This window comes from Bubalus kerabau, chromosome 4, assembly GCF_029407905.1.
Source record: "Bubalus kerabau isolate K-KA32 ecotype Philippines breed swamp buffalo chromosome 4, PCC_UOA_SB_1v2, whole genome shotgun sequence".
Taxonomy (NCBI): Eukaryota; Metazoa; Chordata; class Mammalia; order Artiodactyla; family Bovidae; genus Bubalus; species Bubalus kerabau.
The window spans coordinates 22,013,960-22,135,855 of record NC_073627.1 but is presented as its reverse complement, the minus strand read 5'-3'; the positions used below and the strand labels follow the sequence as shown (position 1 = coordinate 22,135,855).

The window sequence follows — 121,896 nt, the reverse complement described above, 5'->3', positions numbered from 1 at the left end:
AGTAACCTAAGGAGATCAGCTAGTAAATGGCTGGGACAGATTGGGATCCAATTCCAGTGACTTTTACTCTACCAATCCAACCTAAGGCATGGGGCCCAGCTCAACTTACCTATATTCTGGTGTTGTAGCTTAGGGCAAACCCTGTCACCTCTCCCAGGTCCTGTGTTTCATCTGGGACACCAGGCAAATACTCTGCTTCCTCCCTTCTTCAGGTGCTGTGAAGATCACAAAGTGTTTCATAAGCTGCCAAAAAGCACACATTACTGTTATTATTTTATTGGATTTTTAAAAGCATCTTTATTGATATAATTGAAGCATGATGAAATTTACACATGTAAGGCACACAATTTGATGAGTTTTAACACATGCGTACACGATGAAAATGTTACCACAATTAAGATCATACACATAGGGAATTCCCTGGCCATCCAGTGGTTACAACTCTGCCCTCTCACTGCCGAGGGCCTGAGTTCAGTCCCTGATCAAGAAACTAAGATCCCAAGAGCTGGGTGGCATAGCCAAAAAAAAAAAAGATAATACACACATCCTTCATCTCCCAAAGTTTCCTTCTACTCTTTTGTAATCAATCCCTCCCCGTCCTAACTCTGTGTTCCCAGGATACATCATTTTTCTTTAAGGCAATAAAGATTATGTTTGCATTTTCTAAAATTCTATATAAATGAAATCATATAGTCTTTTTTGTATGAATTGTTTTGTTCAGCATAGTTTCTTTGAGATTTATCCATATTATGCATGTATCAATAGTTCTTTCCTTTTTACAGCTAAGTAGTATTCCATCACAAAGCCAAACCATGATTTATCCATTCACCAGTTGATTGGAAATGTTTCCACTTTGGGGCTATTACAGATAAAACTACTATGGATGTTCTCATACAGCTTTGATTTCTCTTGGGTTAATTCCTAGGAGCAGACTGGCTGGATCATATGGTAAGTGTGTTGAACTTTTTAAGATGCTGCCAAACCATTTTCCACAGAGGTTAAACCATTTTACATTCTCACCATCAGTGTATGAGAATTCTGGTTGCTTACCGTGTTCATCAACACCTGGAAAATTCAGTCTTTTTTCATTTTAACTATTCTAGAAGTGTGTATCAGTGTCTACTTGCGGGGCTTATTTTGTATTTTCCTAATGACTAAAGACCGGAGAAGGCAATGGCACCCCACTCCAGTACTCTTGCCTGGAGAATCCCATGGATGGAGGAGCCTGGTGGGCTGCAGTCCATGGGGTCGCTGGGAGTCGGACACAACTGAGGGACTTCACTTTCACTTTTCACTTTCATGCATTGGAGAAGGAAATGGCAACCCACTCCAGTGTTCTTGCCTGGAGAATCCCAGGGATGGGGGAGCCTGGTGGGCTGCCATCTATGGGGTCGCACAGAGTCGGACACGACTGAAGCGACTTAGCAGCAGCAGCAATGACTAAAGACACTGAGCATGTTTCAAATGCTAATTGATCATCCATATATCTTCTCTGATGATATAACTATTAAAATCTTTTGATCACTTTTTATTTGCCTTGTTATATGGAGTTGTAAGAGCTCTTTATTTATTGTGCATACAAATTCTTTGTCAGATAGATGTTTTGCAAATATTTTGTCCCAGTCTGTGGCTTGCCTTTTAATTTTCTTAACTTTGTTGTTTTTTTAAAAAATATAATTTTATTTATTTACTCTTGGCTATGCTGGGTCTCCGTTGTTATGTTGGCTTTTCTCTGATTGGGACGAACGGAGGCTACTCTCCAGTTGTGGTGCACAGGCTTTTCACTGCAGTGACCTCTCTTGTAGCAGAATACGGGCTCTAGGGCATACAGGCTTCATTAGTGTGGCATGTGGGTTCAGTAGTTGCAGCTGCCAGGCTCTAGAGCATAACCTCAGTAGTTGTGGCTTGAGGGCCTTGCTGCTCCTTGGCACTTGGGATCTTCCCAGACCAGGGATCAAACCTATGTCTTCTGCATTGGCAGGTGGATTCTTTACCACTGAGCCACCAGGGAATGTCCAATAGTACTGTTTTGAAGAGCAAAGAATTTTCACTTTGATGACATCAAATTTGTTTTTTGTTTTTCACTCTATTACATTCACCTATTTTTCTGGTTTTATAATTCTACCTCTTACATTTAAATCTCTTGAGTTAATCTGTCTATATGGTCAGATTTTTGTTTATTTTGTTTTGGCATAGTGAAAGTCAATAAGTCATGCCCGACTCTTTGCAACTCTGTGGACCATACAGCCAATGGAATTCTCCAGCCCAGAATACTGGAGTGGGTAACCATTCCCTTCTCCAGGGGATCTTCTCAACCCAGGGATCGAACCCAGGTTTCCCGAATTGCAGGCGGATTCTCTAACAGCTAAGCCACAAGGGAAGTCCTTTGGTCACCCAATTTTTCCAACACCATTTGTCCAAATGATGATCCTTTCCCCAATGAGTTCCTTTACCAACATTAACTAATCGAATATGTGTGAATCTATTTTTGGACTCTGATGAATCTATTTATGTTCCACTGATCTATATAACTATATTTACACTGATACTATTACTGCAGCTTGAAAGTAAGTCTATCTTCATCTCCCGCACAGGCACACAGAAAACTTTGAATAACAATGTCTCTTTGGATAGTCATTACTGTTTATGTATCTCTCTCCCTGATTAGACAGAACTCTTCCAGGGAAGGAACTGTGTTATTTTTTTTATATACTACAAAATATATATATATATATATATATATATATATATTTTATATACTGTTATTTTAGTACTATACTGTACTAAAGTTATTCTTTATAAAACTAAACTCATTTTGAGATAACTATATCGCACCGTTCATGGAAGATTACCATTCTTGCAACCCAGGTTTGAGTCCCTGGAGGCGCAGATCATGTTTGGGTTTCCCTGGTGGCTCAGATCACCTGCAATGCAGGAGATCTGGGTTCAGTCCCTGGGTTGGGAAGGTCCCCTGGAGGACGGCATGGTAACCCCCTACTCAAGTATTTTTGCCTGGAGAATCCTCATGGACAGAGGAGCCTGGTGAGCTACAGTCCATGGGATCACAGACTTGGACACGAGTGAGCGACTAAGCACAGCACAGAGATAACTACAGATTTATATGCAGCTTTAAGAAAGGATATAAGGACATCCCATGTACCCTTTATCCAGTTTCCTCCAATGGTAACATTTTGAAAAACTTTAGTGCAATATCATAGCCAGAAAATAGACACAGATCTTCTCACAATATCTCTACGCATATTTCCCCAGTTTTACATGTACTCATTTGTTCGTAGTTAAGGATATCTTCTTAATATTTAAACCTTAATAATTTTTTTTGAACATCCACTAATATACACAAGGCCAAGACCCTCACAATTTCATTGGCTTGGAAGTTGACCATTCTAAAGTAATACAGTAAGGGGACTTCCCTAGTGGTCCAGTGGCTAAGACTCTGGGCTCCCAATGTGGGGGTGGGGGGTGGCGGGGGAGGGTTATAGGGGTTGGAGGGGTGTCCCAGTTTCATTTAGATCCCACATGCCACAACTAAAATGATTCCCACATACCACACACAACAAAGATCAAAGATTTCCAGAGCTGTAACTAAGACCTCTGGCAGCCAAATAAATATTTTTTTAAAATAATGGAACTTAGAAGAACCCAGCCCACCTTTTATTAGAGGGGAGCAGGGAGAGTAGGGACTGGGGGAGGATGTCAGTAAAGACCTTGAAGAGGTGAGAGCCCACCAGTAGCAGATGCTCACTAAATGTGTTACACTGAAAGGGTGAACTCAGAGTTATTTCCCATGTAGCCTAATGCATATCCTCACACCAGGAAGGTTCATCTTCACTTTCACTTGGCAAAAATGAAAATTTAAGGCCTAGTGCCCTGTACTGGGAGAAGGCAATGGCACCCCACTCCAGTACTCTTGCCTGGAAAATCCCATGGACGGAGGAGCCTGCAGTCCATGGGGTTGCTAAGAGTCAGGAAGGACTGAGCAACTTCACTTTCACTTTTCATTTTCATGCATTGGGGAAGGAAATGGCAACCCACTCCAGTGTTCTTGCCTGGAGAATCCCAGGGACAGAGGAGCCTAGTGGGCTGCCGTCTATAGCGTCGCACAGAGTCGGACACGACTGAAGCGACGCAGCAGCAGCAGCAGCAGAAGTGACTTAGCAGCAGTAGCAGCCCTGTACTGGGCGTAGTGCCCTGTGCTGTGGCCGCCCAAGCACTCTGACTCCGGAACCCAATGCTGTCTCCCTTTGATGGTGTTTGTGTTGAGTCGCTAAGTCATATCCCTGCAGTCTGGCCTGTAGGGATTGAACTCGGGACCTTGGCATTATTAGCGCCTAGCTCTAACCAACTGAGCTAACCAGCCAGGTGCTTATGTATCCAGCAGCTTATGTAGCTCAATGGGATTCCCTGGTGGCTCAGACAGTAAAAGAGTTTGCCTGCAGTACAGGAGAGCAGAGTTCAATTTCTGGGTCGGGAAGATCCCTTGGAGAAGGAAACTGCATCCCACTCCAGTATTCTTGGCTGGAAAAGCACATGAACGGAGGAGCCTGAGGGGCTACAGTCCATGGGGTCGCAGAGTCGGACACGACTGTGCGACTTCACTTTAAGTCACGTCCGAGTCTTTGAGATCCCATGGACTGAAGCCTGCCAGGCTCCCCTGTCTATGGACTGGAGTGAGTTGCCATTTCCTTATCCAGGGGATCTTCGCGACCCAGGGATCGAACTCAGGTCTCCTGCATTGCAGGCAGATTCTTGACCGTCTGGAGCCACCAAGAGGCTCACTCTTGAGGGTGGTACACGTGCACAAATACTTGCCATGAATGCCTTATCCCTATTTGGAATTATGCCCTCAATCTTTTCCCTGTCTTCTGAGCTGTACATTTTGTTTTTTTTTTTCCTGACTGTGGCTTCTGAATGCGAAGCAACTCCGGGAGGAACCGATGGAGCGTACGACTGCCAACACTACAAGTCGCAAAGAGGCCTCAATAGCCACGCGCTCGTCGTGGTCCAATCAGTTCGCGGCTTCCTAGGCACCAGCTACACAGTCGGCGGGGGCGCCCCAGACTCCGCCCCGCGCTCGAGGGGCGGGGCCGGAAGTAATTTACGTCTCCCGGTTGCTAAGAGACGGAGTTTCCACAAACCAGACTGAGGTTCTCAGGCTTCTTTTCCTTCCTTTCTCCGCTTCAGCGTCTCCGAATTCCGTCACCATGGCAGACCCAGAAAATGAAGTCTTGCGAAGCACCTTTCCATCTTACGTGGCGGAGGGCGAGCGGCTGTATCTATGCGGGGAGTTCGCTAAAGCCGCCCATAGCTTCAGCAATGTGAGTCGTGCTCTGAAACTTTCAGCTACCCATCACTGAGGTCTTGATGATGCCTGGACCACCCTATTGTTTCCACTATTCCATTGTTACTGATTGATGCACCGCTGTCAAAGATAAACCCCTGTTTAGCCATTTTCTACCATTTCCCATTTGTATTCTCTCTGGTTGTTAATAACCAACCTCCGCGCTAACAGTGACCCCGTCTCCTACATTTTTGCTCAAATGTTTCGTGATTGTCCTCTTTCCTCAGTTTCCCATAACTGGCCAGGAGGTTGGCTGGGGGGCTGCTTGCAGAAGGGAAGTCTCTAGCACACAGCTGCTTATTGAAGGTGGTCAGTCAGTAAATAACATCATAAAACTTTACTGTAGTATAAATTGTTCCAACCCACCCTAAGGTGGATAACAGTTGAGCGCTGTTTTAGGATACCAGACATACTGCTAAGTGGCAAGCTTAGGGGGAGGTACAATTATTATGCCATTTTGAAGATAAGAAAGCTTTTATAGAAGTTGAGTAACATGCCTAAGATCACTGAACTAGCAGGTGGCAGAGGAGGGATTCAGACTTCAGTGCTGAGGTGCTAACCTTACCATCATACACTACTGTAGTGTCTTGCAAATAAGCTATTGGATGTTTTATTATGACTGTTTATTTTACAACAAATAGCCCACCTGTTACAAATAATGGGGTGGTAGCATAGCTGTCTAAGTGTCCCAAGACTCCTTCTAAAATCAAACTTCTCAGTTGCTGCCTAGAGTCTTTAGTCCACATCCTAAAACCAGAAATAATGGATCAGATGGACCAGCATTTAAGTTCAGGAGCCCCATCCATTCTCCTTTTTCTGGAAACTGTTTCATCTTGGAGAAGCTCAGGCAGAAAAAAACACCACAAGGGCTTATAGCTTTGGGTGAGAAGTGGTCTTTTCTAGGAAAGAAAGGCTCTTTCTGGAAAAGTAGGAAGGTCTTAGACGGAGGTGGGTACAGTCTGATGCCTCAGGAAGGACATCACACTGCAGACTATGTAATGATTTCAGACAGGAGAAGGAAGGACATAGGGACAAGGAGAAGCTTTCCTTTCCCACTTTGGGTCCAAAATCAGTTTCCTTTTGCCCAGCATTTTCATCTTAATCCCCTGAAACAATGATTCATTCTCAACAAGCTATATAAAAAGAGAGGGCATGTACAATGGGTAACACAAGTTGCAGATCATCCCAAAATCTATTTTGTTAGCCTTCAGAATGCTTGGTCTTCAAATAGTATTGTTTTTAAAATATTTATTTATTTGGCTTCGTGGGGTCTTAGTTGCAATCCATGGGATCTTCATTATGTTGTCCCTTGTTGTGTCATGGGATCTTCCGTTGTGGCACACGGATTCTCTAGTTGCATCACCTGGGCTCAGTAGTTGTGCCTCGTGGGCTTAGCTGCCATGTGGCATGTTGAATCTTAGTTCCCCAAGCAGAGATTGAACCCACCACCCCTATATTGCAAAGCTGATTCTTACCCCTTGGACCACAGAGAAGTCCCCTTCAAGTAGTATTTTGAATGTGTTGTACAACCATTTCAGGTTCATGGCTGAATTTGTTAAGCACTAAACACCCTAGGATTCTAAGTGAACTAGAGGAATCCCAAACACTGGGGAAGTTCAGTATATCCACTGGGTAGTATAGTATATTCTCACATCTCAACCAGTGGTTTCCATGATAGCTTGTGATTTGACCTTGTCCATAATAACTACCCGCAGATAACCTCGTTGACTAAGCAGAGATCAGTGTGATGCTGGTTTTAGTCTAAAATGATCCAAAGAAGACCTGTTTGCTGGCCTGTGGAGTCCCCCTGAAACTCTGGCGGAAGGGTTTGGGCTGCTGTGTCCAGTCCAGCTTCTTACCTCACCCTGCCAGCTGCCTGTTAATCTGAGTGATTCCTTCTTCAGGCTCTTCACCTTCAGAGTGGAGATAAGAACTGCTTGGTTGCCCGCTCCAAGTGCTTCCTTAAGATGGGCGAGCTGGAAAAATCCCTGGAAGATGCTGAGGCTTCACTCCAGGGTGACCCAACTTTCTGCAAGGTGACTGACTATTTGGGTGGGAGGACTACTTCTCGCTTTTCTCACTGCCACTGCCTGCAGCAACCTCTGATGGTTAAAGAGCCAGCCAGACTGCCTGGAGTTTACTGTTGTTTTCCTTCATAGATCACTTGCCTCTGCCCCTGTATCCCAACATTTGCTCTCAACCCAGGGGTCTTTACGTTCCACCACACCTGAGTCTGGGAAGGCTTTGTCTGTTCCCCTTGATTTGACTTCCTCTCATTTCAGGGGATTTTACAAAAGGCCGAGACCCTGTACACCATGGGTGACTTCGAATTTGCCTTGGTATTCTACCATCGGGGCTACAAGCTGAGGCCTGATCAGGAATTCAAAGTTGGAATTCAGAAAGCCCAGGAAGCCATCAACAACTCGGTGGGAAGTGAGTGACCATGGGGCCTATGCGCTTATTTGGGAGGTTCTTGGAATCCTTAGTTTTGGAGGGAGGCCTCAGGTACACTGGGTGAGCATCCACTACTGGGAGGACTACAGGGAGCCCCCAGCTTCGATTTGGCTGCTCCTGATTTTCTTGAAGATTAGAAACTGTCCACTGGGAGGACTAGTCTCCAGTCCACTGTCCTGAGGACTGCAGCATCTGTTCTCTTCAAAACCAGATGAATAACACCGTTTCACTCACCCCAAGCCAGAAGAGTAAGCCTCTTTTTGGCCTGGTGTCATAGTACAGAATGAGGTTCTGAGCAGGGCCTTCCCTGGCCCCTGCCTTCCTCCCTTACCACGCATGCACCAGGGGCTGGATCTCCCATCAGTTCTTTGTTTGCAGGTGGTGGTGGGGGGAGGGGGGCTTGCCACTGTGGGTGGCAGAGTGTATAAATGGAAAGGGGCCCTGGTACTCAGGGCCTGTCTTTGTTTGGAAATGTGGCCTTGGGTGAGTGGGGGTGGCTTGGCTGCTCAGAGAGAGTTGAGCCAGTTTCCACCCTCCCACCAAAGGCCAACTATTTCCACATAAAATGTGTAATAGGTTGTGCCTAAGGCCACTGCCGACCTGAGCCCCAGCTTCTGTCTTTGCAGGTCCCTCTTCTATTAAACTGGAGAACAAAGGGGATCTATCCTTCTTAAGCAAGCAGGCTGAGGTAAGGGCCTGGCTCTGACTCCACCTCCCTCAGAGGGCAGAGGCCCCACGTGCCTGAGGAGCACATGGTTCAGTGGCTCTCAGTGCCTGCGAGCGAGGAGCTCCTGCCCAGCACAGGCGGTCAGGGGGTTCTGCCCCAGCTCCCACGAGCTGTTCCCATACCAGACATCCTCCATGGTTCTCAGCACACAGAGGTCCTGGAGGGAGGGGTCTGGGATCACAGGTTCGGGGGGCCTTGGCTGGTGCTTTGGGCTCCTTTCTGAGACTCTGTGGGGGTACTGCTCCATCTTCCCAGAGTATGAGAGCCCAGCAGAAGCCTCATCCCGTGAGACAGCTCGTACACCACCCCAAGAGAGAGAGCAAGCGGAAGGGCTCGCTCAAGAGCGAGAAGATTGTCCGCCAGCTCCTGGGTGAACTCTACGTGGACAAGGAGTACCTGGAGAAGCTCCTGTTGGACGAAGGTGTCGGACACTTTGTTTGCAGCAGGGAACTCAGGGCAAAGAAAACCTGGGGTGGATGCTTAACACATGAACTAGAGGCAAAGCCTATAAAAAGATATTTGCTGACATGTTCCTCTGGACAGGTTCCACTACCGTTCTCACTTTACAGATGAGCATACTGAGGCATGGGGAGGTTACATAACTCAGTGATACAGTTCTCAGATTGGAAGCCAAGAAGTCCAGTTTCAGAACCAGTGCTCTTAAGTGCTGTGGTACCCTGGGTGGGAACACTAGAGATACGGGTTTCTTTACCACCTTGGTCCCTGAAGGGGCACCCCCCTGAGCCTTCAGTGTGTACCAAGGGCAAAGGAATCCAGCTCAGAGGTGCTCACAAGGGACTCCCAGGACTGTGGAATTAGAATGTCCTAAAATCTCATCTGGTCTAATCCCTCCTGTTACCAGTAAGGAAAGAGAGACCCTGAATGGGGAGTAACTTGTCCAAGGTGACAAGCAAGTTAGTGGTGGAGTTGACAGCAGCTCCCAGGCCTCCTAACCTCCAGTTCCACACTCTTCCCGCCGCACCACACTGGCAGGAACAAGAAATAGGAAGGTGCCTTGAAGTGAATGTCTCGTATGAACACTGGTGGTGTGAGTGTTGCCATTAGCTGTTGAGCCTGCACAGGGATCACTCTCAAATCCAAGGGCTTTTCTCCAGAACTGACTTCCCAAGGTCCTCTATAGGATTCCCCACGGGTTGCATCTCAGGGGCAACTTCACGGCTGGCCCGCCTCCTCTGTAACAGGGCTGGACACTTCCCTCTTTACAGAGGAGCTTCCAGGGAGGGAAGAGGTGGCCCACATGTTACCCAAGAGGCCTTGCAGCTTTACTCCAGCTTCTGACCTCTGCTCAGGTGATTGAAGAGAGCTCGGACATGCCCCTCTGGCTCCCAGTTTTCCCTGGCCCACTTGGCACTGAGGGACTCACTGGGCACTGGCAGCCAGGGCCAGGTTATGCATTTCTACTCTGACTACTTTGAGGACACAGCTTGAAATAAAGGAGCCCCGAGGACTAGAAGCCTCTCAGAAAGCAATCCACCAGCTGGCACTTCTGCTAGCTCATCATGTCTTGCCATGAGGGGTCTATGCCCTAACCCCTGTACCATAGGAGCGCCACAAAGGGGGGCTCTGGCTTCATCTGGTCCCAGATAGACCCCCCTCTCCCACCTAGGTGCTCTTGATTTCGTTACTGTCCCACAGTTCCAGGTAGAGGTCCCCCCAGGGACACCTTTAGTTGAGAGGAGGTGACTCCCCTCGATTCCTGTTCTAATTGGCTCCGCCCCACCCCCTTCCCCACAGATCTGATCAAAGGCACCATCAAGCGTGGCCTGACTGTGGAGGACCTCATCATGACGGGCATCAACTACCTGGACACGCGCAGTGACTTCTGGCGGCAGCAGAAGCCCATCTATGCTAGGGAGCGGGACCGGAAGTTGATGCAGGAGAAGTGGCTGCGGGACCGCAAACGCCGTCCCTCGCAGACAGCCCGCTACATCCTCAAGAGTCTGGAAGACATTGACATGTGTGGGTGGTATTCTCAGAAGGGCTGGCCCGTGGCCAGCTGGGGACAGAGCCACATGGCAGCTGGAGCCCCCTGGCTTCGCTTGGCTGGTGGATGGAATCTAGAGGCGGGGTTGGAATGCGGGCTCTTCTGTCGGCCAGGGGGAGGGTGCTCCCCGCTCTGCAACACCTCTTTCCTTTCCCAGTGCTGACTAGCGGCAGTGCTGAAGGCAGCCTTCAGAAAGCTGAAAAAGTGCTGAAGAAGGTGCTGGAATGGAACAAAGAGGAGGTGCCCAACAAGGATGAACTGGTGGGAAACCTGTACAGCTGCATAGGGAATGCCCAGATCGAGCTGGGGCAGATGGTGGCGGCCCTGCAGAGCCACAGGAAGGACCTGGAGATCGCCAAGGAGTAGTGAGTGCCTGCACGGGCTCGGAAGGCCAAGCGGCCAAGGCCCAGCTACATACTGACCTTTCGCTGGGGCTGCTGGGTCTGGGGGCTGAATCCCCGCTTTCTGCCCTGCGTGCCTGAGGTGGATACCCTGGAGTGAGGAGCCACCTCCCCAGGATAAGGGCACATCTAGACTGTCAGCTTTTTTGCCACAACGAGGGAGGGTAGAGGCCCCAAACTCAAAAAAACTCCCCGTGGTTTGGCTCTTAGGGATATTTTTATTTAAAAAAAAATACTTATTTTATTTATTTGTTTGGCTGCACCAGGTCTTAGTTGCAGCCTACAGGATCTTCAATCTCCACAGTGGCATGCAGGATCTTTTAATTGCAGCATGTGGGATCTAGTTCCCTGACCAGGGTTCGAACCTGGGCCCTCTGCATTGGAGCGTGGAGTCTTAGCCTCTGGACCAGCAGGAAAGTCCCAAGAGCTTAGGCTTCTGAGCTGTACCTCCCAGCTGCGGGGCCTTAGGCAGGGCACTTAACTAACCTCTCTCAGCCTCTGTCAAAGGGGCACAATGGTAGCCCCTACCCAGTAGGGTAGGAAGGAGAATGACATGCGAAAATTCACATAAAGATCTCAGAACAGCACTGTGTATCCCTGATGACTATTGTAACATCAGGTCTCATAGGAACCAACTCTTCCCAAGACGTGATGGCTCCCCCCAGAGGTACCATCACTTTCTGGGCACCCTGGTTCTAACCTCTGGAGTCGTTCATGACTTTGTCTTGCCCAGTTTTACTTGCCCCGCAGTTCTGAGCCCCCTCAGTCTCCCATCCTCCCATGTCCACTCAGGTCAGCCCCTGTCTCCAGGGGCTCTCACAGGTCACCTCCAGAGACTCACTACTTCTTACCTGTCAACTGTTTTCCTGCTGACAAACAGGCCTTGGCCTCTCACTGCCCGCAGGTTCAAATCAAATGGGACTTTCCTGGGCACTCAGGGCCCTCTCTGAATCCACTTCTGCACAACCCTCCAATGTCAGGCCACTCTTTGGATCAAACTGGATTTCCTGAACACACCCACCTCCTGTCCTCTCCTCAATCACCGGAACCCTATAAGCTGTTCGTCCATTTCCAGTTCATTTCTTACTGGCCTCCCACCTTGCAGAGCCAGAATCTCATGTGTTGGGCATTCCTGGTTCTAAAACAACAGCTAACTTTGGAGATAGACCTGGCTTTAATTCCTTCCTGGGGCACTTAGAAGCAGTGTGGTTTTAAGTTGCTCACTCTCTCAGTTTCCTTACCTCTAATGAAGGCATGATAATACTGCCTCATGGGGAATTTGAGGATTAAATAAGTATAGACAGTATCTAGGGCTTCTCTGGTGGCTCAGATAGTAAAGCGTCTGACTGCAATGCGGGAGACCCAGAGTTCAATCCCTGGGTTGGGAAGATACCCTGGAGAAGGAAATGGCAACCCACTCCAGTATTCTTGCCTGGAAAATCCCATGAACAGAGGACCCTGGTAGGCTGCAGTTCATGGGGTCGCAAAGAGTCGGACACAACTGAGCGACTTCACTTTCTTTCTTTCCAGACAGTATTTTGGATCCAATTTTTTCCCATGCCTTAAAGACATAAATCTTCACATCTTGCCAGCCCTCCCCTCTGAGCTCTCAGACCTGCATATCCAGCAGAGTCTGAGGCATTTCCACTTGATGTCCCATGGGAGCCCCCAGTTTGACATATCCAAAGTGGAATCCATCATCTTCCTTCAAGACTTCTTGCTCCAGGGCTCCCTTTCCGGGAGAATGGCACTGGTGGCCACACTGTCCCCAGGAAGGAGCCCAGGTGGCTTCCCAGACACCTCCCTTCCTTCGCTACCCACGCCAGCCTGCCATGTCCTGTCCATGCCTCCTCCTCCTATTGAGAGAATCTTTCCTTCTGTTCCCCTCCCACAGCTCCATCCACATCTTCCTCACTTCTTGCCTATTTCCTCTGACCTGGGTTTCCTGCCACCCAGCTGGCCCTTTGATGCAAAACAAGTCCAGCAGTGAGGTGCAGTCCCAGAGCCTGCCCCGCCCTTGCTGACCTGACCTCTCCTGATCTCTGTTGACTTGGCTGTCTCCAGGCCCTTGGGCATCCTGAACCCTGGCAACAGCACATGGCTCTGCTCCTACTCTTTTGCCAGCGCTTTCTTCATCAGCTCCCTCCTCCCCGTCCTTCATATTGTAAAGAAGTATTTTCCCCCCAGGGAAAGTCCTCCATGCGCCCAGAGTGACCTAGCAGCCCTCATCCATGCTCCCCCTCCACATGCCACATGTTTTATCTGCCCGATAGACCTTAGACTTCTCTATTCCCTTTCTCTCCCCAGGACCTGCCCCATAATGGACATGCAGTGAATATGTGCTTAGTGGCTGATTACTTAAACAGAGGTGTTCCTTCAGCAATTTTGGTTCCTTTTCAGTCTCTGTACACGGGCCTCCAGTCTCACCGCTGAGTCTCATGTGTATGCACCACATGCTTCCTCAATCAGATCAACCGCACCCCCTCCTCCAAAGACCACCATCTTTCCAGCTGTGGCTCAAATCTGACTAGTCTGAGTAGCTTCTCCAGTGACCTTAGTCAGCCCTCATTTCTTTCCCTGATTACTGTATGGATGATTTGATTGCAGGCTTTCCCCATCCTGCACACCTTAGTACACATTACTTAGTTATCTTAGTACTGTTAGGAATAAATCAACATATTTATTCACACCACAACAGAGCAGCCACTCTGGAAGAGGGAGCCAACATCAGAGCTGCAAACATGGTCCAGGAGCCCCAGAGAGGGGAGATGAGGGAGCCTCTGAGAGAAGGGGGAGATAGGACCAGGGGGTGGCCCCCCAAGGGACAGGGCAGGGGTGGGGGGTTTGGGGCGCTCCAGGTAGTGTTGGGGTGGCCAGGACCTGTGGGGAGTGGGAGGAGGGGAGGCCACGCTGAGGTAGGGAGGGCCAATAGGAGTCTGTTCTCACACCAATCCCAGAGGCGTTGTGCTTGACCCAGGACATGTGGTGCTGAGAGCAGAACTCAAATGTCTCCCCTCTCTCCAGTCTGGGGGCCACATTGAGATAATGTCCTGGCCCTTTGCAACATATTTGCTTGCGTATTTATGTACACGTACACATACATAGCATTAAAAAAGTATATATTCCTTTATGTGGCTGTGCTGGGTCTTGGTCACAGCATGCAGGATCGTTAGCTGGAGCATACAAACTCTTAGTGGCGGAATGTGGGATCTAGTTCCCCAACCAGGGATCACACCGAGGGTGCCTCCCCCGACTCCACACTGGGAGCATGCAGTCTTAGCCACTGGACCACCGGGGAAGTTTCCCCATAGGATTTTTTAAAACAGAAATGACCCATTTCTGTGGGTCTTTTTTAAAAAAAGCCTGTGTCTTGGAAAGGAACATCTCATTCTTTGAATGGCTTCAGAGAAAGGTGTTTCGGCACCCGCAATAACGTGTGTAACTGCATCCCTGGGCAGCCACTGAGGCTGCTCCCCTTTGCCAGCACACACAGAGCTCCAGTGAGACCGTAGACACACATGGGTATGTCTGTGCGTGGAGGGAGGGCTTGGTCATATTGCATGTGAGAAGGCAGCCCAGCCCTGTGAGGAGAGGGAATCGGAGCAGAGCTTCCTGCCGCTGGGGGTCAGGGGCTGAGGGGCTGGGGGACAATGGGAAGAGGGCGAGCTGGCCAGAGAAGGAGGGAATGAGGGGGATGCTGTGGGAGGGGGCTCAGGTTGGGTTTCTTGGTTTATTTGTTGGGAAGGAGATATTTTTTAAAATTTTATTTTTGGCTGCATTGGGTCTTTGTTGCTGCATGCAGGCTTTCTCTGGTTGTGGTGAGTGGGAGCTCCTCTCCAGTTGTGATGCACAGGCTTCTCCTTGCAGTGGCTGCTCCTGGTGCAGACCACAGGTCTTCGGGCATGCCGGCTTCAGTAGTTGCGGCTCACGGGCTCTAGAACTCGGGATTCGTTGCCCCACAGCTGGTGGCATCTTCCTGGACCAGGGATCAAACTTGTGTGCCTTGGATTGACAGATTCTTAACCACTGGACCACTTGGGAAGTCTCCCGCATGTTCATTTTTCATATGAATAGGGCATCGGATATTGTGCGAGCTCCTATATTCTGACTTTTTTTTCATAATCTGATTTTTTAACTTAAATGTATCAAGGACTTTTTTTTGTACACAAAATCGCACTGATTGCATTTAGATTATTTCCACTGTTTATTATTATAAGCAATACTTTAATGAGTGTTCTTGTCACATTATTATTCTGGAGGTAAATTTCTAGAAGGGGAGTTGCAGGACCAAAAGGTTGTCTTTGTAGGCTGTTGCTTGTTTGCCCTCCAGAGAGATTCTGATAATGTCCGTTCCCATGAGAGGGCCAGGGTACCTCAGCCTTGCCAGCCTGGGCATTGTCCCTCCAACTGGCCCGTCTTTACCTTCTTTCTAGTTTCCATAGCGCCTAGAATGGCCTTGTCTTGCTTCTTCCCTACAGCGATCTTCCTGATGCCAAGTCCAGAGCCTTGGACAACATTGGCAGGGTTTTTGCCAGAGTCGGGAAATTCCAACAAGCCATTGACACGTGAGTGACCCAGGACCACCCCCTCCCTACTCAAGGGCCAGGACATCCCAACCTCTCCCTGGACTCCCGGCCTGGGGCAGGATGTGAGGCAAAGAGGCATCGGAAGACCCAAATTTGGCTCCTGGCTGTGCTAGGCGACCAGGAGAAAGCCACTTTGTAAACTCTGGGGCTCATCAGCTATAATAATTAGTAGAATAGAATCAGCATTTTCTCCTAATTTCCTGTTGACAAGCGTCGGGACACTTGTTTTTAGGCGTGTGCATTATCGAGCCTCTCCCCTGGACGTTCTCATTCTACAAGTCTGGGTTGGAGCTCAGGAATCTGATTTTAACAAGTTCTCCAGGCAACCCTCACCTCTGGCCAAGTTCATGACTGGGTGGACCATTGACTTCTGGGAGTTCTTTGGAGGTTATTCTGTGATTCTCTGCAGTCACATGGGGTCACTGGAAATGGAGCCTGAGCTCCCTAGAGACCTTAACTGATGGACTTTTGATGTCCAACCCTGGGGCTGGTGACGTGCTCCAGTGGGGTGATTCAGCCCTTGGGAGACTTAGGGGCGGGCTTGACTGCAGAGAGAAATTGTCCTTCGGGTATTTGTTGCTTGACTAGAACAGACTTGTTGACCAAAGCCTGGTGCTCCAGGTTATTTGGTTTCCCCAGTGGCCCCTGGTGCCTGTGTGCCAAAAGACAGAGGCATGTGAGCATTCACCTACCCATTCATGTCTTTTCATAATACAATGTTTTATAGTAAATATGTGCTTAATGTGGGGCTTCCCTGGTGGCTGAGCTGGTAAAGAATCTGCCGGCAATGTGGGAGACCTGGGTTCGATCCCTGGGTTGGAAAGATCCCATGGAGGATGGAAAGGCTATCCACTCCAGTATTCTGGCCTAGAGAATTCCATGGACTGTATAGTCCTTGGGGTCGCAAAGAGTCAGATGTGCTTAACCTTAAAATATTCATTTGGAAAATATAGAAAATTAGATGAGGAAGTCTTCAGTCCCACCACCCAAAGACAAGTGCTCATTTGGATTTTCCTCTGACTTTTATTGATATTTTGGTTTTTCATCCCAATCTTTTTTATTGTGTTGATTTTCTTTTAAATGTGCTTAATCATATTCTTAAAGGTTATGTGTGGGCCTCCCTGGTGGCTCATATGGTAAAGTGTCTGCCTGCAATGAGGGAGACCTGGGTTCGATCCCTGGATCAGGAAGATCCCCTGGAGAAGGAAATGGCAACCCACTCCAGTATTCTTGCCTGGAAAATTCCATGGATGGAGGAGCCTGGTAGGCTACAGTCCTTGGGTTTGCAAAGAGTTGGACACGACTGAGCAACTTCACTTTGACTTTCAAAGGTTATGGAGTTATTTCAAGTGCTATTTTACAAGCATTATTTTCAGCTGTGGTATCAAAGCCAATTCTATAGACGCACCAAAATAACCCTGGTAGTTTAAAAAATCTGATAGTGCTTGTTAGCTCCACTCCTGCACCTAGAAGAGCTGGTAGTTGGAGGACAGTTTTTCTTCTGCCACCAGTAGGAAGCCCAGCCTCCTAAGTCCGAGTGCAGGGCCTGAGTGGAGGAAGCTAATCCCAGTTCTTGGTGTCCCCAGGTGGGAGGAGAAGATCCCTCTGGCCAAAACCACCCTGGAGAAGACCTGGCTATTCCATGAGATTGGCCGCTGCTACCTAGAGCTAGACCAGGCCTGGGAGGCCCAGAACTACGGTGAGAAGTCCCAACAGTGCGCCGAAGAAGAAGGGGACATGGAATGGCAGCTGAATGCCAGCGTCCTGGTGGCACAGGCACAAGGTACAGATGCCCTTCCCAGCCCTCAGCCCCTGCCGTCACGCCCGCGCTGAACTTTCCATCCTGATGGGTCCGACAAATTCTGATTCTGAGAGTGGGGATAAACTCCTGCGTTTTGACCAGTGTGTATAGTGCCTACCTTAAGCTACACTCAGTTAGGGCTTGGGAGACCCTGAGAACTGCCCTACCCTTGAGGAACTCAGCTGAGCTGCATGCAGACCGGCACAGTGTCACGTCCTCATCAAAACAGCTCCACTCCTCTTGGCTCAGTAGCCTTTATCCGTGTATTCTCGCTTTAATCACTCTGCAAGCCAGTGCTGAGGGTACTGTCCTCCTTTTATAGGCTGGGAAACGGAAACTCTGAGGGGTGCCGCAGATTGCCCCAGGTCTCGAGAGGGCACTTTTTTAGGGGGCTGGAAAAGTTCTGAAGCTGAGTTGTGGTGTTCATTGCACAAGTCTATAAATTTTCTAGAAATCATTGAATTGTATACTTACAAAGGGGTGCATTTTATACTGAGTGAATCATATCTCAATAAAGTTAATGGGCTTGTTAATAAAACAGCAAGGAATGGGGTGAGGAGGAACAGATAGAACAGGATTGGCAAGGTTTGGGCAATTTTTTTAAACTTTTATATTGGAATATAGTTGATTTACAATGTTGTGTGAGCTTTAGGTGAGCAGCAAAGTGATTCATTTATGTATATACATATATCTATTCTTTTTAAGATTCTTTTCCCATGTAGGTTATTACAGAGTATTGAGTGGAATTCCCTGTGCTGTGCAGTAGATCCCTATTGATTATCTATTTTATATATAGTAGTATATTAATATATATGTTAATCCCAACCTCCTAATTTATCCCTCCCCACCTTTTCCCCTCTGATAAGTTTGTGTTCTAAGTCTGAGTGTTTCTGTTTTGTAAATAAGTTCATGTGTATCATTTTTTTAGATTCCACATAGAAGTGACATCATATGATATTTGAATCTAGGTGATGAATAATGGGGATTCATGATACTATTCCTTTGGCTTTTCTGTATATTTGAAATATTTCACAATACAAGTTTAAAAGGAGAAATAGCTCTAGGCCATAGTAACAAGGAAGCCGTGGAGCTGGGTCTCCTGTTCACAGTTTCGGACTTGCCCTGCCTTGGGCACACGGCTGACCCCAGAGACGGGGTAAGCGTGACAGGCACTCTGATCATGGGTCTCATCACTCATTCACTTACTCACATCATTAATGCTTTCCTGGCACCTTCTAGGCACCAAAGCTGGGCAAAGTAGGAAGCAAAATTGATAACTGTTCCTGTCCTCCTATCTGAGGAGTAACTATTTTTTAATATTTATTTGGCTGCACTGGGTTTTAGTTGCAATGCATGGGATCTTCACTGTGTCACACGGATCTTTCACAGCTGGGTACTCTTTTGTGGTGTGTGGGCTCGTGGGCTTAGCTGTTCTGAGACATGTGGATCTTAGTTCGATGGCCAGGGATCGAACCCTCGTCCCATGCATTGCAAGGCGGATTCTTAACCACTGGATCACCAGGGAAGTCCCTGAGGAGTAACTTTAAAGCAGAATCATTAAGAACACAAAAGCACCAGTTGTTCCAAGTTCTGAAGGAAGAACTTTTCAGCCAAAGGAACCGCATTTAGGGAGGTGGGCAAGAGTTTGGCTGATTTAAGAAACTGATGGAGACCAGTGTCGAGCTTCTAGGGGCCAGGAAAGTCTGGAGGAGGGAGGCTGGTGAAGGGCCAGATCCACAGGGCCTCTCAGGCCTCCTTACACATCGTGGATTCTTTCCTAAAAACATAGAGGAAAAAACCACTTGAAAGCTTTAAACTGGGGAAAATGTGATTACTGTGCCTTTTCCTAGAACCTTTTCTGTTTCTGTGATGAGTTTTTTTGTGTGTGTGTTTTGGCTGCACCGCAACAAGGCTTGTAGGATCCTAGTTCCTGAGCAGATATTGAACCCGGGCCCTGGCAGTGGAAGCGTGAAGCCCTAACCACTGGACCACCAGGGAATTCCTGTCCCTCGTGAGGTCTTGTTAGGCTCTGAGGGCCTCTGGAGAAGCAGGCCACTCACTCCCGGCCTCAATTTCCATGCTGTACGGTAGAAAAGTCCAGTCCAACGCAGCAGCCAAAGAGCCCCTGGGTTGTAGAGGCAGCCTGGCCAGGCGGGCAGATCTTGGGCTCTGTAGGGATAAGTATAGTATGTATGCTGGAGAAGGAAATGGCAACCCACTCCAGTATTGTCGCCTGGAGAATCCCATGGACGGAGGAGCCTGGGAGCGCTACAGTCCGTGGGGTCACAAAGAGTCGGACACGACTGACGCGTCTTAGCACGTATAGTATGTATGTATCTTCTTCATAGTGTGAAGACATGAGGTAATGGCTACGCATGTAAGCACTTAGAATAGGAACCAGCATATAGCAAGCTCTCCAGAAATACTCATTTCTTCCTTCCTCCCCATCAGCTTCCCATAAGTGTTTCCAACAGTGGTAAGAAACAATTAGTCCCTGGAAAAGCCAACAAAAATATGGATATACATGTGTGGATTTGTGGATGCACAGAGTGAGGAAAATAAGAGGAAAAGGGGCCCCAGAATGGAGATAATTTCAGGTTATAGATTCAGTTGAAAACAAATAGAATGGTCTTTAATGCTTCACTCACTTGAGTGTCATGACTCCTATTCTGACCTACCATGTCAGAATGACATAGCAGTTTATTCATGGTGGCCTCTGAGGCATTACTGTGAGTTTTCTTCTTTTCAAATGTGTATTTGAAAAAGAAGTGTATGTTGACGCCACAGACTTTTAAAACTATGTTAGAATCGCTTTTCAAATATAATTGCCTTTTGCAATTTGACTTATGAATCCAAGGCCCTTCTTTCCCCAGGAATCCTACAGCAGTTTGTGGGAGAGGGGTAGATCTTGGGCTGCTAGTTATAAGAGGAAGCAGTGGAGGCACTTCCCTGGCGGTCCAGTGGCTAGGACGCCACACCCCCAACGTAGGGCGCTCGGGTTTGATCCCTGGTCGGGAAACTAGATCCTGCATGCCACAACTGAAACCCAGCGCAGCCAAGTTAATTAATTTTTTTTAAAAAGCGGAAGCAGTGGTGTGTAAAGAGAGTGAAGTGTGGGGTTCCCAGCCCTGGCAGGGGAGCACTTTTCTCCTTCCTTCCTGAAATTAAGGTTTTTCCAAGGGCAGTCAGTTCATAGCCCTCATCCCTGACCCAGTGCTAACTGGTCAGGTGAGTGCCCTGGGGCGGGTGGGGGGCTGCTTCCTTCCTGGGTTCAGATTGTTCCAACGTGGGCAGTGATGTCCCAGCCGCTGGCTCATGAAGGGTCACATCCAGTCCTGCCAGATTGTGTTTGGTGTCCACAGTGTTCTTTACAAATCTGAGTAAACATTAAAAAAAAAAAAAAAAGATGTCTTCTCCTGGAACCATTTAAAAATGGGGTATAGTGGGAATTCCTAATAATGTAATTTTATGGCCTTGAGAAATTTCACAGAAATAGCACTGGGAAAAACAGCATATATTAAGAAACTATATTGATGATTATTTTTCATGTCTTTCTTAGAATTATAGCCTTGTTACAAACCCCAGGGCCAGACCCAGAAGGGATTATGACTGGGATCATAAAAGCATAGACCTTGAAATACCGGGTCAGCGTCAGCCATGAGCGCGGCCTGCACACTTGCTAATTGTTCCCGAGACCAGCCCAGAAGGGAATGGACTGGGATAAACACAAGAAGATCTGGACTATGTCAGTGTAGTCCATGATATTTAGCAGGATGTGATTCATATGGCATGTGTCTTGAGAAAGATAAGATCTGAGAAAGTCCTGTGGTCTGTAGTTAGGAATAAAATCCGGATTCAGAGTGGACTCTGCACCTCAGTCCAATAGAGGCTGCAGGTCCCTCGACCCATTGCACCAGATTTCACATTCTGTCTTCATTCTCGTCGCTCGCTCCCAGACCATTAGGGCAACAATGGGGCAGGATGGAGTTGTCCCCCTGGAGACGCATGATGTGGGCACAGACCCCTTCCCTCACTGACTCTTGGCACCTGAGATCCAAGGCTCCGGTGCCCAGGTTCTGTTCCCTAGTGGTGAGGTGGCCCAGGAAACGTCTGGAAAGGGTGGTTCTAGGCAGCTGCTCCTGAGGGCCCCTGGTACCCTGATACTGTACCCTGAATACGTACACTGATACTATGTCACCATCCTCCTGCCTCCCTTGCGCCCTTCAGTGAAGCTGAGGGACTTCGAATCGGCCGTGAACAACTTTGAGAAGGCCCTGGAGAGAGCGAAGCTGGTCCATAACAATGAGGCGCAGCAGGCCATCATCAATGTGAGCCTCTCTCTCTGGGGGTGGGGTGAGGCAGGCCCTGGGACCCTCAGCCCCAGATGTTTATTTCCCCTCAACCGCAGAGCACCTGCTAGGCAGGGCAGTGGCTTTCCAGTGTTTGTTGTTGCCATCAGTTTATATAGCAACCCAACCAATACACATGCTGTTAACTTTGTTGTTTTGGCCACACTGCACAGCAACTTAAGGGATCTTAGTTCTCCAACCAGGGATCGAACCCACACCCACTGCAGTAGAAGTCAGCATCCCAACTACTGGACTGCCAGGGAATTCCCCTCAATACACATAGTTTTATTTGAAAAAACAGAGGAAAAATAGCAAGTTTTACAAAACATATTTACCTTTATTATGTACATTGATATTTCTTACTCTATTTTCTTTTTTCTTTCCATTCCTTGTCTTTAATGCTGGCTGAGACCCTCTAAACTGACTTTAGGACTTGCGCTTGGAAAAGTGCAGCCCCCACAGAAGATAATAGGAAAGCAGTGTGATGGCCTCACTCACCAGTCCAGACTTGCGCTGCTCAGTCAGGCAGCCACTAGCCACCTGCAGTGTTTAGAGTAAATGGAGTTAGAAGTAAACGAACGTTGCAGTTCAGTTTCTCAGTCACACCAGCCACGTTTCAAGTGATCAGTTGCCACGTGAGGCCTCTGGGTATCACACAGTGCAGATCTAGAGTCTTTCCGGCACTGCACCAAGGGTGACGACGTGGCCCCGGCCCTCGGGAAGCTGAAAAGAGTCCCTCATTCCTGACTGGCGCGGCAGGGACTAGGGAACTCAGACTGAGAACTCCAGCGGGCAGGCCGAGCTGGGCCTTACCCCTCATGGAGGCAGAGGTTTCGAGGTCACCTTGGAGGCTGGGCAGGATTTTGAAAGTAGGAGACAGAAGTGCCCATCAAGCCAAATAGACGCACAGCCCTAAATGGCTCCTCCAGAGACCTAGTCCCTGGCCTCTCACCCCCTGATTGGCATCTCCAGGCAGGAAAGCATACCAAGGGGCAGAATGCACTGCCCAAGAGCATCCAAGCCTGGCGATCCGGGGCCTGTAGACATTCCCTGAGTGTCTAGTGGTGTTCCACACAGGGCAAGTCACAGGGAGGGCTGCAAGAGAGCAGCGTTGCCCTCAAGATACAGCACAGGCTGAGTTCCCAGGCCCTCGCTGTCCTGCAGAGGCCGCGGAAGCCCCTCTGAAGGCAGGCCAGCCCCCAGTCCCACCCCCACCCACGGTGTGCTGCTGAGTCCCCTCCATGGCTTGCTGCCTGGCTGCAGGCTAAGGGGCTTGCCTTGTCTCCTTTAATTTGGCTGAAGCTTTAGGAATCAGTAGACAGACGCAACCCCTCAAAACATGCCTGAGTCTGAGGGAAATGAGTTCGAGTCACCCCCAGCAGTGTATCTCTCATACCACTTACCGTGGGGAGTTCCAAGTCCATAGGATCCGTGAACCTCAGGCAGGAGTAGTCAGAGGAGCCAGGAGGAAGGGGACGGGGGGCAGGGTTGGGCCTTGGGTGGGGAAAGGACAGGTCCTACAGTGTTAAGAGAGTTCACTGATACTCCTCTCACCCACAGGCCTTGGATGATGCCAACAAGGGCATCATTGAAGAGCTGAAGAAAACCAACTACAGGGAGATACTCAAAGAAAAGAAGGAGAAAGGTGAGTTTTGGAGCTGGAAGACGGCAACTTCAGAAACCTGCCTCTGCTCTCCTTCCAGTGGTCCTCACCACGCTTCCTGCTGCTCCTTCAGTTGGGCTTGGTGCTGCCCACTGAGCATGCTGATTTCAGTGCCTCCAGCAGCCGTTCCCGAGGCAGGAGGGGGACCCCTCAGCCTGGGGTCAGATCCCATGCTTTCTGCCCTATTTCTTCAATACTTCTGTATTTTTAAAAAAGATGTATTCGTTTACTGTATTATTTATTTTACTTTCTCGCTGTGGTGGGTCTTTGTTGCTGCACACAGGCTTTCTCTAGTTCACCGGGGACTACTCTCTAGTTGCGGTGCTCGGTGGTAGCTTCTCTTGTTTTGGAGCGCAGGCTCTAAGTGCACGGGTTTCCGTAATTGCAGTACGTGGACTCAGTAGTTGGGGTGCCTGGGCTTAGTTGCTCTGAGGCATGTGAGATCTTCCCAGACCAGGGGTTGAACCTCTGTCCCCTGCATTGGCAGGTGGATTCTTAACCACTGGACCACCAGGGAAGTCCAATACTCCCATATTTCTTCAATTCATCAAATATTTGTCAAGCGCTTGTCACCTGCCAGGGAAGTGTGAGATTCTGGGGGTAACAGAAGCTCGGCCCCTGCCCTGGAGGAACCCACAGCCCAGTGGGAAAGCCAGGCACCTGAGTCTCCTGAGCAGGGGGCCGCGCTCTGCTGTGAGAGCCTGGGCAGGGCGCTCCCAGTTCTCTGGGGTGATAGGGAACACTTTCAAGAGGAAGAATCTTCGGCTTCAGGCTCCAGAAGATGCCCAGGCGTTTTCACGGTGCGAGGTGAAAGGCTGAGGGCGTTTCAGGCAGGAAACAGGAGCAAACACGGAAGCAGAACGAAAGTAGCTTACACTGTGGGGGCTCTTACCGCTGGCCACACTGGGTTAACATCAGCCAGAATGATCTCACTAGATCCTCACTGCCGGGAGGCGGAGGCACTGCTTAGGGAGGAGGGCACTGGAGCCTGAGCGATCGGCTCAGTCACTCAGCAGTCGGACTGGGAGCCACACTCACTCCCACTGGGGGCAGCTGCTCTTCAGGGTCAGCACTGAGCAGGGCAGGGTCAGGACAGGGGGCTCGAGGGCCGGCTGAGGTGCAGAGGTGACAGGACTGTGCCGGTCTAGCCTTACCACGTTCTTTCTCCCAAGAGTTCCAGGGAGTGAAGAGGCCTTTGATCCTCACCCCCACGCCCCAGGCACTAGCTATCTGACTGGCCCCCATGAAAGGAGTGAGGGAAGAGGAAGTGGCTGGGACTCCAGGCCCCAAGGAGTCGGCAGGGATGGGGGCCGGGCCCCAGAGTGGTGGGGGTGATAAGACAAGCTGATCTCCACTCAGGGCTTCCTGCCTGCCCAGGCGCTCTTTTAAGCTTTATACATACTGACTCATCGGATCCCTCCTGGAGCCCTATGAAATAAGTGTTGTTGTTTAGTCGCTCAGTCGTGTCTGACTCTTTGTGACCTCATGGACTAGAGCCCGCCAGGCTCCTCTGTCCATGGGATTTTCCAGGCAAGAATACTGGAGTAGATTGCCATTTCCTTCTCCAGGGAATCGTCCTGATCCAGAGATCAAACCCACATCCCATGCATTGGCTGCTGCTAAGTCGCTTCAGTCGTGTCCGACTCTGTGCGACCCCATAGACAGCAGCCCACCAGGCTCCCCCGCCCCTGGGATTCTCCAGGCAAGAACACTGGAGTGGGTTGCCATTTCCTTCTCCAATGCGTGAAAGTGAAAAGTGAAAGTGAAGTCGCTCAGTCGTGTCCGACTCTTCGCGACCCCATGGACTGCAGCCTACCAGGCTCCTCCGCCCATGGGATTTTCCAGGCAAGAGTACTGGAGTGGGGTGCCATTGCATTGGCAGGTGGATTCTTTAATGCTGTGCCACCTGGGAAGCCCAAAATAAGTATGACATGCTTGATTTTACAGTTGAGGACGCAGGGCCAAGGGGTTAAAGTCCCACAGTGGTTTCTGGTCTTGGACAGCCTGGCTCTGGAACCCATGGTTTTACCATGGTTCTACATATACTATTTCTGTCACCCCCAGCCCATCCTGTGGGCCCTCCCTCCAGCCACACTGAAGTGAAGGGGAGCTAGGGCTGGGGCTCCCTCGGGGCTTCTGGGAGGACAGAGCTCCTTCCGGGCACCAAGGCTGAAGCCCTCTCAGATCCCAGCACTGCAGCGGCAATCTGGGTGTGGAGTTTCTGGGCACCTGAGCAGTCAGATGATGGCCTTTTATTACCCAGCGCCTGAACGTGGTGGCTGGATCCCCTCAGAGATCTGATTCTGTCTCCACATGCCGTTGGAGCCGCTGTCAGAAGCCACAGAAGCAATAATGTCAGGGGATGCAGCAGGTGCTCCAAGCATTCTCCATCCTTGGCTGACAGCACACTGGGAAAGGCATCCTGAAAACTTGAGGAAGGCCCCCAAAGGCATAGGCAGCTGCTGGGCACTTCCCTTCCTGGACAGCAGGTGGCAGCATTGCATGTGTCTTCACAGCCAACAGCAGCCTTTGCTGGCTCTGAATCCAGAGTCCCTGTTGGCATCTTAGAAACCAGAACTTCCAGGAAGAGTGTGGAGGAGACTCAAGAGGAGATTGGTTAAAAAAAAAAAAAATAGGAGATTGGTAACTTTTCTCTAATAGCTGGTAAAAACAAGGAGCAAGGATCCCTTGGGTTGTAACATTGCCCTGCATCTGAACTTCCAGCACAATTTGCACCGTACAGGGGAACCTCCCAACAAATGGTGAGTGTGCTCCCCAGGGACAAAGAGAAATGCAGGATGAAGATGCCAGAGGAGAAGCCTCTGTCTTTTCCCAGCACCTGAGCTAGTTCTTACAGGGAAAAAGAAAATGTGGGCTGGGGGGGGACTGTCCTGGGTTCAAATCTTGGCTTTGCCAATTATATTCAGTGTGACGTCGTGTGTGATTTCCCCTTTCTCAGTCTCAGGCCTCTCAGGACAGATTTTCACCTCTCTTCTCTCCTTTCTCCTGTTTTTCAGAAAACGCCACTATGCTGGATGGTCAAACACGGACAGCAAAGGAGAAGGAAACGAGGAAAACAAAAGATGAACCTGAGAAGGTGATGAAGCAGTGGGTGCAGGAGCAAACGGAGAAACAGCTCGAAGGTGTCTTGTCTAAGGAAACTTTGGGGGTCACAGCTAGGCAACCAGAACAGAGGCAGAGAGAAGACCCAGAAAAAGCCTCATGGAGAAAAGAATTGGGCGCGAAGGAGAGAGGTCCAGGAGACACTGCCAAAGGACAGTTTGGAGAAGCAGGTAGGACAGAACAGAACAGAGAAGAAACCAGAGAAATTTACAGGAGGCCTTCAGAACTGGATCAAAACCTTTCAGATGAATCAAGCCCAAGGGAATCAGAAGGACTAGAGAAGAGACTTTCAAAAACTGACGGAGGAGCGTTGGAAGCACTGGGGAAAACGGAATCAGGAGAAATAAAAGAAATGGAAATAACGGAAAATTCTGAAAAAATAGAAAAAGATGAAAAGGAAGATGAACCCATTGAGTAGGCATTAGGATCAGTAGGTTGGTGTTCACAGGGACCATGGAGGTCTTACTAAACTGGACATTCAAGCTGAGATTTGTGTCTAATGTGGACTGGGTCCCACAGGTCACCCTGTCTCTTTCTATTACTGTTTTCCCTTTAAATGTGTATCTTTGACTTTTACAAACCCCGAGTCTGTCATTTTGCCTCCTTATCGCCACCCATTCTCAGAAGAGCCTTAGAGAATGAATGCGTGGGCATGGGGGTCCCACTTGCTGAGCAGAACTCTGACATTCTGACTAGGGGAGAAACACGGAGACCCCCTCCCCAAACGAGGCCTGACCCACAGTGTCAACAAAGTGTGAAGTGTGGTCCTCTCCCCCAGACCCTGTGTTTCAGGGGAGGAAGAAACAGGTGAACTCCAAGGAACTCAAAAAGCCTAAAGTGGGGAGGAAAGAGAAAGGCTTGGGAACAGAGGTGTGGCTGCCCGGCTGCTGACCATTGGCTCATCTTGCTGAGTACCACTGTGTTCAGGGTACTGTGGGAGGCTTTCTGGAAGAAATAAGGATGGGACAACCTCAGCCATCACACAGCAAGGGAGACCTACTTGTAAACCCTGAAGCCTTGAAAACAGAATGAAGTGCCTGCTGGCACTGGTGGGGCTCTTGGAGCTCAGGGGGAGAAGGAAGATGTCTGGCAGAGAACAGGGAGCAGCTGGGGGGAGGAGTTGCCTCGGGACCCACCTGTGCCACCCTGGGGGCCTGCGTACAGTCGAGTAAATCAAGCTCCCCAAACTTGCTTCATCCTCTGTATAATGAGTACCTGGCTCGGGGCACAACCCTGGTACACAGGAACCTCTCGAAAACCCACCTGAGCTTCCAGTGGTTTCATAGAGGGGCGGCTGAGCAGCTGCCCCAGAGGAGGAGTTAAGAATTTCACTGCTTTATCCATTTAACCCCTTGGCCATTGCCATCCTAGTTCCAGCTCCATAGTTCCTAGGAGGGTTGGGCTTGGCTGGGGCAGAGGCTGACTTTGGGCCTGCCAGACTAGGGAGAGGCAAGTGAGGCATTTCAGCTGCAACTTTTAAGGAACATAGGGTCAAAAAACTCAGTAAGCAAGAGAAACAGTATTTTAACACAATATTGCAAAAACAACAAAAAAAAATTTGCAAAACTCTGAGAAATTGAATATTTCCTGCCACATCAGTAGACAAGGATGCCACAGTCATCAGCGATGGCAGCCACCATGGAAGGTGAGCTGGTGAGCCCCAAGGGAGCACGGAAAGGAGACTACCTGCAATCTAGCAAAAATCAAAGTACTCCCTAAGGTTGAGCCCTGAGGAAAGGAAGCTCAGGATATGAAAAACGCTGGACACAGGCTCCAGATAGCTGAGGTGCATATTAAAGGAATGAGTTCAGTGAGCCCACACTCTTGCATCTTCCCATACATAGAAAAGCTCTAAATTCCTTAACTTGGGATATCTGGTTTTCTTTAACAATAATCTTTTCCACATTCAGATTACCTGCCCTTTGTTGGAAAACTTCTATATAATGCAGCTCCTACTCTCGCCTCCTCAGAGCAGTTTTCTCAGGGTTACTTGAGATGCTATCTCCCTGGCTTGAAATCCTAAAAATTCCCGCGGAATAAAACATAACTCTCAACTTTCAGGTTGTGAATATTTTTTAAATCAACAGCCTGATGATGAGTAAAATATCAAAATTTTAAAGACAGAATTCGCACTCGCACAATCTTGCCTAAAATCTAATCTCTACACTGGGCCAGGGAGAGGGGGGCTGCCTGCTTGCCTCTTTACCGAGTTCATCATTACCGGGGTGCAAGAAAAAGAGGCCAAACCCCCGCTCCCCAGCTCCCATACCCGCCCCTACACAGGCGCCTCCAAACAGGTGCTGGCCAGGGGCTGGCGCGCCAGCAGGGGGCGGGGCGCAGCGCTCCGCAGCTTCCTCCCAGGGCCAAGTGAGCCTGGAGTTTCGATTCGCAGAGCCTGCGCAGAGGGGGCCGGCCCAGTCCGCCCCCGGCCCGCCCCCGCGCTCCGCCCCGGGGTATGTAAGGCGGTCCTACGTGGCCTCGCGCCACCGCTAGACTCCGTGTCCCTCCGCGCAGGCGGGCGGCCCCGGAGAGCTAGTGCTGCGAAGGCGGCGACGGCGGCGACCCCTCCTCATCATGGTGAGCGGGAGGGCTGGGTCGGGACCCTAATGGAAAACGAGAGTATTGGGGGACTTGGGGGCGGAGGGAGGAAGTGGCATGCAAATGAGGACTCGAGGTTCCGGAGTTGAGTCGGGGCTTTCTTGGCTGAGGTATGGGCGACGCGGGGAGCATGGGGAGTGGGGATGGCGCTGGAGAAAGAAGGGAATTAGGGAATCGGGGCTCAGAAGCAGCTCCTCCGGAGCACACCCGGGTGGCGGGTGGGCCGGGGTAGCGGGCACTGGGCCGCTGGGCGGGCATTCGGCACCCACTCCCTGCCCAGGGCCTCGTCTGAGATAATGTGCGCCTGCTGAGCTGTCTGGGTGCTGGCGGGAGGTGGGGCCTCGCGGCTTAGAGGAAAAGGCGCTTTACAGTAAAAAGTGTTGCCGCCTGTGGCTTTGCGCAAGCAGGAAAACAAGCGGCTTAGAGAGGTGCTGCTGAGACACAGCAAGGGGTGCGAAGAGCCAGACTCCGACGCAGGTGCCCTGTACCGCCCAGTCCTGGGGCAGGCACAAAGACCACGACTTTGTGGGGGGCCCAGGGCAGAGGAGGAGGTGGCAGGCTGTGCTGAATGAAGCCCTTTGTCCAGCGCTCTCCGGCCCAGCCCCCCCCACCAGCCCTTCTGTGGGACCATTGTCCCCCCATCCCAGACAAGAGAGTATTATCTGTTACTGGCATTGTTGGGGGAAGGGAGGCGGTCTTTGGTTGACCCTTCTCCACCCCCACCCTCCTCGGTGCGCTCAGGGGCCAGGGCAGCTGTGGTTTTACACAGACAAAGAGCCCCCCACCTCCAAAGAGGTCATCCTTAATAGAGGCCAGGAATATAAAGTTAGACTTCACTTCTAGAAACGCAGGCTTCAGGCCCTCCCCTGCAGGCACTTCCCAGCAGTTTTCCTTTCAAGGTGGTGGCAGCGGGTGATCCTTGAGGCTATCGTTCTCCTTAAGAGTTTGGGACTGCCCAGACAGCCCTCTCCATACTGCACAGCCAGAAGCCCTCAGGTCCCAAGGACCTAGGAGAGACCATCTAGAACCTCATGGCTTGGGAAGGTGCCCACGGCCCCGGGGGTGCCTGGAGTGGGGGGATTCCTCAATAGGGCCAGGCCTGAGAGGAAGAAGAGAGGCTGGCGGGGTGGCCCTGCGTGACTTGGCTGACGCCTGTCTTCCCCTCCTCACACAGAGTAGAGGCTTCTCCCGAAAGAGCCAGACGTTCCTGCCCAAGGTCTTCTTCCGCAAAATGTCATCCTCAGGGGCCAAGGACAAGCCGGAGCTGCAGTTTCCCTTCCTGCAGGATGAGGAGACGGTGGCCACGCTGCAGGAGTGCAAGACACTCTTCATCCTGCGAGGCCTGCCTGGGAGCGGCAAGTCCACGCTGGCCCGGGTCATCGTGGACAGGTACCGGGATGGCACCAAGATGGTGTCTGCCGACAGCTACAAGATCACCCCTGGCGTCCGGGCATCCTTCTCCGAGGAGTACAAGCAGCTGGATGAGGACCTGGCTGCCTGTTGCCGCCGGGATGTCCGGGTCCTGGTGCTGGATGATACCAACCATGAGCGGGAGCGGCTGGAGCAGCTCTTTGAGCTGGCCGACCAGTACCAGTACCAGGTGGTGCTGGTGGAGCCCAAGACGGCCTGGCGGCTGGACTGTGCCCAGCTCAAGGAGAAGAACCAGTGGCAGCTGTCAGCAGACGATCTGAAGAAGCTGAAGCCTGGGCTGGAGAAGGACTTCCTGCCGCTTTACTTCGGCTGGTTCCTGACCAAGAAGAGTTCCGCGGCCCTCTGGAAAACTGGCCAGACCTTCCTGGAAGAGCTGGGCAACCACAAGGCCTTCAAGAAGGAGCTGCGACACTGTAGGTGGCAGGGTGGGTGGGTGGGGCACTCAACCTTATTCGTGAGCCCTCTTGCTGGCTGGGCACAGGGTGCTGCGTGCCTGGGACCATTGTTCTCCAAGCTCTTGGGGGATGCGGGGGTGCTCACCTGGCGCTGGCAGAGGTCTCCTGGGGCGGTGCACACTCAATGGAACATGGGAGAGGTGTTCGCCAGGGACTTTCCCTCTCACTGTCTCCCCAGGTGCCCTCTCCCAGCCTGGAGCTAGACCACCGACCCTGTCTTAGAGGTGGGGAGAACACATTGCATACTGTCATAATAGGAAGTACATCAACATTTCATAGAACCCTGGAGGGGAGAGTCTGGTCCAGTGTTTTCAAACTCAGCTGCAGAACCGTTTTCTAAAATACAATATGCCGTGGAGTCCTAAGCTGCAGAAAACTTACTACTAGAACTATTGTAAATGCCAGCGGGGACAGTTCCCAGGCCCTGAGCTAGCCAGCGCACCTCCTGTGGTATTGCACAGCTCCAGAGAACAACCTAGAGTCCAGCCTCGTTTTTGCAGATGGGAAATGCACAGAACGGATGTGGGGTTTGCCCAAAGCTATTGTGAGAGCCCTAGACTCTATCTCCTCTAGAGGAGCCTTCCCTTATTGGGTCAGACCAGAGTGCCCTCCTGCTGTTTGCTGCACGGAGAGGAGAGATTTGGGATAGGGAAGGCCCCCCCTAGTGGCTCTTCTCCTCCAGTGACCTGGAGGACATGTCACCCACCTACTAATCATCTCTTCTTCCTTTAATGCATTCCTAGTTCCTCCCCACCCCTCAATTTTAGACTTGAAATATCCCCACCTGTGTTTCTTTGGGTTGTCAGAGGTGAGTTGTGCCTGTATACATTCTCCGAGGACTTTTCTCAGCTCCTAAGATTCGAATGCTGGGAAAGCAGGAAACCAGGATGCTTACACCACCTGGTGTGAGCCGTGCCTGTGAGTAGCGTGACAGAGACGTGCCCGAGGCAGGGCTCCTGGTTAGCACTGGTTCTGCCCTGTAGAGTGACTGCCTCTTGAAGCTGCATTTATCATTAAAAATTGGGATCCTCAACTAACTAGAGATCGATCCAGTGGTTAAGATCCTGCATTTCCAATGCAGGGGGCATGGGTTCAGTCCCTGGTCTCAGAACTAAGATCCCACATGCCCCACGGCATTGCCAAAAAACCAAAACCCCCTGGTGTCCTTCTGCATGGGACAACGCAGGAGAAATGTGGTGGGCCACACACAAGGCCTGCCCTCTGAGCGGGGGTCTCCCTCCCGTGTGGAGGGTGAGCTGCATCCTCAGAGGGACTCAACCCTGGGAGCTAACAGGAAAAACCTAGTGATGGAGAAGCTAGCCTTAAGGTTATCCCATTATCTCCTAAGACCCTTCCTGTACCCGTTACTTTCTAAGACCCATGGTAGCCTCTCATCCACCCAAGGAGGCTGCAGGCTACCTATTTTTCCAGTGACCAGCTGTTTCTTTTTCCAGGGGCCCCGAGTGAAATGGGTCATGACAGTTATCTGGGTGGTCACCTATTGTATCTGATTGACAGATGAGAGTCACCCACTTGCCCCAGGTCCAACAGCTTGGAAGTGGGCTGGATGTTATGCTCTTTCTGGCTCCTTCCATTATACCATACAGTTCCCCTCCTTTTTTTTCTTTTTAGCCCCTTTTTCATGACCTGCTTCCCTGTTTTTTCAGATATGTAGCTCTGTTGAAGCTCAGATTCCCTTGGCTTATCCTGCCTTCCCCTGGGTTACAAGTGCCTTAGTTTTCAAGTCTGGGTAAGAGATGTAAAAATTTGCGGAACAAAAAGCAGGGAACTTAAAACACCTTTTCATAGCACTCGAGTTGCTATTAATTTGACCAACAAATGAATGGCAGATTGCTCAATTACAGTGGATTGCAAATGTAAGCTCCACGTTGGATGTTTTTCCTCTGGCTCTCCCAGGCTCTCGGTGATAGCTGCTGCCATGCCCCTACCCTCCCGCCCTGACCACCCTCCCTCTCCCCCCACAGTTGTCTCTGGGGATGAGCCCAGGGAGAAGATTGAACTGGTCACCTACTTTGGGAAGAGACCGCCGGGCGTGCTGCACTGCACAACCAAGTTCTGTGACTACGGGAAGGCCGCTGGGGCAGAGGAGTATGCCCAGCAAGATGTGAGTGCTCCCCAGGAACCTGGCGGAAGCGGGGAGAGGGCAGGGCCCTCTGGAGAACCAGACGGCCTCTCAGGAAAAGTGGAGTCTGTCCCAGCTTGTGCCTCTGCAGCGTTAGTGGTACTGAGCTCAGTCGCCCCGCTAGGCAGTGCCACCAGCTTGTGCTGTGACCCTGGGGCCTGCCCCTTCTGCAGATGCTCAGGGAATGCTGGCTTCTAAGCCTGTGTTCATTTCCAAAGGCTAGAAGTCCCTTACCCCCAGGAGGCTGGTGCTCTGAAGTCCCTGTCCCGAGTTTGAGGCCTGGTCGTGCCCCGGAATGGGGAGTGTCGAGGGACAGAAAGGCTCATTGGCTTAGGGGTATCAGCCCCTTCCCTGCCTGCAGGCTACCCCCGTCTCCTACCCACAGCCTCTCCTATCAGGTCCTTAACCACCTGGCGTGGCACCCTGGTGTGCCTGGCTGACCCCAGCCTCCTTCAGGTTGCCTCTGCAGGAAGGCTGTCCCTGACCCTCTGCCAGCTCCCTCACTTCTCTGCCTAGTTTAACAGCCATTATACTTACTTGTTCCGTGGTTTCCTCCCACACAAATGGAAACTTTCAGAGGGCAGCAGTGTGGTTCACCTTGTATCCCTAGCACCTCCCACAGTTGCATGAATGAACACGCAGCACACACTTTCACTCCCACCTCTAACTGTACATTCATTTAGCAAGATTTACTAAGCACCTATTAACTGCCAGACAGGGCTTCCCAGGTGGCTTAGTGGTAAAGAATCTGCCTGCAGTGCAGGAGACTCAGGTTCAATCCCTGCGTTGGGAAGATCCCCTAGAGAAGGGAATGGCAACCCACTCCAGTATTCTTGCCTGGAGAATCCCATGGACAGAGGAGCCTGGCGGGCTACAGTCCATGGGGTCGCATAAAATAGGGCATGACTGAGCACACGTGCACGCACACAGTAGACACTGTTGGGGTGAGGGGTCATGAGCAAAAGAGGGAAGTTTTTTATGGTCAAAATGGGAGAGATGGGCTTTCTGAGAATCAGGTATACCGTAAGCCACAGTGTATGGAGTAGAGTTTGATCCAAGGCCTTTATTTCTGCCCTCACCCCGCCCTCCAGGATATTGTCTGGATACTAGCGTGCTTTTAAGGGGTGAGTAGTAATGACAGCAGCCCCTGCTAGGTCCTCAGTCCTCACCCTGAGGAAGCTTCAGCATCAGCCCTCTTACAGGTGAATGAGCCTTGCAGCTCGTGGGTGGGGAGCCCAGGCCTGAGCTCAGGAAGCCTGGAGTCGCTCACCCCTGCGCTCTCCTGCCTCTCTGGCACCTCTGGCTCTTTCAAGCAGCCTGGCCAGTGTCAGTGGAAGGACGTCTACCCGGCACCAGGCTGCTTGTGGCGCTCACTGTCCCTCTGTCACGGCCACCACCTCTAGCTCGGTCCTCTGCCCTCTCTCCCTCTGTAGGTAGTGAAGAAATCCTACTGCAAGGCCTTCACGCTGACCATCTCGGCCCTCTTCGTGACACCCAAGACGACAGGAGCCAGAGTAGAGCTGAGCGAGCAGGAGCTGGCCTTGTGGCCGAACGACGTGGACAAGCTGTCCCCCTCTGACAACCTGCCACGGGGCAGCCGCGCACACATCACCTTGGGCTGTGCGGGTGACGTAGAGGCCGTGCAGACAGGCATTGACCTGCTAGAGATTGTGCGGCAGGAAAAGGGGGGCAGCCGCGGCGAGGAGGTGGGTGAGCTCAGCCGGGGCAAGCTCTACTCCCTGGGCAGCGGGCGCTGGATGCTGAACCTGGCCAAGAAGATGGAGGTCAGGGCTATCTTTACGGGATACTACGGGAAGGGCAAGGCTGTGCCCATACGCAGCGGCCGCAAGGGTGGCTCCTTTCAGTCCTGTACCATCATCTGAGCGTCCTGGGCCACCTGCCCCTTCTTTACAAGGGAAGGGGGAGGGGAGGGGAGCATTCCTCTGCTTGATCTTTCTTTTTTATTTTTTACTCAAAGTTAACTTTCCTGTAATTTTTAAAAACTTGTAAAATAACTTCTTTCTTTTCCTGCCCACCCCCTTTCCCTCTAACGCTCAAGCTTTCAACACAAGGGGGTGGGTAGGCATCATTTAGGAACCTGGACCACAGTTGACCAGGCTGGGCCAAGTTTGGCCTGGACTGGAGCCACGACCCCAAGCTCTGCTTCCAGTTACTGGGCCCCCAGGCCCACTGCCCTGCACGAGGCTGGCTAGTGGGGAGGGGACACCCCAGCACTGCAACACTCATGGAGTGGTCACCAGCCACAAGAAACTGTGGTGGATTTGAGATGGGAGGACCCCTGGGTTTTGAGCCTGTTTCCTAATCAGAGTGTACTGTTTTCCAGGGCAGAGAAGGGGTTTCCCTTACACCTTTGGTCCTAAGTGCCTGTCCCCTCCTCACACTGTAACTAGGTAACAGTTTGACAACTAGGGGACAAAACAGAGTAGGCAGCAGCCACACTCCAGGCTGGCTACAGGTTTCACCCAGGGAAAGGGATGGGCTGCCGTCCTTCCAGCCGTGTGGCCCTGCTGTGTTGGTGGGGAGATCGAGGCCAGAGACAGAGCCTCGGTGAGAAAGTACCAGTCTTGCCACCTGCCCAGCCCATCCTGCCTCCTTGGTGCCTCTGGAGGCCTTTGTGTCTCTGCTGAAAGGGGTCAGTGGGCACCAAAAGCCAGTGGAGTGGCCCCTGGCTGTCACGGGCCACGCCCTATCCAGTGCCTCTGAAGGAGGGGTTTTAACACTGCTGTAGGAGCTGGGGTTCCTGGGGTGCCCTCCACTGCCCTCCGCTCAGTAACGGCCCTGCTAATCAGGCTGTCACTTGATAGAAATGCCTGGACTGAAGTTACTCTCCTGGCTTTGCCCACCTCAGCAACTTGTAAGACTGATAATGAAATAAATCATGTTAATCCTAGCTGCGTGCCTCTCTCTCCCGCTGTGGCCCGCTCAGTCTTCCCTGGGGCAAGGGCAGGGTGCGTTAGGACTGCCTTTGTCCCCCAGCTTGGGGCCATCGGTCCTGTCTCCCCTCTGCGGGCTGGGCACAGCTGTGGCGAGACTGGGCAGCTGAACAGTGTCGGCTTTCATGAGGAGGCAGAAGGGAGAGAGACTGGCCTTGGAGGCACACAGACAGCAGGGGTTGGCTGAATATGAGGGACATGTAGCACAAAGCAGCCCCCAGTCACTTGGCACAGGCCCCCAGGTGTGCCCAGCCAATCCAATCGGAAGGACCTCAGCAAGACCCGGAGTTCTTCAGGGAGGGCCACCTTCAGGTCAGTGCCACTTCAAACACAAGGGAAGAGCTGACATTCAAGAATCTCTTCCAGGCTAACAGAGGTCTGGTTGGCTACATGGGAACTTCCCAGGCCTTATGCAGTCAGCACTTCACCAGGGTCTTCACACTGAAGGGAGAAGACTGAAAAGAAAGGGGCTGAGGCTCAGAAGGAAGATAGTTAGCTATTTGGGCCAAGGTCTTTACCCAGCCATCTCTACTTACCAGAGCACCAAAAATCAGAGCTTCAGCCAAAGCCTCAAGTGTCTGCCTGGATGTCCTGAGATGATTCACCACAAACACGAAGCTTGACCTGAACAGCATGACAAATGCCACTGCTTCCTGTCCCTGCTTGCCTTCCATGCAGGAAGTGACACACGTGGAGAAGGCTAGGGGTGTTTGCTAAAAATTCCAGCTAATGAGCTGATGTCAGCACCCATACCACTGGGCCCAGGAGCTGCCTGGCCCACTTGGAAAGGGTCTGAGGGTGAGGGAGGCGGCATTTTGTCTTTGTTGCCATCTCCCTCAAGCAGTGGGAACTGTGAACACATGTATAAATCTGAGTTAGCCCAGCCGGGCACCTGGCACCCACTTTGGACACATGCAGCTTCTACTGATTTCTAGTGGCCCCTACCATAAGATGTGTTCTGAACTCACTGCCCCATGACTGGCATCAGGCTGGGCCCAACAGCATCTCCAGGGCCTGCTTAGCATGCACGTGCTAAACAGATTTTTGAGGGGGCACCCACACCCCTCGTGGGACAGCTGACTGAGCCTGAAGTCCATGTGGGCATCCACTCCGTGCTGGGGACCCAGGTCTGGCCCCACTGGCTGGAGTGACAAAAAGCAGCTGCCAGAGCAAAGTGCCAGAAAGGGTCAAAACATTTTATTCTCTTAATTTTTTTTCTTTTTTAATAAAGTTAAACAGTAAAACAAAAATTCACAAGCTGCCCTGTCCGCCCCCCGCCTCCCTCCCCTCCCCGCAGTCTTCGGCGCTGGCTCCCTTTCCTTCACCCCACTCACACAGACACAGGGTATCCAACTGAGAAAACGAAACTGCTCTAAGGACGTGGAGACATGATGAAGGGAGGAGGTGAATTGTGTCCACATTTGAGGTTAAACTGAGCAAGTCTGCATTTTCTGGATTCTGGGTGGTGTCCTTTCATTAGCCAAACTGAAAAAAGAAATTCCCTGGACCAGACGCTGCAGGGAAAAGAAGAGTTTGTCAGCTGGCTCTGAGTTTCCGAGGGAAGATCACTCTGCCCTGGTTATGAAGGGCTGCTTCAACCGCAAATGGAAAGCCGTCTGAGGGTATCAAAACAGGCTGGGCCCCAGGACGCAGGAGGAGGCCCACAAGCAGGTGGTGTGTGTGTTGTTCTAACACCTTCACCCTCACAGGGAAGCTCTGGTTAGACACCTCCCTGACCCCAAGCAGGTGTGGCTTTTGTGCTCCCTAGGCCGGGTGTGCGCAGAAACCTGCCCCCCCAACCCTCCCGCCCCGCCCATCCTCAGCAGCACCCGAGGGGGTAGATGTCCTGCTAGAAGAGAATTCTGCCGCCTCCACTGATGGGCCTCTCTGACTCTCAGAGTGCTGCCTAACTGGGGAGCCCCTGTGTCGGCTTGTGGCCTGGGAACTCAGGCACACCCACCTTCAAAGCTGAAGCCCCCAGGACCGCCAAAGAATGCCTTGAAGATATTGTTTGCATCAAAATCTGCAGAGTAAAATAAGAAGCAGAGAAAGCACAAAAAGGTGAAAAAATCAGAAGTGTCTGAAGAGGAACTTAACAGAGAATGGGTCTCCAAAGCTCTCCCAGATAACAATCACTTCCGTCCTTTGCCCAAAGTCATGGTCGAGAGGCAAGCCCACTACTTGGTCCCGCTTTGTTCTGTTCTACTTCCAAGTGTGTCCCAGAGGAAAGCTTTCCTTGCCTCAACGCACTTTGCCGTGCCCTCTCCACAATGGGAAATGCCGCTTGCACCTGTACACTGTCTCCCTATGGTGCTGGGGCTGCCCCTGAAAGGACCAGACTCCATCCCTTAGGTGCCACCAAGGCTTATCTAAGAATGAGACACGACTGAATGTGTGCGTGTGATGCCATATTCTGTCTACATCATATGCCAGAAAAAAAGCCACCCGGTGGCAATCGTGGTACTGGGACTGGCATACATTAGATCATTCCCAATTAATACTCAACGAAACCTAAGGGGGAAGCTCAAGTAACCCGCCCAAACCACCTGGTCAGTGACAGCAGCAACACTGAACACTGCTGCGTCGCGACTCCCGCGCGGCCCTCTTCTCATCAGGCCATGGTGGGCCTCACGTAGCCAGGCTGCCTAAGCTGCACAGACTTATCTCCAGCGGCCAATCCCACAGGCACATGGTATTTAAAAGTGAATTCTTTGCCTGTGTATCTGCTCATCTTCCTGGCTCCCCCAGCTCAGTGAATGGCCCCACAGAGTCAGCTGTGCCCAAGCCACTTTTGACTTCGTCCTCTGCCTCTCCTGACACGCTCGGCAGCCAACTCCTGCCGATGCCGTCTCCCAACGTGCCCTCGATCCTCTCCTAGTGATCTTGTTTTCCCTCCTCTTCACCTTTTCTAAACCAGCTCTCACAGCCATTGCAAATATAACTCCAGAGCTAAAATCAGGTCCACAGGTCCCTTTCTTAAACCCTTCAACAGCTTTTGACTACTTACAGCTCTTCTCAACTGCTGGGCAGAGCAATGTTTATTATTGTTAAAATTAGGTTTGTAAAACACACCCACCCACCCTGAACTGGCAAGGTCAAGGGATATCTATGTAGCATCATCAACCTTATTTTAAGTTCCGAAAGATTTCCTCAGTGGAAGAGAAAGGGTTGGCATTAGAGGCAGTGGTCTGAGAACTGTGCACAACTCAGAGCTTCTTTTATCCCCAACTGAGCTCACCGTGAGCAATGATGCTCTCAGCTACACTTCACTTTCATTCTAAGTCTTCTGGGGAAACTGAAGTCTGTGAGGGCTTATGGGAATGTGCCAGACACATAAGTATCAGTCATCAGACACTTTGCAATGGGAGAAAAAAATAAACTTCCAGCCAAAAGGAAAAACCCAATGTTTCCTGTAGCCTCCAAGGCCTGCTGAGGTCTGACCCAGCTACTGTGTTGCTATGCCCCAAGCACCCTCTATCCTCCTAGCCAAGTCCTGGTCACTCCCCTGCAGTGCTGTGCTTTTCTGCATATCCAAGCTTTCCCTTGCTAGTGCTGACCTTGGCACTCAATCTGTACCCCTGGCACCTGCTACACTTGACTGCCCTCATTGGGCTCCATGTCTATCAGACCAGGGGTCAGACTTGGCCCGTGGACCAGGGTTTGCAAACCCTTGGACTATGAGTTTCAGCTTTGTTACTTTCCATACCCATCACAGTACCTCACACATTACAGCTACTCATCAGAGTGCACTTAACAAACTGTTGGCGTCACTGGCTGATGACATAAGACACCCCTACCCCCACCCTACTCCTCCACCCACAGAATGTCTTCAGGAAAAAGGCTAACATTTCACAGGTGTCAGGTGCAACCCAGGCCACCCCAACCAACTCCCAACTTACCACCCATATTCATGCCCTCTTCATCAAGGTCTTGTCCACTATCATAGCGAGTCTTTTTCTTGGGATCAGAGAGAATGGTAAAAGCTTCTCCGACTTCCTTGAACTTTTTCTCCTCCTCCTTCTGAACTTCAGCACTGGCTCCACTGTGTCGATCTAAAGGGAGGAATACAGGAAGAACTCAGAGTCTCAAGAAAACAGAGTTCAAGGGAAAGACTATATTATGTCTCATTTTACAATCCAGTACTTCCCACATGTGGTGTATACAGAACCGAGCACCACCTAATTCCAGCTGAGGAGCCTCTCTGAGGCTTTGGTGCTGGACTGACCATGGTGGCAGCCGGCCCAACCTGCTCCTGCCACTGAGCCCCGCTCCCCACCCGCTCTACCTGGATGGTGCATCAAGGCCCGCTTCCGGTAGGCTTTCTTGATCTCGTCCTCAGAGGCATTCTTGTCTACACCAAGAATCTTGTAGTAATCTTTCCTCTTACTCTTCTTCAGTTCTAACTGTGCATTTTTAAGGAGCTGTTTGTGTTCTGGAGGAAAACATTTAGCGTCAATGGATAAATCCATTTTTGGCTTCCTTTACCAAGTCCCAGCCCAGATGCCCTGGAGTCAGAAGCCCTGTTAACCATACAAGGGGCTTTTATGATGTTTTCTTGTGGAGTTTAAAAAAATCTATTTACACTTAGGTTCTTCACATCGGCCTCATGACACAGAAAATGAAAGTGGCAGGGAGAACTGGGGACCAGAAAACAGGTGCCTTGTCCCACATTTGGGATCTCTGCTCACTTCTTCCAATGAGCTCCAGGTTCACCCTTGAATCAAACTACTCCCGTGTCCAGTTTTAGGACCTACAAGTCAGACCACACAGTTCCCTAAGGAACATGTGCTCAAAATTCTTTACCTTTTGTTTTCTCCGTCTGATATACTTTTTCATAGTCCCGTACTGCTTCTTCATACTGTTCTGTGTCCAAGTAACTGAAAAGGAAATACAGGGCAGTTCAGTGACATAAATAGCAATGGCCTTTGGTATCACTCTAGGGAAAGAGGCATGGCTCAAGCAAGAGACACAAACTTTTGGCTGAGATGCTTCGTGAAATAGGAGTTCTTAAGCTAGCCACAAGAAAAATTTGCTACCAATTCCTCAAGAAAAAGAGAGAGGTCTCATGCCACTTGCACCCACCAGCAAAGTGATACACTGCTCTGAGGAGAAAGCAACCAAGGGGAGAACGTTCCTTCTGATTTCACTTAGAGCCACCGAGAGTCATCTGGATCACCTTAGGAGAGACAACGTGAAGGTACCTACTTGACACTTGGGACTGAAACAAGGGAGAAAAATTATCAAGTGAGATCAATGGATATGGAAGAGTTTTGAAACCGAAAGTGCCATAAACATGCGGGGCCAGCTCCAATCCAGAGGAGATGTGGGATTAGTCAGCCACAAGAAGGATCAAGTTCAAGGTGGTGGCTGCCGGCAAATGCTTCTGTTAAGACTAGTCAGTCTGAGAGATATAGGTCAGTGAGACAGAAAAGGAGACTGTGAACACAGGCTTGATTCTCTTTCAGTGGCACAGAGGAAGGAAGGACCCTGACCCAAGATGGGAGGAAACCAGCTTGACAGGCTGATCGCCAATCTTATAAATGTCTCTTCCACAGAAATAAAGTGGCATTTTCCTGATGATATCACTTGCTCTGAGACTGGCCTACTGATTAAACAGACTCTTGTAGGAATTCCAGAAACAGTCACCGTCAGCTGGGGAGTGGAGAGTGACCATACAGTGCAGCCTGCCACTGCAGAGAGGTTCAGTTTCTTAGACCGCTGCTACACAAGCTCATCTTTGCAAACATCACACAGCACCCCCAGGCCCAGAGGCCAGGGCAGAGGGAGCATTACTGATGGGGCTGGCAAGAGACCAGCCCAACATTCTTAGGCATCTCCAATTTTCTGGCCACATCTTGATTTCTGACTTTTAAAAAACGGTGCAAAACCAATGCCCCACAGATGCGGGCACAAATGCTTCTAAGAATGTAGAGAATCCATTTTCAGGATTAAGTGTAATAATATAGACTGAAATAACACAAAATTAGTAACTCTGGGTAAAGACTGATTTGATAAACAAGCTAACCTGATGGACTTTCCAGATCCTTACATAATGTACTAAATAATCTTACATTACAGTTTTACTTCACACTTTTTTTTAAAATTCAAGGACATCCTAACATCAAAGAAAACAATTTTAAAAAGAAAAGTAGAGCTTTAGGGAAAACGGAATGCTCCGTTCAGCCCATGACAGGAGCTGCAGCAAAGGTCCGGCCTCTCCCCACCAGTGGGGTGAGCTGACGCAGACCCAGGCAGCACTCAGGCTTCTGGGAAGGCTTCAGCCTGAGCTAATCTCCAATACTTCTCATCAGTCCCAGCTGCTCTAGAGAGCTGTTGCCAAGTTCTCAGCTAACTGTGCCCGAAAGTGCAAGCTGTGCTTTGTGGCAGGATCTCACAGCAGACCCACGCAGAGGACAGTTCTGTTTCCACCACAAAGATAAGGGGCTATCTGACCAAAGCGATTTCTGTTTATTGCACACACATGAATAAACCATAATCTTTCCTCCCGTTACCCTCCTAACAAATCCAGAATTTTCTGTTCTCTTCCCATTCCCTGTTCAAACACTTCAGAGTGTTCCACTGAGTTGATTCAGTCTTATGTTTCCAGTCATTCCTTCCCTACTAGACAGCTAGGTGAGAGTCTGCTTTTTTTTCTTTAACAGTAACTGCCGTAAACATGGATATAACACTTTTTATCTGTTAAAATAAGTCTTTAGCTGGTCAAAGGGTACACTACACTTCTGTATTCCAAAGCTTCCATGTGTGTCTGCAAGTGGTATGAAAAGATGAGATGACTGATAGTCTCATAGAATCTGTAATATAATTCTGTGTGTGTTTGACAGATTTAGTCATCTACTTTAGAAATTCACTTTAAAAAAAAAAAGCACTACACAGGAGAGCAGTTTTCCTATTTTTCACAAATGTGGATAATTTGGGGCACACTACATGGGAAGCAGCCCATGCTCTCGCCACTGGTGAGACTGGGGAGCCTGAGGAACTATGAGCTTGCTCACCAGGCAGCAGCAGTCACACCTGTCCTTTGGCCAGGACATTCCACGAGGAACACGACGGCTGGGGGAGGACTGGGACATAACACATGGGTCTTCCTCTAGGACCTTTAAAAGACAGAACATTCTTCTCTGTCTGGGAAATAATCTGAAGTAAAATGGATTTGGGGGAGTGGTCTCTCGCAGCCCTTGCTCACGTTCCTGTCTGGAGAAAAGAGTCTAGTGGCTTCAAAAATAAGATGAACAAGTATGCTGCAGAGCAACCTGACTCTGAAGGCAAATCTGAGTGCTGGACCTAGGCAGGCACATCCTGGCTCATAAATAACCTAGTCAGACAAAGATATTTCAAAGGGGACTTCCCTATACTGCAGGGATGCGGAGCCAGATTAAATCCCTTCCTATGGAAGCACTGTCTTCCCTAACCCAGAACATACAGGATCGGCACAACTCTAAACTACCACAAGAGACACCTTATTCTTCCTCTTCCAAGCACCATACATTCATTCAACAAAGCATTAATTGAGTGAGCACCTACTGTGTGCTAAGCACTGTGTCAAGTTAGAGCAAAAGTGTACAACACAAAATAAAATCTCCAAAGGAAATGGATTTTAAACTTTAACAAAAGGAATTTGGGTCAGGCATCAGAGGAAACTTACTGACCGTGAGGGGCGTAAGACACAGGCATGGGAGACTGAGGGAGCTTGTGCAATCTCCTCCGCTGGAGGTCTATAAAGATAGCTCTAGGGCTGGAACAATCCCACCTAGAGGCAGGGGGAAGGACCAAATGACCTCACAACATCCCCGGGTCTGCTTCATCATCCACAATGCAATTCCCCTGGCAGGCCGGCAGCAATGCCCTCTTCCCCCCACCCACCAGAGGCACTTACCACTGAGCTCTTCTCAAGTAGGCTTTTATATAAGTGTCATCGAGCTTCACTGCATTTGTGCAGTCTTCTATTGCATCATCTAGTTTCCTAAGCTTCAGGAGAGAGAGAGCAGTCATACTTCACATCTTCGGTGACTGAGGGAGCCCAGAAGCTGTGGCCATGGCTTCAAAATTCTAAGAGGATCCACTGGTCATGCGGGCCCACTGTCACATTCATTCTTAGAGAGCTCGTCCCTCAGAGGGCTAAGGACACCAAATTCAAAACTGGGTTCTTTCCTAAGTGATGGAAGCCAGGCACACTTATCTGCAAGCAAAAACCACAACTACTGCTTCAGGTTAGTGCCCAACCAGACATGGCAAGAGGAAGGGTGGTTCTTGCCTCCTATTCTTCCAGAGGCCAACTGGAAGAATAAGAATTACTGTAATTTTTTAAACCACTAGGACTCTGCAAGAGTAAGGAGCCTATTCTTGTTTCCTGATGGTTGTGTGGGACAGCACTTAGGGTATTTTCCAATGAGCAGGGTGACCATCAGTTATACTGGAGAAAAAACTAAGCCTGCCTCATATTCTCATGTCCTCAGAATCCGTCCTAAAAAAGAATCACTTGGTTAGGCAAAAAGAAGCAACACTTGCTTTAAAAATTGTCTCAACGCCTTTAGCCAGTCTCTTTTTTTTTTTCCTAGCCATTTTTTTACTGGAAGAGAGAATCTTGAAGAACAGGTGGGAATATCATTCCAAACTGTCCCTCAAGTGTCCCTAAATTCCACAGAAAAAATAAAAGCTTGCCTCTCTGAAGTTCGTTCCTCACAAGCTGAAATATTAACCTTTTCTCTTCTCATCTGGTTTACCCTTACTGGGCAAAGTTCCCAAGACCTTTTTGTTGGCCCTTAAAAATATAGGCCCCAAGTTGCAGATCAAGTGCTTGCTTACCTTGGAATTAACCGTACCCCGATTACAGTAGAGTTTAGCATTTGTTTTTATATTGTTGGGGTCTATCCCCAGGGCTTCTGTGTACAGTTCATATGCTAGCTTGTAATTTCCTTCTTTAAATGCTTTATTCCCATCCTCTTTCTTTGCTTTAAGTGCTTTGGCATTCTACAAAGAAAAGCAAGGGGAGTTTCAGTTCACATCCAGAAACCCTCAAACCACTGCAGAGAGAGTCCAGAGTCTATTTTCTGTTTCTTAGATCCCAGGATGGCCCCCTACCCTGCCCAACACCACCTCTTGGGCTATTTGTTGCTCATTGGTGCTTGCTACAGAGTGGACGGGAGAAACCGAGATTTACAAAACAATACCAATGAGACCTGTGTTACCCAGAGTTTACCTCTCTCTACTCCCCAGGATAAGCATTACTATCTTTTCTTCACTGAAGGAAGAAAAAAAGAAAAAACACTGAGATATTAAAAGGATCTGACTCTAAATTATCATATTTACCTTCAGGCAAATACAAAGTTGTCCTGAAATAAATTCTAATGAAAGAACCAAGCATCCTGGCAAGGTGGGAAGAAGTGCTATCACATTCCCTGTGACGGGCGGAAACCTTTCACCCTGTCTTAAAAGTGCAAAGAGGAAGCTTTCTTTCCTGCCCAGATCTGGTGCCTAGAACTTACTCTGCAAGCAACGCAGGCCTTCTCGTGGTCAGGAGCCATCCTGAGAGCCTGTACAAAAAACTGAACCGCCTTCTCAATACAATCTTCATAATAAAGGCAAAGACCTCGTACATACAGAGCATCAGCATTGGTGGAATCCATTCGTAAAATGTCACTGCAACAGCCAGAAAGGAGCACATTCAGCTGTGGTCTGGATTTCCCTCACCGTTACTATCATTTGGCCACTTTTTTTTCCTTGACCATGTGTCTAATATGGAAAGTATCCAAAGGTAGATTCCCAAGAACTCCTCCAAAATTACCTGTTTTCCCCCCTTATACACTGTGTCTCACAATCTTTATTAGAACAGGGTTGGCAGATACAGCCCACAGGACCAAATCCCACTTGCTGCTGGATTTTGTAAATAATGTTTCTTTGAAATCCAGCAATACTATTCATTTATCTATTATCTACGGCTGCTTTTATACTGTAGTGACAGAGGTGAATTGTTAACAGAGACCACACAGCCTGCAAAGCCTAAACTATTTACTAACTGGTCCTTTACAGTTTGCAAACCCCTTGAGTAGAAACAAAAGAACACTTAACATCTGTTCTTTCACATACAGGTCAAGTACCTATTGAACTTTGTAAAACCCTTAGGTTTTCAGACCTGGTCCAACCTCTGGCTTTAAGTCCCAGGAAGGTCTGATCACCCTATCTATAGGACCGTATGTAACTCCTGATGTAGAGAGCTGCTGGACAGCATTTGTTCAGTGCTATCTGGCATTTCACTGCAGAACTGGCTTGACTTCATACCTGGCCACAGACTGTGCTTCTGGGTAACGACCCAGCATTGCTAAACATTCTGCTTTGAGGATTTTGAAGCGATGGCAGGCAGGGGCATATTCTAGGGCACGGTCCATGCAAAAAACAACCTGTGGAGAAGAAGAAAGCAAATGAGATTCTTCATCCTGAACTCCAGAAATGTCTTCACTTTAGTCTGGTCACAGGTAACAGAGAGATTTAAGGGAAAGTAATGCCAGAGGTTTAAGAACATTCCTAAATTACCAGACTAAACCACTGAAATGAGGACAGCACTTGATCCAGACGATGACAACAGCAGCAAGCACGCACTGAGTGCTTCATGCGCTAACTCACGTAATGCTCGCAACAATTTTATCAAGAAGGTTGTATTACTACCCTTACCTTTATTTTTTCTGGCTTTTTTATTTTTTAAATTAATTTATCTGACTGGGCCAGGTCTTCAATGCAGCACACAGGCTCTTCGCTATGGCACATGACTGTCTCTAGCTGTGGCGCCCAGGTTTAGTTGCCCCGCAGCATATGGGATCTTAGTTCTCTTCTCTGACCAGGGATCGAAATTGTGTCCCTTGCACTGGGAGGCGGATTCTTAACCACTGGACCACCAGGGAAGTCCCTGTTACCCTTCTTAAGATGAAAAAACTAGAGATTAAAATAACTTGTTCAAGGTCACCAAAGCCAGTAAGTGATAAGAAGAGAATTTCATCCTAGACACGAAGATCCAGAGCCTATAACCCTAATCACCATGCTAAGGTGCCTCCACAGGGAATCCAATCGATAGTGACTGTGATCAAAACTCTCATTCTTGGTCTTCCCTGGTGGTCCAGTGGTTAAGAATCCACCTGCCAATGCAGGGGACCCAGGTTAGATCCCTGGAGTGGGAAGCATCCACATGCAGCAGGGGAACCGAGCCCACGCACTGCAACCACTGAATCCCCACACTCTCTAGAGCTCATGCTCTGCAACAGGAGAAGCCACCACGATGAGACCACCACACACCATAAACAGACAACAGCCCACTCACTGCAACTAGAGAAAGCTCTCGGGCAGTAACAAAGACCCAGCAAAGCCAAAAATAAATAAAACTAAAGAAAAATAAAAACAACTCTCATTCTTCTAGTAGAAATACTATTATTTGCTACTTTGCATAATTCATGTTTAGCCTAGTAAGAAAGACAAGGAACGGCAAACGAGAACCTGAGAGTCACTGCTCCCTACACCGCTGACACCGCTCACAGCGCCTCCTTCCTGTGGCGCGAGCCTCACCCGCCACTGACTGCCGGGGTGGCCACTCTTCCGCTTTAGAACAGATTATCCAATATATTAGTCCGTCTTCAGTGGTCCTAGACTATACTTACCATGTCACTATACTAACCAAAATGTTACACACACACACAGAGCTCGGATTTTTTTCAGTCTTTCAGCTTAATAAAGATTCTCCATATATTCCCATCTTTTTTCTCAGTTTGTTCTCTGAGCTTTCACTTTTTGTTTATCTGCTATTCCTGGGAGATCCTTCTTGAATCATATTCTCCTAGGAATAACTGATCCAACAGAGAAATCTGGAGTTTAGGGACACCTATTCCCTCTAAAAATCTGGTCATTGGGATCAAGAAGTGATGAAGTTTGAAAACTTAGAAATAACTCAAATTCCATCAACAGGAAACTAGTTAGGTAACATAGACATTCATAGAACAATATGTGGCTCTAACGTAGAATGAAGAAGCTCTCCATATTAATATGGAAAGACTTCCGAGGCCTATTAAGTAAAAAAAATTTTAAAAAGGGCAAGGTATAGAACTTTGCATAGCATTATTACCTTTCATTCAAAAGAGAGAGAAAAAAAAAGAAAATGAAGAATCTGTATTTGTATTTGTTGGGAATTCCCTGGTGATCCAGTGGTTAGGACTTGGCACTTTCTCTTCCAGGGGCCGGGTTCACTCCCTGGTTGGGGAACTAAGATCCTGCAAGCCACACAGCACGGCCAAAATCAGTACTTGTTTATTTATGTAGACCAAAACTGTAGCAGAAAATAGAACAAGAACAGTGCTTACCCCTGGGGTGAGAAATAGACAGATGGAAGACAAGTTTGGGGAAAAACTTATCACTGTTTATACTTTCCAGCCTCTGAACCAAGAATAGCATTTATTCAAATATTTAAATTTAAAAGTAAGGGAGAGTAAGTAAACACCATGAGCTGTTGCACCTGGAAGACTTTTCTGCAGTGTCAACAGTAGGGACGCCTCTCCTTGAATGACGCAGGTTATACCCTGGAAATTCTAAGGACCATAGGAAAATGCAGGCATTGAGTAGGAGAGTCATGGTGCTAATTTCCCCCTCCTTAAACAGAAAAGGAATTAGGGGAGAGCAGTCAGTCAAATGTAAGCAGTCACATCCTGCTGCCTTTGCTAGGTTCTGTACAGAGATGGTTCGGCTCCTGGTGGGGAGTGTCAGTTGGAGCCTTAGGGTTTCACTTCCCACCCCCACCTCCCCAGGACTATGGACAGCTGCAGGCAAAGAAGATCTTTGTTTCTTACAAGTTCATCTGTTTCCCCTGCCAGGATCATAATTCTTCATTTGTGACATCACCATGAACTACAGTGGGGGGGCTGGGATGTCACAAACAGAGGATTCTGTCACGAACTGGGGATTCTGGCTCCAGGATAGGCAAGAAAGAAAAGAAACCCAGAAGACCGCCTTTCGAGACAAAGCTTTTGCTTATGTAAACCTCAGAAAACGTGACAGGAGACAGAACTGCTTTCCAAACACACACACACACACACACACACACACACACACACACAAAGTATGAATCACACTACAAAGACACCACGGTTACTAAAACCAATGGACAGAAGAGGGATGCTAATAAGTTAATGCGGACTCTATAAACTAATCAGATATTACCACGTAAAAAGACCATCACAGTCTGTGACTTAAGAATGATTCTTAACTGTACCCTTTCATCAAGCATTTGAGGACCTGCTATAGAAAGTACTGAGCAAATTCCCACATAAGAATTGACAACTCCAGCTCTTGGATGACACAAACTTCTTCTAAGTGATCCTGAAAACTGATCCTTATCAGTGACTTTTAACCCTTTTCAAGGCCACTTACCTCCCTTTGAAACTAGTGAAAGCTGCTTCCAAGTTCCCTTGCTCAAGACCTAGAAAGATACCTGCAACTCAGATACCTTTCCCCATGTTTCACACAGGTCAATCCCTTTGCCAAGTACATTTTTCATGAACTGTCATACAGCTCCATAAAGGACAGTGGTGTGCTTTCGTGGAAACACTTAACATCAAAAGGGTAGTGTTTATAGCCTGACGACAGGCTATAAAAACACGACTCAAAAACGTAAAAGGGGTCTCTACTTTTTATTTACAGCTGCGTTCAGTTCGCAGGTATTAAAGCTAGCTCTCATTATTCTAATAAAAATATGTAATCCAAACTTAATATTTAATTCCAACTGGCTTTTCCTTTACTAACCACCACACTTTTAGGCTGCTAACTCCTATCAGAAATAGGGATGAACTCAAGTAACAGACTTGTACTGCTTTTTATTACAAAGTGAAATAAAATTAAGAAAAGAAACACTTCAACAAAAAAGTTTTTTTTAACTCTGTTGATGTGGAGCAACAGGAGCTCTCATTCCTTGCTGGTGGGAATGCAGAAGGATACAGGCCACTTTTGAAGACAGTTTGATAGGTTCTTGTAAAATGTAACAAATTTTCACTATAGGCTCTAGTAATTGCACTTCTTGGTATTAACCCAAAGGAGGTGAAACTTAAAGCCGCACAAAAACCTGCACACAGATGTCTAGAGCAGCTTTATTAATAACTGCCCAAAACATGTTGTAACAAATATATCTCTGGAATTCCCCTCTGGGGAATGTGGATAATGGAGGAGGCTATGCAAGTGTGGGGCAGAAGGGCTATGGGAAATTTCTGTACTTTCCTCTCAATTTGGCTGTGAACCTAAAACGTTCTTAAAAAAATTAAGTCTTTAAGAAAAAAAAGAGGGAAAGAATGGTCAATGCCAAATTAAAGGGAAATTTATTGTTTTAGATCTTCTGTACCTTAGTACTCCTCTAATTACCACACACACACACACACACACACACACACACAGAACTTTGTGAGAAAAGTGTAGATGAGATTTCTACATAGTTGTAGTTTACCTTCCGAAAATCCCGCTTCTCAAAATCCGTTTCTGCTATTTTCTCATATTCTATGACTGCATTCGCATTCTTGAACTATACCAGAAAAATCATATAAGAGAGTTTCAATGAAGCTGTAAATTCCACAACCACAAAACCCAACAGGACCTTGATGAATTTATTTAAAGAAAATCAGAACCACAGATTTTCACAAGTCATACTGGTGAAGATGTAGCCAAGACTTCTTAACAGAAAGGTGAAGGCCCAACCTTCACCCTCAGTTTGAACTTAAAAGTCAGAAACGTAAGAGCCATGACAAGATGTATGTAAAATAAGAGGCCCTGTCAGGGGTTTGGTGAGATTCTCACTAAAATGTATCCAACAGTAAACAAGGTACCTAAGAAAATGGAATTAAAACATGTTTTAGCTGCTAACAATTTAATCAGGATCTGAATTCATACAAATTTTTTTAACCTCACTCAAATCAGTTCCTTGATGCATCTGCCTACGCCCCACTTCTGCCAACTCGGAAACTCTCTACATTTCATTGATTTTCCAAACCTGTAAATCATATTCAAAACCCCTTTTACAGATAAAGAAGCTGAGGCTCTGAGAGACTATGAGATTTGTGCACAGTCACCCAGGTGTGGCTGATGGCAGAAGTGAGACAGGATCTCAGTTCTGATTTTCAAGTCACTATTCCTCCCAAATACACCACCGTGTTTCCTCTGATACAAACAAGGTCAAGCCCATACCTCCTGCTGGGCCTGAGCATTTTTGTGATCCAGTTCTAGGGCTCTCTGGAAACTACGACAGGCCGCCATGGCATTCCCTAGAGATAGGTGGCATTTGCCTTCTCGTAGATGTCCCTAGGAGAAACACAAACGGGGAAGAAAAGAAACATGACTGGCCAAGCAGAGGGACATCAACAGCAGGAACAGCCACACAAAACCAACAAGGGATGAAAAGAGCCAGAGCAGCCGTTATCAGCCAGGGGTGACGCTGCCTCCACGGCACACTCAGCAGTGCTAGATATGTTGTTGCTTGTCACAACTGGGAAAGCAGGGAATCTGCTGAAATATCCTACAATGCACAGGACAGCCTCCTACAATAAAGGATTATCTGGCCCGAAATGTTAATAATGTCAAATCTGAGAAACCCTGGGCTACAGGAACTCAAGTATAAGCAACTTAGTACCCCTGAAACAGCCCTATTACATACCCGGACGAAAGTGTCATCCAACCTCACTGACTGCTGTGCATCCCCGAGAGCTTCCCGGAACTTTCCGAGCATCATCAAGGTGGCGGCTCGATTCCCATAATAGCTAGCATTTTTAGGACACATATCTACAGGAAAGGCAGAAGAATGTGAAACAAAGTTTAGCGTGGGTCACTGCTTCAAAAACTCAGGGGCGCCGACACCCTCAGAACTATATCAAGACAATCAAACTATAACAGGAATGTTGGCATGCTCTCTTTAAAGGCCATGGCCAAATTTTTGACTACTTGTGCAAAGGACAGTAACAATGGTGAAATCAATTTACAAATAAAAGTTATTTAGAAATGATTTATATTTAGCTTTAAAGTGTACTGATTATCTTTTAGGAGTGATGGGTTAGCACATTTATCTTAATGATTTGTATTTTATGTAATAAGATACAAAAATGAATTTGCATTTATTGAATTGGAGGTGCAGATGGAGCAATTTAGGTGAGAAAAATGCTGATACGAGATTAAAATACTGCAAACTGAGCATGTAACTAAGACTTGTTCATATCTACAAAGGTCTCTTTCAATTCTGGTCTCCTCAGTGTGAAACAGATCACCAGCCCAAGTTCATGCATGAAACAGGGCACTCAGAGCTGGTGCACCAGGACAACCCAGAGGGAGGGGATGGGAAGGGAGGTGGGCGAGGGGTTCGGGATGGGGGACACATGTACACCCACGGCTATTTCATGTCAACGTATGGCAAAAACCACAATACTGTAAAGTAATTAGCCTCCAATTAAAATAAATAAATTAATTTAAAAATCTACAAAGGTCATTTTCTAAGACAGTAAATGAACTGGCAATGGCTGAGAGGATTAAGGTGGTTATCCTTCTGCCACATTATCTAGAATTTCTGGAACTGCCTTTAATTTGCCAAATGAAGAACCACCTGCTTGAGCCACAGAAAGTTAATTCTTTCAGGTCATTAAACCCAAAATAGTTCACACAGTTAACAGTCATCAATCCACTAAGCAGAAAGATTACTTCTTACAGAGGAGCTATTTATAACAGCATTTGGCAAATTATTTTCCAGCATATTCCTTCTCACCTATGGCTTTTGTATAATAGTTATAAGCTTCATTGTAATCTTTCTTGGCATAGTAGGCATTTCCTTGTTCCTTGAAAGACTCTGCTTCTCTGAAAAGCAAAGAGAAAGAGAATCATGTTACTATACCCAGGGAATGACCTCTATAATCTCATGGGAGCAATCTTTTGGTCTAGAGTCCCCAGCACATAGAGCTGAAAGTTAATGTGATACTTGAAGCAATTTATAGATTTGTTCAACGGGCTGATGGACCAAAAGGGGGTGCTAATGAAAGAATTTAATGTACAGGAGACAGGGATCAAGACCATACCCATGGAAAAGAAATGCAAAAAAGCAAAATGGCTGTCTGGGGAGGCCTTACAAATAGCTGTGAAAAGAAGAGAAGCGAAAAGCAAAGGAGAAAAGGAAAGATATAAGCATCTGAATGCAGAGTTCCAAAGAATAGCAAAAAGAGATAAGAAAGCCTTCTTCAGCAATCAATGCAAAGAAATAGAGGAAACAACAGAATGGGAAAGACTAGAGATCTCTTCAAGAAAATTAGAGATACCAAGGGAACATCTCATGCAAAGATGTGCTCGATAAAGGACAGAAATGGTATGGACCTAACAGAAGCAGAAGATATTAAGAAGAGATGGCAAGAATACACAGAAGAACTGTACAAAAAAGATCTTCACGACCCAGATAATCACGATGGTGTGATCACTGACCTAGAGCCAGACATCCTGGAATGTGAAGTCAAGTGGGCCTTAGAAAGCATCACTATGAACAAAGCTAGTGGAGGTGATGGAATTCCAGTTAAGCTATTTCAAATCCTGAAAGATGATGCTGTGGAAGTGCTGCATTCAATATGCCAGCAAATTTGGAAAACTCAGCAGTGGCCACAGGACTGGGAAAGGTCAGTTTTCATTCCAATCCCAAAGAATGCTCAAACTACTGCAAATTGCACTCATCTCACACGCTAGTAGGAGAAGGCAATGGCACCCCACTCCAGTACTCTTGCCTGGAAAATCCCATGGATAGAGGAGCCTGGTGGGCTGCAGTCCATGGGGTCACTGAGGGTCAGACATGACTGAGCGACTTCACTTTTCACTTTCATGCACTGGAGAAGGAAATGGCAACCCACTCTAGTGTTCTTGCCTGGAGCATCCCAGGGACGGGACATCCTGGTGGGCTGCCGTCTACGGGGTCACAGAGTCGGACACGACTGAAGCGACTCAGCAGCAGCAGCACATGCTAGTAGTGTAATGCTCAAAATCCTCCAAGCCAGGCTTCACAATACGTGAACCGTGAACTTCCTGATGGTCAAGCTGGTTTTAGAAAAGGCAGAGGAACCAGAGATCAAATTGCCAACATCCGCTGGATCATGGAAAAAGCCAGAGAGTTCCAGAAATACATCTATTTCTGCTTTATTGACTATGCCAAAGCCTTTGACTGTGTGGATCACAACACACTGTGGAAAATTCTTCAAGAGATGGGAATACCAGACCACCTGACCTGCCTGTTGAGAAACCTATATGCAGGTCAGGAAGCAACAGTTAGAACTGGACATGGAACAACAGACTGGTTCCAAACAGGAAAAGGAGTACGTCAAGGCTGTATATTGTCACCCTGCTTATTTAACTTATATGCAGAGTACATCATGAGAAACGCTGGACTGGAAGAAACACAAGCTGGAATCAAGATTGCCGGGAGAAATCTCAATAACCTCAGATATGCAGATGACACCACCCTTATGGCAGAAAGTGAAGAAGAACTAAAAAGCCTCTTGATGAAAGTGAAAGTGGAGAGTGAAAAAGTTGGCTTAAAGCTCAACATTCCGAAAACGAAGATCATGGCATCCGGTCCCACCACTTCATGGGAAATAGATGGGGAAACAGTGGAAACAGTGTCAGACTTTATTTTGGGGGTCTCCAAAATCACTGCAGATGGTGACTGCAGCCATGAAATTAAAAGACACTTACTCCTTGGAAGGAAACTTATGACCAACCTAGATAGCATATTCAAAAGCAGAGACATTACTTTGCCAACAAAGGTCTGTCTAGTCAAGGCTATGGTTTTTCCTGTGGTCATGTATGGATGTGAGAGTTGCACTGTGAAGAAGGCTGAGCACCGAAGAATTGATGCTTTTGAACTGTGGTGTTGGAGAAGACTCTTGAGAGTCCCTTGGACTGCAAGGAGATCCAACCAGTCCATTCTGAAGGAGATCAGCCCTGGGATTTCTTTGGAAGGAATGATGCTGAAGCTGAAACTCCAGTACTTTGGCCACCTCACGCGAAGAGTTGACTCATTGGAAAAGACTCTGATGCTGGGAGGGATTGGGGGCAGGAGGAGAAGGGGACGACAGAGGATGAGATGGCTGGATGGCATCACTGAGTCTGAGTGAACTCCAGGAGTTGGTGATGGACAGGGAGGCCTGGCGTGCTACAATTCATGGGGTTGCAAAGAGTTGGACACGACTGAGCAACTGAACTGAACTGAATGAAAGAATCTGAGTTTTTTGGATGCTATATTTTTTGGTCACTTTGACACATTCAAACTAAATCAAGAAAACTCTCCCATGCTGCCTGACCTCCCTTCTCACTATCCCTATCTTTAATCATTCCCTTAGGACAGACACCAACTTATAGACACTCTCTCACAGGGATGAAATTTTTATATTTATGTCCTTTCCACTGTGTCACAACTTCTGCCTCTTTAGCAAACTGACAAAATCAGTTATAGGTAATTCCTTTCAGGGGTAACTTATTTCTCAATGTGAAATGAGTCATATCCTTGGAATTTTGATGATTTATTCTTTCGAAAACTGGCTCATGCATTGGTCACCGGAAGGACAAACAGCAAAGCAGGTGACAAAGATGTTAAAAGCATAGCATATTGGTGTTTAAGATGGAGGACAGAGCTGAGTGACAGGAGACACCAAGAACTTGGGTGACGGAGACATACAAAATATCGGCTTCCAGAGTCATACTCTAAGAGGGACCCGCCTACTGGAAGTCTCTCTGTCACATCTATGTGGATGCTTACTGCTCCCTTGACCATCCCTCTAGTACCCTGCGTAACACCCAATGGGTAATATAAAAAATTCTGCCCTACTCCAAGATCCAATTTTTGAAGCTGTGCCATGAGACAAACTATACTTTCAAAAAGACAATGATACATAATGGGGAATTATAATTTTGACAAAAAAACTAAAATCAAATCAGATATGACCAACAATATCTCAAAGAACAAACTTGTAACCTATATCAGAGATACCCAAAATCACTCTGATTAATCACCCTAATGACCAACCTGAATGACAATGATAATTCTTTACCAAAATAACTACTGTAACATAACTAAATATCTGGGCATTTCTGTTATAAGAAAGAGTAACGAAATTTCTTTTTTCCTTTTTCTTTCTTTAACACATGCTAAGAGCCCAGTTCAAGGCCTGCCTGAAGTGAAGATGAAAGTACAGTTCTTAACCTTAGTGATGGTACAAGAAGTTTACAGCTTGATTCTGTGCACTGTGGCACCTGGGAGATTTGTGATTTTATTTACTTATGTATTTTCAACTATAAACTAGTAAAGCCACCTTTTATTGAGGCGATCTCCCTTTCCAGTTTTTTCCATCACTGCCCTGGCAAGACCCACTAACACGAAAGGTCTGCTAGCAGAAAGGAGAGGCAAAATGGGGGACTTCCTTGGCAGTCCAGTGGTTAGGATTTGGTGCTTTCACTGCAGGGACCCAGGTTCAATGCCTGGTCGGGTAACTAAGGGAAAAAAAAAAAAAAAGAACTCAGAAAAAAGAAAAAGAAAAGGAAAATGACCTATAAATGTTGACAGATTTGATCTGTGATGGATTTGAATAATTTTATTATATCAATTGTTACAGTGCCATAAAGAGGCCATCTGCTATTAAAAGTTCTCAAGGAGGATCCCCCAAGTGCAAGACTTATAAGACCAAGCACAATCTTTCTACATGGTGAACACCATACTGTAACTGTAAATTAAGCCAGGCACTATAAAATGATGAAGAGCCTATCCTTTAAGAGCAGACATGCCAGGGACTTCCCTGGTAGTCCAGTGGCTAGGACTCTGAGCTCTCAGTGCTGGGGCCCTGGGTTTGATCCCCAAATGGGAACTATATCCCACATATTACAACTAAGACCCTGTGCAGCCAAATAAATAAATAAAAATAAATATTAAAGAAAAAAGAACAGACATGCCAAAAGACTGAAGAAAGGACTTCTCCAACACTGGATGTCACAAGTTGAGTCAAACCACTATGAAGAAATGGGAAGAGAAAATGCAAAAGAAGCATTAGGCCCAAACTGTACCTGAGAAGACCTAGCCTTCTCTTCAGTCAGCCAGTGGCTAAGACCACACAAATTCCTGAGGAAAACTAAAGGCAGCTGGGCACTCAGATACATGTTGTGTCAGTGTAAAAAGCTTGTTAGTCAAAGACGGAACAATCTGGAGAGCTACAGAGAAGTGCCCTTTCTTTCCTGAAAGAGAAGGAGGTCGTAAGTTCAGCACTGGCTTTCTATCCAAGATTCAAAAGATGACTTCTGTGGAAAATCAGTAATCATTACTGAGGCCAGGTACTTTCCATACATTATCTTATCAGGTGAGTTTCATTATTCCCATGTTTCAAAGGAGGAAATTGAGGCTTTGAGGTTAAAAACTGGCTGGAGGTCAGAGTGTTGACCCACACCTGTCAGATCCCGAAGCTGAGCTGTACCCTATCTACTATACTGAGCTCTCTCTAATACTCACCTCTACCTATTGCCTGAGACTTTAAAAATTAATCTGTAATGCTAAGAACAGTGAATATTAATTTCTTTCAACTAAGACACAAAATAGCCCCAGCGTATAAAATCCAACTCCAGACAGGCAACCTGGATTTAAATGAGCCAAATGACACTCCTAACAATTAGTCACAGAGACAGCAGGGCTTCTTTCCCTTTAAGATGCATGACCTAGTGAACTGGACTTTGCCTCCCCCAAGAAATGCATTTCATTTTAGTAAATGGTGAGTAGATTCCATTCTAGAGCAAACAAAGCGAGTAATGTAGAGTCAGCCCACAGCAGAAAGAACAAGAAGAACTGTGTTGTGACAAGTTACCATGTTTTTAACCTCACACTGCACAGCATCAGGCCAGAATTAGCTATTCCCACACAACTGCCTCATGAAAAGGACTTATTTTCATAGAAACATGGTTGATTAACAGCTGCCTAAACAATGGGCACTTAGTGCTTTTAAACTGAATGCTTATTTTTTGCCTCCAGGTCCAACAACCAAAGCAGAGTCCCTCCTTCACTGTGAACCTCCCCACCAAATACACGATGAGCCCTGACCAATGGGCCTGACCCCGCGAGACCAGCCAAGGAAAGAGTGGATCTTTGGAATCCAGCATGGCAGCAGCAAGAACTGAACAAGGCCGCATCAGGAACAATTCCAGGGTCAAATCCATTCAAGTCCTGCCTGGGAGTCTGAGAAAGGGCTGAAGCTCGTTCAAGTTGCCCTTACAGCCAAGGGACTGAAGGATGAGATGTCAAAGGCACAGGACTGGAAAAGGAGGAGAGCTGGTTAACAATGGAACTGAGGGCAATCTGGCCGTGGCATCTGTCACTCCACTCAACTGCCAGTCAATTAATTTGAGAACCAAGTGAAGTTACATGTACCTAACTGAAACACATCAGTACTAAAAAATGAAGAATTAGGATTAATTGGGTTCACCTGGATCAGGTTAAAAAAGGAACAGATTCAAAAGGGACTACATTAAACTACATATTATTTTTATGGCTGCAAAATAAAATTCAGACTAAACCCTGAAATACAATACCACATCAAAATACAGACTTGGTCACAGCTGACCCGATGTCACTATTAACATCTACACTGTATTTCTAGTGCATTTTCAAATTTTCAAAACATTTCCAATGAGGACCCAATATCGTGTGTCTTCCAATAGAGGAAGAGCTTGTGAGGCACCCAAGGGGGCTGCACAGGTCTCCTAAATCTTCCAGTCTTAAGTTTTCCCCAACTAGATCCTGTTAATGGCAAGGTTGTGGGGTTAAAACTAATTTATCCAGTTCCACACCCAATCCCTGGATCAACTCCAGGCAGAGTAAGTGTCACTTCTCTGATTCACTAAGAGATGCGGGGAATGACTACCTCCATCAGACCAGACCTTTCACTTTAATAGTCAGCAACAAATCCCTGTGAATACAGCTACCGAAAGGTTTTCCAAAAACTCTGCTCTCTTTGGATGTATGATGGGAAGGTGTCCCACAGCAGGATCAGTGCCAAAGGGCCAGGCTGCCTTCCCTCCACAGACAAAGGTAAGGAGAAGACACTCCACTCTTGTTCTGCTTTGCTACTTTAAAGTGCATTTCTTTACTTTTCAGAAATAACTTCATCAATCAGAAAGCTGCAGCATGAAAACCTGCTCTTCTAACACTGCTGCTGCTGCTAAGTCGCTTCAGTCGTGTCCGACTCTGTGTGACCCCACAGACGGCAGCCCACCAGGCTCCCCCGTCCCTGGGATTCTTCAGGCAAGAACACTGGACTGGGCTGCCATTTCCTTCTCCGATGCATGAAAGTGAAAAATGAAAGTGAAGTCGCTCAGTCGTGTCGGACTCTTATCGACCCCATGGACTGCAGCCCACCGGGCTCCTCCATCCATGGGATTTTCCAGGCAAGAGTACTGGAGTGGGGTGCCATTGCCTTCTCCGCTTCTAACACTACATGTGCACTAAAAATCTGTACATCCTCTGATCATGCGGTTCCATTCTCTAATTTAGCACTCATTTACCACAGATGCTAATTACACCAACAAACCCTGCCAAGGGAATCATTTGGTATCACACAGGTCTTAGCAGGGCTCAGCATCATGTGATCAAATCAGACAACTTGGGCTTATGATCACCAGCCAACTTTGCACATTTACAACTCAGCTAAATTAAAAACACATTAAAACACCAAAGCTGAAATATAATGTGTCCCAAGTTAGATGCTCTATAAAAACTTCAATTTTCTCTCTAAATACTTCCACACTGAACACAAACAATACCTTTGCCTTAGGCCAACTAGTCTAACTTCTAGAAATGAAACAAGTATTTAGAAACTTTACTCAGCTCTCACTTAAGGCAGGATTCACTGGCAAGTAGTTTGTTTTTGTTTTTTAAATGTCTCAACATTACTGGGTTCTCTCTGGAATTACTTCACAGGTATATTTGTAATATGCCGTTTTTAGATATATTTTACCCCAGTGCATGAAAAATAAAGACTTCACTATTCTACATTTGCAACTGAGGCAATACTGATTGATTAGATTTCTGAATGATTAAAGTGAGGGGGTGGTGGGTGAACCACTGTGCTCTTATTTCAAGTATTGGGCTAGAATAGATTTTTCATAAAGTTCAGTTCTTCCAACAGCCATTCATAACAGTTTAAATCAAAACATATGTAGCAGCTTGAATGAGGTTTTTTTTTTTCTTTGTGTTTTCCCGATGTATTCTGCTACTTCAGAAGTGGAAGAAAAATCTAGCTTTGCTAAAATTACAACTCAGGACAAAATGATTTCTTGTTAGAGCAAAGGAGTGTTAGGGGCCTCTGACCTGGAGACTATTTTACTGGCAGGAATAACTTTATAGAAAAAGCTATCTTTCCTTTCTTTACCTTCAGACTTTTAATAATAATACTTTACACTGTCAATGAGTCAAACATCCTTTATCCACTTGTACTGTATTCAGTACTTCCAAAACGTCACCCTTACTCTACGATTGTTGCACCCATGTCTTTTGTTCAATCAAATTTACTAGTTGCCCGTTGATCTAGAAATGCCCTCCATCCTTCAGAATTTACAGGCTCTTGGCCAGTTTCAGAGTAGAAATTCCTTCTTCCTTCCCACAGTATGAACCTCTTGTCCCAAAGGCATGCCACAGGGGCTGGGTCATGTGTACTCTCTGACCTTCATGGAGAGCAAAGTAACAGGAGCCAGAAGCGTTTCACTCCAACTTACCAAATGCATATTATTCGATTTCTTTCTGTTTAGTCCTCTAACCTAACAATTTAAGTTTCACATGAATAGGTGGAAGTTACACATGACCTGGAACAAATATCATGGACAGAGGAGCCTGGTGGGCTACAGTCCAAGGGGTCACAAAGAGTTGGACGTGACTTAGCAACTAAACAACAACACGATTCCACAGATAACAGTGTTTGCGAAATGCAAAGTGCTGCATACTGATTGCAAACAAAGGCCTCATAAAGGTCCAGAGAAAACAGAACGTGGTCTCTATCCAGCTGCTACATGTTGGTAAGGGCGGGCTGCTGCTGCTGCTACTAAGTTGCTTCAGTCATGTCCGACTCTGTGCGACCCCACAGACGGCAGCCCACCAGGCTCCCCCATCCCTGGGATTCTCCAGGCAAGAACACTGGAGTGGGTTGCCATTTCCTTCTCCCATACGTGAAAGTGAAGTTGCTCAGTCGTGTCCGACTCTTAGCGACCCCATGGACTGCAGCCTACCAGGCTCCTCCGTCCGTGGATTTTCCAGGCAAGAGTACTAGAGTGGGGTGAAGGGTTGGGCTACCCAGCTTCTTTTCCCCAATCTTCTGTAGACTAGAAAGTGTCTGCTTTCACTTAAAAGCCCAGTTAAAACATCCGCCCTCCCCCAGAAAAGAGAAGGAGATGGAGATGAAGAAAATATACCAGTTCAAATTGTCCTCTGTCTGGACACTCGCGGGAGTCTCAACAGGGGCAGAGCCAGAAGAGACGAAGAGGTGCCAAGGGCAGACAGAGACACAGACTACACAAGGCAACAGCGCTCTCTACTGCTCGAGCAGGGAAGGACACCAGCCAATGCACCGGAGCCGGCTATGTGGTCTCCTACTCAATGGGGAAAAAGAGGAAGCAAGGAATCAGTCAGGCTGGACAGAAATTCCATCACTGAAGGCAGAAGGATATTCTCAAAGAAATAGTGAACTCAACTTCGTTAAATACTTATGCTAGTTCCTTCAATGGGATGTCACAATCTGTGGCATCTACTTAACCTCCATTTACCCCTGGGAACAGGAGACCCAACCATAAGGCTGTTTCTGAGAAGTAAGCTTGGTAGAAGCTACTCTGAGGACACCAGCCACTGGCTTTTCAGCGTTAGCCAGAGACTTGTTTTCAAAATATCTCCCCGAATCCATCATTTTCTATCCCTTGGTTTCCCATTCTGTGACATCTCCTACTACCCTCATGGGTACACTATCATGCATCAAAAATCAAGAACTGGGGAATTCCCTGGTTAGGACTCCACACTTTCACTACGGAGGGCCTGGGTCTGATCCCCAAACAGAGAACTAGGATCCCTGCGATCCTAGCTGTGCGATGTGGCCAAAAAGTCTAGAACTGAGGAACTACAGTTAAGAAAAAGGCTGCTTTCCAAGTTGTTTTTATGTGTGTATGTGTATGTGTGAGGGGGGTGGGGGGGAGTGGAGATGGGAACCGTAGTCAGGCATCAACATTGCCAACTGTTATTTTGCTTCCCAAGTTTTCTTGGTTCTTGAGTTCATCAGATGGTTGATGGTCTCAGAGCAAACTACCTGAGAAAGAATTCTCAGGACAGCAACAACAATAAGACAAGGTCCTGCTTGTCTCAGACACCCTCCCCAGAAGCCTAATATTAGAATGAGAAGAGACAGTTAACACTTCGCTTATCGGACAATCTGGCCTCCCCACACAAAGTCATATGCCAATAGAAAATTAGGTCTCAGAATCAGACTTTGAAAGTCAAATATTCCTGCTCATATTACCATTCTCAAAAGTGGCAATTACTTATATCCCTGCCATGGTGGGCTAAAACACAGAAACTGCTGTTTGGACCTTGCATGGGGAAGGAAAAAACTGTCAATCCAATAAAATGAACAGACTACTGGAATAACTTGCATGCTGAATCCTGTTCTTACTGCTGAAATTAACACAGTTTAAAAGAATACCTGGAACGACCTCTAAGTAACTTCCACATCACTCAGCACAGGAGAAAGGGGACCAACATTAGTGAAGTAAGGGAGAAATGGGCTCTCAGAGGGACTTTGCATCAGACCACAAGGCACCTAGGCAGCCACCGACCATTGTTCTCCAATCTCTTAAAGACCTAGAGAAAGAAAGCAAAGGCAAGTGCCTAGTAGGCAGATTTTAAAAACTTAAAACTACTAGCTTCAATGACTAAACCAATCCCTGATTGGTTGGAATGTACAGTAAGTCTGGGCTTTAAGCCAATCAGAGTTCTGGTCGTTGGGAATGAACTAGACAGCAGAGCAACTGCCACTCACTTGGGCCAACATTTTATTAAAACTGCTCAATTTACCTGGCTTCAGTTAATATGTGGATCTGAATTAAAGCAGCAGGGAGCACAGACATCCTTCCTCCAAACTCTACCTGTGCTCCTGCTATGATTAATTAACAATTTTGCCACTTGTTAGTATCGGGGTTCAATCAATTATTTGCTGTTATTCAGGATTCTGTATTCCTAGGCTTGCTGCTGCTGCTGTTGCTAAGTCGCTTCAGTCCATAGACGGCAGCCCACCAGGCTCCGCCGTCCCTGGGATTCTCCAGGCAGGAACACTGGAGTGGGTTGCCATTTCCTTCTCCAATGCATGAAAGTGAAAAGTGAAAGTGAAGTTGCTGATTCTTGTCTGACTCTTAGCGACCCCATGGACTTCGGCCTACCAGGCTCCTCCGTCCATGGGATTTTCCAGGCAAGAGTGCTGGAGTGGGGTGCCATTGGCTTAGCCCTTCCTTAACCATGACTTCTTTGTCCCGTGTCCCATTTCTTCATGGGACACACATGAGTATACCACACATACTTAGAGTATACCAAAATGAAAATGAATGCTGAGAGCAGTTTCTCTTTGACTGGGGCTCAAGGTCAGAGACAATTCCCATTCACCTTGCATGCTTTGTCTAGCTGCCTGCCCTGGAACTTCAAGAGAAAGTTTAGGGGGACAAAAACCTAGGAATTTGAAACAGAGTGGGGAAGAAGGGGGAGAGGCATCCCGGCAAGCTCCACAGTTAAGGCCACAAACTCCAAAACACCCCAAGGAGCTGCACTGAATAGCAACTTCTGGATATGGATCCAGAGTTCAGTGCTTCCCATGACCAATATGCAGAGAGAAATAAAAGGCGAGATTCCAAGAGTCTAGTTTCCGGTACCGAGGTACCAAGAAAGGGCCTCATAATGACTGTTCGTGCTTTTCTCCATCAGGAAAACAGATACTGAGAGGATCAGCCCAGGAAATCAGGTGAGGATGCCCTGCTCCCTGGCGGCTCAAGTGGTGAAGAATCCGCCTGCCAACGTAGGATCCCTGGGTCGGCAAGATTCCCCGAAGGAGGAAATGGCAACCCACTCCAGTATTCTTGCCTGGAACATCTCATGGACAGAGGAGCCTGGTGGGTTACAGCCCATGGAGTTGCAAAGAGTCCAACATGTCTGAGCATGCACGTATGCCCTGCTCCTTAGTCAATGGCTCTTGTAGGGTCTTCCAGACCCCACTGCCCAGTCAGATCCCCAAGGGATATGCTGAGACACAAGTGCTTCTTCTCTTGATAAGCAACTTGAAATCCTTTGATTTTACCATAATAAAGACTACCTACAGTGACCAAACTGCTCCCCAATCCAGGAAATGTGAGCTGAGAGCCTGCACTCAAGATAGGCATTCATATATCAGGTAAAACAATCAGCAACTTCTCAGGAAAATGAGAAGACCTTAAATTAGCTGAAATAAACAACCTCAGAAATTGAGTCCTCTGGGCTTCCCAAGCAACTTTGTCTGTTATGGTAGGCAAAGAGAAATAATAATCCTCATATTCAGAAGCCCGATCTATTTTGGACTGCCAACTAACACACCTTTTATTCTAGCCTCTCAGCTATGACGGAAAAAAGAATTTTGTGCAGAGGAACAGGCAAAAAAATTGAAGTCCATTTCTTTCTCTCTAGAGACTCTAAAGCTAAGGAAATAAAACATGCAGCCATTTAAAATGCTACAACCATGAGGTCGAACCTCTTGAAAGCTCCTCACTCTGCCCTCGGTGGGACTATGACAATTCAGAAGCAGGCTACCCTTGGGCCACAATACAAGGAAGAACTCCTTGCTGCACTGGACAAAAACAACCGAGAGAGACCCATCAACACTCCTGTCCCCAAGTGAACTGGGACTATGACTGTAACAAGAGACAACACAAACTTGGCCAAATAACTAACCAAGTCAGGTAGTAAAGGGCATTTGTAAGAGACATACCTATCCCTGCCCTCTGCTGTGGCTACACAGGAGGACTCCAGGATACGTAAAAAATGCGAAACCATCTTCCTCCAAAACCTCTAAGTCACCACTCCATTTTCAGCATTAGAAATCTACACGTAAACAAGGCTTTTCCTTACTAACAGAGTCCAATATTTACCCTCCTAAGGATGTCTTACAAGACAGAAAGTGAAACTGTGATATTTTTACTTGATTATATTTTCCTTTTGACTTTTTTTATGTGATACACAATAAACATATTTTATTATGTTTTAAAAAGATCTATATGTTTAACATACAGGTCTATTTCATAAGGATGCTTTTTTTGTGTTTTTTTTTCCTTAGTGGTGGCTAAAACCATGTATTTTACACTCAATGAAATCTTGAACTCCATGAAATAAGGCAGTTAACATAAGTTAACACCTTTCCTTATTCTGTTAACTGCTTGCAAATATCATGTTTTTGCGTGTGTGATGTGGGGCCCCCAGGCGGTGCAGTGGTAAAGAATCTGCCTGCCAAGGCAGGAGATGCAGCTTCGATCCCTGGGTCGGGAAAATTGCCTGGAGGAGGAAATGGCAACCCACTCCAGTATTCTTGCCTGGAAAATTCCATGGACAGAGGAGCCTGGTGGGCTATAGTCTGTGGGGTCAGACTGAGCAGGCAGGTGCTATCCACCTGGTCACATTACAGCATCACCTGTTTTACCTTTTCTTATGACAGAATATGGAGAAGGCAATGGCACCCCACTCCAGTACTCATGCCTGGAAAATCACATGGACGGAGGAGCCTGGTAGGCTGCAGTCCATGGGGTCACTAAGGGTCGGACATGACTGAGTGACTTCACTTTCACTTTTCACTTTCATGCAATGGAGAAGGAAATGGCAACCCACTCCAGTGTTCTTGCCTGGAGAATCCCAGGGACGGGGGAGCCTGGTGGGCTGCCATCTATGGGGTCGCACAGAGTTGGACACGACTAAAGTGACTTAGCAGCAGCAGCATGATAGAATATCCTCTAAGGCTGAAATTTTTTTTAAGGAAAAAGATTTGCTTTACATAGGGGCTTTGACATGAAACTCAAATTAGGGACAGTGCCTACATCAGAAATTTATACTGAATTCATTTTAAATTACATATAGCCCATCCCAGGGACCTACTAACCTGCAACTACATTTTGTCAAGGTTCTCAGCTCCCAACAAGTCAGGAACTTGAGACAACTGGCTGCAGTAACCACCCTTAAGCTAGTTAACTATTCATTCTGCCTCCTTGAGTACTTATGTTTCAAATATGGATAGTTAAAAAAAAAAAAAAACTCAGAATCCTGATTTCAGATCTCATGAACTAACCACAACCACCACCTCAAACCACCCAGACTGAAGCCAGAATGGCCTTGGTATAAAGATACGAAATATGTGGGAAAGAGACTGTGGAACTGTAGTCAATTAACTCGTGGTTGATAAAGACAGGGCTCCAAACTTCCAGAAGCTTTTTGTTAATTCTGCTCCATATTTAGGACAAGTATGACTACCCACAACTGTGTTCCAGCCCCACTTCCAATAACCTGCCTTAGCTGTAGCCAAAATCCAGAGTGTTCTCGAAAACCACTCACTCAGCAGCTCCCTTGGCTGGTCCGGACTGGCAATCTCGAGCCACTGCGGCTGCCCAGCAGCGCCAACAGCCCAAGCAGCTGCCCTCCTCCTTGCTGCTTAACTTAAAAAACAGCCCTGGGAAAAATGAGGATCTTCGGAAGGGTGGAGGGAGAGGGCTTGACGTGTACAGCATGAGACAAAACCCCTCACCCTTCTTTCTCTATCACCTTCCACTTCTGGGGTAACCGAAGGGCCACCAGGTCAATCATGGAGACACACACAGTCACCTCGGGCCCAACTAGTGCTCGCTGGGGTACGATTACGGAGGAAAGGGGTGAGGACAGCAAAAGCTCTGCAGATGCAAAGGGCTGATAGACAACAAGGCACAGAAATTAACAAGAGAAGGAGGGGGTCGGGGGAGGTGTAAGAAGGCATCATTATCGCGGGGCCGCCTCCTCCACCCCGCAAAAGACCTCCAAGATCCCCTCAGAGATCTGGCCTCTACGACGAGAACGACCTTCCTCTCTGCTTGGGATACAAGGCCATATTTCAGCTCCTCAGCAAGGCGGAAGCGGGAGAGGAGGGCAAACCTCCAAGAGCGCCCCTTCAGGGGGTCCATCCGGACTCAATTTCAGATTGGGGGGGGGGGGGGTTCTCGGAGGGCGGGGCATCGCCTCTACAGGGGTTGCACCACAGCAAGGACAGGGTTCCCGGAGCCATGGAGCTGAAGCTCGCCTCTTCCCCTACCCTGCCACCCAGTTACCTCTTCGCCTCCTCGTCATCTAGCAGCTCTGGCTCGGTCGCCGCCATTACCACATCGCACTCCGCGGCAGCCGCCATCTTACCGCCGGGACCAGAGAGCCGGGTGGGAGGTCGGCGGTGAAGAGCACTTCCGGTCGGAGCATCGAGCAGCTCACCGGCGCTGCGCCCAGAGGGGCTCCCTCGGGCCCTTCTACCAGCGAGAGGCTCTGCTTCGGGCCAGAGCGGCCTCCCGCCCCCGGAGGTCCAGGGTGGTCTCCGCGCCGGGGCGGGGGGCCAAGGACGGTTCCTGTGCGTAGGGGGCGCCACTTTACCCGTGGGGCCGAAGAGGGTATAGGAGGGTGTTGCCTCTCTAGGCTTCGGCTTTCCTCAGTATTCTGAGAGCTTCGTTGCCATAACAACTTCCAATCCTAGAGCGTCTCCGGTGATGCTCCGGGAGTCTGAGTTGGGTAGGGACGCGGTGACCCAGGACCCTGGAGATAAAGAGCCCCCCCCCCACTAATACCTTCCCGACCTTTGAGTATGTCCACAGCCGCCTCCTGCGAAAGGCAAGAAGAGACACTTTGAATCCAGTTTTCCTAGTGTTCATTGGCCCCTGGAAGCCCTGCCCAACCAAGCCTGGGGAACGCAGGGCGTCTTCGCACCGCGCCTTTCATCCCCTCTGGATCTCCAAGTACCAACTGGTTCATCACCCTAATGACGCTGACCCTTTTATGAGGCTGCTTTCATGTCAGCCGCCTGGGAGTGCCATCTCAGCATTAAGCCTAGGGAGGGTGGCACAGAGCCCCAGACCCTGCCCTGGAGTTTATAAGGCAGCTCGCAGGGTGAGGTCCCTGTTCCACAGTGTCCCCAGTGCTCCCAGCCCTCATATAAACTCCCTGCTCAGCACGCTTGTTTTGCCGAATGCAATCTGGATTGGGAACTCGGACAGGGCAAGGACACAGCTTAATTTTCATAGCGCTTCACCCAGACCAATAATTTTTGTGGAGCTGACTTAAATTGGGGTTTCCTGACGTTAAACTGAGGGGCGGGGAGGTTGAGGTTAAAATATTAAAGTTAACGGTTACCAAAGAAGGGGTCAAGATAATTTAAGAAGATTTTATCCCCCTTCACCAGTAAAAGTCATGCCATTGTCCATGAGCTGCTTGCACAGTCCCTGCCTACCACAGTACTGAGGGAGCTAAACCACACCTGTCGCTGGGTAGTGGAGGATGGGAGAGGCTCCACCGGGGTTGGAAGAGACATGTCATTCCTCCAGCCAGTCATTCAACAACTCTCTCCAAAGCTAGGTTGGGAAGGCACAGACTCGGGCCCTGCTTGCCAATGGCTCATGGTCTATAGTCTAATGCAGGAGGCCCACCTATCCTTAACCACCTTCCTACTTTGTGTTCTCTGCATCTTAAACTCTCAATTTAGAGAATGGATACATGCATATGTATGGCTGTGTCACTTTGCTGTGTACCTGAGACTATCCCAACATTTGTTAATTGATTAGCAGTTTTCAGTTTAGTCGCTCAGTCATGTCTGACTCTTTGAGACCCCATGAATCACAACACACCAGGCCTCCCTGTCCATCACCAACTCCCGGAGTTCACTTAAACTCATGTCCATCGAGTTGGTGATGCCATCCAGCCATCTCATCCTCTGTCGTCCCCTTCTCCTCCTGCCCCCAATCCCTCCCAGCATCAGGGTCTTTTCCAATGAGTCAATTCTTTGCATGAAGTGGCCAAAGTATTGACTATACGCCAATATAAAAAAAACTCCCAATTTATCACCAAGTCTTGTTGATTCTCTCATCAAATGTCTCTCAAATCTACCTCCTTTCCACCCCAATTCAGATTCTTATCATTTTTTGGAAATCTTGGAATACTACCCTACTCTCCTAACTAACCCCAAGTCTCACCTCTCTCCAATCTTCACTCTTTACCAGAGTGAACTGCTTAAAAGCAAAAACTGATCATGTCACTTCACTGGCATAAATCCCATCAATGGCTTTCCACTGCTGTTAGAATAGAGTAGGATAGAGTTTGAACTCTTTGGCTAAACACACAGGTCTTAGATTGTTTGGCTCCTTTCTACTATCAATACTGAACCCAAATACGTGTAGTTCCAGTAAATGCCATGGATGTTGCCGTATTTTCTTCACCCTTTCCTTCCACCCCCTTCAAACCTCAACACAGACCTGACCTCCTCCAGGAAGATTCCATGGATAATGTGATGCCCACTGTCCCCAAGTTAAATACCCCTTGGCTGTGCTCCCACGGCACCTCTGTAATAGATCTTACATGCTAGACTGTTATTGGGTTAGATGTCTAGCTCCTCTGGATGGTGATATTCTACCAGGTCTAATTCGCCAGCCTTTTCTCAGCACGTAGTCCTGTTAAGTGGCACAGAGTATGCGCTCAGAAGACATCGGATGAATAAACCACTGAATAAACGAAGTGTTACTGTAGTAGCCTTTAGAAAAAGAACATCTGGGCATCTGAGACACCAGAACAGCACCCGGCGCGTCCCGCCAGCATATAACCTGTGCCCTGGCGACCACCTAGCCGAGGTTCAGACCGTCATTTCCCCGCCGGCCTCTGAGGGCGCTGTGCCGCCGGCGCCAGCTCTCCGCCGCCGGAATTGGTCTTGCCGGATGGAAGCTGCGGGGGCGGGACCAGGCGGAGCCTGGATCGACGCAGAACAAGATCCGAGTGTTTGCAGTGGTGCTGCCCCACCCCTGGTCCCCGGGATCCTGGAGGGGCCCGGCTGTGCTGCTGCGAGGGCCCTAGGAGGTACGGGACTGGGAGGCCGCGGTCGACCACGGCTTTTGGGACGCTTTAGGTGGCAGGATTCTGATTCCCTCTGGGAGCCCCCTGGTGTGGAGAATGTGCAGGAGGCTCGTGTGGCAGTCTCTCTTGGGGTACCCCTTAATTGCGGGGCTCGCGGGAAGTGGGAATCTGTACTGGGAGTTACCTCTGGAGAAGTTTCTGTGTGAGAACCCTTTGGGAAGTTATCTCTGTCTCTCCTCTCTGGGGGAATCTTTGTCTAGGACTTCTGGGAAACCTGTGTTTGGGGTGCCTTGAGATCTCTTGGAGTGTCTTGAGATTTCTGCGTCTAAGCCTTATCTGGGTATGTCCAAGGGCAGCAAAGTATACTCCTTTACAAAGTATTGTTTTCTTAGATTCCTTCCCTCCTTTGTTTCTTGTCTGATGTTCTTCATCCTAGCCATGGCCTTGACTGGGAATTGGAACGGATTGTCCAGATAAGCCTTTCTGGAAAGCAGAATGTTCTTAATTGTTCACTCCCCAAGAAGAGTGATGTAAGATAGATCCGCACAAAATAATATCTCTGGTTATTTCTTTACGGGATCATGGAGCTCCCTTCAGCAACTGGTGGTCCTCTACATCCTGTACATTCTGTGCACAGAAAAGATCCTGGATAGTGGTTCCTTTAAGCCAGCTACTCTTCCCGCTTTGTGGCAACATTTACTGAGCACTTGCTCTGCACCACTTACTGACCACATACCGGGGATAAGATGAGTACAATGCAGCTCACTGTCCAGTAGCAGACACAGACATGTCAGAGACACTATAGCGGACATAGTACTCCCTGCTGAGGGTGGTGGACAGTGCCAACTCCTCACGGCTATGCGTTTGGTTCGGAACTTGGGCCCTCAATTAAGGGAAGGCCCTGTTCTGATCCTGCCTCACCCAGTGTGCTTCCATTCTTCAGGTTGAAAGCTAAGCATGGGGAAGAGCTGCAAGGTGGTCGTGTGTGGCCAGGCTTCTGTAGGCAAGACTTCAATCCTGGAGCAGCTTCTGTACGGAAACCATGTGGTGGGTGAGTTGTTGGGGATGGGCTGTGGTGGAGGAAGTGGAAGTATGAAGAGAAGATTTGATCACGACACAAAGAGGCTAAAAGTTGCTCCTGGTGGTGCTCCTAGGATCTGAAAGATCCCAACCCTGCCACACAGAAGAAATCTGGAAAGAGGAAACCCAATATCGGAGAAGGATAGGAAGGAAAAGCTTGCAAGTCACGCTGTGCTTAGCATGGTATCAGCATAAGATTAACTCTGTTCCGCACATCATTCCAGTCCAGCCAGATTTGAAGTCTGACCCCGATCCTCAGCCCTGACATTCCTTTCTCCCCCTATCTGGTTGGCCTGTTAGGATATCCTCAGTCACAGGTTCCCAATCTCTTTTCTCCCTAGAAACAAGGTTGTTGTTGTTTTTCTAATCTGTGCTGAGTCTTCGTTGCTGCACGGGTTTGCTCTAGTTGTGGCGAAGGCAAGAGAGGGCTGCTCTCTAGTTGCAGTGCATGGGCTTGTCACTGCAGTGGCTTCTCTTGTTACGGAGCACGGGTGCCAGGGCACATGGGCTTCAGGAGTTGTGGTTCCCGGGCTCTAGAGCACAGACTCGGTAATTGTGGCGCAGGGGCGTGGTTGCTCCAAGGCACGTGGGCTCTTCCCAGATCAGGGATCAAACCCAAATCTCCTGCATTGGCAGGTGGATTCTTGACCACTGAGCCACCAAGGAAGCCCAGACACAAGTTTTTCCTCCTCATTTTGTCCCAGGTTCTGAGATGATCGAGACGCAGGAGGACATCTATGTGGGCTCCATTGAGACTGACCGGGGGGTCCGGGAGCAGGTGCGTTTCTACGACACCCGGGGGCTCCGAGACGGGGCCGAGTTGCCCCGGCACTGCTTCTCCTGCACTGACGGCTATGTCCTGGTCTACAGCACGGACAGCCGGGAGTCCTTTCAGCGCGTGGAGCTGCTCAAGAAGGAGATTGACAAATCCAAGGACAAGAAGGAGGTGTGGGGGGGAACCCCGGTGGTGAGAGACAGCGGGCCCTGGGCTGGCTTTGGGAGGCCCGGAACGGCTCTGTTTTTCCCTCATTTGCCAGGAGCTAGGTTTGAAACTGGAGGGCGGGGATGGAGACCACTGCCAGGTATCTTCACCACTGGAGGTGCCCACATTTTGAGACAGCTCAGCCAGAGAGGCTACTCGAGTTTAGGAGATCCCTGACCTAATACAGGATGTCTTCACTAAGCTTTTTTAATAGTGGTTGTGTGCTCAGCTGTGAAGGCCCTTTTGTTCTCAATCAGGCATTCTGGGAGTGCTTCCTCACCAGTTAACTTAGCCACCAACTAACTGGCTCCCAGTAATGATTAGGCATGAATGACACAGGGCTTGTAACAGAACTCCTGGAGGGGGTGCCAGATGGAGGCCCCGCCCACAGTTTTAACATAGGAAGAGATGAGACCTCAGCTGTTGAGACTTCTTCCCCTCCCCTAGGACTCCGAGGTGGAAGTGATTACTTTTTCCTGTCCTTCCTCTGTTCAAGTTCTGGCTTCCATCTGCACCCGCTCTGGAAGTTCTTTGACAAGCCCGACGTGGTCACTGGCCCTCATCCCTGCCCCCAAGGTCCATGCTGCAGCCACAGGCCTCTCCTGTGTTCCTCTTCCGCAGGTCACCATTGTGGTCCTCGGCAACAAGTGTGACCTGCAGGAGCAGCGGCGTGTAGACCCGGACGTGGCTCAGCACTGGGCCAAGTCGGAGAAGGTGAAGCTGTGGGAGGTGTCAGTGGCTGACCGCCGGTCACTGCTGGAGCCCTTTGTCTACCTGGCCAGCAAGATGACCCAGCCCCAGAGCAAGTCTGCCTTCCCCCTCAGCCGCAAGAACAAGGGCAGCGGCTCCTTGGATGGCTGAAGTGGTGCCTTCCCAGCCCTGGAAGATGGGCTGGGGGGAACGGGGGGTTTAGGTGAGCTTTGCTTCCCAGTCAAGGTGGGGAGCTCACCACTAGGCCAGGCAGCTGGGCTGTCCCAGGCTCAGGTCGCTTTTGCTCCCTCCCAGCTCTGGGAATTGCTGACAGTCTAGGTTAGCACTGCCAACCCCCCAGCCCCCATCATATCTGCCCTGCGGTGACTGGGGTGGTTGTGGGTCACTGTACTTTTACCTGCCAGGAGAGGAAGCAGAGCTCTATGCAGAAGCGCCGCATCTAGGGTCTGCTTCCCATCACAGGGACCTCCCGCTTCCTGGTTTCCTGCCAGTGTCTATTCTCCTCTCTTACGCGCACACACCCCCTGTTCAGGAAGCCTCTACATACACACCACCCCCCCCCACACACACACACACACGGCATCAGCCTGGACTCTAGAGAAAGGGTGTCCACGTATCTGTGTGTAGATGTGCATGTGTGTGTGTGCTGGTGTTTGGGTCACACACACACACTTATGGCACCAGCCTGGACTCTAGAGAAAGGGTGTCCACGTATCTGCGTGTAGATGTTCACGTGTGTGTGCTGGTGTTTGGGTCACACACACACACACACACACTTATGGCACCAGCCTGGACTCTAGAGTAAGGGCATCCATATATCTATGTGTAGGTGTGCACGTGTGCATGCTGGTGTTTCACACACACACACACACACACACACACATACATTGTCTCTCTCTCTCTCTCATGGCACCAGCCTGGACTCTAGAGAAAGGGTGTCCACGTGTCTGTGTGTAAATGTGCATGTGTGTGTGCTGGTGTTTGGGTCACACACACACACGCACACTTATGCCACCAGCCTGGACTCTATAGAGTAAGGGCATCCATGTATCTGTGTGTAGATGTGCACATGTGTGTGCTGGTGTTTGGGTCACACACACACACACTCACACACTTATGGCACCAGCCTGGACTCTAGAGTAAGGGCATCCATGTATCTGTGTGTAGATGTGCACGTGTGCATGCTGGTGTTTGGGTCACACACACACACATACATTGTCTCTCTCTCTCTCATGGCACCAGCCTGGACTCTAGAGAAAGGGTGTCCAGGCATCTGTGTGTGTGCTGGTGTGTGTGTGTGTGCACATGTGTGCACATGTGTGTGTGCTGGTGTTCTGGGCACCTCCTCACCCAACAGCCCAACCTCTCCCCTGTCCTCTCCTTGGCTAGAAGAAGCTAGCCTCCTGGGAGTGTCCTTTTCTGTTGTAACTCTTCCCCCAGCTTCCTCTTCCTGCTCAGGGAGCATGTCACTGAGTGAGGTGGAATGAAATGCAGCTGGGCTGGGAGTCAGCAGCTGGCTTTGTGGGCCTGCAAGGCCCTTCCCCTCTCGGGGCTCCGCTTTTCTCATCTGTAAGATGATTTCGATTCTATGCTCTCTAGCCCTGTGGTTGGATACTGCCCGCAACTGCGACTGTCCCCTCAGCTTCTCCCTTTTCAAGGTGCTATGCCTACGGCCCCGCAGGCTGGGACACTGCTCCCCCCGACCACCAGGGGGCAGGAGCGCACTACTCGCTCTAGTTGCCAGAGCGGCCGCCCAGCGCCCAATCAGCGAACCTCCCGGGCCTGGGGACCGGTCTTTCCCGTTCCTGGGGTGGTTTTCAGCTGATCGCTGGACTTCTATTTATCAATTTCCTGTGTTTATATGCCTGCTGCCCCGGTGGAGGCTGGGCAAGGTGCTCCTCTAGCGCTCCCTTCTTACCTCAGATGCCTGAGCAAAACAAGGCCAGGCAGGAGCAGCTTCTCAGGAGCTGCCAGGCCTGTCGGGGGCTCAGAAGGGTGGTCACACTTCCAGCACGCTGTTCAGGTGAGCTTGTAACCTGCAACCTCCCGTGCTCACCTGCTTCTGATGCACACACCTAGCACAGTGAAACACTACAGCCAGATGACCTCTAATACACGCCCCTTCTCCCCAGGACGGGAGAGGCGAGCAGGGGCAGGCGGCCCAGCTGGGCGAGTCGAGTTTTAGGGTGTATACAGGCTTGAGCTTAAATTCATTTATTGATGTGTTGGACACAATAAAACCACAACTGTTATCAAAAAGTTTCCCTCCCCTCCCCTCCCCCTTTTTTCTTGTTCCCCCATTGGAAATAGCTTTTTAAAAAAATAACAGGCGGATACTGGCGACGTCCCATATGGTGGGGTGGCAGGTGGCAGTGCTGGGGTGGGAGCGGGGTGGTGGCAGTCATCTTGACAGCACGAAAATGGGTCTCAAGAGTGAATCCCAACACTCGGGTTCACAACACAGCGAGGGGGGCTTGGGCTGCTGGTCTGGGGAGAAAGCTGAATTGAGTGCTGGGGGCCAGTTTGAAGTGAGGAACTGGAGAGGAGCCCTGGAGGGTGGATTTGGTGTCGGGGGGACCCATAGTCTGAGGGAGACCCAATGTCACTCTTTCCCCTCGAGAGCTGGGGTTCAGGAAGAATCAATGAAAGGCTAAGAGGGGAGAACGTATGCGGGACTGGTCGTTTCCTCTGTTACAGACAGCCCAGCCAGAACGTCACCATCACCTCACCCCATCCTGTCAGCAGGTGAAAACCCCCGAGGCTTGCGGCCCCAGCCGCCCCTTGGCTTTGCCCCACTTGGTGCCGCGCCCTCTCTCCACCGTCTACCACACCCTTGTCCAGGCGGCCTTGAACCCACTCCCACTGGAGACCCCCTCCATCATCGCTAGTGATTCTCTGGGGAATCCAGTGAATGGGGAAGACCACCCTCACCCCACCCCCTGCAGGGCATGGGAATAGAGGTCACAGTCTTGTCCTCGGGCTAGGAGAAAGTCAGATTCCTTGGGCCTCTGGCCACATGGCTATAGGTCTTGAGTTGGGGGGATGAGAGCACCATGGGGCTGGGGCTAGGATTATGGCATAGATCTTTGGATTTTTCGGCTTGCTCCCCATAAGGATGGGAAATGGAGGGGAGCCCAGCACTAGCCCTAGACACCAGAGGCAGGGAGGATGCGGATGGATGGTCCGTGGGCCAGGGTGGCATTATTTGAGTCCCCAGTGCAGACTGAGGGCTGGGCAGCAGCTCTTAGCGTTAGCCCAGCTCTTCCTAGATTGGGCAGGACCCCAAGGCTGTAAAAGGCATTCTCCTGCGGGATGGAGGGAACTGAGGCATCTCAGGGAGAGGGGTCAGGGCCGGTGGCGGGCAGGGCGACTGCTGGGAAGTCAGCCCTGGGCTCCCCGGGAGGGCTAATAGGGGGCAAAAACGATGGGTCCTGTGGCAGGGCGAACGGCTCCCGCTGGAGTGCGAAACAGAGCTGGACCCAGGATTGGAGCTGGGAAGAGGGTGGTGGCCGCTGTGGGGGCAGGCCGGAGGGCCAGGGGCCCTGGCAGGGCACAGATGGCTGCTGCTGCGGTGGGGAGCGGGCTGGGCAGGAAGCGAGCTGCCAGGGTCTTGGTGAGTTGCTTCTGCAAGGCCAGTTTAGACTGCAAAGAAAAGAGGTATGGACACAGTCTCTGACCCCAGGAAAATCCCCTCCCCTCCCTTGGCCCCATCCCTAGACCTTTTGCTGCAGGAAAAACGTGACTTTCAGGATTCCAAACCTAAATCCTCCTCCCTTCCCACCCCCACACATTCATTCCACAGGGTTTTCTCCACCACCTGTCGTCCTGTCCAGAGGGAGGAGAATCTTGGGATGGGCCGAGGGGGGAGGCTATGGGGAGTGGGGGGTGGACACAGTCTCCAGGAGATGCTCGCCCACCCCTTGCGCTTGTCCCTGAGATGACTTTCCCGGGTCCACCTCCCCGGAAATTTTTCTGGGCAGATCCCAAGACAACCAAAAATCCAACCCCAGTTCTTTCCCTGCCCAGGCCGCCATGAAATGGGGTGGGGAGGCTTCCTTCCTGCCCCACCTCCCACCTCCCTGCCTGCCTTCCCTTCCGGCCAACCTTCTCCCCTCTGGACCTGGACCGATACCTTGAGGAGACTCACAGCCAGTGCTGCGTGCTTCTGCAGCTTGCTGTGCTGGCTGGAGGGCTTGGGGGGCTTCCCGGCCAGGCGGTCTTTGTGTCTCCTGCTGCTCAGGTGCTAGTGGACAGACAGACAAACTGGGAACAAGACGAGGAACCCAGGGACCCCAAAACCACCCTCTTATGCTTGGCTAGCTCACCCTTCTGCTACCCACAGTTCATACACCTAGTCCACTTGGCCCTGGAGCAGCCCTGGGAAGGGGAGGCAAGAATTGGCCTTTGCCTTCCAGGAGCTCACCATCCCTTGAGCGTCACACCTCTTTCTCCACCTGCACCCTGCTCTGCTCCACCCACCTCCCTGAAGGCTCTCTCCTGCAGGCCTGGCATGGGGCCCACCCCCTCACCTCTGCTCCACCCTCAATCCCAGCCTCACTTGCCCCACCTGCTTGAGTTGGGTCTCTGAGTTGACTTGGAGCTGACAGAGAGCACAGTGGAACGGGGGGCTGGGCCCCTGCCGGCCCCCCCGGCCCCCTGTCACTCTCTTGGCCTTGTGTCCAGCTCCTCCCCGGGGCACGGTGCGGCCCCGGCCCCTGCGGGGAGCGCCCCGCTGACCTTCCACCATCCACCGGTGCTTGGCTCCTGGTGGAAGGAAAGGAGACAGCTTGTCAGCACCAGAGAGGGGCGGCAGGGCTACGGGGACCCCCCTCCAAGCCAGGTCAGCCTGGCTGTCCCTTGAAGCCTCCAGGCTGCTCCACACCGACAGCCCCCCAGCCACATGAAGTTTCTCTTTCCCTCTGAAAGGTCCTCCCATGCATGCTAAGTCGCTTCAGTCATGTTCAACTCTTTGCAACCCCATGGACTGTAGCCCGCCAGGCTCTTCTGTCCGTGGGATTGTCCCACAGACAGAATACTAGAGTGGGTTACCACGTCCTCCTCCAGGGGATCTCCCGCCATCTCAGGGATTAAACCCACATCTCTTATGTCTCCTGCATTGGCAGGGATTTCTTTATCATTAGTGCCACCTGGAAAGCCCCAAAGATCCTCCCAGCTGCTTTCGTTTCATGTCTCAAGGAAGCTTCCTTGCAGAGTAAATGGTCAGCCTCCCTTTGACTCTCATCCCAACCCCGTCCCCCAGGTCTGACCCAAGGAGAGACGGAGAGGGTGTCTCCCGTCTTCTGTGGGACCCTTCAGATCTTGTTGCCTCAGATGTCTCTTCCCAATCCTCTCTCCCCAAGCATTAGCTGGAGGACCCCAAATGCCTGCCCACTCACAGCTGGGCACAGCACCTCTGTCACCCAGCCCTCGATCACAGGGGCCACCCAGAAGCGACAGCCTGCCTGCATCTGGTGAGGGGCATCTCCTCCCCGGACTCAAGCTGGCCGGGCGCACTGACCTGTGTTGTGAGCCTGAAGCTGGGAGGCAGAATTCACGGTCACCTTACATGTGGGGCAGTAGAGGCGCCCCTTCTCACTCCTGCCTTCCCCACTCACACCGCTTCCCATAGCAGCTGCTGCCAGTTCAGGCTCTGGGGCCTCTGGCCCAGGTTCTGGGGAGCAGGGTGGGCAAGATGAAGAGGAGGAAGAGGAGGCAGCATCCAAGAGGTCTGAGGGGACTGGCTCCCTGGGCGTGGGTTCTGGACTCCGGGGTGACTGGATCTCGGGACCAGGAGGAGGGGCCGCAGGTACTGCTGGGGAAATGGAAGGCCTCAGGTAAGAGGGCAAGCTCCAAGATGATTCTCGAGACCATAACTTTAAAAAAATTTATTTTTTTTTCTAACTTTTGGCTGCATGAGGCATGTTGGATCTTAGTTCTCCAATCAGGGATCAAACCCATACCTCCTACAGTGGAAGCTTGCAGTCTTAACAACTAGACTGTCAGGGAGGTCCCTCGAGACCATGATTTTAAGCACAGACATTCTGGTGGTAGCATGGCTGAGTGGAGGGCCCCTGGTGTAGGGATGACCAGCACTGAATTCCAGACTCCTCACCAAATCACTGGGCAGACTTGGGCCTCTTTGGGCCTCAGCTTTCCTACATGAAATCATAAAGTTGGGCCCAGTGGTCTCAGAGAGACCACCCAGTCCTGATAATCTACAGTTATTAGCTAACTGTTAAATAAGTGGAAGTCACCAAAAAGATGTACTGTAATATTCATAGAGCACCACTCCTAGCAGCAGAAACTGGAAACTGTCCAAATATTCATCAACAGGAGAACAGTGAAAAGAGCTGGTGGTCAATGGAATACTACATGGCAATGAAAAAGGCCAAACCATGGCTACACACAATAGCATGGAAGAAGCCAGATGCAAAACCTACACACTCCAGATCTTCCTCAACCTAGAAGGGGTTACCTCCCAATAAACCCATCATAATTTAAAAATGCATTTAATACACCTAACCTAAAAGGCAGAGGAACCAGAGATCAAATTGCCAACGTTCGCTGGATCATCGAAAAAGCAAGAGAATTCCAGAAAAACATCTATTTCTGCCTTATTGACTATGCCAAAGCCTTTGTGTGGATCACGATAAACTGTGGAAAATTCTTCAAGAGATGGGAATACCAGACCACTTGACCTGCCTCTTGAGAAACCTATATGCAGGTCAGGAAGCAACAGTTAGAACTGGACATGGAACAACAGACTGGTTCCAAATAGGAAAAGGAGTACATCAAGGCTGTATATTGTCACCCTACTTATTTAACTTATATGCAGAGTACATCATGAGAAACGCTGGGCTGGAAGAAGCACAAGCTGGAATCAAGATTGCCAGGAGAAATATCAATAACCTCAGATATGCAGATGACACCACCCTTATGGCAGAAAGTGAAGAGGAACTAAAGAGCCTCTTGATGAAAGTGAAAGAGGAGAGTGAAAAAGTTGGCTTAAAGCTCAACATTCAGAAAACTAAGGTCATGGCATCTGGTCCCATCACTTCATGGGAAATATATGGGGAAACAGTGTCTGTCAGACTTTATTTTGGGGGGCTCCAAAATCACTGCAGATGGTGACTGCAGCCATGAAATTAAAAGACACTTACTCCTTGGAAGGAAAGTTATGACCAACCTAGACAGCATATCCAAAAGCAGAGACATTACTTTGCCAACAAAGGTCCATCTAGTCAAGGCTATGGTTTTTCCTGTGGTCATGTATGGATGTGAGAGTTGGACTGTGAAGAAGGCTGAGTGCCGAAGAGTTGATGCTTTTGAACTGTGGTGTTGGAAAAGACTCTTGAGAGTCCCTTGGACTGCAAGGAGATCCAGCTAGTCCATTCTGAAGGAGATCAGCCCTGGGATTTCTTTGGAAGGAATGATGCTAAAGCTGAAACTCCAGTACCTTGGCCACCTCATGAGAAGAGTTGACTCATTGGAAAAGACTCTGATGCTGGGAGGGATTGGGGGCAGGAGGAGAAGGGGACGACAGAGGATGAGATGGCTGGATGGCATCACCGACTTGATGGATGTGAGTTTGAGTGAACTCCAGGAGATGGTGATGGACAGGGAGGCATGGCGTGCTGCGATTCATGGGGTCGCAGAGAGTCGGACACGGCTGAGCGGCTGAACTGAACTGAACCTATCGAACACACAAGTTTGGCCCAGCCTACCTTAAATGTGCTCAGAACACCTACCTTAGCTTACAGTTGAGCGCAATCATCTAACACAAAGTGTATTTTATGATAAAGTGTTGACTCTCTGATGTCGTTTATGGAATATGGTGTTGACAGTGAAAAGCACATTGCTTGCATGGGCACAAAATGGTTGGGTGTCAGTTGTTTACCCTCCTGGTCACGTGGCTGCTGCTTTCCAACATCACAAAAGAGTACATACCTCTGTCACACAGAGTGAAGTAAGTCAGAAAGAGAAAAACAAATATCATATACTAATGCGTATATGTGGAATCTAGGAAAATGTACACATGAACCTATTTGCAGAGCAGGAATAGAGACACAGAGGTAGGGACTGGACACGTGCACACAGGAGAAGCGGAGTGTGGAGCAAGTTGGGAGATCAGGACTGACTGATGTACACCACCATGTGTGAAACAGACAGCTAGTGGGAACCTGCTGTACAGCACCAGGAACTCAGCTCGGTGTTCTATGGTGGCCTCGAGGGCTGGAATGAGGAGGGTATGAGGGGAGGTCCAAGAGGGTGGGGATATATTACACAGAGAGTTGATTCACTTCCTTGTACAGCAGAAACTAATACAACATTGTTATCTTCTTGGGCTCCAAAATCACTGCAGATGGTGACTGCAGCCATGAAATTAAAAGACGCTTGCTCCTTGGAAGAAAAGCTATGGCCAAATCTAGACAACATATAAAAAGCAGAGGCTTGACTTTGCTGACAAAGGTCTGTCTAGTCAAAGCTATGGTTTTTCCAGTAGTCATGTATGGATGTGAGAGTTGGAACATAAAGAAGGCTGAATGCCAAAGAATCGATGCTTTTGAACTGTGGTATTTGAGAAGACTTGAGAGTCCCTTGGACTACAAGGAGATCAAACCAGTCAATCCTAAAGGAAATCAGTCCTGAATGTTCACTGGAAGCATTGATGCTAAAACTGAAGCTCCAATACTTTGGCCACCTGATGCAAAGAACTGATTCATTGGAAAAGATCCTGATACTGGGAAAGATTAAAGGCAGGAGGAGAAGGGGATGACAGAGGATCAGATGGTTGGATGGCATCACCGACTTGATGGACATGAGTTTGAGCAAGCTCCAGGAGTTGGTGAAGGACAGGGAAGCCTGGTCTACTACAGTTCATGGGGTTGCGAAGAGTCAGACATGACTGAGCAACTGAACTGAATTGAAAACAACACAGTAAAGCAATTATACTCCAATTAAAAAAAAAAAAAAAAAGAGTATGTACTGTATATCTCTAGCCCAGAAAAGATCAAAATTTGAAATTGGAAGTCCAATTTCTAACTGAATGCATATCGCTCTCATACCACGTGTGCTGTGTGCTAAGTTGCTTCAGTCGTGCCCAAATCTTTGTGACCCCATGGACTGTAGCCCAACAGTCTCCTCTATCCATAGGGTTCTCCAGACAAGAATACTGGAGTGGGTTGCCATTCTCTTCTCCAGGGGATCTTCCCAACTCAGGGATCGAACCCATGTGTCCTGCATTGCATGTGGATTCTTTACCACTGAGCCACCAGGGAAGCCCTGGGAAGTCAAAAGATCATAGTTCAAATCATTGTGAAGTTGGGAACCGTCTGTATGTCACTGACCAAAACCAGGTGAGACTAACCTCTGGTGAGAAAAGTCAGGCTCATGGTTATCCTGGGGGAGGGTTATAGGTGGTTGAATAGCATCACCCCCAAACTCATGTCCATCTGGAATCTCCGAGTGTGATCTTATCTGGAAAGCAGAGTCTTCACTGATGTAATTAGTTAAGATGAGATCAAACTGGACTAGAGTGGGCCGTAGGTCAGTGACTGGTGTCCTTCAAAGAAGATCATGTGAACACACAGGCACGAGGGAGAAGGTGATGTGAGGGATGAGACAGAAGATCAGAATGTGGCCAAGGATTGCTGGCAACCACCAAGCTAGAAGAGGGGGATGAAACAGTCTCTCTCTGCACCCTGGGAAGGAACCCACCTTGCTGACACCTTGTTCCAAAGGTCTGACCTCCAGAAACTGAGAAAATACAGTTCTGTTACTTTTAGCCACCCAGTTTGTGGTCATTCGTTAACCCAGGCCTACGAAGCTAACAAGGTAGTGACTGGGAGAGGACCCGAGGAGTCGGGGGCGGTGCTTCTGGGGTGCTTGTGACATGTTTCTTCACCTCAGCAGATTCAGGCTGGAAAATCCGAGATGCTGTTCCATGTGGTGTGTGCCTCTTCCTGTACAGATGGAATACTCCAACACAAGTGGGAATAATAATAAGCAGAAAGCACTCAAACCCTTATCAGAAACCAGATTTGGAGTGGGACAGGGGCGGGACAAGAGTTCAGGACTGACCTTTGCTGTGCAGCTCTTCAGGGGCTCCACTGGCTGGAGTCGGGGTGGGGGGCACCAGCATCTCATCCTGGGTCAGGGTTTGTGGCCTCTGCTTGCTCTTGGCGGCTTCAGCAGCCTTGAGTTTTCTGGCATGTTTGTGGCCTTTGTAATGTGCTTCGGCCTGGTTCTGGGGAGGGGAGAGTCTGGGGTCACCATTCATTTGCTGCGTCTACCTGCCCCATCCATGAGCTGGCACGTAGGGGGCAGGTCAGAGGGAGGCAGGGCTCCGGCCACAGAGGGAGCAAATCCTTGCCATTGTCGTTATCATTATAGCACGTGTGTGGGCCCAAGGGTTACAGAATGCATTCTCATATGTGAACTCCCAGGCAAACCGCCACTGCCTTCCAATTCTGCCTCAGCGCCTTTTTAGCTGTGCATCTTTGGGCAAGTCACTTCACCTTTCTGAGCCTCAGTTTCCTGACTCATAAGCTTTGGTATGATAACACAGGGTTGTGAGAATGAAAATGAGAACATGAATGACAGGTGAAAGCGAAAGTGTTAGTCGCTCAGTTGTGTCCAACTCTTTGCGACCCTATGGACTATACCCTGCCAGGCTGCTCTGTCCGTGGGATTCTCCAGGCAAGAATATTGGAGTGGGTTGCCATTCCCTTCTCCAGGGGATCTTCCCAACCCAGGGATGAATGACAAGGGCCTAGTACAGAGAATAAGTGCTCAGTGAATATTAGTTACTAGGTTTATAAATGCAGGAGTGAGAAAACAGAGCAGTCCCCATGCTTTAGGGAACATACACTCTGGATCATTCATCCTTCTGTACGTGTTTTTTTAACAAATAGTTCCTGAGCATTTGCTATTTGCCAGGAACTGTGTTGGGCCCGGCATGAAAAATATATGGTTTCTTTATCAGAATGAGTCTCTCTGTCCATCACTTGCAAGACTCACGTAACCTGAAAGCCTGGAAGGAACCCCCAAACCTGGCCTGTCCACTGGGGATTCCTGCTTTTTGCTCCCCAAAGTAGGAAAGAAGGCCCTGTGGCCCCTCCTTAGGCTCTTTCACAAGAGCAGGTCTTCCAACAGCATCTCCCCAAACTGCAGAAGTTGCCTGGACAGAAGGCAAACGTTCCCTTGGAGGCCAGAATGAGGCTTCCCTACTCTCTAGGGGCAGGCCCTGCTAGGAAGTATGTGGACTGTGGGGTTAGCCAGGCCTGGGTTCAAATCCCAGCTCTGCTAATTACCAGCTGTGTGACCTCAGGCTAGTCACTTAACCTCTCTGAAGCTCAGTTTCCTCATCTGAAAAATGAGGCTGAGGATGGGACCTTGAACCATCTCACAGATGTATCATGAGAACTAATTAAGAGGATGGGCACAAACAGATTCTGTAAACTCTCAGGTGTGTTAAGAACTCAGCCCCGAACCAGAACCGATGGTGGCCCCCGGGACCCAGAGTAGGGAAGGGCAGCCTGCTCTCATCAGAAGGTTCCAGAACACAGGAGAGAGGCATAGGAGGAGGAAAACAGAATCCCAAGGGAATGGGCTGGGAAGGGGCACAGGAATCTGGAGAGAGGAGAGGATAATATGGATAAAGGGCCAGGGGCGGCTCTTCCTCAATGAAGGACAGAAAATACAGACCACAGTCCCTTTGCTACCCCTATTCCTCCAGGCAGGAAAGACCTGGAAGCCAAGGGTCCAGCCCGCTCCCTGCCCAGCGCCCCCCAAGCCTGTTTCCACAACTCCCTCTCACCGCTGAGTTGAATCTCAGGTGACAGATGTTACAGGAAATGAAGAGCTTCTTCTTCAGGGGAGAGGGAACCCCAAATGTGTGGCTGATGACAGCTTTCTGGACTGGGTCCATCTGTGGAGGGGGTGGGAGGGCATAGTAACTGTGGGGTCAGCTAAGTAAGGTGGAAGGGCAGTGCCAATTGCCCAAAACTAAAGTCTATGGAGGAGGGCAGTGGTCAGCCCATTGGAAGAAATTTCCCATGTCTGTGGATATTAAACACTGAAAAAGAAAAGCCTCTTCCCTGGCTGACTTTCTTAGACGGCCTAGGCTTGCGCCTGGAGGCAGGGGGATGGCCACGTGACTTTTGTGATCTTGAGAAACCATGGCCTGGTGATCACACTGACTTCCCTTGCTGCCCCTCTGGTCTCTTTTTTTCCTCATTCATGAGAATCACATCTACGTGTGCAGAGTTGAGGGCAGGGAGAAGCGGAGAAGGGAATTTGGAATTTCCTCCCCCATAACCCAGCCTTGTGCTGGGCTTGTGGGCTGGGGGAGATAAAGCTTATCGTGTCAGCTTTGCCGCTGTCACAGGGCCTGAGAGTGAGAGCCACAGCCCAGGGGCAGTGGGGGACCAGGCTGGGGGCAGGGAGCAGGGTTAGCAGATGGAAGCCAGAGGGTTCCCTGAATAGTAGGGTCATTTCCCTGGAATATGAATTTGTATTTTTTGTCTTTTCCTTGTTTTAAATAATTTCTGTTTCTTCTATCAAACCAAGCCTTTATGTTCCCTTTTCTCAAGGGCTGGGTTGTTGTGTCAAAAGCAGAAGTCGTTGGGGGCTTACTTGTCAAGAGGAACTTTCCAAACCTTTCTGAGAGAGGAGAACACAGGATTTGAGGGAGGAGCATGGTTTCAGAAACTTCCCTGAGACCAGAAAGAGGTTCTAACCCTCACAGCACCCAGGGCCAGGGGCTGAGGTAGGTGGGTGGCGGGGTGGGACAGGCTTTCAGGGGAGAGTGGCCTGCAGGGCCCCCAGTGATGAGAACTGCAGATTGACCCCCTCGTAGGGACCATGCGCCTGAACAATGAGCATGTCAGCAAGTGACAGTGGGGACTGAAAACCAGAGGACCCCCCCAATTGTCTCGGGCTCCTTAGGATCTTTGTACAAGTCTGGAGGGTGGGAAGGAAGGGGCTCCCAAGGGTGATTAGATAGACTTTCCCACCATCTTTTCAGGATGGGGTGAGGCTCATCAATGATTACATTTGATTTTTCAAAAATTTTTTAAAAGGGGTCATATACCTTATAGCTCATATAGTGAAGTAAATTTCATATTTACACACATACATGGAAATACATGGAAATACTGGTACAGACTAGTAGGCAGACACACAGCACATAAACTTACAGGTAGTTACAAATCACAGAAACAAGCAGAAAGGTACACACTCACCTGCACACCAATGGCACACATCCACAAACTTACAATCATCCAAACCATATGAAAACATACACGCAGAGGCCAGGCACACACCAAACACATACACAGTAGACACAAAACAACTCAGATACCCAGGCATATACACTACATAAAGACAACTACACAGGCATAAAGAGTTCACAAGCACACGTGCACAAACTCACACCCATAAATACACACAAAGTCCTACAGAGACAAACTAAAACGGAAAGGCACACAGATCGTCCACAGAGGCCCCTTGATGAAAGCTCGATGAAACCTGCAGCTCACAGGCCCTCCGGGCTCAGCACCAGTTGCTAGGGGAGAGGGCAGTAGCATCCTGGATATTCTGGCCTAAGGAGGAGCTGGGCCCTATTTGGGGAGCACCTGGTCACTCGGGGGGATATTGCTCCTGGTTGGACCCAGCTTCTAAGAGCTGGCCCCTGGGAGCCCACCTTCCCAGCCCACCCCCATGCTGGGTTGCACTCCCCTCACCCACCCGCCCAGCCCGTACCGTGCTGAAGTTGGGGAAGAGACTGAGCGGGGTGGCGCCATTGACGTGGAAGGTGAGCAAGTGCTTGAAGTCCAGCGGGGGCTGCAGAGGCCTGGTGGGTAGGGCCAGGGAGGCCAGCAGCGGGCTGGGGGCTCCGGAGGCCGGGCCTGCTGCAGGAGGAAGAAGGGCAGGGTCTGAAACAGGGAGTCACAGGGCTTGCTCCTCCCTCCACAGCCAGAACAAGAGGTTGATGGGCTTCTTGGCTGTGGAGCCAGGGCAGAAACTCCCATCTCCACAAAGCAGCACTGGCTAAGCCCAGGGTGATTACAGCCCATTTCTGCGCCTCTCCCCTGCACCACTGGGGAAGTGAAAGCAGAGGGTCCACAGTTCCAAGCTCCCAGCCCAGAAGGATGACCACCACCCCCCGCCGCAGGGGCAGCATTACGGCCCCAGTGAACCCCAGAGGGGAGTCGGGGCGGGCCCCTGCCACACACACCACCATGGAGACTGCACGATGCACTGGGTTTCCACTTTATTGCAAATTAAACCCAAACCTAGGAGACTTGGAAAGGCCAGCCCCCTCCCCTCTCACTAACTACTCCCCTCCAGATCCCCCACAACATTCACAGCAAGGGCTGACAGAGGGGATAGGAAACCCCCCAGAATCTGAAGGGATGTGTTCCCCAACTCCGGTGAGGCCCCAACTGCTCTCCACTGGAAACAAAAGCCCTCCAACACCCCTGGGTCAGGCCTGAGGCTGGTCCTTGGGGTCAACCAGTCCAGCACTGTGGTTTATACACTCTTTGGTCTTAAAGGTCTGAGGCAGGGGCCTGGGTTCAATCCCTGGTCAGGGAACTAAAATCTCAGCACTGCCAAAAAAAAAAAAAAAGAGAGAGAGAGAGAGAGATCTGAGGCAAGGGCAGGGGAAGGTTAGGAACTTGGAGAACAACCAGACTTTGAGGAAGAAAAAAATTAGAAATAAATTCAGCCCATTTGGGACTTTTTTGAACCCTCTTGTTGCAAAACCAAAAGAAGTCCTTTTCAATTTTGTGTGTTAACACGAGGGAGGCTAGGATAGATTTATTTCACATTGATAAATATGTATGTCTATGTGTGTGCGCTAAGTTACTTCAGTCTAGTCCGACTCTTTGCCACCCTATGGACTGTTGACTCCCAGGCTCCTCTGTCCATGGGATTCTCCAGGCAAGAATACTGTAGTGGATGTCTACATACAGCCAAGTACAGAAAAGTCTCAGGCAGCCTGTTGGTGGAGAGGGCACCTCTTACTTCCCTTGAGCTTTTTCACAGAAAGGGTATTCTGATGTGCGTTAAAAACAAAGACAGTCATATCTGAAGAGAAGACATGTTGCTAGGAGCAGGGCTAACAGTCAAGGACCCAGTCTCCTGGCCTTCAACCCCTCAACTGAGGAGGCTCTGTCTTCCTCCTTCCAACCAAGACCCCTCAGCTTTTCTAGAGAGAAAACGTGAGTGGAGTTCCGAGGGAACAGGGTTAACTACTCCCCACAGAACCGGAAAGGTCAGGAGTGATATTTAGGGTGCCCGAGACCCTAGCACCTCTGCCCACGGGCCTAAGCCCCCACTTGCACCCCCGACCCAGCCCCTCCTCCACATCCCACTGAGCCGGGTTAGTACTCAGCATGGAGCCGAGGAAGCCCGGGGAAGGTGGGTGGGAGGCCACAGTTAGGAGGTAAGCTTGCTAGGTCAAGTCTGGCTTGGCCCTTAGCGAGTCCAGGGCCCCAGACCGGCTGGACAGGGGAGAGGAGGCCGCTCTCAGGTGAGCTGCGAGCCCAGGAGGCCCTCGCCCCACCCGCTCTCTAGGAACTCCACCGCCAGCCCAAAGTCAAACTCGCGCAGCGGCGGCCCATCCACCGCGATCTTCACCGCGGGGCCGCCCCGTCCTTCCCCCGCCTCGCCTGGCCCCCACCACCGCAGCTCCCGGCTGCGGCCGACCTTGTCCAGGAGGCCGGCGCCCGCAGGCAGCGCCAAGGCCAGTGCAGCCAGGGCGGCGAAGTCGGGGAAGAGCTCGTGCAGTTCTGAGCGCGCGCACGCCAGCTTGGTGCACAGGGCCCGCGGGCCCAGCCGCCCCAGGCTGCACACCACGCGCTTGAAGAGCGCGAAGTCGCCCAGCGCCCTCTGGCGCACCACAGCGGGGGCGAAGGCGCGTAGCAGGACACGGAGTGCCGCCTCGCCGTGAGCGCCCAGCTCCTCTGGGGCCTGCGGGTAGCGGCGGGGGTCGAAGATGGCCGCGAAGGCGGCCACGGCGTCCAGCGAGGGCCCGGGGTAAGAGTCCCGCAGCCCCCTCCGCATGGAGTCCAGGAAGGCCCCCCGCAGCCGCTCCAAGCCCTGGACCGCAGCTTCAGAGTAGCCCACCAGCTCCACGCCGCGGTAGGTGCAGCGGCCACAGCCCAAATCGGGGCTAGAGGATGCCAGTTCCTGCAGGAAGCCCTGGAGGCGCGCCCCACCTGAACTGCACTGTGCGTGGAGGGAGGCTGTAGCTGCCATCACCAGAGGCTGCAGCAAGGCCAAATCCGGCTCTTCTGGCTGCAGGACAAGGGCCAGCTTCTGCACGGAGGGCAGAACATCCAGCAGGAGGTGGGTGAAGGCCACGAAGGTGAACTGGCGCAGGGCGAGGGCCAGCGCCCTTGTGGTAGGCGAGGCTGGGGCAGAGGCCTCCAGTGTGAGCACCAGGCAAGGCCAAACCTCAGCCACAGTTTCCACCACAGGCAGCAGGGAGGCCCAGGGCACTGGCCGTGGTCCTGCCAAGTCAATAGCTGCAAGGTCCAGTGCCGCCCTGAGTTCAGGGACCACGTGAGAACTGGGGCCGCCATGCAGGCGGAATAGGGCATCCAGTACACTCTCATATTCACCTAGGTAGGCAGGGGGCTTGGGGTCTGTCCGGCCAGGGAGGCAGTGTAGCTCCGTGAGCAGTGGGCAGGCGGCCTGGAGCTGCGGGCGCACGCTCCCCAGGCGGTCACTGGGGAGGCTTGAGCTGAGCCAGGCCAGCTTGGATGCAGACACGCCGAAAGCCTGCAGGATGTCCAGGACATGGCCAGCGGTGGCCTCGCCTTCCTGTAGCTCCACACTGCCCAGAAAGGTGGTGGCAGGCTGGCCATCGCAGGGGGACACTGAAGTGACAAACAAGGCCAGACGGTGGGACTCAGGCCAGTCCCTGGTCTCGTCCAACACCAGGCCCACATATGGGGATGCCTTCAGGCGCTGACGGGCCTCTGCGTGCAAGACACTGGCGATGGCCACCTGGGACAGCCAGGGAGAGAAAAAGGGAGGACAGGGTTAGGCTAGTCCTGAGAAGGGGAGGCAGACAGGACAGGGTGAAAGAGCACAGGCCTGGGGTTGGACAGTCTTGGGGACTAATCCTAGCTTTGTCACTTACTGGCTGCGTGACCTTGGGCAAGTCATTTGACCTCTCTGTTCATCTCTCAGTTGCCTTGAGGCTAATACCTGCCCCCAATCTCCTTAAAAGGTTGTTATGACTTACCAATTTTTTTTTTACTCACGCCACACTGCTTCTGTGATCTAGTTCCCCAACCAGGGATTGAACCCGGGCCCTCAGTGGTGAAAGCTTGGAGTCTTAATCACAGGACCTCCAGAAATTCCCATCCATGTAATCTTTTGTTGTTATGTTTATAAATGTGAAAGTGCTTTAGGAATCATAAGGATTCTAAAGCATCTGTTTGTTTTTCTACAGCATCGCCCCAGTCAGCCTTATTCTTGGGGGTCTCCCTCTGCTCTGCTGCTCTGGGATTAACTGATAGGTTGACTGCCCACAGGTTAAACAGGGCCCCAGCTGTATGCTGTTTGTCTCTCATCTCTCGGTAGGATGAGATCCAACCTCTTCACCCCCACACCAGCCCCAGGACTCATAAAGCCAATACCTAGGACAGAGCTACATGAGTGCGCATGTCCCCAGTGACCATGTGGGTGATACTGAGTTTCAAGAAGACCAGGGATAAACTTCCTCCCATTCAATGGGAATGGGGAAGCCCATGCCCTGCTCTCCAACTCCAGAACTTCATGCCCTGACTGCACAGGACCTAGTTTTTCAGCAGAAGTCAGAAGTCCACATTTTTATATGGAATGTCTTTTTTTTTTTTTTAACTTGGAGACTAATTTAAGTCTTTCAAAAACACTGTGAAAACTACCAAAACATGCCTGTGAGCCAATCAAGCCCCCAGGCCACCAGTTTGCAACCTCTGGCCTAGGTAGTGAGCCAAGCACCCCTGACCCCCCGAGGACAGAGCCTGGTCCAGCCTCTTCACTGTTAGGTGCCCTGCAGCTGGCCCGGGGCCCGGCACCTAGTATGCCCTCAGTGCAGGCTCTGATGGGTGAAGGTGTGAATGAACTGCTTTGGCCTCTTCCCCGGGGACCTGGCATGCTGGTGCCATGCCCAGATGGCTCGGTGTCCTCCCTCCTCAAGCCCTCCCCCACACCCCTGGCTGCCACCCACCTGCATGTCCCTCACCCTCCTGGGGCTGTAGTAATCGCCATGCTCCGTGCCCAGCAGCGCCTGGCACAGGTTGAATCTCTGCAGCTCGAGCAGGGCAGAGCAGCGGTCGTCAGGCACTTCCTCCTTGGCCATGCAGTACACTGTGGTCAGCACAGCCACTTTAGCCGGGTCTGCTTCCACCTTGACGCCCCTGGAGCTGAGGGCGGTGGCCAGGCCTGGGCAGGCCCCTCTGCCCTCAGCCTGGCCCTCAAAAGAGGGCTGGCCCCGGTTGGCAGCCAGAGCCTGGCGGTGGGCCCCCGAGGTCACGTGGCGCAGCAGGGCGTGGCGCTGGAAGTTGTCGGTGCCCACGGTGAAGGCATTCTCCGCTTTGCCATGCTTGTTCCGCACCAGGGCCTGGCGGCACTCAAGGCAGAACATCAGCTTCCGCTCGTAGTCAAAGTCCAGCCAGGTGAACTCCTCTTTCCAGTGCTCGTTGAAGTAACGCTTGCACTTCTTGTTGGAGTTGGAAGCCTCTCCAGCTGGTTTCTTCCCTGGGGGCACCATTCCTCCTCGGGGGGGCAGGGCACCCCCAGCCCCTGCCCAAATGCTCTTGCCCCCCAGCCTCCCCCGCACACCGAAGCACCTCCCTTGACAGGGGGAGTTTGTAGGGAGGCAGGAGGGGGGCAGCCCTCCAGGCTAAAGGGGACCATTCATCTAACTTAGCCAGGAAAGTTTACTTCCGCTCCGCTGGTGGGAGACTGGAGGTGAAAGAAACAAAGGAGAGGTGTTAGGAGTCCACTGGGGGTTACGCTGCCCACAGAACACTCCCCGACCAAGGTGTGGTTTGGACCCAATGGGGAAGGGCTACTGGGAGTGGGCTATAGAGTGTTATCCAAAGTGGGTTGAGGTATGAGGGGTCCCAGCTCGCCAGCAAGGGTCTCCCTCCATCCAGGACAAGGCATCAATTGCTTTGACTGCTGAAGCATGTCAGAACTCAGAGCTGGAAAGACTGGCACCACCTACACAATTTTATAAGTGTGGGGACTGAGTCCTGGAGACCAACAGTGGTTTTCAGGGCTCATGAATAGCTCGTGACTGAATCCTGACACCTTGCCCAAAGGATAACTGGTGTCTCCAGAAGGAAGTTAACAGCTAGCTGTGCTCCCAGAGCCACGGGACTGAGAAACAGGATTGGTTTTCTCTGGAGCTTCATTCCCTAAAGACACGCATGGATACACTCACACACACACTAGTAGTGCGGTTCCAGGAAGGGTAGCCCAGACGTGAGGTGAGGGCTGGGTCCCAGACTGAAGGCAGTCAGCTGGTTGCCCCTACCTCCCTCACTCTACCACCACGGCCGGTGCTAGATGAGAATGAGCAGTTCAGTCCCAGAAGGCCACGCCAAATGATGGCCAAGACCTGCCACCTCTGCTTCCTAATTCCCTCTCACACCTGCCCCTCCTCTCGGGGTTTACTGATGACGACAGCAGTCACCACCACTTACTGAATGTGAACTGAGTCAGGCCCTGTGCTAAGCGTTGTGATGACGCCATTAGGAGACCAAGATTACTCTTGCAAGTATAACCCTCACTTTGGACAGGAGGAAACTGAAGCTCAGGGACTTTCAGGGACTTGCCCAAGGTTTGCCAAGCAGTAAGTGGCTGAGGTGGAATTATTGGGTTGGCCCCAAAGTTCATTTGGAGTTTCCCCCCATAACATTTTGGGCTTTCCTGATAGCTCAGTTGGTAAAGAATCCACCTGCAATACAGGAGACCCCAGTTCGATTCCTAGGTTGGGAAGATCCACTGGAGGAGGGATAGGCTACCCACTCTAGTATTCTTGGACTTCCCTTGTGGCTCAGCTGGTAAAGAATCCGCCTGCAATGCAGGAGACCTGGGTTCAATCCCCAGGTTGGGAAGATCCCCTGGAGAAGGGAAAGGCTACCCATCCCAGTAGTCTGGCCTGGAGAATTCCATGGACTGTATAGTCCATGGGGTCACAAAGAGTCGGACACGACTGAATGACTTTCACTTTCCCATAACATCTTACAGAAAAACCCGAATGAACTTTTTGGTTAGTGCAATAGAACCGGAGTCCTCCTGACCCCACAGGCCACACTGAGACCCTGGCCTGCACCGTCTCATCTGGATTATGCAGCGGCCTCCGCCTCTGCAGTGGTTCTCCCACTCATACCTCCTGAAACAGCCAGAGAGCAAGGACACACAGATCTCACTATGTCCCTCCCTTGTGCCCACGTCTTCAGTGGTGTCCCACTGCCTAAGTCTACATACCTCACCACGAGCCAGAGAGGCCCCCCTAACCTCTAGACACCTCCAGAACCTTCCTCACTTCTGTCTGCTCAGCTAAGCCAAAGGCTTACTGTGACCCACACACATTACTGTTATGTTTGCCCCTGCCTCCACCCCCTGTGCCTGGAACTCCCTTCTTCCCTGGCTGTTTCCCATGCATTCCTGGAGAGCAGCTCCGGCATCCCTTCTGCCACCCGATTCACCCCCCAACTGGGGTTGGTACCTGTCCTCTTTGTTGTTTAGTTGCTAAGTTGTGTCCGACTCTTTTGTGACTCTATGGACTGCAGTCCGCCAGTCTCCTCTGTCCATGGGATTCTCCAGGCAAGAATACTGGAGTGGGTTGCCATTTCCTTCTCCAGTGGATATTCCCGACCCAGGGATCAAACCCGCATCTCCTGCATTAGGAGATGGATTCTTTGCCCCTGAGCCGCCAGGGAAGCCCCACCTGTCCTCTCATCACCCGTAACTCCCCGTGTACCAGTCTTCATAACACAACACAGTGAACACAGGGATCCTCTATGTAACTCTGCACTTGGTTCCTGAAAGGCCAAAATCACATTTATTCATTTATTATTTCTATACCTCTAGGTTCTTGTGCATGCAGATGGCTCTCAGCAGAAGTTGATTGCTTGAAAGAATGAAAGGATTTATTTTGAATGTATGAAACAACTTGTTTCTGAGACCATTGGTTTAACTGATTCTAAACTCTGAGAAAGCAGTGACTGTCTTGCCCACCTGATATTATTCCCAGAACTCTGTGTAGAACCTGGCACTTAGTGGGTGGGTACATTAAGGATTGCTGCTGCTGCTGCTGCTAAGTCACTTCAGTCGTGTCTGACTCTGTGCAACCCCATAGATGGCAGCCCACTAGGCTCCCCCGTCCCTGGGATTCTCCAGGCAAGAACACTGGAGTGGGTTGCCATTTCCTTCTCCAATGCATGAAAGTGAAAAGTGAAAGTGAAGTCGCTCAGTCGTGTCCAACTCTTCACGACCCCATGGACTGCAGCCCACCAGGCTCCTCCGTCCACGGGATTTTCCAGGCAAGAGTACTGGAGTGGGGTGCCATTGCCTTCTCTGACAATAAGAGTAGATGGGTAGAATTCCAGGGGGAACCCATTCAGTATAAGGAGAAACACTCCATGTTGCCCGAAGTGGGTGAACCCTGCTGGTCCTCTTCCCCTGGATTGTAGGGGGGCAATTGGTACTGCTCATCACACCCTCCTGAAACACACTTTTCTCTGACCTTCCAGGATCCCACATCCCCTGGATTTTATTGCTTTCATCAACCACTCCTTTGATGTTATCTCATCGTCTTTTTCCCAATCTCAAACCATCCAAAGAGTCAGAACCATTTCTGAAGAACACTCCTCTGGGCACCACACCTCTCTACCCAACTGCCTTCCTGGCTTTTCTAGACAGATCTCTCCTGCATCTGTCCCTACAACATCTGCTCCCCTCCCAGGCTCCCTCACTCAGAAAATGGCCCATTCTCCCACCCAGGTGCTCTGGCTAGAAACCTGCCTGTCCAACCCCCACTCTCTTCCGCATTAGGACCTCATCCAGCCATAGGTTCTATTGAGCCCACCTCCCTGATCTACCTCTAACTCCTCCCTCCTCTCCATGCCACTGCCACCATCCTTGTCCAGGCCACCGTCCTCTCTTGCTTGGACTATGGCAGTTGATTCCTGATGGCACTCTGGGTCTCCACTCTTACCCTGCTCTTGGGTCAGAAACTCTCAGTACCAGAGGGGGCTCTTAAAAATATACCACTTAAAATCCTCTTACTATTGGGACTTCCCTATGGTCCAGTGGTTAGCGTGCATGCATGCTAAGTCGCTTCAGTTGTGTCCAACTCTTTGCAACCCTATCGACTGTAGCCTGCCAGGCTCCTCTGTCCAAGGGATTCTCCAGGCAAAAAAAACTGGAGTGGGTTGCCATGCCCTTCTCCAAGGGATCTTTCTGACCTAGGGATCAAACCTGCATCTCATGTCTCTTGCATTGGCAGGCAGGTGCTTTACCACTAGCCCCATCTGGGAAACCCCAGTGGTTAAGACTCTGTGCTTCAAATGCAGGGAATGCAGGTTTGATCCCTGTTCCAGGAACTAAGATCCCATATCCCAAAGAAAAAACCAAAAACCAAACAAACAACCCCCTCTACTGCCCATTGCTCTGAGGCCAGCACCAGAATCCCTTTCTAGGTGTGCCAAATGCTCAGGCATTGCTGACCTCCCTAGGGGACACTTGTGCCTCCCTCCCCTTCCAGATACACTGGTCTTTACTCAGAGTGCCAGAGTCCCATCCCCAGGATCTCTGCACATGCTGTGCTTTTTTCCAGAATGTTCCCACTCTCCCTCCCAACACTTCACCTGTTCTATTTCCCCCTCTGTCGTAGCATCATGGCCACTCTTCAGGGGAGGCTTCGCTAATAATCCTCTCCCAGCAAGTCCCCTTATTCTCTGTCACTAGCCCCTGTTCTTTCCAACACGCTCCCCAAAGTTTATAAATCTGCTTATTTCTGTGCAATTTCTATTGCTTGCACTCTTGCTGTCCACCCACCCATTCCCTCCCACAAATTCCCTGAGGGCAGGAAAGGTAATTAACTTATTCCTGTCTGGACCTCAGAGAAGGGAACCATGCCTGGCACCCAGCAGGTGCTCCAGCAAATTTGAGAAGTGAACAGATAAGGAAGCAGGAGCTCTCCAGCAGAGAGAGTGATGGAGTGGGCTCCTGGGTACCTGTTGGGTAGCTAAAGTAGCTACCTTGGACATCCTTTTCTCCCAGATCCCATGCTGCTTCTGTGGCCTTGTCCAGTCCACCACCCAAAGGATCTCAGAATGGGGAGGAGGTACAAAACCAAGGTAACATCCTTCTGGAAGTTTGTCAGGGCCTTTCCTGTACCTAGACGCTATCCCATTCTGCAGAGGGATAAAACTACCATGAGACCTAGGATGTTCTTGAGACAAGAACCAAAGAGTAGGGAGAAAGGAGAACTGGGAAGATGAAAATTCTGAAACTGCACTGTCCAATAAGGTAGCCACTAGCCACACGTGGTGGTTTAAAATTAATCAGATTTTTAAATCTAAAAATTCAGTTCCTCAGTCACGCTAGTCATATTTCAACCTCTTGATAACCACGTGTGGCTAGTGCCTATCTTATTAGATGGCCCAGACAGAGAACATATACACATCCCAGAAAGTTCTATTGAACAGCGCTATTCCAAGAGATCCTGGCAAAAGCCATTGACATTTCCCCACCTCAATGGGACTCTGTGCCTGGTTCCTGAGGGAACGGGGCTGGGTGGGGCGGGATGTAAATAAGACTGACTATGTGACCAAGGCTAACCAGGAGGGTGTACCTGTTGCAGACCCAGATGGCCTCACCCCTCTCCACACCCTGGCCAGCTGGATGGGGGCCCATGAGGTGATGACGTGTTGGCCGACGGACCCCACTCCATCCTTGTACGAAAGCCTCAAACTGAGTGTTCATCTGGCTCTAGCATGGGGGTCCCCAGTCCCCTGCTTAGGCTTCTATGGGTCCCTTCCTTTCGGGATCCCACTAGAAAGAGTTCCCGCTTCCGGCAGGGTAGGGGCGGGTGTCCCCTCTCCCACCCTCAGGCAGCCAGGTGAGGTCGGGGCTCCCTGCACACCCGTGCCCAACCTCCCCGGGCCGGATTGCGGAGGGCTGGGGAACTTCCTCTGGGGGGCGCGCGGTGGAGGAGCCCTCCGATGGGTGCCGCCTGCCCGGTGCCAACTCGCCCGCAGGGCCCCCAGCCCCCGTCGCCGCCCCCTGCCCGGAGGCTCCGGGAGGGGGCGCCCCGCCCACCGGGACTCACGGAGACTCGGGAGCCACCATCTTGCTCGGTGGACGCTCTGGCCGCGGTCTCCTTGGGCTCCACTGAGCGACAGCAGCCACTAGCGGTAACCGGGGCGAAGAGGCGCCAGCGGCGGCGGGAGCCGGGGTCGCCGGCAGGGCGGCGGCGCCGGGGGGGGCTCGGCCAGCCGCTCCCACCGGCCTCCGCTCGGACTCGCGGCGCGCACTTGGCCAGCTGTCACTCTCTCACCCTCCCCGCCGCGCGCGCTACAGCAGGAGCGACTCGGGTTAGACCGCAGGAAGGATGTTCCCCGCCAGTGGGAGTAATTCATTCATCACAAGTATCCGTGGGCGCCTGGAGGAGCTCACGGGTGAGAGCCAAACAGGTGGAACGCTAGGGAGGCTATACTCTGGCAAGGGCTCTCAGAGTGATGAACAAAATGCCTTGGGATCACAGAGGAGCAGGCTGTCAGCTGAAAAGGTTACCAGCATGGAGCAGCAATGAAGTTTCACAAAAGAGTCAGTGAGGTTTTACCAGGGAAAGGGCATTCCAGCAGCCGGAATGGCAGAGCCCTGGGGAAACCATCAAGAAGTTCAAAGTTCAGTGCAGGTTCTCAACCTAACTTATCTCAAGATAAGGGCTTCCCTGATAGCTCAGTTGGTGAAGAATCTGCCTGCAATGCAGGAGACCTGGGTTCTATCCCTGGGTTGGGATGATCCTTTGGAGAAGGGAAAGGCTACCCACTCCAGTATTCTGGCCTGGAGAATACCATGGACTGTATAGTCCATGGGATCTCAAAGAGTCGGACACAACTGAGAAACTTTCACTCACTCACTCAGAACAGAGGTGTGGAAGCTCTACAGTGAATGCTGTGGATTTTGATCTAGTCTCCTAGGGAAATCTCAGGAGGTGGGTGAGCTGGGAAAGATCGTGGGGCATCTTAGTTCCCCAACCAGGGATTGAACCCAGTCCCTCAGCAGTGAAAGGAAAGAGTCCTAAGCAGGGAAAATGGAAGTGAAAGTGTTAGTTGCTCAGTCCTGTTTGACTTTTTTTGCAACCCCATGGACTGTAGCCCACCAGGCTCCTCTGTCCATGGAATTTTCCAGGCAAGAATACTGAAGTGGGTGGCCATTCCCTTCTCCAGGGGATCTTCTTGATCCAGGAATTGAAGCCGAGTCTCCTGCATTGCAGGCAGATTCTTTACCATCAGGGAATTCCCGGGAAATCAATGTTTTAATCTAATGATCCAACGAGTTACTTGTAAGACAGAAATGGGGTGGGTGGGAGGAGGGACCTCTTCCTAGAACTTTCAGATGTCCAGGAGACCCTCTCCACTGTGTGGGTTCCATGCAGGAGGAAGGTGGGGTTGTGGCACCCCCTTCCTCCCAGACCTGGAGGCCTGCAGGGGAGCTTCAGAGCTGAACTCTGGGGCCTTGGCAGCCCAGCACTTAGCCTCATTTTCCTCACCTGTGAAGTGGGAGTTACAGCTGGTGAGGAGGAACGGGCAGAACAGGAATGGGTCTGAGGACCAAATGTGGTGCTGGGTGTGGAGGCCATTTGCAGAGGAGGTGCCAGGGCACTTTGGTGACCCAGTCACCCAGTCAGCACAAAGTCACCCGGAAATACCTTCCAGCCCCCACACAACTGGGTACACTCCTCTCCCACTCAAGGCCTAGGGCACACATTGAGGTCAGGGCCTCTCAGGCTGGGCGCTCCCCCCAATCCCTTTCACACCATGCTGCTCTCTGCCGCCCACTGTCTGCCTCTGACATTCACTGTGCACCCTGGCACCCAGGGCCACTGGGATAATGCATATATCATGGGACACACACACACATGTGTTGCCGCTTGGCTTGTGGATATACTCAAAGGGAGATACCCCTGTTCCAGGATGGTCCCACACAGCCTGACAGGTCTAGAATTCTGCACCCCCAAAATGGTCAGGTGTGTGCTGGAGGGTCTTGGTTAGCATCTTTTAAGAGTAAACATTTTTATTTTATTTATTATTATTTTTGCCCCACAGCCCTGTTTGTGGGATCTTAGTTCCTCGACCAGGGATTGAACCGCCCTTGGCAGTGAGAGCTCAGAGTCTTAACCACTGGACCCCTAGGGAATTCCCTAAGTTAGCATCTTGCAACAGAACAGTCACCCTGGCTAAGTGTCTCAGAGCAGCCCCTCCTCCCCGCCTCCATGGCCAGGGGTCCACAGCCGGGACCCAGGACTCGCTGGATGCTGCCTCAAGAGGGTGAACTGTTGCTCTGATCAAACTGGAACAAACCAGACTGAGTGATGGAGAAAAGACCACCCACAGGGGTCCAACTGAGACTGGGGCAGGGGAGCAGAGCAGGTGTCTCATGAAATAACATCACCCTGCCTACCACCCAAGGGAGCAAGAATCTGGGGAAACTCCGTCCTGCTGCTTTGCCATCACTGGGAAAGAATCACACGAAAGAGCACAGGGACACACACCCTGAGGCCCACAGGCATCCACACAGAGAGTGACAGGGACAGACGCCAAGGAACACACTCACACACGTCTCCCCATGGTGAGACGGTCTCCGCACACTGATGTGTGCACACATGGAGGTCGTACCCACAGCAGACAGACAGGCCTGCTGGCCAAGGGGCGGGCACAGAGGCCACGCACAAGCATGCATACACACAGACAGGCACGAGCAACAAAGACACACTCAGATCATGTACACCCAGAGGGACAGACACACGAGGACACACAGACCCCTACAGATGCACGTACAGACAATAAAAACAACAGACATGCAGCAGCACACGCCGTCACAACGTGAGGTGTGTGTTCAGGAAGAGTCATGTGCAGAAACACACGCACCCCTTACGAAATTAAATGCATCTGACATACTCACAAGTTCAGGCAGCCAAACCCAGAGTCCCCTCCCACCCCTACCTCGAGTCACAAGGGCAGGTGATGGGGACCCCGAGGCATGCGCACACACACGCACACATACACACCCCTCAAGTAGTAAAGTTATCGTTACTATCACAGATAAAACCAAAACTCCGTGAAGAAGGGGAGCTCAAGAGGGAGAGAGAGCCGAATGCAGGGAATGAGAGGTTGAACCAAGGTCCCCACTTCCTGCTAGGATTAGGATTCTTCCCCACGTTCTCCAGCGCCCCCATCCCACTTCTGGGCTGGCCAGCACAATGGAGGCATCGGTGTTCCAGGCTCCTACCCTTTCCACATCGGAAGAAGACCCCAGAGCCCGAGCAGGGGAACTAGCCCCATGGCCTCTAGCCCTCGCCCCTGTAGCAGGGGATCTCCCAAATCCTTAAAGGGTAATGGTTGTTTCCCTTGGAAACGACCAAGAAACCCTTGTATGGGGAGGTGAGCCAGGAGACCACAAATAAAGCATGTGGGAGGGGCACTGATGTTGACCTCAGCATGCTGGGGGACCTCAGTGGATGCTGCCCCCCATCTGCCTGGCTCGCTCACTCTCTCTCTCTGCTGCATTCACAATCCCCTCTTAGTCCCCTCCTTGCCTGCTCCTCCAAGCAGCCCCTTAGAGGCATGGAAAGTATGATTTGATACAAGGAACCTCTGTAGCAGGCTCCCCGGACGACACACACCTGCCCCAAGCTGCAGCTGCCTTATTCCTGCAGGCCGGACCTCCAGACCCCCAACCATTTCTGCCGGCCCCACCCCAGCTTTGCTCCCAGCTGGAGTGGGGGCTCCCCTTGCCCATACTTGTACCTGGGAAAGGTACCAAGAGCCAGCTGGTTACTGCAGCCTCTAAACAGACAACTTTGGGGGGCCAACAACAGGAGGAAAAGAATAGGGCAGGGGAGAGGGGAGAGGCCCACCCTTGGCTAGAATCCCCCCTCCCCATCCCCCAGCTCAGGCATCCTCAGCACTCACCCAAGAGCATTCTCTGCCTTTGGAGGCACCGCTGAGCTGAGCGCTGAGTGAGGAGCAAATGAAACCCAGCCAGAGTGACAGAGGGAAGGGGTGGGGGATGCGAGGGACAGGGGAGGGCGAGAGGGAGGGACTCTTGCTTCTGCTGGAGAGCCGTGGTTTCAGGCCCAGGAAGAAGCTGCCTGTTCCCTGGTGTACCCACATCGCAACCAATGATGGAAAGAATGGGGCTCTTCCTTCCCCCAGGTATGGGGACAGGGGGAGGGTATCAGGGGGCCTAGTGCCTCTCATACAGAAGAGTTTACCCCAGGCCCCAGAAAAGAGGTGCTGCCAGCCCCTTCTCTGCCTGCCAGATAGTTCTTCCTGCTGAACTCAGCTGCTGCCGCAGGAGCCCCTGTTCTTCTCTCCAGCCTTACTCATCCTCTGCCCCCATTATCTTTTATTTACCTCCTTATTGGCTCAGATGGTAAAGAATCCGCCTGCAAAGTGGGAGACCCAGGTTCAGTACATGAGTCGGGAAGATCCCCTGGAAGAGGGCATGGCAATCCACTCCAGTGTTCTTGCCTGGAGAATCTCATAGAAGAGCCTGGTGGGCTACAGTCCATGGGGTCAGGTCGCACGCAAAGAGTCGGATACGACTGAGCGACTAAGCACAGCATGCTACAGGGAAACTGAAGTTCAGAGTGCCCTAGAGTATTGGCCATGGTGATGTGGGAAGGGAGCCCAGGTGGCTTACAGTTCAGGACCTGGAGACTGCTGGATCTGCTACCTGGGCAATGCCAGGAAGAGGGGGAGGGGCACGCTTATCTGATCACCTAGAAGTTCTGTCACCCCAAGCTTACCCATACCCTTCCCTCCCCACTCATCTTTTCTCTTCTCATTTTGCTCCTTTCTCCCCTCCTCTTCTTGAAACCTGCCGGTTCCCAATTCACCTGGGCACCTGGTGCCGGGAGGGTGGGGTGGGAGGGTGGGGTGGAATGCGGCAGGGGAGACAGCCAAAAGCCACACAGCTGGATCCAGCCTCGCATTCCAAGCCCCGGGTCCCAGCACTAGCCCCCCACCCCCTCTGCATCCTGTCTCCACCAGACAATAACCCATAATCTCTGGAGCAGCCAGTTCTCCAGCTGCAAAGAGGATCTGGGGAGGGGGTGGTGGCAGCAGCCCCTGAAAACAGGTTTGTTAGGAAAAGACTCTGGGGGGAGGGCTTGCGGGTGTGCTCAGAGGAAGGAAACTCAAGCCCAGAGCTAATTAACCCACCTAGAGACACAGACAGAACCTTTGTCTTCTGTGGGGCCAGGGATCTGAGCTAAGCCCCCTAATTCTCCACCCAGACAGCCTTGCCTTTCCTGGTGGTCCCTAGGGGGAGGTGCTGATGGTCAGGTTCACACCTTTGGTGGGGGCGGGGAGGCTGTCCAGGGTCCGTGAGGGCACTTACATCACCTAGCACTTAAGGTGGACAGCAGCAGGAGGCACTGCTGGCTAGACTGCAAGAACTTCTCACTGGCCTTGGGGGTGCTGTGTGTGTGCTTAGTCGTGTCCAACTCTTTGAGACCCTGTGGACCATAGCCCGCCAGGCTCCTCTGTCCATGGAATTTTCCAGGCAAGAATACTGGAATGGGTTGCCATTCCCTCCTCCAGGGGATCTTCCTGACCCAGGGATCGAACCCACATCTCTTGCGTCTTCTGCATTGGCAGGTGAGTTCTTTTCCACTGAACTACCTGGAAGGCCTTGGGGGAGCCAAGGGGAAACATGCATGCAGAGGCCTCAGGATGAGTTGGGAGGGGCCACTGAGGAGGAACTGGCAACCAAGGGAGATGCTGAAGCCATGGGGGGACAGGCTGGAGGGCTTGGGGACCTCCTGATGGGACTGAAATTAATCCATCTGCAGGGAGTGGGGGGTGAATAGCTCATCAAACCAGTGACTCAGGCATGACCCAAGCTCAAGGTCTTTGATCTCTGGGGCTCAGAATGCAGCCAGAGGTTTCTGCAGGCAAAGACTAGGAGAGGAGATGGAGGGACTGATTACAACAGGAGCTAGGTCTGAGGGCACGGGGCTGGGAACAGCCTCCACCTGCCACTCTGATGCCTTCTCATTCCCAAAGGCGCAGGGACGTCTGATTCAACTGCAGCCATCTTTGCCCTGAAATCCAACACAGTCTGCCTCCATCTCTGCTTTCCTATCCTCCTTAAGGTCTACCCTTCACTCCCCTTAAGCCAGAGCTTAAGACATTTCTGAAATCCCCTTCTGTCCCCTCTGGTGTCATGTTGCAATGATGGGGGAGGGGATGGGCCAGCTGGGTCAGTCCTGCCAAGAGACAGGGGAGGAACCAACTGGATTTAGGAGGATACCCTCCCTGTCCCTAGCTAGCCTAGGCAGAGCGGGAAATGGCTGGCATCTCCCCATTTTTCAGTTGAGGACACCAAGGCATGGGCCCTGAGTGCTTAATCAGCCTGTCCTGGGAGCCAGTCCACCTGCTCTGGGCCATCCCCCCTCCCCATTCCTGAAACACTAAGGCTCCGTCTCTCTTAACAGTCACAAGGTGGGGCGGGCACAAGAGATGGGATTTAGAGTCAGAGATGCTGGGATTTGAATCTGGCTGTGTGGCCTTAGGTCTGTTGCTTACACTCTCTGAGCTCTAATATATTTCAATGTCTAACATGAGGGCTGAATGCCAATATCATCCACACTCTGGGATGTCGGGGTAAGAAAGGAATGCTGTGCTGCATGTGGAAGTGCTTTGCAAACAGTTCATCTGCTAAGCACATGCTCAGCTTGGTGCTGGGTGTACATCACAGCTCTTGGTCCCCCCAGATTGAGGTCCAGGTGTCTGTTCCCCAAGCATGGGGCTGGCCCAACATCCACACTAGAGGTTGGAGGTAGGAGGGGTGAGCCAGCAAACCTTTATCTCTGTGAATGTTCAAAAATTACCTACAGTTGTTTAGGGGCGTGTGTGTGTGTGTGTGTGCGTGTGTGTGATGGTCAGTAGGGTCATTGAGTTCAGCCATATTGGAGCCGGGGTTCCTGGTGTCCACCCCTCTCACAGAAGGAGGGGCAGGGCAGCTGAAAGATGCCTCGAGATGCATTCCTGAAGGATGAAAGGGCCTGCTGTGTGGGAGACCAATGGGGAGGAAGGCAAGTAGGGGAATGACCTGGAGTAGGGACTGGGGGGAATGGTGGGGTTCCTGCTGTCTTCCCAGCCAGTGCCCCTTCCTGGGTGCTCCAGGCTCAGTCCAGGTGGAAGCTGGGTAAGGCTGAGTAAGGAGGGCTCTGACCCAGGCATTGGCAATGAAGCTCAGAGAGAGAATGGCTCCCACATCTCCCTCCCATAGAAGCCTCGGGGACAGGATCCTCCAGACACGATCCCGCCTCACTGCCCATGACGGCCTGTCACTGAGCAAGGCGCCAGCCCCATAGACCCCTAATCAGAGTGACAGCTCCAGGAGGCCTTCTAGAACGGGAGCCTCCAAGGGGCCTGACCGGGCCGTCCCACCCCCAGCCCCTCAGCACCCTCCCAGGGAACGGGCGGGGCGGCCCTCCTGGCTGCCACAGGCCTGAGATCTCAGGCGTCCAGGACAGAGCGGTGTGTTAAGGGCTCCTCACACTTCACCTCAAGCCTCAGTAGGTGTAACTCTCTCTGCTTCTAGTGTGTGCTAAGTTGCTTCAGTCATGGCCAACTCTTTATGATGCTAGGAACCATAGCCCACCTGGCCCCCCTATCCATGGGATTCTCCAGGCAAGATTACTGCAGTTGGTTGCCATGCCCTCCTCCAGGGGAATCTTCCTGACCCAGGGATCGAACCCACATCTCTTAAGTCTCACGCATTGGCAGGCAGGTTCTTTACCAGTAGCACCACCTGGGAAGTCCCAGCCCCAGTTAGCTGTGGCCTCAGGTCTCTCTGCTCTGGTCCAGTCCCTTCCTCAGGTCTCTCTGCTCTGGCTGGGGAAGGCCTTCAGCAGGATGGAGGTCCCTACGCCCCACCCCAGGGGGAAGTTGCTAGCATCCTCTTGCTGTGGGCTGCCTCTCCCACCCCCAGCTCTCAGGAGACCAAGGAGACAGGAGAGTCCACGGGAGAGGTGGTGGATGCTGGGGGTCATGGCCTGAAGTAGGTTCAAAGATAACCAGGTCAATGGAGCACCGGTTCTCCGCTGGAGCCCTGGGTTTCCAGAGTTCCCAGAAATCTGAGGGTTCTGGCTTCATCCCTGCTCTAGTCACAGCCATCACCACCCTGCCGCCATGCTCCCACAGTGACGCTCACTCCTCTTAGCATGGCGGTGGGAACGTCTGCCACGTTGACTGATTGGCCAGCACTGCTCAGCGCAGAATCCTGGCATCCTGCCCGGGAGCAGCACAGGGCCCAGGGGCTCAGGGATGCATGGACAGGTGACTTACCAGGTCCTGTTTAGCAATCTGGAGGGGACTACCAGGCCTCATTCCTTCTGGCGACTCCCCACACCTAGCCCGTACTAAGACTGTGAGAAAAGGGAAGCCGAGTGAAGGGGCACTCCCTTCCTCTGGGCAGCCTGTCTCTGGCCACCAGTATCTAGGTGCTGTGGTCCTCTCTCTCACACCCCACTTGCTCTCTCCACCCTGGGATAGTGGGAGAGAAAGGAGAACCACTGCCCGGGAGGAGGACCTGAAGAGCCCGAGTTAGAGGGGAACAGGGATGGGGCAGAGTCCTCTGGCCACTGCAATGGCCTTCCCCAGCCACCCCTGCACTCCAGCCTCACTTCCCTCTCAGAGCCTCCTTTCTGATCATGGAACTGCCCATCATAGCACCCTCTAGGCTAGGGCTATCTTGGCACCTCCTGTTTCCTTGGCCCCACATCTCATCAGTCACCAAGTCCTGCAGAAAAGACTCCAAAATGCGTTTCCTTCATCCCACCCGCTTCCTTCTCAGGTACCCCAATTGTTGTGAGTTGTGCAAGTGGTGTGCCTGCTCAGTCATGTCCAACTCTTTGTGACCCCATGGACTGTAGCCCTCCAGGCTCCTCTGTCCATGGGGATTCTCCAGGCAAGAATACCGGAGTGTGTGAAAAGTGAAGTCGCTCAGTCATGTCCAACTCTTTGCGACCCCATAGACTGTTGTGTTGGAGAAGGCGATGGCACCCCACTCCAGTACTCTTGCCTGGAAAATCCCATGGACGGAGGAGCCTGATAGGCTGCAGTCCATGGGGTCGTGAAGAGTTGGACACGACTGAGTGACTTCACTTTCACTTTTCACTTTCATGCATTGGAGAAGGAAATGGCAACCCACTCCAGTGTTCTTGCCTGGAGAATCCCAGGGACGGGGGTGGGGAGCCTGGTGGGCTGCCGTCTATGGGGTCGCACAAAGTCGGACATGGCTGAAGCGACTTAGCAACAGCAGCAGCAGCAGACTGTTGTGTAGCCATTCCCTTCTCCAGGGATCAAACCCAGGTCTCCCACATAGCAGGCGGATTCTTTACCATCTGAGCCACCAGGGAAGCCCCTAATTGGCAATACTGCCTTATATACTTCAAAGTTGTTTAGAGAGTTAGATCTTAACTGTTATCAGTGCACACACACAAAATCATAATTGTGTGAGGGGATGGCAGTATGAACTAACCTTATTATGGTAATCATTTTATAATACATATGTGTATCAAATTATCACACTGTACACCATAAACTTACTGACATTATGTCAGTAATATCTCAATAAAGATCAATGAAGAGAAATACAATGAGGACCTACTGTATAATACAGGGAACTACACTCAATATTTTGTTATTTTCCCAATAATCCATAGGGGAAAAGAATATATATATATATAAAACTGAGTCACTGTGCTGTATATGTGAAACTAACACAACATCACAAATCAACTATACTTCAATAGAAAAAATACTAATAAAAGAAAAACTATGAATACCTCAAACAGTAGCTAAGTATTTGATGAATTAATGAGTGACTTTGAACACACACACACTCCAGAAACATCCATACAGTCAAATACGCTCTTATTCAGAGTCATGTCCTGAGGTCCAGCTCCGATGTGGGAATGCTCAGATGGGAGAGACAGTCCCAGCCACTAGAGCATTCCAGCTCTGCTCCTGCTGTGACCTCTGTCTGAGACATCCCTCCTCCGCTCACCCCTATTCCAAAGCTCAGTGCCTTCACTCAGAAGCCCCCTCCTTCAGGAGGTCTTTTGTAGTACCCCCAGGTAGAATCACCCTTTCTCCTTTGTTCCCATGGGGGCATGTCCCACGTGCCACCCACAGCACTCATCTGCTGTTTTCCTATCTCAGCTTGAAAGACAGATTTCAGTCATAGTGGGAGCAAGCGGTGGGTGGGGTGGGGGGGGCGGGTATAGGACTGGAACTTGTTCATCTCCAGGGCCCAGCACAGTACTAGGAACACAGGTCGCCCCATGAACACGCACTCAGACAGCAGACAGCCCTCAAGAGCACCCAGGGCTGCTGGGTGTGTGTGCAGGGCACGCTTCTCGCGGCTGCCTCCAGGAACCAGGCAGAAGTTCCAGCCCTTCCCACCTCCCACGCTGGGCCCGCTTCTGAACCTGCTTCCCCTGCCGCCAGCAGCCGACTGCGGCCCGTCTCTCCCATGACTCCCATGAGCCTGTCAGCTGGAATCATCCTCACAAATCCATTCACCCACTTTGCCCAGAAATCTGCCTTGTAGCCAGTGGCCCTCTTTCAGCCAAACCTCTGCAGTGGGCACCCCAGCCAGGGAGAGGCCGAAATCCTGGCCAGGAGTCCGGCAGCCAGAGAGAGGGGGCCTTCCCTGCCCGCCGCACTCCCACACCCCCATTCCCCTGACCACTTTTCAGCCCTAAGCTGGCGCATTGTGTACCTTACTGACCTTGGCCTGCAGAGACCAGAGCAGAAAACCAGGACACTCCCGTCAGTCCCTTAACTGGAAAACAACCTTCCAGGGGGCTCCAGGCTGGAGAAATGCTACTTAGGGGATCTGGTCCTAAAAGATCCCCCAGGAAGAGCCCCAGATCCAGGGGAGGTCTCAGACCCCAGGCCCTGAGAGACCCCAGAGAGAGCTGTCCGGATGCAAAACAAAACTGGACGGCCTCTGGGAAGCTTGAGACCCTAAGATCCCACTGATGGTCCCTCAGATCAAAGGACTCCACAAAGAAAGACCAGAGACCCAGAGCCCCTCACAGGGGCCCAGAACCAAGTCTGGAGGCAGCGCCCCTCCCGACTGACCTGGCCCCGGGGTTGTCTTTTCTAGGCTGAGCTGCCGCAGGCGCCTCTGGTGGGCCCGCCCTCCACAGTGCACCTGGGCCTGGGCCGCTGAGTTCAGCTGGATGTTACACACGTCACAGAGGGTGTACGAGGGCCGTTTTCTTTCCCGCTTGGGCTTAGGTGCTTCTGGGGGCCGAGGGGGGCACTCAGCAGCTTCACATACGGGGGGCTCCTTCTCACCCGCGGGAGATGGGCTCAGTGGCCGCTTCATACCTGGGCAGAGAGGGAGGCAGGTAAACAAAGGTGAGTGCGGTGAACACACAGAAGGAGCAAGAGGGCTTCGGAACCCAGAGTTGACTGTGCCCTTTGTCCCAGCTGGACCTCCCCGGGGCCTTCCTTCTGAAAGCCCCAGCCCAAGAATGGCCAAAGGGAGCAGGATGGGGGCTATTTCAGACAAAGCAGAAGTGAAATGCAGGAATATCTGGAAGAATATCAGAAATGGCTTCACACTGGGACATCCCTGGTGATTGAGTGGCTAAGATTCTGCACTCCCAATGTGGGGGGCCTGGGTTCAGTCCTGGTCACAGAACTAGATCCCTCATGCTGCAACTAAGACCTGTTGTAGTCAGATAAATAATCTAAAAAAATATATTTTTTTAAGATTTAAAACAAAAGAAATGGCCACATGCTGGGAGCCTGACGCTTAGGGACTCAGAGTAAAGCACTCAGAGGGAGACTGGGCCTCAGAGAATTGAGGGAGAGGCAGCAGGGAGGCTGATAGAGTCACATCTTGGGGACCCTGGAGCCCTGTTCTCAGCCCCTGCCACAGGCCAGATGTGGACAATCCTGGGACAGGCAGGCCTGTGGTACCTGCTGGAGATGCAGAAGCCGCTGGGCCAGAGGAGGGACTACAGAAACCCAGCCTCCCAGTGCCCAGTGCCAGTGACATTCACACACGGTGACATGGTGACAGCATGTGAAGCCATCCCCACCCCTCTCCACGTGGCTCCCGATACCCCCTGCGTGTTGGCTACTCTGCCTATGGCAACAGTTGGTGTTTTCAGTGGAAATCTGGGCCCTGCTGCCTGGGTTGCTAAACACAGCCCCTTCACACACACACACACACACACACACACACACACACGCACGCACCCCTGGGCCCTGCAGAGCATGCACACCACCCCTCCAGGCCCCTCCCCTTCTCCTTTCTACTCCCTTTTCTGAAGGTTTCCCACCAGACTTCTCTGCCTCTAATGGGCTCTGTTCTGCCCCGTGACCTTCCTCAGACTGAACTGGGTTGATTTTCACTTCCTTCTAGAATCTGTGTGCATGTTTCCTGCCCCTGCTTTAGCTGGGGGCTTCCTGAGGGCAGGGCCTGTGTCTCCCCCACCAGGACAGAGGATTCCTGAGGTCAGGAACTGTGTCTCTCCCCCAGACTGGGGCTGCCCCATGGCTCGGGCCTGAGTGAGGATGACTGAGCCCATTTCTTTTATATGGGCAGGATTGTGCCCAGTGACCCCGTCCTCTCTCCCCACAAATTCATGACTTGAAGTCCTAATTCCTGGTACCTCAGAATGTGATTGTATTTGGAGAGAGGACCTTTAAAGAGGTAATCAAGTTCAGATGAGGTCATTAGGGTGGTCCCTAATTCAATATGACTGGTGCTCTTCTAAGAAGAGGAAATTTCAAAAATTCCCTGGTGGTCCAGTGGTTAGGACTCTGCACTCTCATGGCCAAGGACGTGGGTTCAATACTTGATTGGGAACTAAGATTTCACGAGCTTCATGGGGCAGCCAAAAAAAAGGAAATTTGGACACAGTTACAGAGAGAAGACTGTGGGAAGACCCAGGAAAAAGATGGCAGTCTGCAAGCAAAGGAACAAGGCCTCAGAAGAAACCAACCCTACACCTTGAACCCAAACCTCTATCCTCCAGAATTGGAAGAAAATAAATAGTTGGTGTTTAAGCCACTCAGTCTGTGGTTCTTTGTTATGGCAGCCTGAGCAAACTAATGTGCTGCTGTGCTGTGCTAAGTTACTAATTGTGTCCAACTCTTTATAACCTCATGAACCGTAGCCCGCCAGGCTCCTCTGTCCATGGGATGCTCTAGGCAAGAATACTGGAGTGGGTTGCCATGCCCTCCTCCAGGGGATCTTCCGTACCCAGGCACTGAACCTGTGTCTCTTACATCTCCTGCATTGGCAGGAGGGTTCTTTACAACTAGCGCCACCTGGGAAGCCCTGAGCAAACTAATACATCCTCTTAAAAGGCATTTCCTGTGTATTCAGATTTGTGTTCATTTTGCAAATTAGACCCAGTGAAGTCAAGTGATGCCGTAACATTCCCATAAGGCCACGCGCCTAGTGGTGGAGCCCACTTCCGAAAAAGCAAATTCATTTCTCAAGTTCACAGCCAAGAACCTTGCCTGTAGTCCCTGGACCCCTCCCCCTGCTCTCAGTAAACTGCTTGTCACTCCTGTGGGCATGTGCCCAAAAAATCGGCCGTCATTACATGTGTGGGGACTGTAAGTGAATGGACCAGAGTGGCACAGCAATTAAGAGCACTAGCTCTGTATTGACTCCTACCTGGTTTTGAATCTCAGCTCTGTCACTTCCTGGCTGTGTGACTGGAGCCTCAGTCCTCTCATTTGTATATCTGTAAAATGGGGTGATGAGCGGTTCCCAAGTCACGCACACTGTGAGGATTAGACGAGCTGCTCTCTGTAAAATACCCCTCAGGGTCCTATAAACATTGGTTGTTTTTGATCTGGGATGTGCCTGTGTTTTGCAGCTTGTGAATGCAGTCCCTTCGTCACCCTATGTGTCTATCACGGTGTACCTGGGTCACTGTGAATGTCTCGGTTACCCTGTTGTCTGTTGAGGCGAATCTGTGTCACTCTGTTTCATGTCACAGTGTAGCCGAGTCATGGTGTGGGTGTCATTGTGCCCAGCTCATGGAATGAGACTGTCACTGAACATCTGTCCCCACCTCAAAGTCGTATGTTGAAATCCTAATCTCCAGCAGTTCAGAATAGGAAATGCAACCTTTTTTGGAAATAAGGTCATTGTAAATGCTATTAGCTAGGTTAAGATGGAGTTAGGGTGGGCCCCTAACACCATATGACTGGTGTTCTTATAAAAGGAGGAAATGTGGACACAATCATGCACAGAGTTCCCAAGTGGCACAAGTAGTAAAGAACCCATCTGCCAGTGCAGAAGACAGAGAGGCACAGGTTCAATCTACGGGTCGGGAAGATCCCCTGGAGGAGGATAAGACGACCCACTCCAGGCAAGTATACTTGCCTAGAGAAGCCCATGGACAGAGGAGCCTGGTCATCTATAGTCCGTGGGGTCGCAAAGAGTTGGCCACGATTGAGCACAGCACTGCACATGCACAGGGGAGGACACCAAGTGAAAACCAAGGCGGTAGGTAGGAGGGGCTGCTTTGGCAGGTTTGGTTGGGCTGCAGTACCAGAGATAGCCTCCAGGTAGCGCTGCTAGCGTCGAGCGGGAAGATAAGAGGTAGAACTCCGACCCAGGAGGGGAGACTCCACTCCTCCACACTTCTGAGGCAACTAGGTTGCCCCTCTGAGCCGTAACAAACTCCTGGGCACCATGTCTGGAGTCCAGAGGACAGCTCTGCCCACAGAGGGCACACGGGAAAGTCACTCCATCACCTTGTAAGATTCTACATCCTCTCACCTCTAGATGGAGGTCATCACAGCTCTTCTCCTGCCTTTAAAGTCTTCCCCTGCTCTCTCAGAAGGAAAGCGGACCAGGAAAAGAGTACCAGGTACGAGTATGGGGGTGGGGGTGGTCCAATCAGCCAGGGGGAAGAGTCTTCAGGAGAGTGAGATTTTCCTGGCCTTGCCCAGGAGAGCAGGCTGCCCCAGCAGCAGGGAGACAGTGGTATTTTGAAATCTCAGTGCAGTTTATGACAGGCAGGCCCAGAACATGGTCCAAGAGAGCAGACAAATATCTGCCATGGGGCTGATTAAACCCCCATGATATACAGCCTCTGGGCTCACAGGGCCCGCCTGGATTCCGGGGCTAATTGTGTACCCACCAGCCAGGTTGCTGGGCCTGCTGCAGCCTGCCCTGCCTAACACAAGCTTCCCAGCTGTCCTCTCGGGAGCTCCACCACTCCAGCTCAGCCACGGCTCCCAGCCAGAAATGTGGAGGGGTGGGCAGTTTTTATCGCACACACATGTCGGTCTAACCCCTGCTGTGAGCATTAAGAGGTCAGCACACCCTGTGCTGGCTTCTATTCAGAACCAGCATGACTCACCCTCACTGGACCCACATTTGGACAGGACACGCTCTCTTTAACAGAAGAGGAAGTTGAGTCCCAGAGCAGGGGAGAGGACTTGCTTCAAAGTACATAGACAGGCAGTGTAAGAGCTGCTTCTGGGGGACTTCCTTGGTGGTCCAGCGGCTAAGATTCTGAACTCCCAATGCAGGGGGCCCGGGTTCGATCCCTGGGTAGGGAAGATCCCCTGAAGAAGGAAATGGCAACCCACTTCAGTACTCTTGCTTGGAAAATTCCATGGATGGAGGAGCCTGGTAGGCTACAGTCCATGGGGTTGCAAAGAGTCAATCAGACACGACTGAGCGACATCACTTTCTTTCTCACTTTAAAGCCTGTTATGCCCTGGTTTGAACTGCTGGCTGGGAAGGGGGACTATGGATGCAAAGAAGGGCTCCTGGGGAGGCTTAGGGCTGCCCAGCCCTTACCGTCCCAGATGCCAGGCAGGGAGATGCCAACCCCCTGGGCAAGGAGTGGGGAGGCCAGAGCCAGAGAGGCTAGGAAGAGAGGGTATGAAGACAGGGGAAGAACTGGACTTAATTCAGGAAAAGACCTGGTGAAAGCAGGGAAAAAGAGCATGGGTGCACCCAGGTGTCTGTCTGTAATTTACACAGGAAGAGGATAAAGTTCCCTCTGTTCTCACCTTCCTGAATCAGGGAGGGGGTGGTTGGACCAGGGAGGGAGCCACCCACTTGAAGGCAGGCTCATGCCAGCACAGGAGAGTTGATGGCGACCAAAGTGGCTGTCTTACCAGTGGCGCTAGTGGTAAAGAACCTGCCTGCCAGGTTCAATCCCTGGGTCAGGAAGATCCCCTGGAGAAGGGAATGGCTACCCACTCCAGTATTCTTGCCTGGACCCTGGAGGGCTATGGCCCATTGGGTCTCAAAGAGTCAAACACAACTTAGCACACACACGAGGTTGCTGTCTGTGTGTCTGTCCTCGCAGAGGTAGAGGGGGCTTGGGGGAAGGGAGCACTCAGGTATGGCTCCAGAGCCCGTTTCCACCCCTTCTTGCTGGGTGACAGTGGACTTCGGGGCCCAGGTGTCAGTGGCATCCTTGAGCACTGCACTACCCAAAGATGGCCAGAGAGAAAGAAATTCGGAGGCCGTGAGTACAGAGCGGGGAGCTGTTGCATCCTGCGGAAGGGGGTTCTTGGGGAAGACCTGTCTTTGCCAAAGGGTTAACAGGAAAGGAGGGTTCCAGGCCTGTCCCCAGCCTTTGGCAGGGCATGAAGGGCTCCCTCACCTAATCCTTAATGAGCCCAATTACACTTTGGTATTTTCCCCCAGGTCTGCCAATATCTACTCTTCGCCTCCCCGAGCCAGGTCCCCAGCCCTGCCTCTGAGAAGGTAGCCTGGTTGGCTGGCCAAAGTCAGGCCAGTCCTGCCCCTCTGGGCTTCAGTTCCCTGTCTTTAAAGAGGGGCGTTGGGCTGGGCTAATCTCTTAGGTCCCTTGCAGGCGGTGCTGTAGTGGCCACAGGGAGCAGCTGCCTCTAAGGTTGGGGTGGTGGGGGGACACCAAGCTGTATTTGTTTCAGTGGCCAGAGGAAGGCGGGGTGGGGACAGAGAAAGAACTGCCCTGTGGCGAGTGCCCACTGCCTTTTGGGCACTGGACAGACATCACCTCTGTTAACCCTCAGAGCAATCCCGTGAGGCTCTACAGATGAGGAAACTGAGGCTCACAGTCGAAACACAGGCCTCATCCTATGATGCAGGGGGAAGGGGTGCACAGCCCGGCGGCCCCCATCCCATCACTCCCAGGGTCACAGGCGGGAGTATGGGGTCATGTCTGGAAGAAGAGAGGCCTCGTCTGTTCTTGTCCTGTGGAGTGTGAGCCCTCCAGGGCCTGGCTGCCCCCCACAGGTCCCCAAGGAGCCACCACCAAGCACTCCACTCTCCCAAGGCTTACACCTTGCAGGGTGTTCACTGTGCGGCCCCCACAGAGCGGCACCCCCAGGGGATGGCCCAGAGAGCTGGGGTCACCCACGGTCACACCCAAGACTCCCCAAAGGAGTCAGAGACTCCCACCTAGAGGAGTGGGATGGCCCGAGTGGGGGCAGCCATGCCCACCCCCAGCCCACACATCCCTACTTTGCCAGGCAGGAGGCCCTGGGGCTGGGCCACAACTGGTCCAGGTGTCTGCTGCTGTGGGTAGGGGTGGGAGGGACCCCCTGGACAAACCAAGGCAGCCGTGTCTGTTGTCCCATCCGAAGTGATGAGAGATGTAGCCTGTCACCTTTCCCTGGGGACGGCTGGGTGCTGGGGTTTTCAGGAGTGAGCTGGCTAACTGGTGTTGAAAGTCAACACTCCGGCTCCAAGGAAGCAAGAGAGAGGGCATGAGAGGTGACGGAGAGCAATGGTCCAGAGGTGAGGTCACCATCCCCCCAGGCTATCCTCACCTGCTATTGGCTGGGAGTCCCAGAGGGCCTCCTTCCCCGGAACACCGTAGAGATAAGGGCTGCCTCTCCTGGACACTGATACTCCCCTGAAAGATCCTCTGGCCACCCTCCGGAAGGAAGTCTTTCTTGTTATCTCAGCTGCATCCCTCCTCGAAGGGCCCACAGTGGTAACACAGAACAGCTGCCTCTACGGTTGGGGCGGGGGATTAGCCTCAGTGTCCCCTGTTCTGACCTCTGCTGCCAGGCAAGGCCTAGGAACGAACCTGATTTGTGCAGGAGGACCCCCCCCCCCCCACCAACCAAGCCCCCTGCCCAGGACCCTGGCACAGTTCAGCCTCATCCACTGCTTGCTCTCCCGGCCCAACTCCCCAAAAGACTGAACACTAGCTCCCCCAAACCAGGCTCCCCATCATGATGGCCCCAGGGTCAGCACTTCCACATGGGGCTGAGAGAATGAGTCTGAGAGAGAGAGAGCGTTCGAGCCTGAGGGAGGAGGGCTGAGAGATCCGGGGATGGTTTGAGCTTTGTGGGGGGGCTGGGGTGAGGTGGAATCCTGCCTCCCACAGAGGCCAGGAGGGCCAACCTCTGCCTCTGACCCTGACAGAAGGGGAGGCATTCTGTTTGAAGGAGGAGGGGCAGGCAAGGCGGCCTCCAATGACTGTGAATAATGGAGATGGGGGAGGGGGAGTGGGGGGGATGAATGTACTCTGCATTCACCCACCCCGCAAAAGACAATAGGTCTCCCATCCCCCGGCCATTCCCTTCTGTTCTATCTCAGGGGGCTGATGGGGTGGGAGTTGATTTTTGGAGTCTCTAAAGAACTTAGACAAAAAAGGTAGGTTCTGTGGTCGAGCCCCCTGTCTGCGGAGAATGGTCCCCTTCTCAGGATGAGTCTCGCTGTCCCTGGCCTGTGGTCGCCAGCCTCCCTTCCCCTACTTCCTGGGAGCTAAAAGTTCTGGCCATCACCCTTGTCCCCCCTCCCAGCCTCAGTTTCCGGTTAAGTCGTGATTCTTGTCGCCCACCTTCCCAAAACACAAGGCAGGGTAGGGTCCTCGCTGCTGCCACCAGCCCTACGGAGCCACCTACCCCCACCCCGCGCGCGGGCCCCCGTGGGCGCTCAGTCCCAGCGGCGCGTCGGTCCGGGATGGGGAGCCGGGAGTGCGGTCCCAAGGCCCGCGCCCGCGCCTACCTGAAGGGCGCTTCCGACCCGAGCGGGGCCGCATCCAGTCGTCCGCGGCCGCCCGCGCCTGTCCGGATTCTCGGCGGCTCCCGGCTCCTGGCTCCCGGAGGTGCGCGGCGGATGAGCCCGGGGCCCGCGCGTCCCGGGGCAGCCGCCGCGTCCCCGGAGCCCGCCCCTGGGCGGCCCACGGGGAGCAGGTGCCAGGAGCCGCGCCGCCCGGAGCGGAGCGCAGGCGAGCGGGTCGGGACAGTGGCCTGGCGCTGGGGCTCCCCGGGCAGCAGACGAGGGGAGACGCAGGGGCTCTTCTGGCGGCAGGGCTGGCCCATCGGTGAGTAGCCTCCCTACCCCTGGCTGGCCAGTCCTGAGTGCCCCTCACCTTCCAAAGGGTCCCAGAGTTGGGGGGAGGGGACTCCAAACTGGCCACCCCGCACTGGCCTGCTGGGACCTTCCCTGCCTGTGCATGCTAAGTCGCTTCAGTCCTGTCAAACTCTTTGCCACCCTAAGGACTGTAGCCCACCAGGCTCCTCTGTCCACGGAATTTTCCAGGCAAGAATACTGGAGTGGGTTGCCATGCCCTCCAGGGGGCTCTTCCGGACCCAGGGATCAAACCGGTGTCTCCTGCTTTGGCAAGCGGGTTCTTTACCACTAGCACCACCTGGGAAGCCTTCCCTACCCTTTTATAAACCAGTCCCTCTTTTGGGGGGAAGCTCAGGGAGAAAAAGGAAGCTGACATTCATGGAGTACCTTCTGAGTGCCAAGAGGGATGGCATTCAATCCTCATAACAACTTGCCCCAGACTGGTTTGATCCCCATTTTACAGACCAGGAGATGAAAGATTGGGGATGTTAAGTAACTGGCTCAAAGTCACACATGAAGTCAGGAGCAAATGGGAGACTTCAGGTTGTCCAGAGGTCAGCGGATTAAATCAGTGGGCCTGTTGGGGAAACATCACCGGTGTATGTGGCTGGGGATCATTTCTGATTCTTCCCAGGGAATCGGTGCACTGGCTCTGGCCCACACTGGGGCATGAGACAGGAGAATGAAGCCAAGCAGAGGGCAGGAGGCAGGGGCTGATGGCATAACCTAACAGCACCTGTCATCATTCCGTTACTGGAGAGTCTCAAGGAAAGGCGATAGGAATGGCTCTTGTATTAAAGAAGATGGACCAGCGCTGTTCTTCCCACCTCACGCTCTGGCCAGCCTTCATGTGAAACAGGCCTTCCAGAGAGGAGGTCTCCCCACGGGGAGCCCTGGTGATGTCTCACTTGCTAGCTCCTGGCACTGCTTCCTGGTTCTCACGTCTACCAACTCACTCCTGTCTTGAGGTCTCTGCTGTTCCTTCCGCCTGGAACTCTCCCCTGATCTTCACAAAGCCTTTTCCTTGCCACTCGGGCCTCAACTCCACTATCACCTCCCCAGGACCCCCTTTCCCCAGCCCAGTTACTCTTTATCCCAGGCCCTGGTTATTTTCCCTCTTAGCACAGCTTTTGCCTGGTCACTTACCTGTATCCCCTGTGGGGAAAGGGCTTTTATTTTCCAGGTATCGGAAGCACCAGCACTAAGCTCTATAAATGCTCTATAAAGAGTTGTGGAATGAATACATGAATTCATTCCCACTCCAAGAGTCAAGCCACATTAAAGTGTCCACTTAAAATGGGCAAATTGTATGGTATGTGACATGTCTCAGTGAAGGGGTCACTCAAAAACCAATAAGCGCAGAGTGGAGCTGACAGTCACATGACAGTCCCTGGCAAGCGCACCCCCAACACACCCACCCTCTAACTTGATCCGATCACATCTCCTCTGTCACGGTCCACATCCTGTGGCTGTCCATGGCAAACTGCATGCAGTTGCTCAGACCTGGGAGGGATCTTAGAGGTCATCCTGTCCCTTTTGTGACTTGTCCCTGATGAGTTAGCCTCTGGCCTTTGCTTGAACGTGCTGAGGACGGGGCACTCACTGCCTCTCGAGATGGCCTGTCCCATAGATGGAGGGTCTCAAGGACAGAAAGCCCATCAGTATGGGAGCTGAGAGTTGCTTTCCTGTAATGCCTGAGCACGGGTTCTAGATCTGCTCCCTAGTGGTTCAGTGAAAGTTGCTCATCATGTCTGACTCTTTGTGACCCCATGGACTATACAGTCCATGGAATTCTCAGGCCAGAATACTGGAGCAGGTAGTTGTTCCCGTCTTCAGGGGATCTTCCCAACTCAGGGATTGAACCCAGGTCTCCCACATTGCAGGTGGATTCTTAACCTGCTGAGCCACCAGGGAAGCCCAGATCTGCTCCCTGGTAATGCAGAAAAAGCCCTCCCCACCTTCCACAGCCAGCTGAACATGGCTGGCAGCCTCTTCTTCAGGGATCACTCTGCTCAGTGAAAGAGACCCATTTCCCTCAGCTGTTCTTCCCCTGACATGGCCACCTCCTCCAGGAAGCCCCTCCTACATGCTCCTAGGGCATCTTGTATGGGACCCTAACACTGCATTTATCATGCTGTATTGAACTGTGTCCCCCAGACCCTGCCCAGGCTACACCACTGTGCTGAGGGGGCTAGTTCTGGGCCTTTATTCACTTCCTTCTGCTCAGTACCCTGCATGGTGACCAAGTGACTTGAACCACTCAACTCAATAAAAACTTGTCTCCAGAGGTTTTATGATCCCACTCATATTCCTCTTAAACATATTTAGGCTTTCAATGACCTCCTTAGGACAGAGCCAGGGAGGGAATCACCTCCCCCAACCCTCTATCCTGTCCTCTATTAATGCTGCCCACTGTTAACTTTTCTACACTTCTGAGTCAGCTCTATAGAGAGCCAAGGCTCCATGAAACCTCCCTCATTTATTTTCATGTCATTGCTGGCAAGCTCAGCCTCCCCATCTCATCACCCAGAGAGTGATCTCTAGCACTGTGAGCACCGGACCTTGTGTTTAGGCTTGCTGGCTTTCCTGTTCTGCCTGGCCTGTTGAAATCATTCAACAGGAGCACAGGTGCCAGCTGAGTGCCACCACAAAGACGTGGCTTCACCTAAATACACCAGGATAACACGCCCCCAAACTCTGACTCTGCGCACACACACACACGCACAACACAGCTCCTAGCTGTGAGCCTTCTGTTTTCCAGCCCCTTCCCACATCTTTATTGATCCATTTTCTCCTCCCAAATAGCCCTGAAAAGTCAGCATTCCTCTCCCCAATTTAAAGATAAGAAAAGGGGGCTTCCCCAGCGGCCTAATGGTAAAGAATCCATCTGCCAATGCGGGAAACACGGGTCTGATCCCTGGTCTGGGAGGATCCCACATGCTGAGGAGCGACTAGGTCCATGTGCCAGAGCTACTGAGGCCCGCCCACGTAGAGTTTGTACTCCGCAAGCAGTAAGAAGGCCATGCACCGCAACGAAGAGTAGCCCCTGCTTGTCACAACTAGAGAAAAACCCTCGTGTGCAGGAACGAAGATCCAGCATAGCCAAAAATAAATAAATAGGTTTTTTTAAGATAAGGAAAGGGAGGTTCTGAGAGGTTAGTTTACCTGCCCCAGGTCACACAGCTAGAAAGGGGTGAAATCGAACCCCATCTGGTTGACTCTAAACACTAGGCCTTCTTCCCTCTATCTCATGGTGCCTTATCCCAACACACCCAGACTTTTTTCCTGTAAGTGTGGGGTGAGGAGGAAGACAACACAGAAACCCTTTTCCTAGTCCTGACAGCTGGGGTTGCTGGGGTGCTGGTGCTCCCTTTCCCACCTAGCATCTTCCAAGGAGGGGTTCCATCCCCTAGTTGTCACCTTCCCCCGCCAACGCCATCAGAAAATAATTCTCAGTCTAAGTAAAGCCACTGTGTCTCTAGCTGGCCGACTCAGTTCTCCCTGCTGCTCAGTCTCATCCCCTTATCTCCTCTTCCTCTGTATTTTTAAAAAAATATTTATTATTTGGCTGCTTGGTTGGGGGGGGTGGCACACAGAATCTTCGATCTTCGTTGTGGCACGTGGGAACTTTTAGTTGTGGATACAGGATCTAGTTCCCTGACCAGGGATCGAACCCCGGCCCCTGCACTGGGAGTGCAGAGTCTTAGCCACTGGACCACCAGGGAAGTCCCTCCATTTCCTCTGTTTTGTCTGTGATGAATCCCCAGCCCTAGAACAGTGCCGGCATATCAAAGATAACCAACACATATTGCTGGATTTAAGGAATGAACCAACCCTCACTGTGGGCACAGAAAGTGGATCGGGTTCCTTGCTCTGGCTGTGTGGGCCGAGGCAAGTTCCTTTCCCTCTCTGAGCTTCATTTCCTTATTTGTAAAACAGGACAATTAACACATCATAACATGGCAGAGGGTGATGAGAGATCATTCCTGCAGTGTGCCTGACATAGTTTGTGCCCAGTTAATAACACAGGCATCATTAATGAGGCGTTATGGTCCTTGCTTTAGAGACAGGGCACTGGGGCTCAGAGAGGTGAAAGGACTTACATAACCCACATTACCAGCTTGGAAGTGACCCATACAGAATGGAGCCGGGTGTGTCTGGCCTTAAGCTTGTGCCCTTTTCCGTGTGCCATGGGGCCTTCCCTAAGTGCTCGGTAAATATAATTCCTATCACAAAGGTGTGAGATGGTTATATTAATTGTTCCTTCTAATAAAACCAAGGACCTCAGTTAGAAAGCCTACAACAGAGGGGCTCAGGAGAGGAGCCAAAGACCCCTACCTAGTCAGCAGCTTATGTTCTGCTCACTGCCCCACCTGGGGTTGGAAGTACAGACTCATTCTGGGGCCCTGAGTTTCAGGAGGGTGGGAGAAGCCCCAACCTCAGGTGGGCTTGCCTCCTCCATCCCAAGTCCTCTCCATTCCCACTGAAAGGGCAGAATCGCTAAAGGCTGAGAGCCCTCCCCCCACAGGGCCAGCCTTTTGCCTCCTAAAATAGCCCGAAGCCACCATGTGCCCAGAGCGGCTCCCCACTGCTTGCAAATCCCCCTGAAATTAAATCCCCATCCTGCCCCCAAGCAGGACAGCACCACCTCCTGCCGCCCGCTGAGCTCTATGGCTGGCCGGGCTCCCCCCGGTGGAAACCGGGACAGTCGTCCTTCACGGTGACCGAGACATAAATCCCCAAATAATGAGACAGGCGCTGGGAACACAGAACCAGACACGGTGCTAATTGGTTTACTTCTGGGCAGGCGTGATGTGGGACAACAGCAACAGGCCTTGGTTGCCCAGCAGGGAAGATGGGGTGCGGGGTGTGATGACCTCCCAGGTCCCTGATGTTCTGTGATCTCTGGCCTTGCATCCAGACCCACCAGCGGCCCCTCCTAGAACAGTAACTTAGACGTAAAAGGGAAGGATTGGGATCCCTTGGTCCAGGTCTTGAAGTAGGGAGACCCAAAGCATCCTTACCACAATCTAGAAATACCTCTTTCCACTAAAAACAAAACATAAAACTGAAAGGCTCAGCCCCCCTCAACATGTGTGAGGATGGCGGTGGGGAGGCGGGGTGGGCCCCGCGCAGTCTCCCCGCCCCTCCTGCATGACTAGTAATAGATTCTTGGATGAGCATGAGGTCCTCAGTTTGCAGTAATCAGGATGAGATTATCACATTAACCTTTAAAAGTCTTTGCTCAAAAAGAAGCAGCAGCAGCTGACACCC

The 121,896-nt window shown here is 50.8% G+C and overlaps 6 protein-coding genes across 7 annotated transcripts; 3 read left to right on the top strand and 3 right to left on the bottom strand.

Moving 5' to 3' along the window:
- The first annotated feature begins 5,148 nt into the window (after nucleotides 1-5,148).
- ODAD4 (outer dynein arm docking complex subunit 4) lies at nucleotides 5,149-28,514 on the top strand. The gene is made up of 12 exons (XM_055579909.1): nucleotides 5,149-5,336; nucleotides 7,264-7,395; nucleotides 7,642-7,792; nucleotides 8,440-8,501; nucleotides 8,796-8,961; nucleotides 10,296-10,520; nucleotides 10,703-10,910; nucleotides 15,425-15,511; nucleotides 17,119-17,315; nucleotides 21,561-21,661; nucleotides 23,243-23,327; nucleotides 26,363-28,514. The coding sequence occupies exons 1-12, from the start codon at nucleotides 5,223-5,225 to the stop codon at nucleotides 26,884-26,886; spliced, it is 2,052 nt and encodes a 683-aa protein (XP_055435884.1). The 5' UTR covers nucleotides 5,149-5,222; the 3' UTR covers nucleotides 26,887-28,514.
- Nucleotides 28,515-28,923: 409 nt separating this feature from the next.
- CNP (2',3'-cyclic nucleotide 3' phosphodiesterase) lies at nucleotides 28,924-36,164 on the top strand. 2 transcript variants are annotated; one of them, XM_055575875.1, is made up of 4 exons: nucleotides 28,924-29,045; nucleotides 30,241-30,910; nucleotides 32,938-33,077; nucleotides 34,529-36,164. In XM_055575875.1, exons 1-4 carry the CDS (start codon nucleotides 29,043-29,045, stop codon nucleotides 34,976-34,978), a joined length of 1,263 nt encoding a protein of 420 aa, XP_055431850.1. In that variant the 5' UTR covers nucleotides 28,924-29,042; the 3' UTR covers nucleotides 34,979-36,164. The 2 variants fall into 2 exon arrangements, with proteins under 2 accessions (XP_055431850.1, XP_055431851.1); XM_055575876.1 differs by having other exon boundaries at nucleotides 32,938-33,081; nucleotides 34,533-36,164.
- A 1,060-nt stretch (nucleotides 36,165-37,224) lies between these two features.
- On the bottom strand, nucleotides 37,225-67,632 carry DNAJC7 (DnaJ heat shock protein family (Hsp40) member C7). Its single transcript, XM_055575874.1, has 14 exons — nucleotides 67,451-67,632; nucleotides 52,827-52,915; nucleotides 51,732-51,856; nucleotides 51,266-51,379; nucleotides 50,532-50,606; nucleotides 46,346-46,464; nucleotides 45,553-45,706; nucleotides 44,873-45,037; nucleotides 43,944-44,035; nucleotides 40,853-40,926; nucleotides 40,335-40,481; nucleotides 39,949-40,101; nucleotides 38,010-38,072; nucleotides 37,225-37,563 (listed from the first exon to the last, which is right to left on the bottom strand). The coding sequence occupies exons 1-14, from the start codon at nucleotides 67,525-67,527 to the stop codon at nucleotides 37,526-37,528; spliced, it is 1,485 nt and encodes a 494-aa protein (XP_055431849.1). The 5' UTR covers nucleotides 67,528-67,632; the 3' UTR covers nucleotides 37,225-37,525.
- A 2,468-nt stretch (nucleotides 67,633-70,100) lies between these two features.
- On the top strand, nucleotides 70,101-75,252 carry NKIRAS2 (NFKB inhibitor interacting Ras like 2). The gene is made up of 4 exons (XM_055575872.1): nucleotides 70,101-70,223; nucleotides 71,164-71,271; nucleotides 72,005-72,246; nucleotides 72,904-75,252. The coding sequence occupies exons 2-4, from the start codon at nucleotides 71,178-71,180 to the stop codon at nucleotides 73,141-73,143; spliced, it is 576 nt and encodes a 191-aa protein (XP_055431847.1). The 5' UTR covers nucleotides 70,101-70,223; nucleotides 71,164-71,177; the 3' UTR covers nucleotides 73,144-75,252.
- A 1,131-nt stretch (nucleotides 75,253-76,383) lies between these two features.
- On the bottom strand, nucleotides 76,384-87,071 carry ZNF385C (zinc finger protein 385C). Its single transcript, XM_055579612.1, has 8 exons — nucleotides 87,065-87,071; nucleotides 86,758-86,906; nucleotides 84,812-84,922; nucleotides 83,074-83,239; nucleotides 78,512-78,805; nucleotides 77,561-77,757; nucleotides 77,126-77,236; nucleotides 76,384-76,635 (listed from the first exon to the last, which is right to left on the bottom strand). Exons 1-8 carry the CDS (start codon nucleotides 87,069-87,071, stop codon nucleotides 76,399-76,401), a joined length of 1,272 nt encoding a protein of 423 aa, XP_055435587.1. The 3' UTR covers nucleotides 76,384-76,398.
- Nucleotides 87,072-88,348: 1,277 nt separating this feature from the next.
- On the bottom strand, nucleotides 88,349-92,060 carry C4H17orf113 (chromosome 4 C17orf113 homolog). Its single transcript, XM_055575871.1, has 2 exons — nucleotides 91,223-92,060; nucleotides 88,349-90,012 (listed from the first exon to the last, which is right to left on the bottom strand). The coding sequence occupies exons 1-2, from the start codon at nucleotides 91,763-91,765 to the stop codon at nucleotides 88,528-88,530; spliced, it is 2,028 nt and encodes a 675-aa protein (XP_055431846.1). The 5' UTR covers nucleotides 91,766-92,060; the 3' UTR covers nucleotides 88,349-88,527.
- Nucleotides 92,061-121,896: the final 29,836 nt, after the last annotated feature.

What these genes read in the sequence shown, in the direction of transcription:
- ODAD4 (XM_055579909.1), top strand. Translation starts at nt 5,223, where the DNA reads ATGGCAGACCCAGAAAATGAAGTCTTGCGAAGCACCTTTCCATCTTAC. An exon ending in TCTTAAGCAAGCAGGCTGAG is followed by an intron (nt 8,502 to 8,795) that starts GTAAGGGCCTGG and finishes CCATCTTCCCAG; the next exon opens with AGTATGAGAGCCCAGCAGAA. An exon ending in CCTGGTGGCACAGGCACAAG is followed by an intron (nt 17,316 to 21,560) that starts GTACAGATGCCC and finishes TGCGCCCTTCAG; the next exon opens with TGAAGCTGAGGGACTTCGAA.
- CNP (XM_055575875.1), top strand. An exon ending in CAAGAAGGAGCTGCGACACT is followed by an intron (nt 30,911 to 32,937) that starts GTAGGTGGCAGG and finishes CTCCCCCCACAG; the next exon opens with TTGTCTCTGGGGATGAGCCC. An exon ending in AGGAGTATGCCCAGCAAGAT is followed by an intron (nt 33,078 to 34,528) that starts GTGAGTGCTCCC and finishes CTCCCTCTGTAG; the next exon opens with GTAGTGAAGAAATCCTACTG.
- DNAJC7 (XM_055575874.1), bottom strand. Translation starts at nt 67,527, where the DNA reads ATGGCGGCTGCCGCGGAGTGCGATGTGGTAATGGCGGCGACCGAGCCA. An exon ending in AGAGGGCATGAATATGGGTG is followed by an intron (nt 38,073 to 39,948) that starts GTAAGTTGGGAG and finishes TTTACTCTGCAG; the next exon opens with ATTTTGATGCAAACAATATC. An exon ending in TGGGGGCTTCAGCTTTGAAG is followed by an intron (nt 37,564 to 38,009) that starts GTGGGTGTGCCT and finishes TTTTCCCTGCAG; the next exon opens with CGTCTGGTCCAGGGAATTTC.
- NKIRAS2 (XM_055575872.1), top strand. Translation starts at nt 71,178, where the DNA reads ATGGGGAAGAGCTGCAAGGTGGTCGTGTGTGGCCAGGCTTCTGTAGGC. An exon ending in GTACGGAAACCATGTGGTGG is followed by an intron (nt 71,272 to 72,004) that starts GTGAGTTGTTGG and finishes ATTTTGTCCCAG; the next exon opens with GTTCTGAGATGATCGAGACG. An exon ending in AATCCAAGGACAAGAAGGAG is followed by an intron (nt 72,247 to 72,903) that starts GTGTGGGGGGGA and finishes CCTCTTCCGCAG; the next exon opens with GTCACCATTGTGGTCCTCGG.
- ZNF385C (XM_055579612.1), bottom strand. An exon ending in CAGAGACCCAACTCAAGCAG is followed by an intron (nt 77,237 to 77,560) that starts GTGGGGCAAGTG and finishes TCTGTCCACTAG; the next exon opens with CACCTGAGCAGCAGGAGACA. An exon ending in TGGCTGTGAGTCTCCTCAAG is followed by an intron (nt 76,636 to 77,125) that starts GTATCGGTCCAG and finishes TTTTCTTTGCAG; the next exon opens with TCTAAACTGGCCTTGCAGAA.
- C4H17orf113 (XM_055575871.1), bottom strand. Translation starts at nt 91,765, where the DNA reads ATGGTGCCCCCAGGGAAGAAACCAGCTGGAGAGGCTTCCAACTCCAAC. An exon ending in GGAGGGTGAGGGACATGCAG is followed by an intron (nt 90,013 to 91,222) that starts GTGGGTGGCAGC and finishes TGGCTGTCCCAG; the next exon opens with GTGGCCATCGCCAGTGTCTT.